Here is a 144,179-nt window from a genome sequence, read left to right as displayed (position 1 = left end):
CACTGCTCCCGTGCATTGACTTACAAGCATTCTTGTATTCATGTACTCCATTTCCACCTGCCGGATTGACAGGTTCTCTCTGTGTATTTCTCTGCTCTAGATGTTGATTGGGGTTCCCTTTCTGTAGTGGTGCCTCTCAACTTCCCCTTCACTTTAACTAATATTATTTCTTTTCTTTATTTTCTGAATGATTAGTCTACCAGTATGTCATCGTATTAAACCATTGCGAGAATGGCTAATGATGAAACCGTCAACAGGTGCCATGCCTCAGTTCATTGCTGAATAACTTAACTAGACACCTGCTTGGTGATGATGGCTCTGCTAGCCAGGTGTCTGATTCTGTGTATCTTCCATTTTCCTATTCCATTTTTCTGGTTTTTTTTGTTTTGGTTTTTTGTTTTGTTTTTGTTTTTTGTTCCCCCAAATCCAGTAGGTTTCTGTCAAGTAAAATTTTGGGGTTGAATGGATGGAATGTTTGGGTAACAGTACAACAAGCAAATAAGCAGTCTTTTGCCACTGAAATGAGTGTAGTGACTCATTTTGCTGAGCAGTTTATGGTAATTGTGGGTCAGAGGCTCAGTGGTAGCAGGCTTGTCCGATTAAGGCAGCTCTGGTTGGAAGTAAAGGATCTCTATGTGCACTTTCATCTTGACCCATGTGAGATCTGATCTTGGAGCTAGCTGGAGTAAAAATGATGCTAAGCAATTTAAAAGTCACCACCATTTTCTAAGGTTTGATGTCAGAAGCAACACTTGGTTATGTTACCAAGAATTGAATGGTGAGCTTTTCCTAACGCTGGTCCTCAATACTGGGGATCAGAGTAGCATTCAATTAATATCCTGGACTTCTAGGTCTCCCAGAGTTATGATATCGTTAATCTGTCAGACTTTGACAGATCCAGATATAAATGTTATTAGGAAAAAATATTAGGGTTATGTTTTTTCTGGTTTGTTTTAGGGCTTTTGCAGCTTTTTATTTCCTGTCTTGCATTTCTCCCTTTGTCCCACACTGGCCGTTTTAGCTGTTTCCTACTACTAGCTGCCAGCTGCTTTTGTTTTACTAACACTTCACTCTCTCACAGAGAAGTGGGAGGGATGCAATGCCCAGATTGCTGCATTTCTCCTCTTTCAGAATGGGTGCTGCCTGAAGTTGAACAGGTTAGCACAATAGCCAGATCTTGACATTTTATAAGCCTTCAGATGTTTTGTGCTTTTATTAAAGCAAAGTGACTAAATTTAAGACTTATGTTTGTATTTTCTTTATTTATTTACTGAAAGCTACCTTTCAAGCTTTTCTGGTTTTGCAGAGAAAAGCCAGAAAATACTACTTAAGTGTCAAAGACCAGAAGGCAAATAAGAGGATCCCTCAGATTGTTCTCTAAAGCTCAGGATATTGGACTGTGACTCATGATTCTAAGTACTTGAGATAGACAAACTCAATACTGTCAGTCTTGCTTCTCTCAGCTGTTAGCTGCTTTGCACTAGATAGGACAAACCAGAGAGCTCAATGGCATGAATCACTAAGCTTTTCCTCGTAGAGGAAGGTCTGCAGACAGTGAACAGCAAACCTGAAAAGACCAGTGGAACACTAGTTGGCACAGTCAGGTTTTGAAGGGGAATTCATGACATACTGATACTTTGACAAACTATATTGCCATGACCATAAATTGCAGTGACTTGTGGTAAATGCACTTCATTTTTGCTTCTGATTTCTGCCTTTCTGCTTTCAAATTCTACTCAGAAAGTACTTTGCTTTATCTTAGGACTCTTAGCAGTAGTAAACCCAGAGCATAATCAGTATTGCCCCTTTTGCTTAAATAAAGCTTTTACTTGGCATAGAAATGGCAAATAAATGAAAATAAAACTGTATCACAAAGCTTGTCATTGAATTTCATTCCAGAGGATAGTCTGCAAAGGCTTCTTTTTACACATAATATTCAAGGAGAAAACTATACTGATTTTGGCCATCTAGTTTTGTGGGTGCCATTTTTGTGGGTTCAGATCATGCTAGTAGAAAGGGTGGCATGTTATTCCAAGTCTGAGCTTATAAACCAAAGGAAAATAGTGGAATTTAGTGCAAAACTGGAAACACGGGCCTAAATATTCAAACCTGCCTGCTAAAAGTTAATGTATGAATTCTTAGTTAGGCATGTAAGTGAGAAGTCTGGTATTGTGCTGCACATAGCTGATTAATTTTAGCCAAGTTTGTCTAGAAGTTCTTGTTAGCAGTTCAAACTACTACCAAGGCAGGCACTTGACAAGGATACTTCAATTTAACTCAACCTTATTTTAGATATGTATAAAGGCAAAAACTTAAATTCAGGTGTGCTAATTCACTGCTAACAATTGCTCTGGAGAGCAATAATTGAGGTCGCTTGTGGCTGTAGGTTTTTATTAGCACTATAAGCAAACTATTTTGGAAGGGGAAGTGAAAAGAATTTTACTGAAAACTGGGAGTTTCGTTACTTTGCTGTTCCCTAACCTTGCCTTATTCATGCCAATTAATGCGTATCTCATGGACAAGATAGTTCAAGTTTCTTCATATCAAATAATTAAAAACACCTTTAAATTTGCTGCAGTTTGGTTTGTATCATTTTAGCTGAATGAGACAACACCCCATATTTTATCATATCCCTTCAATAATGCTGTTATTGTGGTGATAGGTGGCAACTTAGGAACCGTGCAAGGGCACAACTCAATTTCTGGGATGTAGCTCCTTCAAGATACAGTATATTTTGTCTTATGGAGAGGGATGCAACCTTCCGTAGTAACTTTTAATATGTGGTCTATACATGCCCTTCAGAGTAATTTTAAATTGGGACCATTATATTCTTTGGTATTTACTATTATTATGCATTACTACCATTTACCATGGATTACTCAGTATTTAGTACTTATGTATTTATTAATCTACATTTACCTAGACTTTCTGTTTCAATCTAACCCACATTGGTTCATATCAATGGCATATAGAGATGGGATTATTTCCATGGAACTAGTTAGAAGATAAAGAAGAAAAAAAAAAGGGGGGGGGAGAGAAAAAAGCTTGTGCACTTTTTTACTCTGGTGTATTTCATAAAAAGCACAGACTGTAAAAAAGGTCACCTATAATCTATCACAGGCATAAAACCAATGCCTTGGAGACTGTATAGAATCTGCTCACTGTTCATTTTTTGCCACAACCATTACCAGATATAACAATTAAAGACAAATTTAACAGCTATCACGTCCTGCTTCTCTTCCCCCCATTATCTCTTTGAGCAAGCTACAAAGAAGTTACTAAATACTGTTGTTCATGTCAGGCCTCTGAATAGGTTCCTGCCAAGATTATTTTATGAGAAAAATGTTTCTGTAAAATACTTTAAATTTGCCTTGGCTATATATCACTTCTTTTCATCAGGGAGTACCTCCTGTACAAGCTGACATCTACACACCTTTCTCATTGCAGAGGAAAAAGAAATTGTTGATCTCCTTTTGGTGACTTGTTGCTTCCCAGTGCTGTTACCAAGCATCCCTGTCATTCCATCTTGTGCATCCCCCTCTGCAGCAAGGAGCTGAATTAAAGCTAAATTACTCTATTTTTGCCTTAAAAACTACAAAACTGCCTGCCATATCTTATTGGTAGTAAACGCTTTGTGGACAGCTGAGTGCAGAACTGAATCTGGAAAGATGGAAAGAATGAAAAGCATTAGAGTACTGATAAGAAGGTTAGAGAAAAGATAGATTAGCCTCAGTCTTAAAAAAAAAAAAAAAAGCCCAAGACAGAGAGAATCAAGGAAGAGCCTGTGAAAACAGGGGAAGATGAGGAAATGTTTGGAGAATAACAAATATCAAGAACTTCTAAAAGCTGACTTTAGATATTAAAAGCAGTATTGACTTACAGGTATATATAAAAGGAATAAGAACTGAAGAGTCAAGAGCAAGGACAGGAGATATGTAAATCTGGATATCTGAAATAATTTCTCTGGTTAAATTATTTTTAAAATTTGGAAAATACGAAAATTTTATTCACACATTGAAAAGGCCCCTCACAGACTCCCCAGTTTGAACACTTTGGTTTACTGTGCCTCACAGATTAGTGGATGAATAACTAAAACACATGTGATAAAAGCTCTGATAGCCTAATCAAAACCTTCCAGGAAGACTCGATGAGATCAGTAATTCAGGAAAAAAATTACTTGGTCACTCTGTTCCACCAAGAGATTTGTTAAAAACCTTTCCAGTAGCCAGCTTATTCCATTCCCATGCCAGTAAAGCCTTAGTTTTCATGCTTCATTGTCCTAAAAATAGAATCCTCATTAGTTCTGTGAGATTTATTGAGCTAGAATGTAGCCTTGTGCCCACAGCTAGGAAGGCTCCCTCTAGCATCCTAAGAACCAAGAGAGAAATATTAACTTAGAGTGATACACTGGTAAGTTATTGAAATGTCTTTGTATTTTGTATTTGTCATTTATGTCTCTGTCCCTGTCATGGAAGCTGCTGTTGAAATCTTTCAACATCAACACTCTGCCATTTAAAACTTACCCTGCCAGCATGCCATCTGTTTTGATCAGGGAACCACTTTCTACGTGAGCTGACTCCTACACACATTGCACTTTGCGAGAGAAAAATGTATTTGCTGAAAAGTAAAAAATCTAAACCTCCCTTGAAAAGAAATGCTCCTTGACTCAGTTTAAAAAGAATAAATCTTAAAATTAGATAAGTACGCATTCTTCTCTGTCTCTCCCATTGTTTCAGATTTCTAGACAATGGAAAAAAATCATAGTAAAGTGAGTCAAGCCCTCTTTGTAATTGCATTCTGTACACCCAAAGCTGGTTGCACATGTTGATATATTTCCAGTCAGGGCAGAGATACTGGCCTTTGAGTTTATTTCTGTAAAAAATTAACTTTGAAAGTTTAAAAACAAACAAACAAGTGTGATTTTTATGCATGGCTTCTTCAAAGAGCAACGGAAATACATTTCTCAACATTTTTCTAGCTTTGTGAAAGTAATTGTAATCCATATAACTTACTAATGGTTATATATTATTTTTAATGACAGGTACCATTAGAGTTGGTACATCTGTATGAAATATACTGGTCTTGATATTTAACCCCAGATCCCTAAAGTGACTCAGATCCCTAAAGTGATGTGGTGGGTCATGTGGATTACTTGATGGTTTTTCTTTTGGGTCATTTTGTGGTGCTGAATGCAGATTCTTGGGAACAGTTCTGTAACGAGGTTCCTCACTATAAGTGTCTCTTGGCAACACAGGATCATGGGAAGACAGATAAACACAGCGTAAATGGTGGTGGCAGTGGTTGTTGTACTTTGTGTTGTGGAACGCCTTACTGCTACCCTCTGTGCATGTTTTAAACTGACTTACCAAAGACGAGAACAATCACCAGGGGATAAAATACTCAGATTAGTGAAGACAAAGGAGTCCTTATTTAACCCTAATAGGCTGTAAAGAGCATGCAAAGGAGCTGCATTATTCCCTTATCCCCTCTTTGAAGCTCACATTAGAAACGCGAAGACCTCCAGATTCAGTTTCTTGTCTCTTCTGGAACTGCATCATGTGATCCTTTCCACGAAGTTATCAAATTCCATCTTCTAACTGCTTAGGTTCGTTGTCAAGACCTACACTCTCCTATTTCAGTTTTAAGCCTGAATTTTTTTCATGGCCAGTTTATAACCAACTGTTTTTGCACTGACACCATCCTCTAGATTAAATAGTTCTTTTCCCTGTCTGTAATTCACCCTATAAAGTAATGAAAAAGGGCATATTCCATCATTTCACCAATCTAAAATAAAACAGATTCTTTTGTTCTCTCCTCATTGAAGTCACTGTTCTTCCAAGTTAGTCCCAGTAAGATTTACTAAGGGTCCAATACTGGCAAGGTGCTTCTTCCTTACCAGCTCAGGAGCAATCCCATTCATGAACTGATTTAGGGAGTAACAAATCAGTAAAGGAAATCCACCTTTGGTTGTTTTAGAGCCATGTGAAATGCTGTGAAGACTATCATATCAGTCTTTCAAAAGAAAAAGAAAAGAAGAACCAAATACAACAAAGCCCTCTAGTGTTCCTCTGACCCCTAGCCCGCATATTCCCCTGGGCAGTTTCATAGGCTATTATCCTGAAATGTATTATTTTCTATAATTTCTCTTAATACTGCACTAAAATCCCTAATAGAGTAGTGATGACACAGATGAAACTCTCCATCCACAGAAATATAAACACTTTTTAGATAGCCTGTGAAGAGTGGCTCAATGTTAGGAAAATTGTGAGGCAAGCTGTTAGTGAATTATTGTCAAGGTCAGAGAATGCACATTTATTTTTCTGGTAGTTGTATCATTATCAAGCTCTTATGATATATCCACTTGTACTGAAAATGTAGCTAACTTACCTTGGTGAATTTGATTTATTAGCATTGCAACTGACAAGGTTGCCCATTTGTTAGTGCTTATTTTATATTTGAATAGCTTTCAGCACATAAATTTGAGGAATTGCTTGAATACTTTAGCTGTTCCATATTTCATGGAGAAAGCTAGACCAGAAGAGTGCTGCTGTTGATATTTCTATTTTGATACTGTCCACTTTTTTATAAATTAAAATGATGCCTGCGTTTGTACTTAGGTGTGCCTCGTGAGCAGAATTTATCACAAACAGTAAAACTTATATGTGAAAACTCATTAGCTTTATCCCGAATAAACTGTGACATGGCCTTGCCATAAAGTTTATTTTAATTCAGAGCAGATCATAAATGTGTTTCAAAATAAAAATTAAAAAAAGACATGGAATTAAAAAGAAATTAACTAATTACATGAGTTCCTCAGATTAAGCTTAATTTAAAGAATGGGTGGAGAAGGAATATATGAGCAAGTATATGGTTCAGGATGGAAGAAGAAGCTCTCAAATGGGTCCAGAAATGAGGCCTTTAAGTTTCTTATTGACTTCAGTGGTGTTAGCATCAGGCAGAGGAGCACAGCATAATTACAACCAATCTTAGCTCATCCTTTTCCCAGAAGGATGCATTTAAGTAAACAAAATTGTATAGAGCCAAATAAAAAGCAAAACTAATTACTTGCCCCTAACATCTTCTAAAGTTTCTTCAACACGTCTGTATCCTTTCAGGTCTTCTTCATTGCTGTGAGGAAGAAATGCTTCATTTAACTCACTTTATTCCCCTGTAACACTATGGGCCATCACCTACATACTTCCAATTCTATAGGTCTCAGTTTGTCCTGATTTTCTAGGGATCAGGAGGGAAGGCAGCTGGAAGGACAACTTATATAAACTCACAGTGTGATGGGAAGAAGGGGTGGATTTCTTTAGGGCACCATGTCATCATGTTGACACTCAGGACTTCTTTACTTCAGACTGTCTTCTCAACCAGTTCTTCTCCCACAGTGACTGCATTCTTCATAATAGTGGAGAAGGAAGACAGGAAGACTCATCACATGTTCTCCACTTTAATGAATGCTTCTTTCCTCCACAGAAAGTGAAAATACTAGTTTAATGTCAACAGCAGCAGTGAGGCTGACAGTCGCAACTCTTAAGAATGATTGTCCAGCCGTGCAATGGCTTGGCTGTGATCAGGATGAGGAGCCTCTGGTTGAAGCTAATCATGGAAACTCTGAGTTGATGTTGTTTGGTTATTCCAAGAAATTGCCAGTTTATAACGTAATTTTCTGTTGAAGTAATTTTTATAATTTTAACACCACCATTGATATCTGGACTCCTCATTCCTTCCAGCCACTCAATATTAATAATTGGGATAACGCCTTTTTTGCGGGGGGGGAGGAACCAGAAGTCGTCTTCTGTTGGATTTTCATAGTATGATCCAAGCAGATGTAACCTGCAGGCTTTATTGTGAACATCCATGTATTTGCTTTAAAAATCAAATGATACACGTATACAATGCTTAAGTTTGTTGAGCATGAAAGCCCAGTGCTTTTTCTCAGCAATGAAGTCCACCAAGAATATTTCATCTCATTTCTCTTTTCTCTTAATCCACTGGGTCAAATTAAGGCACTGGGTTTTCATACTTCAGGCCTCTGCTATATTAATTTACATTAACCGAAAAGCTGCCTTTCTACATAGCTTTCACCTCCTGTAAGAGCTATATTCCCATGCGCAACACAATAGCCAACATCAGTAGAGAAGCTTGTGTGTATAGGGAGTAACCCCAAAAAGGTCAGAAAGCAAAGCAGAGATTCCCAAGTGAAATGTTGGGCATCACACACACGGGGTTGCCTCAATATTTCTTGCTGGGAAAAGAACATGAAAAAATGTTCTGTTCCTGAACCCATTAGTAGTGCTGTGATTGGTGGTTGTTGAATTGGTCTATGTACAGAACTTTATGAAAATTAGAACCAAGCTATTTTAATTACAAAATATCCACTGTATAATTAGCACCACTTAATACAAAATATGTTCAATATATTTTATGCGTAATTGAAATTCTGTAAAATTAAACTGTAATAATATAAATAATTTTTCAGGATGAAAAGTAGGTTAAGATAAGCAAATTTCATGCTTTAAACATTGAGATAAATATTCCCTAGTGTATTAAAATATTGTGGTTTAGACTGTGAATCTTTTCATTGAATAATAAATATGAGCTTCCCTTTTATGTAATTAATGCAACCCGTATTTTTCAGTAGAGAAATGAAATGTTGAATCATACATAAAAAGTAGCTATGAGTATTTCATTACCAAACTTAATTCAGTCATTTCCACAGACTTATGGAAAATGTTATTCACCTCTTGGGGAAAACTTTTGGCAGTGAAATGTAGTTTTGCTTGGCGTATATTTTGAATTGCTTGAATCTCTGGTTAGTTAGTCCCTTCTGGGGGGGCTATTATACACACATTGGTTCAGAACAATAGTTAGATCTTAGCAGTGTTTTATATCTCCAAAGTCTTATTACTAACATTAAGTAAGGCATCCTTAATCACAGTTTCTGAAAGAATATTGAGAGGTTAACCTGTATTTTCTAACATTTTAGTTTTCGCTTGGTTGTAAAACCTGTAGTCTAACATCGTTGTGTGAAATCTGTACGCAAGAATGAGAATTTCCAAAGCATTTCAGGGGACTATGAGTTTTATTTCTCAGGCTGTTACTACATTTTCATGCAGCCATTTCTGTGGTGTAAAATAAGGACATAATTTGAAGTATGATTATGCTCTGAATGCCCAGTGCAGCTTTTAAAATTACAAATGACATTCAGTTGCATAGCTATAGATAGACATTGATTTTTTTTTTATTCACTTTTTACAAAGAAAGTCTGTTAGCATCTGAGAGAAACAGGGGAAAACAAACATTACTACCCTGTTTTAGCATTCACTGTAGCTGAGAAAAACTGTTACCAGAGATAATTCAGTTATACTTCCCCAATTCTGATTTGGCTTTTGTAACTAAAGCCCTAAGGATTAGTTGGGCATAGATCTTTTTATTAAAATACTTTTGTTTATTAATACTATGGGAACTGATATCTGGCATCCTTAGGCAGTCTGGGAAACTAGAGGCTTAGAATTATTACTATAGCATATACTCATCAGAGTAATACAGAGCTACACTGCGGTTTTAAATGGTCTAGGCTGGCTTCTGCTAGCAGGGCAGTTACAGTGATAGAATGCAGCGTGGACCACAAAAATGTGCTTAAGGAGACCTGTAAATATTTAAGATGGGAGCCTTTTCTGAGCTTTGCTCAGTACTTAAGCTAGTTGGTGTAAAGCTAGTTCAGATACATCAATGCTAGCAGCGGCTGTGCCTAGTGTACAAGTATTCCAAGGGAATCTGATGTGTGCGTTCTCCAGACAGGAGATGTTACGAGATCAGGCCCTAATTATTTTATAATTGTGCAAGGCTTTAATTATAAGACCTTAATGACTGACTTAATTTCAAACACTGTAGGGATGTTGACTTAAATAAAATGCTGTTGTTGAATTATTTTCTTTCGGAGCACTCTGAGCACTTTCTATTTCTCTCTCTCTCTCAGGAATGTGCTGTGCCTAACAAAGAGAGGAATGATCCATGTAATTAAGAGATTTTGGGTGCAGGTTCCCTGATTATCCTTACAACAGCTCAACTAGCAGGCAGTGGGTACCCAATTTTCAAGGCATGCACAATATGTTCCTCTTTTCATCCTAACAGAGCTCAAGTATTCCATGTTCTTTGCTGTTACATGAATACAGCAGAAAGTGTTGAACTGGCCTTTGCAATCAGTTGCTTCCAAACCGGGAAGAGAGAGGGGAGGGAATACTAGTGAAATTTTGGTCAAGGTCACTAGTCAAGGATAATTCGTATCAGATCTCAATAAATCTGCATGCAAAGCACAGAGAATCTTCTTTTGTACAGATGGCATCAGAAATAAAAGATCTTGACGTTGCTTTTTTTTTTTTTTTTTGAAATGTGTCCTGTACTTGGATAAGTGTTGCCTCTTCATATCTGAAGTGTGCACTGAGAGTACTAGAGCTGAAATGAAAACAATGTAAATGAAATGTCATAAACTGTTGCAAAACATAAGCAATGTTGGGTAGGGATAGCTTATGAACCGCTGTAGATACTTTGCTTGGCCCTTACCGTTTTGAGGTTAAATTCCAACTTAAAATGCAAAACAGCTTGAAAAATCTGCTTTAAGGAAAATCTGATCTTGATAAACTGAGATCTTTGTTAGTAGGCATGCAAGTTGAGATGATGAAAAGTAAATTGGTATTAATACAGTTCCTAGTACTTCCATCCTGCAGTCTCTAAAGAGTTGTGATGGTAACATTTGACTATAGGAAACAGTATTTAGCTATTTTTAAGCTGGTCAAAAGTCAGAATTTCTGTCCATTCATCCTGAATCAAAAAAAAACCCAAACCTGAAAGGCTTAATAGATTTCTAAAATTTTCGTTCAGGCCATACTTAAAAGATTTTCTGGAAACGTTTATTTTGGTAAGACTGAAACATGTTGAAGCATATTTATGTACATTTTGATTAAATATTTTGAATTAATGTAGTAATCATGCTCCGTAGAGTAATCTGGGGGGAAAAAAACCCCAAACCTGAAAAAAAGAGAATAGTGTGGTTTTCAGTTGGGAGGTTGTAAAATACTATGCTTATAAAGCATATATTTCTTTTTCTCTGTGGGAAGAAGACAAATGGTAACTGCTTCCCCAGGTGGAAACCTTCCTTTGGGCACTTGGAGTCTTAATGCTTGTCAGGTCATGTACCTAAGCTGGCTGTATGTCCTCCTGTTTCTCTGCTGTCCGTGTAAGTAATACTTGAGATACAAGTGGCAAATAGAAGATTTAGGCAAAATTCTGCGTTGTCTAATAGAAAATCACATTTTTTAATGAAAAAAATAATAATTAGAATCCAGTATTGTAAATGTGCTTAAGCTCATTAAAATTATATGAATATAATTAAATTTTGGGATAGTGACTAGTGTTATTGCATAATATGAATACACTCAAGAAAATGCATTTCGAGACCTACTGTTCTTTATGTTATGGGAACATAAATAATAAAGCAAAGAAATTGTCAAATCGAAAAGCAAATTGGATTCAGTATCAAATAGAAATGGAACAATCAGTCATCACAATAATACCTAAAATTCCAACACCATATGGTTACGGATCCCAAACTTCTAGTCATTGGTGTGAATGTTCATATAGCTGGGTATAAAAACCCCCCACAAACTACATTTTTAATATGTATCTGAAATGCTGTCTTTCTGCTTAGTTCTTATTCCTGTTTCAAGTCCAACCCTTTACAAGCGAAAGTTTGTTAACTTTTGTGTATTAGGAGTTATCAAATGTAATAAAAGCAAGGAGACAAGTCTTTCATAACCCCAGAAACCAACTTAATCTCAGTCCTTAGGGCAGTCCAGCTGTTTTCAATCACTGAGAATCGCGCAGCTGCTGAATCCAACCTTGAAAATTATTGTTGTATATGTGATATATGAGTTTACCAGCTTGGATATCTTTGTATCTTTTCCATGAGAAAAGATAGAGTGCCCTGTGGATGCCTTTCAGCTATGTTTTCCTTACATATTCACTAAGCCGTCCCTGGAAATTACCAGCTTTGCAAATAAGATGGGAATGATTCACTTGAGTTGGTACAATGCTGAAAATGTTGCAGAACTTACTGAAATTAGTATAGATTGCAGGATCAGCTTTTCATCTGTGCTCCAGATAAAGAGAGATTAGTGGGACAAGATCATCTTTTGTTTCTGGAAACATAGGAAGGAAATCTTTCCTTTCTAGGAAGGAAATTACTTTCAATGCATTTCATTCTCCGGCTGTTAGAACACAACTTATTTCATACTGTTCTCTGTTACAAAAAGTGGTATAGAAGGGGTTTTTTAGATAGACTCCAGAACATCTTGTTTCTTGGAGATGGGGGTCTTCTGCCACAGGTAAGAAGAAAAATCTCTTGTGTGTACTTCTGGTGTAGTTGCAGTCAATGTGTGCTCAGTCAGACCTCTAGGCTGTGTAGGCTTAGTGTAGGCTTTCCTCTACAAGGAGCTCGTTGTGTTCCGTCGCTTTCTATCTCTTGGTGCTCCACATTCCTCTGTGTTATGGGTTGGCTGAAGTGGGCTCCTGATGGCCTTGGAGGTATATATCCTGGTTTTGTAATTTTTATAAAATTGCAAATTTTAAATGTGTAGGAAACCATTAGACCAACCTGTTACGGAACATCAAGGCATGGAACTTTCTCCGCTTATTTTTGTAAGTTGTTTAGTTGAAGCAGATCCTTCTATTCAGCTGTGAGCCTTTTAAATAATTATTTCTAATTTTACGGTTTGGGTGGTTTTTGCATGTTTTTCTCTTTCCAGTTATGGAGAGAACCCAGTGGTATTAAGCCATATTTCTTAGATGCCACTTTGCTTGTTTACTGAAGATATAAGAAACTGTTTCCTCAAGCGCAACAGGAATGAAAGAGATGGAAGTTTATTTTCTGTGTTTCATTCTGATTTCCAAATAACACAGACTATCTGATAGTCAGAGGGTGGGTATTTCTTTTGCTGTTCCCCTGGCTTTTCTGACTGTATGGCTGCCTCTGTTCACACACCTGTAGAACTTCATCAAATAATAATCGGGTCTCGATCTCTAGTCCACACTAAAAGCCTCCTCAAACATATAGACTTATTACTGGGCAGATTTGTGCTGGTGCTGTGTTTTAGAGGGAAAGTCTTACAGCTTCAGTTATTATTAAGCTTTTAAAAACAGCTTAACTGCATTTTAAATGTACTCCAGAAAAAAGATGTTATTGTGCTACACAGTTTCAATGAAGCTTCACCGTACCACCTTTTGAGCAATTGCTTCTAAACAGGCATCTTTTCTTTATTTGAGAGAGAAAATGAGGGAGGATCCTCATTTTCTTTATCAGGAAAATAATAATTAAGGATTAACTCAATAAGTGATTGAGTAATTAATGATTGGAGTAACCTATTTGTAAACATTTATCATAGTGTTATAAACTGTGCCTTATTTTTTCTTCTGTATCTCATGTAAAAAAGCCTATAAAGTGATCTGTGATGCAAAGTCTGTGCTTTTGTCAACATCAGTCTCTTGTCAGGAGACTCATCTCTTTAGAAGAGAAATTGATTCTTGTTGCTGGCATCAAAACATGACAAAACCCCTGTGTAAACTGGATTTTTGTTAGATCCAAACCATTTCTTTTTGGTGAGGTCAAAGCTTGGGGCATGAGAGTATGGAAGGAAGATTCCAGACAGAAATGCTCAGGCTTTCATAAATGTTTACTTTAGAGTAAGTGAACTTGGGATTTAAGGAGCTAATAAGATGAAGTGGTTACTGTATTTAAAAATCTCTGTTTTCAGTTTAATTCTGGTTTCTTAGCAAATTATCTTTTGAATTCTAGTTTCTCATGTTTTGGCTTAGTTTAGAGACAGATCTCTCTGTGTATGTGTCTCTGTGGGGGTGTATGTATATGTGTATGTACGTGTCTGTATGTGTATATTTAAGACTTGAAAAATGCTAAGCCTGAATCCAAAAACCATTCATGTTAATATCTTTTGGCTTTATATCCACCATTATTTGGAATGTGATTAAATCTCACTTACTTCACTGGGCCCAAAGCATGTGTTTAAAGTTAAGCGTGTGCTTAAGTGTTTTCCTGAATAAGGATGCTTTCCTGAATAAGAATTTAAAGTGAATGCACTCCGTGTGAACAGTAAACATCTTTTTCTATGTAATTGTTCAACGTCATACAGAAGTCTGGGCTTCTGTTAATATATTTTTCTTTCTAGTTTATGTAGAAAGAAATATTGGTTCACATGGATTGATTTTTGACTGCATATTTTTTCTATAGTTATAGCATATTATATTACTGTTAGAGCAAATCTCTAATTCAGGGCTGCAAACGAATAGAAATACTCTTTAAAATGGACTGGCATCTCATCATTGGTCTATAGATTCATTAACTTACATGAATATTAGAGATTTTGTTCAGAGGGCTTATGGTCTACCTTTGGTTACTTTCTGGAGAAGCCTCTTTCATTTGTCACCTGTGCAGTCATTTATAAAATGTTAAAACTAATATATAGCAAAGTCAGTGAAGGAGGGAGGAGTGTGGTGTGTTGGTTTGTTTTTGTTTGTGTTTTTTTTTTTTTTAAATGTGTTCTCTAAAGGTAGTATATTTGTACCTTATTACTACTCAGATAAATGGCTGTTTAGGATTAAAGAGTGGTTTGTCTGTGAAAACAATGGGTGTCTTTTTTAAAAATGAGGGCAGATATTTGTAGCATGAAAAATATTTTTGGCTGAAGCCAAGTTTTAATTTGCTAATATTGACTCACTGTTATGGTAATACAATTTGCAATGTTAAAAAAATTTAATATCAAAATTTAGAAGGTATTTAAGAATACACATTGTTTCTAGGAATCTCTCAAATGTATTTTTTTTAAATTGTATGTAATTTTTTATTGTGAACATTTATGTTCCAGAAAATGCATTTAAGACTGTCAATTACTTGCACCAATCGAATATTTCCCCTCATTTAAAAAAAAAAAAAAAAGTCTTTTAGTCTGTATCATATTTCTCTTCAAAAATCCTAGTGTATCCTTTACAAAATTCAGGTTTCTTAAAATCTACAATGAAATTCTAATGCTGTATTCTTGAAAACTGTTGAAAAGCACAGTGATTGGAACCAATCTCTGCAAAAATAGTTGTCCAGTTAATCTCAGTCTGTGTTTATGTAAGGAATTCTAGTTTGTACCTCATTTAGACAAGAAACAAACAATAACAATTGAGAAGTGGTTGTGTTTTAGATCTACATATTAGACTGAGGTTTAGGATTTCAAGATGTCTTGAATTTGTCTTATTTTTATTTCAAAATTTATCTTGTTAGTTTTCAGCATGATTACTTATGTAATCTAATCCATTCCCTACAGTCGTTTTCTGGAATGAAATTCCAGATATGTATTTCGTGGTACACAGCCATCTTAGTTACCTTGGAGGTACCAGTGCAGCACAATGGCAGGATATTTTGAAGAGTGCAAGTTGCCTTTCAGGAGTTAAAAAATGATGATGCTCCTTTTAAGAGCATCTGTATGTTTTCATATCCAGTTCAAAAGCTTATTCTAAATCTTAAGCACAATAAGAACTGCCTCGATGTTCATTTTTACCTTTTTCTTTTAGGTTTGGCGTTTCCCCAGCTTGCCTGATAGCTGGCATCCTGACATATATATGTGTTCAACTGCTTTCAAATCCAATTAATGCACAGAGTGCAAAATGTAACTCCTGTACCTTTCAGCGTTTGCTGGAGTTACTTACGGCATCAGATGAACAGAAAAAGAAGACAAGTTAAGGAGACACTGTGGGGTTTTTTGATGTCTTTATAGAGCATCCACCATAATTCTCTCTGAAACTTTTGGGAACTACTGTAACAGATGTAGGAAAAATAGATACAATGAAAAATAATGGTTTTGGTAATGTAAAAGGATTTAATTTAAATTCTAAGAACCGCAAAATAGACCACTCTACTGATTATGTTGTTTAGTGGCCCATCAAACTAGCTGAGTAACTCTCTCAGTTTCTTGACAAAAGTTAGTGGTTGTTACATAGTTGTAGATGTTAACTATTTACTCAGCTAGAAAAACTGAGATCTGAGGCTTTTACCCCATGGCAGGTATTCTTCTCGGGCTGTCTTTACAGTGGGTGGAGTAGATGGGCTCCTTGGGAAGGAAATTGGAAGAGTTTGCTCTTAATCTCCCTCTGGAGAAGCCTACATCTCTTTAGTAGAGAGGAAACCTAGGTGATTTGCCTCCTTAGCTGAAACTTAGCCCTTTGGAACCCTTGCAAGAATGACAACCAGCTGCATGATAGTTTGCATTTTTGCCGTGATGTGCAGGGCTTTGGCAGCCGTTAATTCCATTAATACTTCTGCTGATTATTTTCCACTGCAATTGCTTGTTGCTGTTTTCTATTTATATTCTGCTTCTTTTGCTTAAGTGCAAGGTTATGCCCAGAACATTCAGCATCTCTGCAAGTCTATTCTTTGTGGAGGTACTAAGGACAGCATTTGATGTTAATCAGAAATGTGCAGATAGGGCTTGTTCTGAAGTCTACTGAGTCAGGAGAAAGATTTCAGTGGAGTTCTATGTATTTTGGATCGGGCTGATGATTCTGAAATTTCACCCTGAAAAATACATATATTTCATTATCTGTGAACGTCAAAATTTAAGGTAATTGAGAGTTTTAAAAATAGGACATTGTGTTACAATATATATGAAATGTATTAACTCTGATTTTTTATAGTTGTTTGCTATTATATGAATGTAATTTATTGTGCCTGCAGCAACCCGAGGACATGCTGGAAAATTAGATGATTCATTTCAAGTGTTTTATCCTAGTGAGCAAAATTTTAATCAGTCAGTTTTCTAATCCCAGTTCTGTTATTGGCATACTCTGTAAACTTGGCAAGGTCACAGAAGGACTCCATTATAGACACAGTGTTGCATCTCAGCTAAATCATTACTGCATATGTTTTAATTTAGCTGCATTATAGAATTTTTTAAAGAAATAGAACTGTAGAAAGGTTCTCCTCTGATGAACTATACTAAAGGTAATCTAATAATATAAATTATAATGAATGTAAGATTTATCTTGAGCTATGGTTGCTATTTCATATGTGAATTTTTTACAACTTCACCTTAACCTCCCCCCCCCCCCCAACCTGGCATAAAAGCTAGTAAAAAAACCTCATAACATGCAAACTACTGTCTTGTCACTCTTACAAGTTTGTCACTACGTTGTTCATTGAGCATTGTGAATTGTACTGTGCAGTGAACAGGAACGGTGTTATCAGTTTCCTGTGCCTCAAAGCTTGCTGTTAGCTTTTATCAAGAAGATGATACTTTTGATGATGTGGATGTTAATTCAGAAATATAAAGTAGTCCAGTATCGAAAAATTAGTTGAGTATGTCAAATGCATGCTAATGATAGTGTAGAAGATATTCTAATCACCTTAATGATCAGGCAGTAAATATAATGAGAATGGTCACATTGGAGTAAAATTTTCAAAAGTATCCAATGTCCTAATTTTAAAGGGAATAAAGAAGCCCAATGTCCATTGAAAGCAACTACAATTAGGCTCCAAAATTCATAATTGGCTTCTGAAAATATGACATAGCCTCCTAAGGAATGTTAAAAAGTTCTACCCACAAATGACCATGAAAAACACAAGCTCTTCAGAGTGATAGACGGGACGCATCCCAACATTATTGTGAGAGTAGGATCATGTAACGTGTTATATGCTGCATGTAGGGGTTCAATTTCTTTACAAGGCAAATATGAATTTTTCCTCAGCTATCAGAAAGCAGAACATATTTCAGATTAACTGCCACATTAAAAAAAAACAAACACAACCAACCCAAACCAACCCAAACCAATGATATGATTAGCAAATTATAAAAGAAGAGAGTAGGAGCCATAAAACAAAAGAGGTATGAAAGGAATATAATTTTATGAAGACTCAGAAATGTTTAGCGGGGCATTAAATCAGATAAAGGTGTAAGCATGTTTTTACAGAATTTGAGGTAGAAAGGCACGAGTAAATTCATTCTCAGCAGGGAGGAAGATAAGGATTACATATATTGTAATACATATATGTAATATATATATTTATATATTACTGTATGGCTATATGTGTTATAACCACAATAATCAGACTAGAGTTAAAAAAAGTTAAGTAAGTCAAACGCCTTGCAGGTCTTCCCAAATAGCAGCTTGTATTAAAACAATTCAGTTGACTGGTAAGTTGAAACATCTTCAGCTTTGAATATTATCTCATGATATGTTGCTTTTCTATTCTCCAATTTTCAAAAATTTTAAACAATGCTGCTCTTAGGCCCCCCTTTTTCTTTTGTACTGCATCATATATACTACCATTGCAGTCTGTTGTGTTCACTTTATCAACCTCCACTTAAAACAAGGTGGCAAACTCTGATTGCTGACTGTCCCATGCTGGCAGTACCGCTTTACTGCTGTAGAAATGATGAAACCTGGCAAATAGGCAAGAGCCATTAAGAAAACTGTGGAATGTATTGCAATTAAGATGCCAGCAATACTGACCTCTTATCATGCAAGTATTTATTCAAGCAGTAATTTCTGAAGGACAGATACTGATGACTAATTTTATGCTGCCTAAATGTTCCCAGTTTCTCATTTTGCTGTTGCAGTACACACCCACGTAGAGATTATCATCTTGCTATTATTTTGTGGGATAGTTTGAACAATAAACTTGTGGGAAAAGGTATAAACTATAGTAAGAGTAATTTCAAAATATCTACCTTTTATGATACATAATAGCTTCTTAAATCCTCTGCTGGACTTCAAGAGCTGCAAAACAAAATAAAAATCTCTTAGGGATCTGAACCACAAAAAATACTCAGAGATGGGGAAAACTAATGAGAATCCAGCAGCATATGAGAATGAATGTGTTCTAATAGAAATGGCTTCATTCTAAGAGATAACACAGAAATTGTGAAAAATGAGGAAGATAAATTAAAAAACATATGGAAGCCAGAAATTCATACAGCATATCGACAGTTGAGTGGAATAACTGGCCCCATCTCCTATCTTTCAGTGTACTTTCACAGTATTCTTGGTGCTTTAGTTTAGAGAAAATTAATACCAGATTTTGGAGATGTTGAAACCATTGAGCTACTTCTTATTCTGCTTTATCACCTATTTGTAACGCTATAATCTGAAGGAGAGTCTGCTTACAAATTTTAGTAGCATAAATCCTTGTACAGACATGTATGAGAACACAGAATGGAAGATTAAATCAGTTTAGTGTAGCAAGGCTCTCTAGCACATCCCAGTAGGTAAGTGTATGAATATTCTGTTTGGCTTTCCATACAGACAATATGCAAAACTAATTAGCATAAACATAATAGCCATTTCTTTCAAATTTGGGTGCCTAAAGTACTCTGGCATGCCCTGATGGGTCAGTTGAGAGGCCAGCCATTGTGATTTTCTTGAGCATAAAATGACCTTGATGGAAATAAATACCCTTTTATACAACTGACCTTTTAGTTTTCCCCCTTCACTTACATCTGGCAGCATCGCAGTGATTAGGTTTTTATTGTCTTTGTTAGCAGCGCTGGAGTGAATACTCAGGTTCCCATCCTGGGCATGGGTAGGGTCTTGACGTTAGCTCTGGTGACCTATTTTGAGTGGTGGCATGCCAATATGCTTTCTTTATAGCAGCTCCGGAACTGTCTGACCTTACCTGCCTGGGCTTTCTGCAAAAAATTCATCCATCCACTGGAGCACCTTCACAGCTTGCACCTTTACCAAGCCTGCTGGGACTTTGCTGACCTTAGTCTCATGCTTGCCAAAGTTGTGTGGTGTACCAGGCCATGAATGTAACTTTGGGAGTCTATTTGCTTCTGTTCCCAAGTGGATTTTGTGGGTTTTTGTTTGTTTTTAAAAAAAACTATTTCTTCTTTCCTACTGGCATGAACATTCATCCCAGCAGCTTTGGAGGACAGTCATTCCTGGTTGTGGCTGTTGGTGGGCTGCCCTTGGCCATTGGACAGGGTTGGGCAGCTCCCAACTGTGCCGGTGCTCTTCCAGGGAGTCTAATTGCCTCAGGGAGTTATAACACTTCCTGCAGGCATGTGAAGTCTCACAAGACAACTTTGGAGGACTCTGAGGGGGTCAAGGGAGCCAGACCTGATGTGCTCTAATCCCTTTTGCAAGTAAGGATGAAATCATATGGGTATTGTACTTGGTTTCCTCTGACAAGTGAGGCTGGTTGCACCAATACATCAGCTGAGTGGAAGATGGGTAGACAAAGACGTGACTGCAAAGTTAGAAATATTCCAACGTGACTGTGCTATTTTGTGTAAGGGAATCTTTATGTAGAGAAAACCTGTATGAACTGAGTGATTCTTCCATTTTTAAATACTTCTTGTTAGGGCTGTGAAAACTCTCAGTAAAATTCATTATGCGTAATTATTTACAGGACACTGGAAACGTGGGAGGTTACATAAGAGAGGAAAAGAGGCAGACCTTTTTAGAGACCCCAGACTTCTGTTGTGGTTGGCTAAGATATGACTACCAGGTGGGATTACTCTGAAAAACTAAGGATCCCTTGTGCAGGACAGGAGGGCTAACTGTCCTCCTTCAATATATAGCTGCACACTTATACTATGTCCTTTTTTAATTCAGTAAGGGAGTTAGGTCTTTGGGCGAAAATACGTCCTATCCCTGATCATCAGTTAGACCAGGCAAGATTGTTTCTCCTTCTTGTACTTGCAGATTAAAGTTGGGAGACAGGTTATGTAGGCAAAAAGGACATCTTCAGATCTTCAGGAACTTATTTTCCACTGAAGGACAAGAGCAGAAAAGACTAACTGCCGGGTTTGTCTCTAATGCGCTTGATGCACGAGCCCCACCTCAGCCTGTATTTAGAGACACAATCTGGCCTCCAAATACACAGAAAATAGTGTTGGGGGTATTATCCATATAAATATTTTTGAATGCTTTCTTTTTAATGGCTAAGGTAAACCGTCAGAAATATAATGCCTGGCAATATTTTGCTGGGTTTTATCATGTTGCTGTCTTTCATTTCAACCATAAACATCTATTTGCCAGTCCTCTTAATTAAAGAGGTCAAAAAATATAGCAGGCATGTAAATTGGAATGAATTCATGGACCATTTTTTTTTCTAGTCTCTTCTTACCTGTGTCTTTTGCCTTTCTACAAAATCTCTGCAATTTAAAAGAATTCCTCAAAAGTTGATGTATTGAGTTCTGGGAACTGAAACGAATCACTGATCCGTTTTAATAAATACTATATTTTCACGCATTTGCTATCTAATTTATCCAGTGATTCATCAGTTTAGCTTTCAATATACATAATACTGATAAGATTTAGTAGACCATATATTTAATTCAAAAGATGTATTAGATTTGGTAGGTCCTGACTTCAATTCGACATAAGATGACTTTATCTGTCTTATGAGGATATATGTGATTTCCAAAAGCAATGTATCTGTTTTTGAAAAATCCTCCACTGAAAAGAGAAAAAAATAATTTATTGTAAGGAATGAAACATTCATTTTAGGAAAATGAATATAGAAATTACCCACATTCATATTAGAATTTCATAGCAAAGCAATATACTGTACATGTCTTCACATTTCATATACCAAAAGTAATATTTTGATCATGATAACTTCACTGCATGTATTGCTGAGTTCTGAACTGAAAAGCACTTCGCTCTGTAGAATAGAAAAATCAATTTAGCATAAGGTGAGCTCATTAAACTCTATTTATCCAAGATTACAACAATTTAGAATAAGATTGAGAGTGAAAGTAATTGTTCTTTTATTAATCCAAGTAGCTTTTAAAAAGAAATCTACTGATTAGGAAGCTCTGCTTGACTTCTAACTTGAATCTCCCAGGACTTATTCCAGCAGCTTCTGATTTCAGTGATGTGTTTCGGTGATATCTTAAGCAACTATGGCCATACCTTGTTGAAGTCACAGAAGCAAGATGGAGTAACAGGTTAACAAGATCTGTTAGTATATTTCAGTATTAATTTGCCACAGGAATGTTAATATTTTTAAATGTTCTGCATATATATGCTCTCTTGCCAACTGGTGATTTTAAAAGCTGAAGCTTTAGGCAACCCTTTCACTGTTTAGGGATGTAGGTTTCTGGTTTTAGTTTGAAAAATTAGTACAGTGCTTTGAAGGTACAGTGCAATCCCTGTGACGTTATAAAAGCTATTTTGGAAGCGAGCTCTGTTGCGCCAAGGTTCTGACGCGTTGCTGACCCTTATGGCTGCTAAGTCTCTACGTCCTATTCTTTTGCATGTAAGGGTGTAATATTTCTTGCCAAACACCTGAGGAAAAGAGAGAAAGGACACCTACTGCCAGGAGGTCCAGACTTTCACATTACACTTCCAGTATCAATGTCCCTGAAAATGTCTTTGGATTTGAATCAGAGTTTTATCCCTCTCCCCTCAGATTTCAAGTCCATGATTTCAGTTTGAATCTTTCTTTAGTTACTGTATTGATAAGAGTGACAGTTTACAATATAATGGACATTTAGCAATTAAAATGTTCATAAAATTCAGGTGAACAAGTAATGATTATGTTTTCAACTTGTAGCTACAAATGTTAGCTCACTGTGTCCATAAACGCTCAGTTGCATCTGAAAACTTTTGTCTCAACTCCCAAAATTGTGTCTCAACAAATCAAATAATACAGCTGCTGAAGCAGGGTCATGTATAGGCTTTTATTCACTGAACTTTTTGATCTGATAAAAACCCCTCAAACTTCCTTGTAGAGTCTCACGCAAAATTCAGCCATTTAAGTCAAGAATGTCAAAGAGGGAGAAGTCCTTATGCAGTAATGAAACTAAACATTTCCTTATATTGTGGGGAAGAATGGTGGACAGAGGGTCCAAGAATAACAGGAAGTTGCTGGTTTATGGGTGTAAGCCAAAAATATGCAAGGGTCTCTGTAACTGAGCAAGCCCATGGTTTGCATGTCCCTGATCCAGCTCCGCCTTGGATTGTGACCTGTCCCTGCACTCTGCCTCTTTGCACGCCCAGCTCTGTTCAGCTGTGCCCCAGTCTGGAGGTACACAACCTTTTAGGAAGCAGAACTTGCATATTTAGTCAAATCAGATGCTCTAGTTACCTTAATCGTTCTCGTGCATTTTGCTTTTGATATTGGCAGAGAAAATTTATGACAAGCTAAGTTCTTGTATTACACCACCTGAGTATCCCCCTAGTTGGTGGTTTAATAAGTGGGGTGTAGAATAAATGGAGAGAAGACTTAAAAGGACTGGTAAAATGGAGTATAAATTTAGTGGTATCTTTTTGTTTATTTGGAGATCTCAGACTGAAAAATGTGCTTCTGCCTTGTAAATAGATGTATAATTTTTTACATAAGATGTCAGCACTAGAAAAGTTCCGGTTTGGTACATAAGGCCATATCACTGTTTTATAAGGCTGTGCAGAAGATCAGTGACTATGAATAATATAGCTATTGTACTTTTTAATGTTTTTGCTGCCAAAATAGTACTTTAGTGATATTTTAGATGAAGGATGAAATTCCAGTGATGAGAATCAATTGGACAGTGGCTCTAGTCCTCGCTATAGCATAGAACCTGCAAAGAGGCTCTGAGAAAAGAAATCCGGTTATATTTTAATGAATTTTTAGTTTTTCAAATTTTAATGACATTTGGCTTTGAGAGGTTCAATGGAAAGATCTTCATAAGTAAAATTGTTTCTGTAATTCCAAATTAAAAGTTCTCAATGGTTAAAACTGGAACAGATGAACAGGAAAAATTGTATTTTTAAATCCTTTCTCTCTTTCCTTTCCAGAACTAGATGGAAGTCTTTGTGCTGCTTCAGTATTCCACTTTCACAGAAATGATTTGAAAAGAGGTAACCTTTCAGATGTCTTAATCATCTTTTGTTGCAGTTACTGTTTTTATTTTTTAAATTTTTTTTTATACAAGGTGTGGAGAAGAACAAAGAGGTTGAGCTAAATTTGCAGAAAAGAGAAGTTTATGGGCTTTACTTAATTTGGTGGTTGAGAGTACGCCTCAGAACAGCGATGTCTTTAAATAGTGTTGGGCTAGTGGAAGAGCTGAGCAAACAATGCAGGTTGCTTCAGAATGAGTCAATAGCTATTGTGACTTCATAGAGAGATTTTGATTTCCAGAGAATCAATGATAAAAGGGAATGCAGTATTCCATGCTGTGTGGTAGGACAGATTCTGCAGCATGTGGTAGAATGGTTACTAAAGCCACCTGGTTGACCAAAAAGAGCTAGACTGGTAGATTCTCCTTTACACGTTGTTTGACAATTAGATTTTAAGGTACCTACATGTCCCTGGCTGTGCTAAACAAGCCATTTAAGTTAGTGATTTCGATGTCCTTTAACAAAATGCTTAGTAAGTGTCCTGCTTGGAGATTTAAGGTAGCTAGATGATTGTCATTGTGGAGGATTTCTCTATTAATAAGATATGCTATTCTAACTTCTGATACGGAGTGGTGAAAGTACTATTACTTTAAATATTTAAATATTTGTGGAACTGATCTGTAAATCTCAAGTTCACACATCTTAAAACTTTAATTCAATGGAGTATTTAGATAAACAGAGGCATTGACTTAAAAAAATGGAGCAAAACTGCAGTATGTCAATATTGGGGTTCTAAAAGGAAGATTATTCTGCACCTCTGAATATTGCAAGTCCCAGTGTCATAAGGTTCTGAGTGTGCATGTTGTTTCTGAAAACGTTATATTTAGGTCTTTTATGTTACATCTTGAATGTGGTATTTCTTTATGAAGGACTACTCTGCATAACTTTATGGCATAGATATAAATGATTTATACACTGTCAAACAGAAACAACTGTACACATCTGCGAATAGTGATGAATTTCATCATCTCAAACCACCCTTAGGAAAGGTTCAGGAGTTCTGTTTTGAAATGTTAAACTACGGGTGCTCAGAGCTGCTACTAAAATCTCTCATGGCTTTATTTTTGCTTCAGAGTACCTTTGCTTTGCCTTTTCCTCCCTTTGTCAGCCGTATCTATTACATTTGATACTGTATTCCTCCCATGCTGGACTTTTCCTAGTTGGGTGTCTTGTCGCTAACACCATTCTATCTCAGAAGTATCTGTGGTGTGGTACCTATTCTGTTGTGATGTTTTCCTGCAGTACTGCTTGTTATCTTATATTTTATTTTCGATAGATACGTGTATCTTTAGACTGACAAAAACCCCCTCAAAATATGATGTTTGCAGCCTGGTACTTGTTTTGAAGAGTTGTTTATGCTAGGGAGAGTTGCGGACTGGTGACAGTAGATAACTGTGCCTCAGCATTTGGAAACTAAACAAAAAGTAAAGTAGATTCATTCCACTGTTGAGATAACAGGAGATACAGAGATTCCTAAATCCCCAGATATAAGCAAAGAAAAAGTGACATAGGATTTTGAAGACCTAGAAGTCCCCTAAATATAAATCATCAGAGAGCAGAAAAAGGATAGCATCCTACGGCACGTTCCTTAACTGACAATTCAGTGCTTGAATCTGCATTACTACCTGTTATCAATGCTATACAGAGAATGAGAGAGTTTCAGTTATTGCTTCAGAAGTTATAGCTCTTTCTAGATGTAAATGTATTTCTTCACTTATTGTTAGTCATATCCCATAAATGAGGAAAGGCAGACAGGTTTTTGGCAATGAAAGAGAAACTTCTCTTACTTGTTAATTTTTATTTTTGGAAAGGAGACACCTGATCTAGCTGACCTGCACAGTATTTAATATTCACCAGCAATTTTTTTTGACATGCAGTATTTTCATGCTGCTTTTCTCTCTCCAGCAGGGTTAGATATTTGCAGCTGACCCTATAGTTTCCTGTTTTGTTTTTTTTTTCTTAGCCTTTAACATTTGCAGTTATGAGTCAACCTGATACTTTTATTTCCCAAGTGACTGCTAGAGCTAAGACCATTTTGGGATTGATCTGCAACTTTGCAGGAGGTAGCATTACCGTGATGTCATTGTTGTATTTTTCTGCAATGGCCACAGAGTATTCTTGTCTCTGCTCCTCTGTTAAACGAAACAACCAAACCAAAAAAACGCAAACCCAAACTAACCAAAAAGCTGAGCACAGGTGTCTTGGAAGAACAAGTAAGACTTTATTAAAAATATTAGTTGTTTAAATATACCGGATTAGCAAAGTCTTTTGTAAATGGTAATAAAATGATTTTACATATATTAGGAAAAGCATGAAAAAGCCAGTGCAGACTGAAGAGAAGTCAAGGAGGGCTGTTGGTGTTGTTTAGGGCTATTGTTAACATTATAGAATGTTGCAAAGCTATAGAATGCTTTGCAACAGCTCCAGGGGTTGTGGTAGTGTCCATAGCACCATTTTATAGATGAAGAAAACAAGATAGAGTAGTTTAGTCATAAAGCTTAAGTATTGACTTTGTCCGCCCTATGAATAGTCAGGGACTCCCCTGCCTCGATCCTTTTCTCAGGGGATTTGCCAAATTCCAGGCACTTTGCCATTGAGCTCCACCTAAGCCAATCACCCAAGGAACTTCAAAGGAAGAAGGGTTCAATTTGCAAGATGCTCAGCCCACCTACTACTACGGACTCATGCTGGTCGTCTTACAGGAGCTCCTTTTGTCCTATTAGTGCCTTTCATCTTTGACTTGCGAGAGAAACACCTGTCCCATTTGGGTTGTATTTCTTTACACCTCTGACTGTTTCTGTACTACTAAACAAAATGAAGGCCAGGATGTGTTTTCTGATCCTTGAGGTCAAATGGAACAGACCGGCCACATCCACATTCCTGGGCACTTGGCTGTAGTCTCCCTTGAGCCCATGTTTATCCATACTGTCAAATAAAAAAACAACAGTCCAGTTCAAACACTGGACTCCTGCTGGCTGTGGTTTGTACTACTCCAAACAGCTTTCTCTAAGAGAAGTCGGCATCCCATGGCCTTAAAGCTGGGGCTTGGTCCTAGACCACTATTTATTTATTTGTATGTAGACACAGAGGCTTTTATAGACATTCTCCTGGCTTCAAAGTGAGTGTTGAGGACACACCTGAAAGAATTGCCAGAGCTGGGACAGGAACTCCAGAAAGGCTATGTAATAGTCTTGTGTTAAGACAGATCTTTCCAGTCTCATACCATCTATCTGTAACACAATCTTATCTTAACAAGAAATGGCATTAGCAAATGAGATTTTGCCTGCCAAGAATTTCAGGTCATATGGTTTCCAATCCATCTTTTAAAAAATTATTTTATTTAATTTTATTTTTAAATATAACCATAGAAAAATACAGATGAAAAGACCCTCAGGATGACTTTTGGTACAGTATTATTCAACCTCCAAGCGGCAGATCTGTGGTAGTTCATAAAGCTTCTTAAGGTCATCTACGAAATGACTCCCGAATCTGAAAACCCTGCACATCTGCTCATGAACTACTGAAATGCATGCTCAAGTATCATCATTAACAAAGATCTGAATGTTCCATTACACAACATTTTACAAAGGAGTTAGTTTATTTAAAGTTAAATACTTTATTTTTTAATAATTTTTCTGGATTGTGCCAGGTAAATCAGATACAAGATGACCCTCTTTTTCTCAAATCCATCATCCACTCATTGATTGCAAAGTTAGTTTTATATATATAACTGTCCACCCAAAAGCAGGATCAGCTGTAGCTATACCATCCTCTATATGCTTGCCAAACCTCTAACGATGGTGCTCATCAGATTCCCATGACAATCCATTAGTGTTTCCTGTCTGTTACGTTGGTTTTCCTCATAATTAACCGATATCTATCCTGCTGCAAATTTAGTGGTTTATTTCTTTTGTCAGTTGTGGATAGAGTATACCCTTTACAGATAGCTGTGTACAAAAGCTCTTTGTCCCATTCAATTGCTTTATTAATTGTCCTTGTGAAGTTAAGGCATCTTTGCATACGTGTATGAATAAAAGTGATTTTCTTTAAAGGGGAATGGAGGGAGAAAGGGAAATTAAATGTGAGTCTCCCCAAAAGTATGCTTTTGCTTTCATCCTGCATGTTGTATACCTTCCCACTACCTAACTTCATTATGAGAAGTGGTATCTTTAATGACAGCAGTCCAAGGCTATTCCTTGCTATTTAATAACTGGTAGGAATTGGAGTAGTGAGCACAGTTAGAGTGAGTCTAATCTGGGTTAAAAAAGTAATTTGGAGGTAAAAATAGTGTGGTTAATTTATAAAGAATTGCAGATTTGCTTCTCAGAGACATCCCAGAAAAATAAGGCCCTTGTTACTGCATTTGCTCGCAGTAAAATCCTCCTTTGACTAAACTGCTACTTCAACATTGCCATTTTCAAGAATCAGGAACTCCAGGGTCATTTTGATGAAGAAGTCGTCTTTTCAATGATTAGAATTAAGAGATTTCTCACAGAGTCTCCTGCTGCTCGACTAGTCATTGTTTCAATAACAAGAAGTTATCCTGCAGTGATGGTATCAAACTTTTCTGCTTCCTATGGTGCATTCAGAGGTCAGCTGCAATGAGAATACAGAAGTCTGTTTGACAGAATAAAAGGAAAACTGCAACCTTATAAATCATCACGAAAGAGGTAAAAATTGATGTCTTAAGAAAATAGGATTACTTTTTTTTGTTCAGAGAGGAGGATAAGGGAAAAGGTCATATTTCAGGACATCTTTAGGAAAAGAGAAAGGTAAAGTCTCTGCAGAATTTACAGTCATGTGAAGTAATGTTGGTTTTGGCTGGAATTGCCACAATGTGAAGGTTGAAGATGAACTTTTTTCTGCATTCCCCTTCACATATTGAAAAATTATTTTCACCTTTGCTGTAATTGTAAGATGATTTTTGACAAAAATAAGCCATGAAGCTTTAAATTCAGGGACAGGGATGTTGATCAAAGCCTTATTTTCAAATATGGTAGTCCATATTTGGGAAGAAAATGGTCGTGTCATACATCTAAATAACTTGATAATTTTTTCTCTCAGCTCTTTAGATTCCCTCCAATTGCCTCCTATTGGCTATTTATCATGGAACCTGCTGTGATGAAAAAATAAAACTTACATTTTATTTTTTACGTAATTATAGATTTGATTTTTTTCTCTGTATATTATTTCTTTCCCTGCAGAAATTATCTAATTGCTACTCTTATTTATTGCAATAAACAATAACATGTATTTGACAAAATAACATCAGCATAATCTCAAATACATCAGTTTAGTGTTTCATACTGTTCTCTATAAGAGGTAATCTTATAAAGATACAAAAAGGTTATTTGGAAACATCACACTGAATACTTCAGGCTTTTAATAAACATTATTTAAACCTCTAAAAATGAAGCTGCTGCTGAAAACCTAACAAATTAAAAATTTTTATAGGTGATTAGTCAATGTGTGTACAGTACTTTGAAAATGAAGTGCTATATGCTTGCTTAATTATGAGTGTCCTTGGAATTACTAGATGCAGTCTGAAGAAGTATGAAAACATATGGATGTTCATTTTAATTTCTGATGCCCCTGTTACCCTTCTGAGTCTTCTTTCCCCCCCATTCCTCTTAAAAATATATTTTCAAGAAAGCTAGAAAATGCTGGGTCACCTACCCCTCTCCAGCAGATGAGGATTCATTTAGTATACAGTCGGTCTGTATAGCTGCCATTTCTCTCTGGTGCAGTTTATTTTTTCTGTTGCAGTGGGATTTAGGAATCCTTCTATTCTTCATAGTTTCAATGAATTCAAAGCTGGAAAAATAATCTAGACTGGCTTCCTGCACAACATGACTGAGGAGTTCTTGCATGATGCCATAACTTTTGAAATATATCTTTTAAATTAACATCCAATCTTGACTTAAAGATTTCAGATTATGGAAAATCTAACACATCTCGGTGAGTTTTATCTTGCAACAGGTACCTACAGTGTAAACAAGTCCGCTTCATTTTAATTCTACATATTGGGTTTTGCTACACCTCTCTGTCTGATTAAAAAGGCAGCTTCTATTTGAAATCTTTCCATGTAGGCACATGTAGACCGTGATTTGTTGCACAAACCTTCTTCTGTTATTACAGAAGATTCTTTTTGCCCTCACTGTAAATAGGGAAATGAGAAGATGATAGTTGACACAAGGTTTACTCAACCTTTGTTTGTGGGAGTAACACCGTAAGTGTTCCTGGTTTGCTAGCAAGCAAGAAATTCGATTTTTATTGATTTCTTGAGAGATATTATCTGTATTTGGTGAGGTGGTTCTAAAGAGATCATCCTATCAGCTTTCTCAGGATTTTTCTTTATTTCCAATGCAATGGTTGTTTGAAAAACAAACAAAAACTCCGAACAGCCCCCCCAACATCTGAACCCCATTTAATGTCTCCATATACTGTTTCATCATCTTTTCAGGTCTGAATTTGGCTAATCCAGATTCCTTTGTCCCATCTTTTGGAAGAAATGGTGAAAGAAAATACGTTCCTCATAGTGTTTTCAGCTGGTGACCAAAATTGTTCCTTTTCTGCCTGGTCTGAACATGAATGGTGATAAGGCAACATCTCTTCCTTAACTCTGGTATTGTCTGTTTTCTTGATTTCCTGGAAATTAACACTTGCCAGTCTCTCATTTTAAGAGCAATGATACCCTTTATATTGAGCAGTATTAACAGAAAGCAAGGGAGAACACCTTCTGAAGGTACATAACTAAAAGCTGCTAAATAGTTTGTTTGCCATCTATCTGTATGAATTCTGTATACATAACATATACGTGTTCCTCTAAACAGATGAGAATTTAAGCTTATTGCCTTTCACACTTTCTGATGGTTTACTCTAGCTTTGCCCAACACGAGCAAATAATTTTCTAGTATTCTCTTAATTAAACTAAGTATATAGCCTATTGACCTTCTCTGGCCTTATGGCAGATTTTTCAGTTGTCAAAAAATGCTTTAATTGACTTTTGAATATTTTCCATTTTTTAATATATTTTTAAAAATGAAAATGCCAGATTGAGCATAGTGTTCCAGCATTGGTGACATCATGTTTTGAATTTGGAAATAATGAAAAGCATCCATGTCTTTTCAATATTCCTTTACTTTTCCAAGGATCAGATCAGTTCATTTAGCAACAGCTTTGCACTGGGAGTTCACATACAGTTTCTTCCCCACCTATAGTTTCAGAATCACTTTTTTCAGTGTCTCATCCTATAAATGTGACCTGCATTCCCTGTGCCTAGATTTATGACTTTGCATTTGTCCTTATTAAAATTTATCTTGTTCAAATGAAGCCACCTAACCAATCGAGACAGGTCATTCTATAGAACATTTGCCTTATTACTTGCCACTCCAACAATTTTTGCATGCTCTTCAAGTTTTACCAGTAATCGCTTTGTATTTTCTTCCAGATCATTGAAAACGATACTTAGGACTTAAGACTTAGATACTGGCTATCCGATATTAGAAATACTGTCATTACACAGTCCGTTCCTCCTTTGTAGCTGAAGAGGAATGTAGAATATATTTATAGCAGCTCTAGATAATAGCTAATTAATAATTTTAAAAATAAGCTTCAATCATTTAAATACCATTTAAGTTATTGTATTTAAAACTGTCTACCCCTCGCTCCAAGAAGTCTGCAAGAATGTGGAAGCTCAGAATGTGGAAATAAGCCAGGTGCTTTACAGTCATCTAAGTACAGTATATTAACCAATTTTCTTCTCTCAAGAAAAACTCTAAAGCTTGCAGCCAGAGCGCTCAAGGTACAATCCTCCATTTCCATAAAATCAATTAAACTTTTGGGGAAGATAAGATAGCCACATTTCACAATCCTTTTTTCTAATAGTAGGATATAGTCTCCAAAATGTTATTTAAATTTTAACACAGCAGTTCATTCTAAACTTGCAGAAGATTACTGCATTATGATGTCCCTGCTGGACCACGAAGAATGAAATCTGAAGCTAGCAAATGGTGTGAGGTGTTTTGGTTATGGGGATGGTGGCACCTCTGTCTTCTTGTTGGTCTGTTCCCATTGAAGGAGCTCCAAAACAGAGTAAGCTGATCTAAGTTGGAGCTGCTGTAGTCCTTTTTCCCTCCCACTGCACAGAGCTGCGTGTTTTGTATCAATATCAGCGTTCACCTGGATTTGTGGTCAGCAGGCTTGATTTGTGGTCAGCAGGTCATCTGATTAAGCAGTTTATAGATGCCGTGGGCCACATAATTATCTGTCTATACAGAATACCTCAAGCTGTAACAAGAAGGCAAGTCTCCCTTCAGTAATTTCCACTGCTCCCTCTCTTTAGAAATCTAAATTAACTGGCTCTGCAAACAGAAGTATTTACTTCATTTCTGTAACTACATCTCGAGCCACTTCTAGTCAGCTTTCTGTCTCAACACTTTCCTGAAAGTCCTCTCAGCGAGCCAAATCTTGGAACTGCTTGGAATGTCTTCCACTCTTTTCTCTCACTTATTTTGTTTATGGCACTGACATTTTCAGTTCAATCTTTCCTTTGAAAATAGTATCTTTTGCAGGGTTTGGTGAAACATTCCTCTAATTTTCTGCCCATCTTTCTGCTTAATTCTATACCATCTCTTTCAGTTTCTTGTTTTTCATACTGTGAGTGTACCAGGGGCTTTCTCTCTGTCCACCAGGGATTTCCCTCTGCACTGCGTCCACTACCGTTTTTATACTGGTGACTTATTTCTGACCCATCTCCTGCAACTACCAATCTTGGTTCTTAGCTGTTAGTCCTCCGGTCTCCAGCTTTGCTATCCCCAGACTGTGTAACTCTCCAGATCATCTATATTGCCCATCATACCCTTTCAATCCTTTTACTGTCTCCTTCCTTCTTGCTAAATTACATTGTTTCTATTCCTTGTGGCCAAGAAGGCCAATGGCATCCTGGGGTGCATCAAGAAGAGTGTGGCCAGCAGGTCGAGGGAGGTCATCCTCCCTCTCTACTCTGCCTTGGTGAGGCCGCACCTGGAGTACTGTGTCCAGTTCTGGGCTCCCCGTTCAAGAAGGACAGGGAACTGCTGGAGAGGGTGCAGCAAAGGGCTACCAAGATGATTGGGGGACTGGAACACCTTTCTTACGAAGAAAGGCTGAGGGATTTGGGTCTCTTCAGTCTGGAAAAAAGACGGCTGAGGGGGGACCTTATCAACACTTACAAATACTTAAAGGGTGGGTGTCAGGAGGATGGGGCCAGGCTCTTTTCAGTGGTGCCCAGTGACAGAACAAGAGGTTACGGTCACAAACTTGAGCATAGGAAGTTCCACCTAAACATGAGGAGGAACTTCTTTACCTTGAGGGTGGCAGAGCCCTGGCACAGGCTGCCCAGAGATGTGGTGGCGTCTCCATCTCTGGAGACATTCAAAACTTGCCTGGATGCGTTCCTGTGTAACCTGCTCTAAGGTGACCCTGCTCTGGCAGGGGGGTTGGACTAGGTGATCTCCAGAGGTCCCTTCCAACCCTATGATTCTATGATTATCTTTGAGTTTCTTCCACAGCTTTAGTTTTGTCCTATGTACCTTTACCTCTCCTACATCATCAGCACTCACTGAGCCTCTGTAATGAAAACAAATTTGATGAGTGCTATATTTGTGCCTTTCCTGTGCCTGAGAAGATCATATCCTTCTTGAGACAAGCTATATAGGAAACTGCTCCCTTTTGCGCATCCCTTCTAAAGCTGGTGTCAAATTAAATGTCTCATGAAAATAATTAATTCATAATGTTCAGGGAAAAGGCAGTTGAGGATAGCTGTATTTTCTTCCTTTTTCCTCTCATTTAATGTTGCTTGTCGTTGATTGTAAGTGCTTTGAATTTGTGATTGCATCTGTACGCAAGTTTGGAAAGTGACTAGCCCAGGATGCAGGTAATAGTTTTTTAAAAAGATTCTCTTGACTTGTGAAGAACAAACCCCATCATCATTGTAAAATATTTAAAATATTACTACTTGCTGTCTTTAGCACATACAGCCAAATAACTTTTGGCTGCCTTCTCCAAACAGTGCATTGTTATGGTGATTTTTATTAAAATACTTGAAAATCACATGATTCTCTTGATTTAGAATCCAAACAGGCATCATTAAGCCAACAAGCTCTTAAAGTGTAAATATTACCCAGCACCTCTAAATTACCAAGGTTGGTGTTACAGAGGGTTGGTGGGGGAGGAAGTGACAAACTTCAAGGAGCCTACAGCAAATTCAGATTAAGGATAAACCTCTTGAGTAAGGTCTCAGATGATACAACTTGTCATAGAACTGGTTAGAAGTTACCTCCCCTGCTTACGTTACCTTCTGTCACTCATGACTATTGAATAATTAACATACATTCAGATGGAGAGGGGCAGTCCAGGCATAGTTTGAGCACATTAGCCTACTGTATTTGTGCCATGGAAAAATGTGGTCAACTTGCTTGTAGCAGCTTGGAGAAGCGTGTGCCACCATACACAGAAGCACAAAAATGGCTTTTGTTGGGTTGCAGCACAGGCCAGCAGCTGCCAAAGGAAAGGAACCAGGAGCTCGCTGTGGGACCACCAGCAGGTCCCATCCTTCCACCCCAGTGAGAGGAGGGGACAGCCCAGGGCTGCCATCACCAGGCAGGGACACAGGGATGGGTTGCACCCAGGGCTTGGCCAGGAAGCCATGCTGTGAGGGTGTCCTTCCCCAGGATTGTGCTTGGGGTACTTGTTTGTGAGGTGGTGTGGCCATGGCAGGAGCATATATGTTATCTGCTGGATTGACAGGGGCCAAGGGAGTTGTTGCAGGGCTATCTCAGAAAGTACAGTGGGGAGAACTTAACATGGATGGATGGGATGTTGGGCCCGTTTTGTCAAGGACACTTTATTTTTAGGGGAGTGAGAGAAAAGGGACCATTTTGCTGTCATTTGATTGGAAAGCAGGAACTTGCGTGCGTAACCGAAGCTAGAAAATCAACACTGAATGCACTGATACACATTACCCATTTCTTTTTGATTCTGTTTTACAAAACCTCCCTCCCTTTGTTTTTTTTCTGCTCAGCTGCTACCCTTCTCAAGTCTGGTCTGCACTGTCTGTTCCAGCACATACTGGTTCTCTCTACAGCCCCTTCCTACTGTTCCAATAGGAACTGGCTTAGTTATAAAAGACCTCTTAGGATATTTTCACCTACTGATAAGAGTAGTTCAGGCCTTGTGAATCCTTGTGAATGCACCTCTCTTTTGTGGTGTCACAACCTATGGCAAAAACAGGCTCAGAATTTAGATGGAAGGACTCTCTAAAATACTGTGTAATTACTACAGTAATTCACCTCTGCTGAACTACCTATAGATATATGTGGAAAGAGATCGTCAACTAAAGTTTTCTTCATTACAGCTCTAGTAATTTTACCTACATGAGCATTATAAAATGCACCAATGTAGGGATCCTTGTTAGAACAGGGACCTACACTGTATGTTCTCTAGATAAAACAGGGATCTCTGTTCTTTGTATCTGTGAGCTACCAACCATGCTGTGGGTGTGATAGAATACTAAATTGCAGTAACATATTTAAAATATAATTACAAGTATTTGAATACATTTATCCATGGCATAATGGGGCAGCTGTATTATTAGGCTGTCCTTAGGAAATTGAATTACTCTAATAAATGGAAATGACTGTTATTTAAATGGAAGACTATTTGCATAAAATAGGCCAATGCTAAGTGACCAGCTGTTAAATAGGTGTAAAATCTGATCTCAGAGTTCTGGGTCAAGGATGGATGGGTTCTTGCCAAAGATTTTCATGTTTGGGCACTTAGCCTACATATAAAAGTTTTGCAGTCAGAAGAAACTTGTGGTGTTTCTGATCTAAAAGATCTGAAAAACACATCTCAATTTATTCATTTTCCTCTTTCGTACTTTTTTATTTAAGAAAAAGCTAATGATTGTCATTCAACAAAATCAACGATTTATCTTAAATGAAAATAAAGAATAAAAAGTCAGATAATGCAGCTTCATTTCATAAGGGAAATGAAGGGAAAAGCCACTGCTGGACTTGTGGCATTTCTGAGGTAACCAAATATTTATTTTACTGTTTTCTTATTTGAGGCCAGGGGCTTGGAGGTAATTCAATGCAAAATAAATAATTAAAAACTATCATCAGCTTAACATATATATTCACTATATCAACAGAAATGCAATGGGTCCGTATCTTCCCAGCAAGTTTCTGTACCTTATTGCAGTTGGGGCTCAACTCAGACTCCTGTGAGTGCTCCTTCTCTTTTGGAAAATAATGCCAACTCTTATGACACCAAAGCTTTTGGAAAGGTAAACTAGAAAGGAATTTTTCGCAAGATTTTTGGTTAGAAAAAAGGTTGTACAGGTTACCTGAAAGACCACTTTCTGTAATGTTCAGCCCTACATTCCCTGAGAAGGCTGTCCAAAGTTATAAGACTTACATCTACCTATTGCCATAGTACGCTCTGGAGCAAGAAGGTGAGTTTTCCTTTCATGTGTAGTTTTTTAAACAGGAGGAAATTCAGCACTTCACTGTCTGCCCACTGCTGCCTTTTTTGTCATGAGGCCACGTTTGGTACTTTGCCATGTCCATTAATAGATTTATGCAGCTGATGAGCTACATTATAATTTTCTTGGTCTGTAAGCATAATGTAGCTTGGTTTATGAATAACAAACACTAGCAAAACTGCACAGTGAAAAAAATCTTGAACAGAGCGCAATCTTGGAAAGGTTTATTTTGTTTGTTTGTTTCCTGTTTTTCACAAGTAACAACTTCTGCCGAGAGCAGGTAATTTGTATATAAAATATTAATTTGTTAAAAGTTCCGGTTTCTATCCAAACAGTATCTTTTCAGCCAACATTTTTTTGTATTGAATATGACCCTTTTTTTTTTTTTTCTCACAATGACTCTCTGAGTCACTCTGATGTGGAAGAAAACGAAGGAAGATGTTATGTGAATCATGTGACTGTTCTGTGGCATTCATGTGATGCCATGTGGTTGGTCCTGGTTTGGACTCAATTTATTTATTCCATGATGTGGAAGGGAACTTCACTTTTTGTGAAGTTAAAGAATTTTTTTCACTGAAGACCCTGAACTCTGTGTGTCAGAAGGCAACTTACTCTCTACACATCTCTGTGTTGATTTTGCTTTGAGGATTGGAATTTAATACTCTCTTAAACGTAAATGTCCTGGCTTTGTGTGTTCCCCTGCTATCTGCTACAAAAGAAAACTACTGTAATAATAGACATCACAGAAATACTTCCAGTGTTTTTAGACCTGGCCAGCTGATATTTTTAACAACTTTCGCTAGTTCTACCTGAGGTAAAAAAAAACTCATAAAGGGTTACATAGGGCTGCTGGATGCATACCTCTGAAAGGAAATATCTGTGACTCTGATTTTTCCTTTTCTGAAAAGCAAATTCTCCCAAGTAACAAGTGATGGGTCAAGAAGAAATGGCCTCAAATTGTGACAGGGTGTGGGGATGGGGTGCATTAGATCGGATATTAGGAAAATTTTTTTCACCCAAAGGGTTATCATGCATTGGAACAGGCTGCCCAGGGAAGCGGTTGAGTTGCCACCCCTGGAGGTATCTAAAAGATGTGTAGATGTGGTGCTTGGGGACATGGTTTAGTGGTGGAATTGGCAGTGCTAGGTAAACAGTTGGACTTTATGATCTCAGAGGTCCTTTCCAACCTAAACAAGTCTATGATTCTAAATGTTCAAGCCCTACAATATTGAGAAAACTGCATTTTCGGGGAAATGCCTTCAAGCTTTACTCCTCTGGCCTTGTTAAATATTTATTTAGAGATAAAGGAATGAAACCACTAAATATTGGAAGATACAAGCCAAATCCAGTTTCCTGTTGTCTTTAACCTGTAGACTTTTATTTGTATTCTGTACAGGTGGCCCAAGTCCCACAGCACTATGAAATTTGGCAAGTTCTGACAGGGGAAAAAAAAAGATCTTTGCAATTTAATAAGAATGTTGAGAAAGTCTATCTGGCAATTCTGAAACCCCAAAGATCCACTTTTACATTTAGATTTGTTACTTTTTTTTTTTTTTCCATCAAAAAAGAGCGTACCTATCTTTGGTGGATTGCACTTCATTTTGAATACTCTGAATCAAATCAGCTTCTCCACAAGTATCCATCCATATATTTAGATAGGTAACTAAAACTAACTGTATTTATCTAAATTTAGATATCTAAATATCTAGAGTCAAACCACAGCAAATGGGAATAAGTAGAGGAGACTGATGCTGTGATATGTAGGTGTAAGTGACTACACTGCAAAAGGTGACACGGAAGTTGCACTGGTTCATTTCATTAGCTAAGTTTGGGCCCAGCAAGGAGATGTTGACTGATACCTGCTATCTTATTGAAGTATGCGCAGTTAAGTAGTTCTCTTCGGGCACAAGAGAAAATGAGAGTGTTTCTGGAGAGAAAGTGTCTAGGGCAAAGTTGTTTCTACAAAGAGAATCCATAAACAACATAGAAAAGTGAAGAAAAGGCTCTCTGAACAACAACAAAAAAGGGGAAAAAAATTCTGAAATTTCTATTATGATAAACTCACACTTTTCTTCCAGTTTTGATACCTCATTCCTTGAGTTAATAATGCAGAGATAGCTTAAATTATCGCTTTTTCTGTGTGTCTTTATCCTTGTACTGGTAAAAGTGCAAAATTGACAATACTAGCTCTTCTCTGCCTCAGTTAAAATGCCAGTTCTCTAGGAGATAATGAGCCAAGATGGCTCTCAGAGATTTTACTTACTCCCCTAAAGAAAGCTTTCTGAAACCTTGAATTATACTTGCCAAAGTGAGCAGAGTTATTGGGTTGCATCTGTTTTAATATTTTCTTAATTTGGGAGCCCTTTCTTCTGGAACAGAAGGGTAAGATAGCTACAGAAAGGACAGCATACTAAAGTGAACTCTGAAAATGTTCAGGGACTTCTAAAAAAAATAAGACCTCCTGACTGTGTTCACTCACCTAGCTGAATATTTCAGTAGATTCAATGCAATTATTAATCAGAGCAGGACTGGCATAAAATGTGTGAGTAGTCCCACTCCTTTGCTATGTTTATAAAACTGCCCAAATTCCATTAAATAGGCATTTCTCTCAAACAATCAGTTTCATAACTTCCTGTAACCTTCAGCACTAACCTTTTTTAGATACTTGTGAAATTTGATCTCCTGAGCCTTCCATGATATCATCAAAAATGTGTAATGCATTAACATCGTATTTGTTTAATCACATAAATTGATTTATGCATTTTAGCCTTTGGTAACGACAGTCTTTCAGAGTACTTGCCTTCCCATTAAGTTTTTCTGAAGACACTGCTGTTTTTTTTTTCTAAATGTGAGTGGCAAAGAAAAGTGTCCCGGGCATGTAATTTTAGTAGTGTCTTCTTCCCTTATGACTCATTACTGCTGAAATCAACACAACTTGGGATGTGCTCAGGAACTTCAGTACCTCTTTAATGTTTTCAAATAGTAACATCTGTGCATGTTTATGACTTCATGCTCTGCCTTAGCGTTAGTCTTGGCCAATGTTTCGGGCTGTTAAATGGTTGTACTTTTAAAGAGTAAGGTCCCTGCACATTGCAAGAAGTAGGAGAATTACCATTATCGAATATTTCCTTGAGCAGAACAGCATCAATGCTGCAGAAACAGACCTACTTTTGTCAGAACCGCATAAGTTTGTTTAGAACTTGCCGTGTACATTCAAAGGTAACTGAGACACGTTCCCCCCCTGCCCCAAGTCATGACCAAACACGTCCTTTCTCTTTCGACCTTCATTTAGAGGCAATAATGCTTCTGGATTCGAACACCTCTGGATCTTCTTGCAGGCCCATTTATTTCAGCTTGCTATCTACCACGATGGATGGCTGAGGGGAGAAGAGGCACAGAGGGGGAGAGGAGACAGAGGAGAAGAAAAGGCTGGCTTAAAGATAGAGAGAGAGAAGATGAGAGAGCAGATCTCGGGGAACAGTTGTGACCTAAATCACCCCTCCTTTAGGAAATGCCTGAAAAGGAATCTAGCAGTGCAAGCCTGCAACCATTCTTGCTTGTACTTACGCAAATGTGTATTTGTATAGAGGTTATGTAAGAGAAAAATCTTAAAAGAACAATTACACAGACGCTTGATGGAACTTTTGTGACCACCTGACGATCTATCTTGTGTATTAATATCAGAATGGCTGATCTTTGAACAAATAATACAATGTGCAAATTGTCGAAAATGAACCTGCAGTCTGACAGGAGTCCTGGTTTTGCTACTCCGGACAAAGGGCAATTGTACTAGATCGATTTCTGGAATGCCTTCAGGATAATTATCTGTGTCTGACTGTACTCCATCACTATCTTGCCCTACATCCTTATATAATGTATTCAAAGTTTTGTGGCATCTAGATATAGCAAATAAATGAGCTATCTTTCAAAGCTCAAAGTGCTAATAAAACTGAGAAGTATGAAATGAAAGTGCCAAAATGTGAGAGATGTTGCAAATTTGCATGCAAAGAGGAAAGACAATATCAGATGGAAAAACCATGGGATTAATGCTAATATTAAGTCTTCTCATATAAGATGTGTACCTGGCATTCGGAACAGTAGCGTACGGCATGCTGGGGGAGTTACAGTTGTCCTGTAAAGCTTTTCCGTGCACTTGATGATACATAAAGAACTCTTGAAAGGTTTATGCCAAAGAGAGAATTTTTCTGCTTGGTTTCTACATTTGAAGTTCGTATTCTCCAAGGGAGATTCTCTCTGTTGATTGAGGAGCTAATGACAAGTTAATAATCATAAGAACAAAGGGACTGAAAGTTGTACAACTCAGAGGAGAATGGGTTTAGGGTCATTCTGTTTAAAACAGAGTTTGGAAAAACGCATAAATGTATTGAACATAAAACTGAGGAAATATCCAAAATAGAGAAGACCAAAAATAACGCAGCCTGCCTAGCTCCTTCTGTGGAGTATGTGAATTTATTTATGGCACTGAAACAAAAAACTTTTACCTGTGTTAAATCAACCTGTATGCATTTTAAATGCAAAAGAGGGATGATCTGTGATTTCAAAGCGATATAGTATAAAGTACAATATAAATCAGGGGGAACTTTATATTCCTAAGCAGGCACAAATCAAGACATCAGCACTGCTACTCTGGGTTTGACACTCTATCTACTAGAGATACATGCTTTTGTGGTATTTTTTTTCCTGTCTGATACTTGAGTGTGGTAAAACTATATGGGCATATTGCCAGGTTAATGGGAATGAGCTGTTTCTGGGTGAAAGTTGCATGTGCTACATTGCATCTGCTGCAGCGAGGTGAGAGAGTTCACAGGATGAGTTAGAATTGACAGATTTCTGAATCACCCTATATTCTTTACTTTCAAATGACAGTTCACACTTGTATTCTGCTTTGTTCTACTGAAATTAAGTGACTTCATTTGTTTTCTTCCCAGTGTTTTCTTTCTTTCTGAAAAGTATGAGCATTTGCAAGAGAGAGACTTAAATAATGAGTGTGTTGAACTGTGTTGAACTGGCCTGGTGGGGCCTGGGGGGATGAGCGTCTTCAGTTCTACCTTGCCCATAGTGTACCGTTGTATGATTACATGGGTACTAAAAGAAACATAAAGCTTCCAAATTCATCTTTGTGTGTGAACACAGTACAAAATGTAAAACATTTTAAAAAAATTAGAATATGTGAATTTAGGGAAGTAAATGTAAAATAAATACAGAGGGGATATTTTTATTGTTTAAGGAAAGCTTCTGTAGAAAGCACAGGGAAAGAAACAGTATTTATAATGTTTGAAGGCTATTGAATGCTTTTACTATCTTTGGTACTTTTGAAACAATTGCTGTGTGTGAACATTCCTCATAAGATCTTTTCTAAAGCAATTTTTAATGCTTAAAAGTGGTTTAGTTTTCTCCGTGCCTGTGAATATAAAACAGAGCTATGTGGAGTGTGTGGTCCACTTGCATAAGGGTTTGGAGTCCAAAATTAATTGCAGAGTGACATTGGAGAAGTTGTCTGTTTGCAGTATGTGCATATGTTTGTAGTTTTCCTGAGAAATTTCTCATACTCTTCTAGAAAAACATGATGACTTGGTGTCTCTCTTGAGCTGGCTGTGTGTATACGTGTAGAAATAAATATATTTTAAATCTTTGTTATATCACTTGTCTTTTTCATAGAGAGAATAAGTATGATTGGGTTGTTGTCCAGGATTGACACTGTGAGTAGAGCTTTGGAGGATGAGAAAAAGGAGAACTTCTCATCTCTCAGGTAAGACCTGTGATAATTGACTTGACTATTAATTGTTTTTCCTCTCAAAGCCAAGTAAGAAGTTGACTCAGCCTTTTTACTGGTTATATGTTATATTTACTGTTAATTGCTTACTGAAAATCCTTTGAGAAATTATGAAGTTCTACAAAATCTAGGAATAAAACGTTCTGTTTGATGGCTTGTTTACATTTATTTTTGTGGAGTTCAGCATTGCCTCTTCAATGTATAGAGTATTCCCAAGATCTCACTGAAAAATGCAGGATGAGCTATCTTTCCAATGACATACTTTTAAAGACTTTAGTTCTTATAGTAAGAAGAACTAAACCTTCCTCCCTATATGTGTAATCTCACTAGTCTAAACAACTTTTTAATTGATTTTAGTGGTCAAACTCATATTTACATCCTGTGATCCCTGGTCAGTCCCTATACCTAAACTAAAACAGTACTGAAATGTAAATTTTAAAAAAGAAACAAAACAAAACACAAAAACCTCAAAATGCACTTACATAATTTTTAGAGTACCTACTCTGACTTTTAAAATCATCAGTTATGCAATAACCTACCATATCTACAAAAAGAACAAGATCTTTGGTTGCCTTGACCTACACAAGGTAGTGATCATTTATAGCAGCTGAAGATCTGACCCAGTTCTGCTACCAAAAATCAGCTTTTACCTTTGTTCTGTTCCAATCAGTGAGGCATAAACATTCTGTGGCACATTTCTCCCTTGTAGTAGCACCATCTCTTGTACCTCTTGTAAATCTGCATAGACTTGGGCTGCACAGCTGTGAACTGTTTTGGTAAGTATTTACTCACGTCTGCAGCCCATGTGCTCTGATGAGACTATGTGTATGTATGGCCACCCACCAACATGAGTAATGGAGCACACTCTAACCCATTATGGATATTTATTTGCAATCTTGGCTGGTATTTTGTGAATTGAATCTTCCCAAAAGTTGCTTTATGCTTTCGATAATGTTAAAGATTTCTCAAACATCCTTATTATCATTTCAAACAGCTTTCTAATAATGCCTCAAAACTGTTGACAATAACTGCCCTTTGTAATCTGAGTTCTAGCACTTTACGGAACATTCTTAGTGGAACATTTTCAATTTCAATTTGAGATTAAAAAATTGGTAGGAGAATATGGAGATCTAAGTGTGTAGTTTTAGAGATTTACCATTTTATCTGTTTGGCAGGGTAATTATATTTCCTTTGCATGAGCACGATGATATAGCTGCTCACAGAAAATGATTTAGCTGCATGAGTGAACTTTGGCTGGTTCTTTCCATGTATCCTCCACATTTCTTTTGATAAAATTGGGAACCTTATGACCACTGTTGCACAGCAGGTGTGGAAAAAAGTGCTCATGTTTTAAAAGCACTTTGTGTTACTGTTGACTGTGGCAATTCTTGACAGCCTTATTTCCAAGCCAGAGCTGAAACTGGGCTGTGCGTATCCCATGGAGGCTCCTGTGGCTCTTAGTTATTTCACAAAAGTTCTAGAAATGGCCATGGGAGCAAACTTGTTCCCTGGGATGAGTGTGTTTTAAGCGTCCAGCATTATGCAAAATTAACCATAGTTAAGCAGCTAGGCTAAAACACATTAAACTTATTTATGTCTCATGAACAGTGAGTAGTTTTCAGTAATTGATTTTTCAAATAGATTATACTTTTTTATTTCTGAAAATCGTCCACCATGACAGCTACATCCCACATTGCTTTAATGGTAAATAAATGAAACAGCTGGAATTGACGGAATTACCCCACAGGGCAGCCCATGAACAGATGAGCATGACTATGAAGAAGCAAAAGCCAGACCAGCCTGCTCCCACCCATCCAAAAGAGAATGAAGCTTCTCAGAAGTCATTCTCCTTGTCTCACTGGCACCTATTAATCACATAGCAGCTACCACACATCTCTAGGGAATGCCACTTGCCCAGTCTTCTCTACCAGTATGGAAAAATTTGTGTTTTGCAGTGCTACCATAGAAAATATTTGTTAGCTTTCATTCTTTGACTTCCATACCCACAATACCAACATGAGTGGCAGCTAATTACAGTCACAATGATAGAAAGTCATTCTGTGAAGAACTAGAATGAAGCCATCAATTTATTTCCTATTATCACAAAGCAGTTTTTAGATTGTAATGACTTTAAGCACATCTAATAAGAGCAGCTAATTTAGAAAGTAAAGACTCTAGCATTAAAAAGTCCCCAACTCAAAAGCTAGTGTTTATTCAAATGGTTAATTTTGATTTTTAAGTGTTTAAAAACATATTTCGAAGTGATATTTTACACAGTATGAGACTCTAGCTTACAATGTAAGCTTGTAGAGATACAGAAAAGATAAAATTTCTGTTTGTTTTTATTTTTTTAATGCAGATCCTTGGATTTACCCTGTGCTTCTCCTGGCTTTCAGATCACACACAAAGGTAAAGAGGAGTAAATTCTGTTCTGATACAGAGAGTAGATATAATCTGATTAATATATACTGAGTATTAGAGAAGAAAAGTTACCTTGAGTTTTTGGAGGGGGACGTAGTTTTAAAATATTCCTCATATTGAGTGTATTCTTTCTAACGTTCTGCAAAACTTCAAAGGGTTTACAGTGTTGATGGTAGACAAATTCAGATTTTTGGTTTTAAACTTCCAGACTTTTTTGTAAATCCATGTATCTCAGGAAAAAGACTCCACATTTATCTCCTAATCCCCTCCTACTGAATAGGCTTTGCTAGCTTATTTGAAACCTTTATGCTCTGTCCTTCAAACCCAAAATGAAAGGTGTCTGTTTTCCTGTGAGCTATTATGCATATTTCTTTGCATACATGAGCACATACCAAGAACTTGGCTGACTGACAAACGGTACTGCTGTCAAGTCCTGTTGTGCCGCCTCCTGCCTTGAGCAGTTCTAGCATACACCAAACCCCTTCCGAACCTCACTTGGATACTTGGGCACCTAATCACTGTCAGTCCAAACAGCAATCAAGTGGCCTGGCCACAGTCTGTCCCCCAGGGATTTAGATACTGGTTTGAAAGCTTGGCTGATGATTTTCACATCAGCCAGGTTTCCCCATCAGGCACTTGGGCGTAGCTCTGGTCTGTGTTCTTGAGACCCAACACCTGTTTCTATCTGCTCCAGCTTTGCTTCTTGATCCTGACTCCTGGATATGTATCCCTCTGTCCTGCCTTCTGTCCCAGCTTGTTCCTGCTGCCAAACAGACACCCTGATTCTGCTTCAGCCTTCTTTGTTTGAAACCCCCATCATGCAGGATGGATCTTGTAACCCTCAGCTGAGTCTTCCCTTTGCCAGCATTGACTGACTTGAGCTTGTGTTAGCTTTTCACTGGCCTAAGCTGGTGTAGCGTAAGGGCCAGCTGAGAGCCTGAACTCCCATTCCTCCGTGGAAACTCGCTAAAAATAATGTGACTAAAAAGAGGTCTGCAGTAAAAGCTCCTGATGCAAAATTGGAGACTTAATGCTTTTGAGACCTAAGGAACTTACTTACTTCCATCTCTTTCAGTCAAAGGGCTCGGAGAAATAGATGAAAAGATCTGACTCTTGTGAAAACAAGAAACCTGACCTGAGTTTTCCTTGAGAAACAGAAACAATAACAATAACAAAAATGTGTTTGCCATAAATGCTTCTTAGGGCTTTTACAGACTTAACTGGGTTCTGAATCATGATAGTAACTAAGCATTTTCTTAATCCACTGCACTTAAAAGTCCCCAGGTAGGCTGTTGCTAGCAGCAAAATGATCTGTCTGCTCTGATCTTCCCTTTTTCTCTGCACTCTACAGTCTTGGTATAAGGAAATGTAAGACGATGAAAAGCCAATGGATTGTGAAACAATCAGGTATTCAAAATGAGTTAACATCCGTTCTGTCTTCCAATGCCTTCTGTTTAGCTCTTTTACACATTTCAAAATCTAAATTTTCATGCAGGCAGACAAAAAAGAACTGATTTAAGCTACTATCAATAGGATACTGCTGTCTCAATGGACGGGAATGTTTAGACTATATCCACAATATGGTTTTGCAAATATTGCTTAAAAAGGCAAAGAAAGGCTCTGAAAGCCTTTATTTGATTGTTCTTTAGGATTAAATTGGAGCATGACAACTTGCCTTAAACTGACTGAGTGGCAGCCTATAGTTGTCCACCCCCAGATCACATCAGGCAGGGAGCTAGCTCTCAATTACAGTTTGTGCTTTGGTCCTCCATTCATTACAAGGAGGAAGCAATCTGTTACAGTCTTACTTTTCCTTCCTAGTTGGTTCAGATCTGCTGGCCCACAAGGCTGGATATCTTGCTCTCACCACTCATGCTGTGCACATCGCTCCATGAACCCTCCGTGGAGTCACTGAGAGAGTTGTGATGCTATTCAATGGAACAGAAAAATGTGAGACAATCTTGCAAAAAATTGTAACTGTCATTTTAAAGGACCTGGTTGTTTTTACTTTGTGATTGTCTCCTATTTGGGACTATTAGTTGGAACCATGTACTTCTCTGAGCTGATACATGTGAGCAAGCCCTAGATGTGTGCAAATTTCCCTATGTGAATGCTGGCAAATTAGGTTGCAGTGCTGGGGTCATGAATGAAAAGAGGGAGGAACATAATTTGTCAGCATACTTTAAAACAAAATAATGGATTTTTTTATAGGTACTGCCTGTACATTTGTACTATAAGCAGAGAAAGTTGAAGCTGAGCATCAGCTCAGCTATGAGGTGATGTTTGTTACATATCTTGATAAAAAAGCCTCGTAAGTGTATCCTCGCAATATCTGCAAAAATGTTGATTCGAATTAAGTTTTTTAAAAATCTGCTATTTAATGCTTTTAAAGCTTTTAAGTCCCTGTGTTTGTAAAAATATGATTATTTTTAAAAATATACTAAAAGAACACAATCTGCAGTTTCTCCTTTTTGAGGTAAAAGTGATTTTTTCCTTGGGCTTACTGGTTTTTATCATTAGGAGCTAGGAACTGAGAAATAGTGGTGAAAATGGCTAGGATTATGCAAGAAAAATATGTTGCCTAATAATTTATTGAATTACTAGTGCCAATATTCCTTAAACTGTATTCAAGCAACTGTCAAAATAGCTGAATACCTAAATCTTCGGTAAAAACCAGTAAATTATTTGATTAAAAATGTCAGAATTAATTCTGAAATGTTTTTAGCAAATTACATTAGTCCAGCTGTCTTGTAAAGTAAGAGGACCGGAGCTTTTCCCATATCTCCTGGGAACAAAACATGACTAATTCTGTAAATGGTTGTACAGATTTAGTTGCATTCCTTTGAGTCTAAACAGCATATTAAATTATGAATAGTGTCATTGCTTTTGTAGGAGAGGCTTGATACACTGTTAAAAAAGTTCAATAATTCATTCACTTAAAAATATGAGGCAAGAGCTTTAAGGCTATAGGCAAACATCAATTCTTGTACGTTAACATCAGTGTTTGTGTGTATACCACTAGGCATACGCAAAAATACGTATGAACTCCTAAGATCTGCTAATCCACTTTGCTTACAGTTACAGCAAAGTGGATACAGCTACTTCATTGATAGTGCAGAATGGATATCATCTGCTTATTTGTTAATGAGAAACAATTAGCAACTTGTCTTTTTTAAAACATTAAGAATAATTATCACTAAGTTCTGTGAGCTTATTAACATAGCTCCTTACAGTATTTCCGTGACCTTCTTAAGGTTTGTACTACCATCTTGCATGATGGAGAGGCAACACATATTTTTGTCAGTGTGTCTTGCTGGCGGTCTTTGTCCAGGACCCTGCAGAGGCATTCCACAAGAGCAGAAGGGTTCAAGGGAGGAGACACTGAGGGAAGAGGAGTAGAAGTGCTTCTTTTGCTGTCTTCTACCCGCCTTTGTTGAATAAAGTTCATATGAGTAATAGGATGTGGAGGAACTAGATGATTTTAACTTAGTGTAAATGGTGGAGTAGCCCCGATTCTTTTCTTCTGGTAGTCCACTGTGACCTCCAAGAACCTAACGGGCTTTTCATTCTTCCTGTTCTCAGCAATTGTGAAATCTTTTGAACAGAACTTTGAGACAGTTTTTTTTTCTCTTTATTTGCTGCTGTAAGTTATGCCTCATATAAAAGCAATAGAATGCAGAATATTTCCTCTTTCAATGAGCTAGATAGCTAAAGATGTGAGTTAAATCAAGGGTCTAGCATATCTCTATCAGCCAAAATCAATCCAGCCAAAGGAGCTGATGACAAATATGTGAGAAATCAAACATATTTGATGATAAGGAAATAATGCCAGAAACCTTGCATTGACTTGGTTCATCCTTATTCATGAACAGAGATGAGTCACGATCAGGCACTGGCTTGAACTTAGTTCAGCTTTTTCATTCTGTTGCCCACCTCTATTTCTGTCCTATGGAATACTGATTTTCTAGCATAATACAAGGAGGCAAGTTGGAATTCAGTTTTTGTCTACTAGGCTGTTTTGGTGGTGGGTTGGGTTTTTTTTGTTTGTTTTGTTTAAAGCTGCATATGCTCAGCAAAGAAAACTTCAGCTTCAATAGCTGAAGTTCCTGTAAGTAGCTGAAAACAGCATCATAATGGAAAAGCATTGACCAATTTTGATGGGAAGGGCTTGTAAGAACACTCATGTTACCCATTCATGCAAAAGCGTGGTTGAAAAAAGGCTCACTGAACGTGTTAGCAGCACTCTCAATGTTGTATGAGGCGCTCCAAATAAGCCATCTGATTTATACTTCGAAAAAATAATGCTATGATTGAAACATTGCAAGACCACCCATCTTTTATCATTGTACTTACTCAATAAGGTAATACTGTTCTCTCCAGAATGGCTCATCCTGGCCAACAAAGCCTGATTCAGATTCTTCACCTTTCTTTTAATGTGCTGAAATAGTGTGCTTTTTCCATGTCACTCTTAGTGTATATATTTTCATATTTAGACTATGACAGATCTGGTCCTGGAAAGAAAAAAGAATCCCAGAAGCCCTATATCTATAAATATTTGCCAAATCTATGTTTTCTACAGATAGGTCCTATGTGAAAAAATATATTAATATTAGCACTTCTGAATGCCCTGATGAAAATTAACTGTTACAATGAAAGTCAGTTTTCCTTCCCTGACTTAAAAGATGATGGTAATAAGAAATCTGTTTTCTGAATGTTTTCAATAGAGGCCAGAAACCAAAAGGCCAAGTGTTGGATAGTACTGCTTTAACTATGATGCCTGAACAGTTTTGAAAAATGTGATCTTTCAGAGCTGAAGGACTGCCAAAACCTGGAGATCTTAGTACGTTGCTCGGGCTCACTACTAAATAGGGGTTGTAGAATCACACTCTCTCTTGAGTTCACTCAGCGTGCAAACATCTGCACCCCCTTTATACTCTATAAAGGGACATTGGCTAGTTGCTGAGTTTCAGCAGAAACATAAGGTTAGCTCTAATTCCCTTTTGTGTCACCACTTTAGGTGATCTGTAGTCAGTCACACCTGGGTAGAATGGAAAAAAATCAAGGCTGGGGTTCAATTTGAGTCCTCAATATAAATGGGTTTTTAAGAAACAATCAAATTACTCCTGTCTGCCTCAGGCACGTTTAACTAATTTTTTCATATTGTGTAAGAGAAATGGCCAATTTTTCTGTCAAAAATATAAAAATAGTGTCAGATGGAGAGATGTTGTCCTTTTTAGATTTCAGTGTTACTGGTTTTCAATTACGTGCTCCTAAAATGGTGGGGCTATTGGTAATTAACATTATACCAAGTATAATTCCAAACCATCTAGCACAATTTGTGGGGCTTATGTTTTATGATGGCTCACTTCCATCTTACAACAGGAAACTCTGGAACAGATTATTTTTCTTGCTTGATTCGTCACAGCTCGTGGTCATGCATCTATCAGAAGAAAACATACTTGTTTAATAACATGAAGATACACAACTTATGGGGCTTCTTCATGGTAAAGCATGTGAAATGTTTCATTTCATAAAGGACAGTGTTAGCTGGAAATAAGTTTTTCAGGAAAGAGAGAAGAAAGAGCTATAGCACTACAAATGAACGGTGCATTTTCAAATACAGCTTGAATCATAAAATAAAAAAGGTGAGGAGATTTCACCTTCTAAGACAGGAAAACAATTTGACCTTTATGAAAGATATTCACACGACGTATTGCTCAGCCCCTTTGATGCTTCACTGATAAAATCAAAAGCTGTTTAGTGCGAATTAGAGTTAGCTTGATTTTGAAGCAATTGAAAAAGCGAGAACAGTTTGCAGCAGTGATAAAACAGACTTTTGCTCTCCCAACCAAGGCCATAGTTGCTTGAACTAGTCTTTATTCTTTCCTCTGTTTCTTCTGACCCGGTATTATTTCTTCTTCGTCTTGTATTTTTGCATTACAGCGTACCAGAAAAGCCTCGCTGAATGGAACAGGGTTTGTTTGGGACTCCAGCTTTGTATGTACTTCTAAAGGGATTTGTAGGCAATCTTTATGAGTGCTGCTATATTTTTAGTAGTCCTCTCACTTGCCTATTAAATACAGGGCTGAACAATAGTAATTACTGCACAAATACCAAGGTCCCAAAGTAGTACCGTTCACTTAAATGAAGAGCTGCTGTGAAAGCACATTTGAAAAATAACCCATGGTGACGAGATGGGGAAGAAGGGAAAGAAACTGCAGTTCAAAGGGCTTTTTCTAAGGGAGCATAATTCATTCATGTGTATACAAGATTCTTTCCCCCGTTGTTTGCATTTTCACTACAATAAAATAGGCCCATGGAAGTGCCTTGTGGGCAGAAAGTGAGTTCTTTAATGGAAAGGTTTATATGACTGAAGTAAAGAAAGGCCGTGAAATAGGGTGTCACTGGGAGGCTGGAAATGAGCTGGATCAGCTAGGAAAGGATCAGCTATACAAGGGGTTGAAGGGAGAAGATTAACTGTGGGATCAGACTTAGAGAGTTGCAGGGGGCAACAAAAGACCTGCAAGGTGTAGCAGGAGAGATGTCAAGGAGTGTCAGTGAATTCTGAACTGGAAATTTTAGGGCCGTCTTTCATCAATGTCCCTGTGCCAGTGAGGGACCCCCAAGGTATTCATGTACATGCTGGTTTAACTTCTGTTTTGTTTGTAAATTCAATATTGCTTTGGTGATGGTACGTCGTTGTAGTGGCATAATATTTTCATTATTTGCAAGCACTAGTTGTACACTGCAGTGGAAAACTCCATATTAATTTGTTTTTTCAGGTTATGTTTCTGCTCTTTCAAGACTGCTGCAAACTAAAAACTGTTGATTTCATTAAGCTTTTCCCTTCTTAGAAATGAAAGTTTTCTTGAGAAAGTATCACTAGTTTAAGGATATCTGTTGTTTTGGCCAAAAATTATATTTTTCTTATTCCCTTAATTTTTTCCTATGCTTATGGAGCTTACAATCTTTTTCCTTTAGATTATAAAAGGAATTAGTGAAGAAAGTAAGAAAAGAGAAAAAGACATGTTTCCCTTCGTCCCAAAATTTTAAGAATATGGAAGACAGGACATTTGGCATCGTTTTCACTTATTCTGGCATTTCACATTTTGTCTTTCTTTCATACGTTATGTACTCCAGATCTCAAACAAACATTTGTGTACATGCTGATACATACCAGTACTGTCTTGAGGGAGGTCCACTGCTTGGTTCAGTAGACCATGTCATCATTGCATTCTGGCATTAAGGAAAAAAAAAAAAATTCAGTGGCTTTAGTGGCTTTGCTCACGTTTCCTTTTAAACAGGATAGCTTTCTACATCTGCCTCACCCCATCACCCCATGTTTAACCAGTGAAGGAAAAGTCATCATAAAAAAAACCCCAACCCAAACCCCGAAAAACCCAGGCTTGTCGAAAATGCTCTCTGCAAAAGCTATATAGGAACCCTATTTACAACCAGGTTTCTGCCATTCAGGTTGAAGATTCCATTCTCTTCCCTGGTGAGGTGTGGGTGTGCTAACCAAGCAGCTGAACTGGGTGAGTGATACTCTGATATTACAGGCATTTGGAAGAGATTTCAAGATTTCTAATGCACAAAAATAAAGCTGACGAGACCATCATGACATAAACACATAATGTTTTTCTTAACACAAGCAGGAAATGAGACCAAATTTCAGATGTATTCCTTGAATTACTGTGGTTTTCTAGGTGCCCTTGAAATGTGTTGCATGTAAACAAACCTACCCTCTGGGCTGGGTAACCGGACTAACACATGCATTCTTGATTCTTCAAAGTGATTGCTTTACTTGCCAATATAAAATTCAGTTCTAAAGCCTAGGAAAAGTTTAAGGACATACAATTTCAACATAACTTCTGCTTTTTTTTTTTCTGACTGAGATGTAAAACGCATTCTAAATTGTTTATGATTTGAAACGTGAAAAAACACACAACATTAATCGAGGATAACTTTATTATAAATCTAGTATGGCCTGCTCAGATTCAGTATATACCACAAGACATTTTATCAGAGTTTGTGCTAAGCAGCGAGCACCATAATAGAAAGTTCAGTTTACAGAAAGCATGTTTATTTCAAGTATTTAATGCATCTAGATGTTTTCAACATGAGCTGGCAAAAGCACTTTACATAAAATGTGCAACAATGCCACTACCTTTTCTAAACAAAACAAGGTTGTTCTGTTTGCTTGTTAAGTCAGCTTTAGCAGTTCTTAGAAATGTCATTTATTAAATGTCAAGCTAATTACTTGTAATACCAACCCTGAAAAGCAAACCTTTGTGGGTGCACTTTCAGAAGCCTTGTTCTTCTCTATTCACAGTCTGTCTGGTACATTTCTAGTAAACAAATGGATGTTTTTCCAAAGATACTAAACTATTTGCTAAATATGTATCTTTGTTTAGAATATAGAAGGATGTTTCATAATACTTTAATGAAAGAAAATGCAGAGTATATTTTAATTGTAAATAACCAGGTTTTTAAACATGGCTGTGATGCACAACAAATGAATTCTAGCAAATATCCCATGTCTGGCAGGGACCAGTTCCAATTCTGTGGGGTAGCGGGGACTGGTTTTGTTCTTGCTGCTGAACCTGACACCAAAATTACAATTAGTGCCAATTCAATAGCTGTTTCTATACCATGAATCGTTACATCTTACATTGGCTACTTGGCACTGGAAGTGTGCTACCAGCAGTAACTGCACTAATAGGAAGAGTAACAGACCTCCTTTTGTTGAGAAAAAGAGGTTAGTAGAAAGAAAACAAATTTCAGTGGTACAAGTGCTTTGTCTGCAATGACATGTACATCAGTAAAAATTAAATGAAAGTTGTGAATCAGTAGAAATAGAAGAAATGGACTGAGAATTTCTATACTGTTTAGAGTACAAAACCAGAATTCTTGCATTTAAAAACTCTTAACAAGCTCTGAAGTAGCCTAAGTATGTATCTGCAAGGGAAAATGAAGATAAGCGTTGTCATGGTGTGTTAGTTACATCTAGTTTACCTAGGTAACCATAAAGTAAAATTGCAGCAGTCCAAGGGAGCTAGCGTAGGGTGAAAGTTCAGAGTAGAAGTGACAAAGGTTGAAGCTTGGAGATGAAACAGTATTTTTTTGCATTGGTAGCTGCTGTACCTGCACGTGGGCACAGCTAGTTTCTGTTCTGGAAAGTTTGCATTCTGCATATCAAAAAAGGCAAGTAAAATTAATGCATTCACGAAACAGATGAAAGCTGAGGCTAACAAGTCAGACTTTGCATGTCAAAATGCAGTCTAAGCACTGGATATTTTAGGAAAACCCATCAGGTTTTAATTGTTTTATTGATCCATATGGGACTTAAGGTTTTAGATTGCTCAAAATTCCTTTAGGCAGAGAGCTAAGTTTTTGTATACTTTTAAAGCTTCCCCCCAAAACATCATGTGTCAAGGAAAAAAGTTAATCAAAGGTAATCAGCAAATATTTTCAGATGAAGTTTTGAAAACAAAAATAGTTTGTAACAAAGGAATTCATTAGCATGATATTATCTCTTTACATGTTATGAGTTTATAATGAGATCTTAAAGTACCTGAGAATTGCAAAGACATAACAACATTATGTTCATTCAGAAATATTTTAGTACTTTCTTGGTGCACTGAAGTTGTACTTTTAAGTCTTATATATTTACTATACACACGCATAAATATACATACAACACATAACTTTATATAATGTTGCATAGAAGTATCCTAATTCTATTACAGCCTCAGCCACTGGAGACATACAGAAAATACTTATTTCTTGTTATGCAACTTTATTTAAAATATATGTAATGGAAGTTGCAATGTAGACAGGGAGCACAATCTCCTGTTTTGGTGCTCTGATGAGCCACAATCTTGCTGAAGCTATGCTGGCAATGTAAAAGACGTCAAAGTGGATACAAACTTCAACCTCACGTGTTCTATGACTGCTTTATATTTCTAGATCCTGGCCACTATTTTTCCTGTTTGCTCTTTCAAAGCACTCATAGACTGACTTTATAGATAAAATGGAAATGCTTTGAATTAATTCTCTAACATGAAGTTATTAAACTAGCCCCCCCTCCCCCCTTAAATCATACATATAAACTATGAACTGCTAATTCTATATTCTAGCTAATAATTGCTTGTAAGTACTATAGATTAAAAATAAGTGTCCTATTTAAAAGGCATTAGCTAGCTGTGAATGTTCATCAACTTCCTCCTCTTCCCTCCACGCATTCATTTTTGGGGTGAAATGGTAACTGGGAAAAAGAGTGCTTTTGTGAGAAGCTTGTCTTAAACTCTGGCTTTTCTCAACTATTCATTGGATCACATAGATGTGTCTTTCACAGGATTCCTGCAACAACCTTTGATTTTAAAAAGAGTCCATGAAGGTTAAAAGCACTCCTGGCTGACCTTACAGAAATGTTCTTTATGGGAACGGGCTAGATGAAAATGCCTGACATCAAAGTGGAGCACAATGGGAGTTCAGAAGAGAAGTTAATTTGGGACTTGATAAAGTTCAATAAGTGTCAGAGAACTTGGGAACGTATAAAGAGTGTTAGTTTGTTTATTTCTTTTTTAAACTGAATTTTGACTCACTGGCCTTGGAATTGCAAAGGGATGTAAACTCATTGGTTTTTTCCTCACCAATCTTTTTTCACATTGCTAATATTTATTAAGTTCTCAGGCTCTAAGGTAAATGTGGTTGTGCATAGCAGAAAAGCATATTGCCAAGGTGTGGGAATAAACAATCAAAGCAGAGAGCCCCAATGTGTTGTGATCTCTGAATGTCTCTTCATCAAGATATTTGCCTGTGATCATTACGTGACTCCTTTATCTTTCATACCTAGGTGTCTCAGGCATTTTTCAAATTTGATTTCTCTTCATAGAGGAGGGATTAATGCAAATACAGACAATAGACAACATTCTGAAGTATTTCCTAAATGGTTGAGGTTTTCAGAAGTGACTCAAATAACTGAACCTTGCAGTAAATTCTGTTAGGCATTCACAGAGAGAGTTAGAAGTTGTAAAATCCATCCCACTAAACAGAAACGTGCTTAACCAAACAAATGAAAGCTGCAAAAGAAATTGATGTATCTTTAAATCCTGTACTGTCTTGCATATAGAGGCTTAATTCAACATCATTTATCTGCATGTTTCCTAATAATATGCTGTCCCTGCTCTATCAAATATAGAGCAGAATTTGCTGTGGGTTTTTTTAAATATAGATTAAGAGGTCATCCAGTCCTAAGTAACTTAGTAGTTAGGAAACTCATCTCTCCTGGTAGCATCCATGAGACTACCATCAGCTCCCTGCAGGAATTAAAATTATGTTATATTAGAGAGAATTCTGGATCTAGCTGGCAGCGATGGTAACTCCTAGGCTGGCAGAGGTTGCAGAAGGTACCTGACAGAATAGGAAAATAGATGAGCATGTCCTGAGTCTTAAGCACTGTATCAGAGCATTCTTTACATGGTCGTCTTTCCCTAGTGATTTTCATCTTTTATCATTGGTGAATCCCCGATAGAATTTTTGTTGGTTTTGGGTAGAAGGCTAAGCTCTTATGTGCTATTAAGTGTAAGTGTTGTGACCAGTAGAATAAAAGAAAGTGCATTATGTTGTTAAGGGTTAATATGGCAAATGCAGAAAGAATAATAAAGTTTCTTCAAAAATCACTGATGCAGCCTCATCTGAAATGCAGTGTGCAGTCCTGGTCACAGCGCTCCAAAAAGCATGTGGCAGAAGCAGGATGGCCCTTTTACAGTTCAAGGCCTTGACAAAATTTACCTGGAAAAACCTTCAGAAGAGAGGACTATACTACAAAAAAGGGACATTTAAATGGGTACATATGTCTCAGGCATGCTGAATAGTAAAGAAAAGATGGATCAGGATATTCCATCTTCATGTACTCCCTTGTTCCTAATGGAAAAACAAAAAGGATTTTTAAAAGAGAAAGTAAACCCCCATACTTTTCACAAAACTGCAGTTACTTTTTGAGGTTGTTTTTATATTAAATTATTGATACCAAAATGTGAAAGTATCAATAATAGCTAGAGACACTATTAATTATAACGTTAAATGTACTAGGGACATTAAACTTCATGACTGAAGACCAGCCAATCTAGAGAGGAGAAGGAGCTCGGTTCATTGTAGATTTCTCTACACGGTTTGCAATTAAAATTTTCTTCAAAGTGTTCAGTGTGTGCTATTTTTGAAGACTGAGTCCTGGCCAAGAAGGACTGTTGACCTCTTTCAGTAAGGCAGCTTCTATTGCTGTGTATGTCGTGGGCAAAACGGGCACGATTAGGATTTTCATTTCATTAGCCAGATTTGATTCTGTTTTCTGAAATGGTCACGTCTACTGCAAGAAGTATCAAGCTCCTTTGATCTCCCTGCTGTTGCAGTGCAGGCACTGAAGTCAAGGTTCTGTTTTCTTTTTAAAATCAGGAACAGAAAATTCTTTCTCTCATCAGTATCAAAACTATTGCAGTATGCGTTAAGCGTGTTACCATTTCAAATTTATGTTATTATATACAGCACATAACAATCACTACCATTTGATGGAATAACTGCATGCAGTCATTCATGTGTACAAAAACATTAGATGATCTAACTGGTTTGGAGAACTTTATTGTTAAGTACTTTGTCTTACAATGCAAGCTGGCAATTCATGATTTTAAGCAATGCATACCTTTTCATTCAATAAGGTTGTATAGGAACCAGGAATTCAGTGCAGTTGAAGCTGATAGGGAAAGTTTTTCTTAGAAAATAATGTAGTGTATGTGTATTTTACCATTCCGAATATTTTGAAGATAGAGTACATTATCACGTTAGAGCAAGAACTAAGTTGTGACTTGGCACAAGGCACTCAAACTGTACAGACTGTGGTGGAATTATAGTTTGATAAGAAATCAGACTGGCTCTTTAAAGTACCTTCAAAAGCAGCCCTGTTACTGGTTTCAGCCCTGATCTCAAAAAAGGTATATTAGTTAGGTAATTTTCAGGAGATGAAAGAACAGTGAGTCTTGCAGCCAACATGCTTGAAGAGAAGAACAGGAAACTATGCTAATTCTTTCCACGGTAACGTGGATGGAAGAATGCAGAGCTGCTTTTATGCCTTTCTGTGGAGGATATCTGGATAAAAAAATAGGGGTTTTATTTTTTCCTTTGAAAATACTTGTGGGACTCTATTAAAAGCTATGCAATGAGATGCAGACTTTGAGATTTTACTAGTTTTGTTGTCAATGATCTAGACAATGAGTTTGAGAATATTTGAAGTGATTTATGGAAACTGCTGACTGACCCAGTAGGAAGCAAATGTCAGCTCCACTTCTGGGAACTGAAGCTACTAATTCAATAGCTTGAGTACAAATAAGTAACGTGAAGTAATTTGGATAAATGACTTTTTTTTTTTCAAAAAAACACTGATCTTCCCAACAGGTGAAGCATACCAGGACTGGCATGATTGCACCAAATCCTGCAAAGGAGTACAGCCAAGCAAGGCAAAAAATCCTGAAGGGCCAGGAGGTATGTAAAATGACCAAGTATTGGTCAGGACGGATCAGCTCTGTGTACATTAGAAGTTCTTGCATTTTAGTAATGAACTTTGCTTTCTACATCAGTGGCGTATAATATAAACAATGTTGTTATCAAAACAGGGGAACAAAGTTTATAGTTGGACCAGTAGCCAAGATTTGGGGTCCACAAAATACCCTCACATTATTATGGGTACTGTGCTCCACCCATTACTATGGACAAAGCAGTGCTTCAGTATTGGTGCATTACCATGAATAGAACTTCCATGAATGTAAGTCTATTGCATTATGTACACACATATGACATATTACATACAGACCATCATATAATGGATAGATTCCTATTTTAAACTAAACTAAACAGTACGTCTAGATTTCTGGAGCACGCAGACTTTTAAATGCTGATAGTCACCACATGTTAGATAACACAAGCTATTGTCTAAATTGAAACAACTTTATCTAGATATACCCTTTCTTTAAGAAGAGGGACAGGAAGACTGATATTTGATTTCCAGTATTTGCATTTTTATGGCATGGCTATCTCATTGTTTCACCAACTTGATTTTTACAACACCCTATCCAGAAATGTAAGGTTTTTTTCCCAGTGGGCTAATAAAGCTGAAATTATTTGACTTAGCCTCATGTAATGTAAGGCAGAAACTGGACAATTTAAATTACCATATCTTCATAGCAATTTTAATAAGTATTTTATGAAAAATACCAAAAACTGCAAAGATTACAGATTCTAATATAGTTAAAATGAGGTAAAGCTCAGAAAGCAATAGAAACATTTAAAAAAACCTTTACACATTCTATACACAAGATTGAGAAACTATGTGGTTTTGAAGTACAAAGATTATATGTTAAAAGTAGTTTAAGGTAGCAAGCAGCTGTTGGAGGTGACTTCCCTACTTAAAGTTTTCTGTTTGACTTTAGAAGTGAGTAGATCCTACTATTTAATAAAATAATTTAAAACATATTTTAGCCTGTTGGAAAACACTTGTGAAGACCTAAAAGCTTGCAAGAAAGAAAAGTGGAATTTTTCTTTTTTCTTAAAATATTTATTTTGTTCTTAGAAAGGAGCCTCTATCTGTGAATAAAGCAGAATATAAAAGAAGAGAGAAGGTTTCATAGCTTAAATTGAGTTGGACAGGATTCTGGATAGTGGCAGCTGAAATTCTAGTACCTCTTCAATTGAGAGATGTTATCGCTAAAAGCATCTTATAGGGGTAGTTACTTTTAAATGAGTCATCCTCAGATAGATACAGTCAGATAATTGTTCTCTGTTTTCTTCGGAAAACACTGTGAACCTAGCCTTTGTATAAACAAGGCTGCTTCTTTTTGTACTGTAATTCAGTTCTCTTTGTGAATTGTCCTAACAGTCAGTTAATTCACAAAGAGAGTGACTTTAACTTAATGAATCCAGGACCTTACTGTAGGTGACTGTGCCATTTAGATCTTTATTAAGCACTAGTTTTCACCTAGTTTATTTATTTATTTATTTCTCCCACTACTTCCATGGAAAAACAGCTCTGTCTCCTTTGGTGGTCAGAAACTTTCTGTTCCTAAATTTAGACAAGGCTAGTTTGTACTTGCTCTTTATTTTGTCAACATTGCCGTTTGGTTTTACAGCTCTTCTCCCTCCTTGACTTTTTACACCTACTCCTGCCTGAATCAGTTGTGTCCACTGTCAGACTTTGCCTCTCTGGGCTGAAAACAGTGAAACTACTTTTTTCGTCTTGTATGAGACACTCTTCATTGTTCTGATGGTCCTAACAGCCATTTGTCTGCTCTTTAACCAGTGAGAATTCACCTTACTGGAATGCTGAGAGACCACAGTGATACAATTCATGAAGCAGCATTAAGCTTTTTCCTTGTCTGATATTTCTAATTTCTAGGATCTAGATTTACTTCTCAGCTATAGCTTATTGTCATGCTGGAAATTGCTGAGACATCCAGGTCTTCCTCTTCCACCATTATCTCTAAGTAAAAAACTTGTATAGAATTTCTTCTCATTAATCAATTTATAAACTTGCACTTTTACTGTCCCTCTGTTTCTATAACTCCAGTCTACAGTACAATCCAGGTCTTCTTTTCCTATATCATGCTTTGATTTTACAGGATTATTGGTGCTGTACTTGAAGCATGTGTCACTTCAGTGGTACACTCTTGTTCTATGCTGAATGCTAATAGAAGTATTATTGTGTTCACTAGTGACACAGATTTTGGAGGAAGTCCTGCTAGCCCATAATTGCTTGTTCAGATCCATGCACCACTTTCTCTCCTTTACTCAGCTCCTTATTCACCTTACAAACAATGAGAAACCACAGCTAGGAACTAAATCAGAGATAGAATTGGTTTAATGTAAAAAATTCCATAGCTAAGAAATTAATTTTTATTGTATTTGAAAAAAATAGGTTTGAAAGGGTAAATAACTGTGTGGCTATGCATACTAAGCTACTTGTTCTCCATCTTAAAATTTGTATTTTACAAGTGGCCTCTCGGAAATTATCTGCAAATTGGTGACTTGTATTGTTGTTTCTGATTTGAAAACTACTAGAAAGTGTGAAAGTCTAAAGATCTCTTGGATAACATTCATCAGTTAAGACACTGAGTCTAAACTTAAGTTTACAGTATGGAATAGGCTTATTGAAGATAAGATTGTTTTGGTAATATTTCATTAAATGTTTTGTTAAATAGCACTGATCAGTCAAAATGATTCAAGATGACAGGGCCAGTGGCAGCATGTCTCTAGAGATAGTTCAATGACACTGTTCCTAAGTGTCTTGTCAATATTAATGGCATGCCCAAAGATGTCATATTTAGTCTCTGCCACAAGCTTAGACTGATGGTGACTAAAGGCAAAATTTAACATTCAGCCTTAAGAGTATTCTAACTATTGCAATATTTTAGGAATTTATGTTAAGATCATTTAAGCTGCAATAAAGGTGTTAACTGAAGAATCCTGTAGATGTATGAAATGGCAGAGTGAATTAACCCTTGCTAGCTGATGATGTGCAAACCTTTCTTAGGAAGCCTTCCTGAGGAAGAGTGAAAAGTCCACAAACTATACCTTTAAAAAATAACATGGAAAAAAATAGAAAAAAGAGAAGTGGGATGGGGTGGAATGAATGTCCTTGTCCAGCTTCAGATCAAGTATAATGTTCAGAAGAAGAAGTATTGCTGAATGCAGTGAATTTTCAGCTTAGATAGTATGGAAGAGTCTTGGGGAGTCGAGATAAAACAGGTTGCCTCTTGCCTGGAGAGGCACCTGATCAGTAAGTCTAAATTAAAGTTGCATTTTATATTTATTTGTAGTGTGTTGTTTCTAATCTCGCATCAAAATATCTGACCTTATCTTTCATTAAATAAAGAGTTTATTATTAGGTTTGCTTGGTGTTAAGGATGAAAGAAGCATGGAACGCTACTTCAATGGAAGGAGTGAAAAGAAGGACTAAGTGTCATGAGCTGACATTGCTGAGAAACTATGTCCCAGGATGAGTTTATGGAATTTGGGGAGTCAGAGTGTCTCCTGCTACACTGCAAACACTCGTGTTAGGAGCAGGGGCTGACTTTAGTGTGTAGCATTTGTTGAAAAGTGCTTTTTTTCAGCAAGGATAAGTCAGCATTTCCTCTACAAGGAACAAATGACTGAGAAATACACCCTGAGTTTAGGCAAATCCTGAAGCTCTACCACTCAAATGTTTTCTCCCCAGAAATGAGTTTCAGTGACATTTTTGTCAGGAAGAATTTCTCAGGCCTAGAATATCTGCCATGGGGAGGGAAAGAGGAAAGCAGAAATTCTAACCCTCTCATGAAATCAAGCGTGCAGAGGGGGTTTTGGGTAGGCCGTGAAAATGTGAAGTTGAAATAACTTTGCTCATTCATTCAGGGCATTTCGTTCAATATGAGTTTCCAGCATCACAAGAGAATGCCTTAGCCACCGTGTAGAATCTCTTGATTTTGGTCAGCACCAAAACAAAACTGAACTTAAAAAATCTTGATGTGTCATGTGAAGTTATGAGTGAGCCTGTAGTGAACAAATTCTCCAAAGACAGGACAGTACTCTTTATTTGTATAGATGAATATAGCTAAACTACCTTCTCGAAAGAGGCTGGGGTGATAGGCCTGTATTGCCAATGCAGTTATGTTGTTTTCACACCTGAATCCAGGGTGCATCTTTTCAATTGTTTGCAACATCGACTCAGCTTTCTATGTGCAATACCCATGTTCTTGGTAAATTAGTTACCATGTAAAAGTACGCGCTTGCTTCATGGCATTTTTATTTGATTAAAGCCAGCTACGATGTCTAATCTACCAAGCAGAAAAGCTGACTTGGATTAAAAAGTAGCAAGCATGTCATGCACAAACACAACTTTGTTACTGAACATTTCGTGTCAAACAAAATCACCTTGCAGAGTATTTCCATGTTGGATTGTGTTTTCTTTAATGAGAAAAGGCAAAAGAGATCACTGTAGCTTATGAATCTGGATAAAACAGAGGGTGTGCTCAGAAAGTGCCAAAGTGCCTGTAGCTTTGCTTGCATCTACACACAAGGGGTATTTTTATTTCAGAATGTCTTTTATGTGTTCTCTGAAAAATTAACAGAAGCAAAATAGTGAGAGTGGTTCATTAAACTTTAAAATATGCTTAATAAAATCTTTCTTCAAAAGACACATGAAGAAGAATGGGTTATAGGCAAGGTGTTACGTTACCAGAATGCCATTATTTTGAATTATTGATTTATTTTCTTTGAGAGGAGATAGAATATAGCTGTGGTGTTTTAAGAGCTGAGATAGTTTGGTTTGCTTGTAATTTGCACTTTAGTGGGGTTTTGCACTTGACCTAAAATAGGAGACAGTTATTTAAATCGAAAGCTCTTTCAAAGCTGGCTGTGAATTACCCATTTCTGCATTATGATTCAAGGCTGATAGAGGGTTCTACTGTTTATCATGCAAAGTGTTTCCATGGTTCAAATTCACCAGTTTAGACAGAATACCATAATAATCTGAATTGAACAAAATATGAAACATCCTTTTCCACTCTATCATCTCTGATTCACAATAGAATGATCCGCTTCTATTCTTCCCATTGGTGAATGATGCCAGTTTCAATGTTCCAGCATGCAACTATAGGTGTTTTTCCTGTGCTACCTTGTAGGCTTGTAGGCCCAAAAAAACCTCTTTAGTGCACTTTACGTTCATTCTTAAGATTAACCTTTACTGCACTGTTTGTTCTAAAGTAACAACCATTAAGCTCCTGATGTGTTGTGACAGCTCTCTGACATGCCAATCAAAATCACTTCATTGTTTCCTTGTGTTACTTCATCTATCCGTATTCCTCTGTTGCCTCTTGATTTTTACTGCAATTGTCAATTATCTGAGATAGTAATTGTTCTATACTTACTGTATTTAAGCAGTGTCCAGCATTATGGGGCACTGGGGCCAAGACTACAGTTTTAAGTTTCTGTGGTGTGGTACCACTAACTATAATAGATGAGCTGAATTTTTTCTCTGGTTGCAACCTCGTCGCTTCTTCCGTTCTTTCATATGACACTCTTAGTCCTATTTCTTCTGGGCTGCAGTCATCTGTGGTCTTATCGCAAAAGAATTTTTTTTGTTGTTTTTTAGCTTTGTGACAGAAGTGTTTTGAGTCATCAGAGTCCTGCATTACAGCTTTACCCCCGTTTCAGAAATGCTGGAATGTTACTTTCAGAAATTTCTGGAAGTTTTAAAATTATATTTTGAATAATTTTTCGTTCTTTTTGTAGATTAATGTAATTATTATATCCATATATATCCTGTCCTAGTAAGAAAATTTTAGTTATTCACAAATAGATCTTGGGCCCTGTACAAAAGAGGAGGCAGACTAGCAGAGCTAGGATGGAATAAATTAGTTTGCTACCCCTGATTCTGGAGTAGCTTTCCATGCAGACATTATTCTTAAATAAAACTTACTCTTATTCCAGAATAATTATTCTGCTCACAAAGCAGCACCGGCTCTGAGACAAAGCTGAGACTTCTAACACTTTGTAAGTTTATTTCTGAATTCCTGCTGTGCAGATGGCACAGTGGGCTGGGGAGCAGCAGGACTGGGAAGCAATAGAGGAGTTGGCAGGTTGGTGAAGAAGATAACAGGTGGCTTGTGAAGTGGAAGCAAGGTCTTTATTGCAGGCCACCCTTGTCTCAGGCAGAATAAAACTTTGAATTCAAAGCGGGGAGGTAGCTTCACATGAAAGCATATGCAACCTACTGGACCACATACTGGAGACTTGAAAGGTAGTTTGGGAAGTAAAGGAAAAGAATTATGAGCTTTTGGATGGCCCTAGGTAAAAATTGGAAATCTAGAGGGAGGAATGGCTGTTCGAAGGGTAGCTACACACTGAGATGGTGGACCAGCACAAATAGAGGGCTGTGGAAGAAAAATACTGTATGAGGTCTTCAGATTAGATAGTCTGGGTTTTTTTGCAGGTTGTGTTTTTTTTTTTCTCCCACCAACCTTATCAGAGTACAGATTGCTGTAACAGCCAATTAAATTCCTTTTGCAAGTGGGAGGCAGGAGACTGAACTCAATTGGCAAGTGGTTTATCATTGTGTGAAGTGGGAACAGCTCATTCCGAGTCAAACACATGCTTCACTGCACTTTTTTATATGGAAGATTTTAAGAAGATAAAGCCATTTGACTCCTTTGTTATAGCAGTGTATCAAATAGCCTGGTGAGTGCAAATTTTAAAGAACCTTTGCGTGTATTTCTCACCTCCCACTTTTCAGGGGTTGATGATATGATTTTCCTTATTGTTAAAAAGGAATATTCTTCAAGTTATGTTGTCAACTTTCTTTAAGAAAGTAAGATAAAATATACCTTGGTTAAGAAAGAATACTTAATGTTTTAGAAAGCAAGGTGAAAAATAGTTTTCACTCGGCTGTACTAAGCCTTATGGGTAGCAGCCTGCTGATCAAAAGTTTATCTTCTCAAAATGTTCATTTTTGGAATGAACAATACTTGTAGGTGTTTGAAACTTGATTCATGAATATCAGAGATATTCAGAGATCTGGTTCTGGCACATACTGATCACATGCATAGTTTCTATTATCAACTCATAATCGGAATCACATACTGATAAGCACAGCTGGAGGACATAAGAGTCCCTGGAACGATGTTTTAGTAGCATTTGGGAAATCTCATGTGAATTACTAAGATACATTTGAAGTAATTTAGAAAGTTATCAAGTGTTATCTTGCTCTGAATTCATACATTTATACCCAGACATGTGCAAAGTCACTTACTGTAGTGTTGGATGTTTGCCCAGAAATTCATTTTTGGAGAATGACTCTTGAGGTCCTATGCAGATAGTATGCTTATTGCACCTTTATGTCCACTCTTTTCTCATGTTTTCTCTCAGACAGCTGGTGTTAACATCCAGGCTGCATTAAAATAACTAGTCACATCTCAATTGCACAAGTGTAATTTCGTCTTCATATTAAATCGTGGATGGTGACTTTATTAGGCATTGGCTTAGCTTTAGACCACATGAACTAAAATGTAGATTGCCTTTCAGCATATGTGTTACATGCCTGACAGGGTTTCCAAACGGATGAATGTGGTTGATAAAATAATGGCTTTAGCCACTCTAGTTCTAGGAGGAGCAACTTCAGGACTCAAATCCCTAGATCAAAACCAGAAGCTGAGACCAAAATATAGCAAAATAGTATAAAAACCAACCAAACTGGACAAGGCCACTCTGTGGTGACATAGAAATTAATAAATAAATGACCAAAGAATTATACATCTATAAAATGAGGTACTAAATAAGACTATTCCTGAGCATGTGCATGCATTTTATCTCTCCCACCATGATAACACTGTTAAGTACACTGGTGGCTGATGATCCTAAATATACAAGGGTGTGCAGAGCCACGTCTTCTATTTGCAAGAGTAATTGCTTGAAGAGCAGCCTCCTAAGAATTTTTTCCCTAACAGTTGTCTAACTCACCTCACTGCTTGAAATCTGCAATACAAGTCAGTGCACTGACTTGCAGCTTTTAAAACCTGCATTCTTTGGTTTAAAAATTATAATCAGTGTCTAGCGCTCAGACTCTATGGGTAGACTTGCTAAATATAATGCTTGAAAGAGTGGATTAGTTGTACTTAATGCATTGCTGACATTAATGTAGCATGTACCACAACTGATTTTTCAAACAAACTCATGTTTTGTTATTTGTTCATCAGAACATTCTAGTAATTGGAAAAGTAATGAAAAAGTTTGGAGGGAATCACTCTGTACATGTACACCTGAACGAGCTCCGAATTTGGCATTTTCACACAGGCAGGAACCTAGAATCATCGTGGTTAGTTGTCTGAAATTGCTAACCAAAGGGAGTACAAAACACAGTAGGAGGTTTTGTATGGAAAGGGAAAGAACTTAGGGCTGAACAGAAAACATCACCGTGTCTATGTACCTTGAGGCAGATAGCAGTGTGGAGAGAAGTTACAGTTAGGAGTTATCAACAGAAGATAAGCACATCAGGTCAGAAGAAGAATCAGTGGAAGTGCTGGGAGAACGGCGTAGCTGGGAACTGGGCTGAAGAATCAGGAAGTCCATAGAGCATGGTAGGGTCTAAGGTAGTAGATAATAGGCAAGGCTAGTGTACAGTTAAATATGAGGCTCTGGCTTGAGTAAATGAGACTAGGGAGCAGGATCTGAAGCATGAGGTAGCCAAAAATGTGTGGAAACATGCAACCAATAGGACTCAGTTTTTCATGAGGTGGATAGGAACAAATCACCTGTCAGGCATGCAGTCTTTCCTTCAGCTGATTGGATGTGTCAGGTCCTTTCTGACAGGAAGACTCCCAAGACAAGCTGTAGCACTTAAAAGCTAATTAGAATTTATGAAGAATATCAAAGTACCTGTGTAGCTGCCTGCTCATCGGGCTAGAGCTCTTACTACATCCATAGTACACCCATATTTAAATACCAGGTGTCAGTCATACTGTCCTAAAAAGAAAAGGAATTTAGAAGGTAGTGTATGGGATTGCCAGAGGTGAGGAAGAGTATCTGTCATAAAACAGACTAAATAAGCTGGGAATCATCAGGTGGGAAAATATTTCATGCTGTATTTACCGATAATATACCATTTTACCATCCGTTGATTCAATATCATAAAATCTAGGTAATATATCAGGAATAAAAATCTTGAAAGTAGGGGAAATACTAATAAAGAATAATGTAGTTTAGCTCAAGAACTACAGGGGCCTGATGAAATCATCGAGTAGCAAATTTAGAAGAAAAATACAGTTTTTTTTCCATATAATGCATAATTCAATTGTGGATCTGGCAGCCACAGGTGTAGCAAAGTCTGAAAATAGAAAAGGGATCAGAAAGGGATTAGACGATTTGATATCTGAATGGTTATTCAGTGGCTATTAAGGGTATAGATGCTGCCTCTACCTCAGTCACTAAACTGCTGATAATCTGAAGTCTATAACGGAGGCAAATCACCCTTGAAAGTGCCATGTTTCTTATGCCTGCCTATACTCCTTTGTTAGGAAGAGCATATTCAGATGGGTGGTATTTTGGTGTGATGTCAGATGTGTGTTCTTTAACATGCTTTTGTCTATCACTGTTTTTCAGGAACACAAGAATTAAAATGGCAAGGACGTCTGAGGGGGTTATAGTTACATGCTTCAGTTATACACTGGCTTGTTTTTTTTTCTTTTTTCTTTTTTTTCTTTTCTCTGAGTCTTTTACAGATCATGGTATCCTTTCTAAGAGGTAGCCAGATCAGAAATGCATCACAACAAAAGCCAAAGAACCTGATTTGTTCAAGTGATAGCAAATGTTTGTTGGCTTTATGTTTTCATAATTCATTAAATGAAAACACTGTTGGAATTCTAAGGTAGAAGGGCAGGGAGTATTCATTGAGGGGATGGAAAGCAGAAAGCAATATTTACCTATTTTGAACCCGTACATGTGAATTTAAAGCAAAGTATTGCTAGATTAACCCCTGACATTTGCTGTTACTTAGTAGGTTAGGTTTATTTCTTTGAACTTTTTAGTTTTGGTCAATAAAGTAGTAAGCCATATCTAAATTTCATAGAATCATAGAATGGTTTGGGTTGGAAGGGACCTTCAAGATCATCTAGTTCCAGCCCTCCTGCCATGGTCAGGGACACTCTCCATTAGACCAGGTTGCTCAAAGCCCCATCCAGCCTGGCCTTGACCACTTCCAGGGATGGGGCATCCACAGCATCTCTGGGCAACCTGTTCCAGTGTCTCACCACCCTCACAGTAAAGAATTCCTTCCTAATATCTAATCTAAATCCACTCTCTTACAATTTAAATCGGTTACCCCTCGTCCTACTACTGCGCTCCCTCCCCATCTCTCCTGTAGGCCCCCTTTAGGTACTGGAAGGCTGCTATAATGTCTCCCCGGAGCCTTCTCTTCTCCAGGCTAAACAACCCCAGCCTGTCCTCTCTCAGCCTGTCCTCATAGGAGAGGTGCTCCAGCCCTCTGATCATCTTTGTGCCCCTCCTCTGGACTCACTTTTACGTTGGGGGCCCCAGAGCTGGACACAGTACTCCAGGTGGGTCTAGGTAGATGATGTCAGTTGCTCTTCCCTTACCCACCAATGCCGTAACGCTGTCATAGAAGGCCACCAAATTTGTCAGACACAATTTGCTTTTAGTGAAGTCATGTTGGCTGTCACTGATCACCTCCTTGTTTTCCATGTGCCTTAGCAGAGTTTCCAGGAGGATCTGCTCCATGATCTTGCCAGGCACAGAGGTGAGACTGACGGGTCCGTAGTTCCCTCTGTCTTCCTTTTTTCCCTTTTTAAAAATGGGGGTGTTGTTTCCCCTTTTCCACTCAGTGGGAACTTCAGCAGACTGCCATGACTTTTCAAATGTGACGGATAGTGGCTTAGCAACTTCGTCCACCACTTCCCTCGGGACCTGCGGATGTATCTCATCAGGTCCCATGAATACATCTTCAGGTTCCTTAGATGGTCTTGAACCTGATCTTCTCCTACAGTGGACAGCTGTTCGTTCTCCCAGTCCCTGCCTTTACCTTCTGTGGCTTGGGTGGTGTGGCTAGAGCACTTGCTGGTGAAGACTGAGGCAAAAAAGTCATTGAGTTCCTCAGCCTTGCCCATATCCCAGGTAACCAAGTCTCCCATTTCCTTCTGGAGAGGGTCTACATTTCCCCTTTTATCACTGACATACCTGTAGAAGCTTTTCTTGTTGCCATTGGCATCCCTGGCCAGATTTAACTCTAGGCTTTAACTTTTCCTAACCTGATCCCTGGCTACTCAGACAATTTCTCTGTATTTCTCCCAGGCTACCTGTCCTTGCTTCCACTCTTTGTGCGCTTGCTTTTTCTGTTTGAGTTTGTCAGGAGCACCTTGTTTGTCCATGCAGGCCTCCTGGCATTTTTGCCTGGCTTGCTCTTTGTTGCAATGCATTGCTCCTGAGCTTGGAGGAGGTGGTCCTTGAATATTGACCAGCTTTCTTGTCCCCTCTTCCTTCCAGGGCTTTATCTCACGGTACTCTGCCAAGCAGATCCCTGAAGAGGCCAAAGTCTGCTCTCTTGAAGTCCAGATAGGGAGCTTGCTCTGTACTCTCCTTGCTGCCCTAAGGATCTTGAACTCCACCGTTTCATGGTCACTGCAGCCAAGGCTGCCCTTGAGCTTCACATTCCCCACCAGCCCCTCCTTGTTGGTGAGAACAAGGTCCAGCATAGCACCTCTCCTCATTGGCTTTTCTATCACTTGGAGAAGAAAGTTATCATCAACGTATTCCAGGACCCTCCTGGATTGCTTATGCCCTGCTGTGTTGTCCCTCCAACAGATATTGGGGTGGTTGAAGTCCCCCACGAGGACCAAGGCTTGCGAACATGAGGCTGCTCCTATTTGTCTATAAAGGGCCTCATCCACTTGATCTTCCCAGTCAGGTGGCCTGTAGCATACCCCCACTGTAATGTCACCTGTCCATGCCCTCCCTTTAATCCTGCCCCATAAGCTCTCAGTGAGCTCCTCATCCATCCGCAGGTGGTGCTCTGCACACTCCAGCTGGTCATTGACATAGAGGGCGATACCCCTTCCTCGTCTCCCCTGCCTGTCCTTCCTAAAGTGCTTGTATCCTTCCATTCCAACACTCCAGTCATAGGAGCCATCCCATCATGTCTCTGTGATGCTATTAAAATCAGCCCTGCAGGCGTGTGCACGTCTCTAACTTCTTTTGTTTATTCACCATGCTGTGTGTGTTTGCATAGAGACATTTCAATTGGGTCCCCGATGAAGCTGATTTACTGGCTGAAGTGGCTGGAATTTAAAATCTTTTAAAATGAAAACCCTTTTAAATTTAAAACCTTTTAAAGTATATGTCCAGTTCTTGAAATATATGACAGTTATAAACTATCTTAGATTTTACCTAATTGACTAGGTCTTCTGTCTTTCCAGATTATGGTAGACTTCCAAGCCAACAAAAAGAAGAGCGTTGCATCAGGCGCTAAGTCAGAAAAGAGGTACTTTTTTCCTATTCATCTTTTGTAAAAATGACAGCAGATGAAACCGTTTTACTTTTTTCCAAACTTATTTTTCAGCGTTTTTCTTTTTGAAATTAATACTGAAAACTGGGAAAGACATTAGAAAGCATGAATGAGTCTTAGTCATACATTTACACTATTTCTAAGTAATCGATAGATTCTCAATCTCGTTATGTTGCAAAACCTCAGGATGGTGATTCTGGGTTCTTCTGTGTGGTGAGGGAGATCTGTGTATCTGATCTGCCATTAACATAATTGCAGCCTCAGGAAATTAGGCAAATTTTACTGTCAGGCCCTGAGACCAACTAAACTGGGCCCACTAAAATTGAAAACTGTGTCTTCACTGGAAGTGGAAGCTGTTGTTGTGCCTGTCCTTATGGCTTGCCTTTATTCCTCCGGGTTGTTTGACTGTCATATTTTGTTTTCTGTGTACATCCTGAGTGAATATTTTGGGATGTAACTTTGAGTTTAAGCAGTGTTTCATCATCTTCTTAATTCATGTCTGCATGAATTGTAATTAGATGGTCATCAAAATTCTACTCAGCCATACATTGATTATGTATATGCATATCTTCAGATTTTATTTGTAAAGTGATAATTTCTGGATTGAGAACATACTGACACTCATGAGTAATCACTGGGCTCCAGTTCAGCACTCCATCTGTATTCAGCAAAACACTTAAGCATATGCTTAATTTTAACTTTAGCTCAGGTAAGCATGCAGTTGCCTCCATCCGAATTCAGCACAGCATTTTAAGTATATGCCTAAGTTTAAGCATATCCTTAAATCCTACTAAAGCTAAAATCAAACACATCCTTAAGTGTCTTCATGAATATGGATAACTACTGAATGTAGTTTGATGAAATGAACTCTGTTGGCCATTAAATAGTAAGAAATGCCTGGTCATGATTTCATTAATGTCCTACAGGCAGGGAAAATATAACAGAGAAATAAAGCAATCTGTTTCTTGAAATTCTAAAAGCTAAACTGTGTGCTGTTGAAGAACCGGGGGGGTGTCTTTCTACCCCTTAAAGAAAACTGTATCAGTAGGAAATCAAGACTTCATTCTCGGTGTTCCATTAACTTCAGAACGTTCAATAAAATTGTTTCATTCTCTAAAAAAGACATTTCAGATAATGTATCTAAATCTGTTTAAAATTACAATTGATAACGAGAGCACAACTGGTCACAGAAACTTACAAAGAAAATGAGTATACTGCATGCAGGTGGTAAGGATGTTACAGCTTATAGCACGTTCTCTATGATTTTATTTTATTTTCAATGCTGAAGTGTTTGATTCACATCACCGTTCTTAGTTTCAGTCCATTTTCACTTTTGCTGCTTCAACCTCTACAATCTTTCTGCACTATTTATGTGAAAAGCGCTCTGCATTTTTTATTTCAGATCCTCTCCTATTGCAGTTCATGAAGTCTTTCAACAGTAGGCTGTTAATCCTTTGCAGATTAATATGATTTCAGTGATAATCCTTTCATTTGTTGAATTTTTAAGACATATAATCATTAAAGAAAGTACTTGACAGATTTTCCATTAAAGTAGTACAAAGCAGGTGGCATGTCTTTAATGTATGTCGGTAGCACTTTATGGTGCTCATTTATAAAATTAAATGTGTAGATGAAGCAAATAAGTCTAGGGTTAGTTATTGGTCTTTTCCCTTTGGTATTACAGTTCAAATCCAGTCAAGGAAAAAAAAAATTATTCAGGGGTTTGCAGACAAACCAGGGTTAGAATATCTGTTGGAATACTCTTTTCACAATTCCATTGCTACTTTTTACCTAGAGTAAGGGTGAGCCTGGGTTCTGTCCTGATACTGTAAAGCACCAAGTTAAGTATATGGAGAAACAGCAAGGTATAATTTAATACGTGAGATTTGCCTTCAGGTAGGCCATAGGATGTACATGGTATACAGGAGTTATTAAATCCCTCTGTACGAGGCTAATTCTTGTCGTCTTATTTAAGTTAAACATATGACTGAAATACTCTTCCCCAGATGGAACTGAAGTCTGTAATTATCTCGCAATAATGGCACACATAAATCTCTTGCCGTTAGGGTTTTTGGTTTGCTGTTGATTCCCAGCTCACTCTCCATGACTGTCCTTTTCATTCAAATCCTTTACCCTCTTTTTTGTCTTCTTTTTCCTCTGGTATTTCCCATATTGACTTCTTTTCCCATTTTCCTGTTCTTTAATGCACAGTGATGAAAGAATAGACAGAAAGAGAAGGCACAGGTGTTAAAATGCAGCGATACTGGGTACTTTTGTAAGCCACATTTTAGCTAAGATCTCAGAAGCAATGCTTCAGAGTTAATATACAAAGAGCAGAAATGCTTTTTCGCTGGAGATCTGAAAAACATTCTGAATTTATTAAAACCTCTGTTTAAACAAATAGATAGTAAGTGTGGCCTGTCATAGTATGCTGATTTTTTTTTGCTTTTATATACTGAAAACTCATAGATACTTTAGGCAGGAGGGAAAGGAAGCAGACACCACAACTCTTTAGGAAAATCAGGTCCTGAACTTGGCAAACCTTTAGCTGATTTTGTCACATATTTGCAGCTTTAAAATGATTTGGCCTTTGCAACAGCCAAAATAAGTGTCCTTTAATCACTTCCAACCTATTAACAGATGGGCAAACAGCTTTTATAAATGGGGCATACAAAATACTCCAATATCAGCCAAAACTAATTAGTAGCATTATCTGAACTGAGTTTTTTAAGTGACGGAATATATATTAATGCAGATAAACTGTTGGTTTGATAGAAATTCCTTTTCAAACTACATGCTTGGTATTTGTTCTGTTCCAGTATGTTCTAAACGCTTATTAAATAAACTCTACTTTTTTCTGGTTAACTATTTTCTTCTATTAAAACAATGAAATTTCCTGTAAAAGTTATAATTAGACATAGTGTAACTGAGAGAAATCACATTAAGCAAGAGGTAGTTTAGTATGCATTTTTTTGTGAAATATAAGAGAAAGAACAGTGTAACCCAAACACAACCTTAAAATAAATGAATCTTTAAGAACAGCACAAAATACTGATATAAGACATTATTTATACAGCAGTGCCAGAGCATATTAAATATATCTTTACACAGCACTATTAATCAGAATATGTAAATTGCATGAAATTAAATTGTGAGATTATAAAAAAATTGCCACATGTATAATTCAGTAGGAAGAGCCATTTAATGCATTGCCATCAGAACTGCAGCATGAATTTGATTTTACAGAGACATCTGTAGTGCAGACAGCTGCTGTACCTAAGTGAGGATTTGATTGTACACTCAATCTTTCAAACAGCCACTTGTCCAGATCTTTCATATATTTTTTATAATCATGGATCTAGAAAAGAATGTAATGGTTACAAAATCAGAATTTTTCTGAAATAAAATTTTCACTAAAGAATATTAAAATTTGTTGATTTTAGGAAGACTTTGTCTCTTTCTGTCCAAGTGCCCTGCCTTCCCCCAATAACCTACCTCTACCTCAACTTACATAGTGATTTGAGGGTCTTGCTTGAAAAGTCAACCTATATCTAGAAACTGAAATAAATCTCAAGACAACGTTAAGAAAATATTTCAAACTTTTTTTTCCTGTAAGATAGTACGATGGGACCTGCCCTCCCAACAGAGATAATTGCCTCTGATAAACCTTTTCACAAAATTTGGAAAAAAATAATCTATAGAAATACTGTGTATATTCTATATAGCCATGTATCTGAAAAGTTAGGTAGTTCCTTTCCTGGCCGTCTGGCATAATGTTGTTCCTTTGTCTTCAAAGACAGTGGATTTGAGCAGCGCAATGATGTAGTCTTTTGCATGTTCTCATGTCTCAGAGTAGATAGGCATCACCTGCAAACTGGCTAGACCTGTCTAGAAACTTTTGTGGTGATGAGTCCACTCATTCCCTGCGTAACCTCTGAAACTGCAATTTCTTTGAAACTCTACAAGCAAATTAAAATGCTGCTGTTCTTGGATAGAATCACTGGGGAAAATAATACACAGCCCTTGCTGGTAGAGGGTTCAATTCTTGGTTTAGTGGAAAAGGTTAGAGTGTGTACCAGAATACAGGTGAAACTGTGGTCCTGTAGTGTGAGGTTGTATGAAATACCTGGATGATTTTTTAGCCAGTAGAGAGATCAAGATTGATGGAACAGATTTGTCTTTGTGGCATAGAGTGGCATGATGAATAAGTGTAAATTATATTTTTTTAATTATAAGAAGATGGTTCGATGAGAAGTCCTGCAGGCTCTTGGCTAGAGGGAGAAAGTGCTACAGAATACCAGAAAATAACCAGTTTGAAATTCATCATCTAAGTTATTTTGTTTAAAAAAAATAAAATATATTATAACCTCATAAACAAAAACAAAGAAAAAAACCCAGCAAAAGACAAGATTTTGAGAAATACTCAGATCTCAGTTTCTCAAGCATCTTATCTGACCAGCACCTTACTTAATTAAGACCAGACATTGAAAAATATTTTCCTCTCAATTCGATGATATTTCAAGCAGATTGGTTTAGTCTTCGCACAATCTGGATGTAGTAAGTAAAATTACAACTGACTTTACAGCACACAGCTACTTATGACCTTAACTATAAAATGACTATTTCTATTCACAATTTTTCCATCAGGAAAAAAGAAAGCTCTAAATGTGGTCAATGCAAAAACCTCATCTACGTTTTGGTTTACACTTCTGCCAGTTACACTGCTTGAAATGCAAAATCTAGCGTTTTGATTATTCATCATATATATTTGGATCGTTTCCTCAGTTGGGACATAGTCAAATAATCACACAGGAGGACTGTAGTGATGAAACTTTGGAGAGTTCCTTTCAAGACAAAGTTGAGAGCTTTCAGCAAAGTTTTAAAATTACTTTTTAGTAATTTTACTGTAGCAAATACATGTACAATTGAGGTTGTTGAATATCTTGGGGTTTCTGGTGTTTCTGCTATCTTGTTTTGACAGGAAAATCTCCAATACAGCCTTTCCTGGTGTGTTCTTATGAAAAGGATTGGTTTTGTTACTTTTCTATGTTCTTCTAAAATCTTTCTTTGTGGGGAAAATTTCCTGGCAACTTAGACGCTTAAAGGCTTCAATGTGTCTATCTGTTATAGTTCATATAGCAGTTAAATCCTAAGAGCTGGTAGGTAAGTTATTTTTGTAGTCTTACTCAAATTTATTTTTTTGAAATAGTGTATTTTCACACAAAATAAGACTTTTTGTGGTCTCCACTTTGTAAAAAAATGTACATCTCGATAGGAATTTAAAATGTTAACAAAGTTTAAAATAATAACTTAATCCTTATAGTTTACAAAGCCATTGGCATTGTGCAGATCTACGCAGCTGCAGCAGAACAGTTGGCAAGCAGATTTGGATGCTAATTCTGTGATTGTAGATGGTAAGTGACCAACAGTTCCTTTTAAATCTTTTCAAGCTATTCATGTAAATAAAAGGATTGTATGTGATTCTGTAATTATTTTAGGTGCACATTACAATTTGTCTTCTAGAATTTTAATTCATAGTTCAAGCATTTGTCCACTAAACTGAACAAATCTTCTGTGCTTTAATTGCTAGTGGCAAATGCTTTGACCTTCAAACTCAGAAGAAGGTGAAGAAAAATGTGACTCATCTGGAAGTCTTTGAAGCTCCTCGTAATATTAGAAAGTATTGTAGCAGTAGAGAAGTACTTAAAACAGTCATTTGCATTCAATGATATGTGAGAGGGTGGCTTGAACACAGGGCATTCAAGAGAGTAAAGATTAAGGTAATGTCTTGATTCTTTAATCCACGTGCCACTTACATTCCAGTAATGTAAGAATTCTTGATTATTACTATTTTGCTATGAAAAAACCCCTGTGCTCAGCTAGTCTGTCTGTCGTGGCTGTTTCGTGATAGGGGGTGCTCTGCTGGGACCCATTTTCCATCACTTGATCTCAAGAAGGCTCTCTGTTAGCTTTTTTACTAAAATAACCTGTGTGACATTTGATCCCTCTGCCTTCAGAGAGTCTTGGTGTACACGCATATTGTACTGTTAATTCTGGGGCTTGCAGTTTTTCAGGTAGAGAAACAGGCCGTAACTAACAGGTTGTTTATTTCACTCTTCTTCTCCCACTCTGTTTTAAGTTTCAATTACTTAAAAAAAATTCTATAGCATAATTACTGTTTTTCATGTTTGTCATCTAATATTGCTAATGAAATGCCAGTTCCTGAGAAATGACATACTAGAATGCCGCAATATGCACTTTTGCCTTCCATCTCAGAGTTTATTTTCAAGTTGAAAGGGCTCATGTACATTGCGTGCTGAGTGCTGGTGGAGGCTGCATAACTTCAGTTAAGATACCATTTTTCTGGTGATGTCTAAGCCTCTTATCTAAGAAGTATATCATAAGAAAACTTGTACCTAATTCAAATAAGTGGGTTAAGGAGGAACTAAGTAATCCATTAAACAATCTATTTTATTAGTCTTCCAGAATCCTAAAATAGGGTAATATAAATCAGGTCATATTATTTGGTAATCATCAACCTTTAAACATATTCCTTCACTTTATATACTCGAGGAGAGGGAGTTTTTTTACCGTTGATATAATTAGTAAGGAGGTGAGACAGCATTTCTAGACATCTACTCCTGTGCTGTAGAAAACAAATATGTATTTTTCCTCCCACGATATACTTTTAATCAAAAAACTGAACGTTGAACACAGTTTCTCACCTTGCCAAGCTTCACTCTTCCACTTTTCCTCTGCTGAGATAGAGAAACTTCTATTTTCCCCAAGACTCTGATTATGTGCAGATAGTATTTCACGTAATTCCTGATCTACTTATGTAATTTGGGCTAAAACGTGTTTATCCCAAAATAGTTTTATCCAATCACCTTTGGAAAGGATCATCCCTTATCAGCACTATGGAGTTATTGCTTTTACGTATCTGTCCATATGAGTTTACAGAAATGGAATTTGTTCTTGCTTTCTTTTGAGATTTTCTTATACACTGCACACAGTTCCACATCCTCATATGTTTCTTTAGTCACCCTTCACTTATTTCTTAGAGTAGTAAAAGTGAAACATATATGTAATTAAATTCTACAAGTCCTGGTCCATCCCTACCAGCAGTTGTATGGTAGCCCTCATTAAATGTTGACCTGGTGTTTTGGATCTTTGTACACCACTTCGGTATTTTGAATTAGAGGAGTGCATAGATAAGAGAAAATGTAAGTCATCCCATTTTTAATAGAGTTATTTTTTATTTTAATTTCAATGGTTTGTCCATTGTTAAGGAGTATTCTATGTCTGCAACACAATTATTTTAAAGTGATTTTTGGTGCAAGGAAGATTTCAGTTCATATGCACAGCTGCATTTCTAAAATGTCATTCTGGCACTGCAGAACTGCAGGGTTTAGCTTGAATGAAGAGATTCTCCTGGTCACTTGATGAAGAGATTAATTATTAACTCATAATTAATTATCATTAAATATTTTAATCTCTTGCATGCTGCACTTGCAATGACAATGTAATTACATTTGTAATAACACAATGACACTGTAAGTGTGTCATTGTGTTGTGGTTCTTAGGCTGTAACTATGTTAACTGTTAAATGATGGGCAGTGTCACAAACTGTCAGGAAGGATGGTTTGTAATAAGTTAGTAGGTGAAAAAGTGCAAAACTGAGTATCACGGAATCACGGAATCTTCAGAGTTGGAAGGGACCTCTAGAGATCATCTGTATCATCACAATTTTCTTAACACTTTATCCTTTTTATCCATTCTTGCCAAGATTTTTTTCCCCTAGTATTATTGCCTATTCTATTTTTAAGGGATTGTGTGGCAACTGAATAGCACTTAAACATCTCCCATAAGGAAATAACTTGTACGATTAGAGAGCCTGTTTAAAGAAGATCCCTTTGCAGATTTTTTTGAGCAATCCATGTATTATATATTTTATTCATGGAACTAGTTTTTATACCTGCTTTTGTTTCCCCTGTTTCTTCATTAGTTTGATGGCTCACTCACTGTACAGTCAAGAAAGTGTGGTAGAGAAGACAGATGTTGTTCTTCTGTATGGTAGAACATTCATGGGCAAACACAATAGAATAAACAGCAATGGTCAGGAGAAGCATAAATGACAATAGCTTGAAGGTGTAATCAAGAAGGCACAGACACAAGGGCTGCTTCTCCTGATACATAAGCAGAGAAGTGTTGAAAAGGAGGAAATAGTTGACTAATACCAAAACTGCATGTTCTTAGCTCCACATGCTCTGTTGACTGCCTTCTGCATTCTTCTGAATGTTTCTATTTGTGTAGTCCTTATCACCCCAAGGGTTATAGGAAGATATTAAGGAATATAAAAAGCAGTTTAGACTGCAAAATTTAATCTAAACTTCCTTTTTGTCTGATCCATTGCCCTTCAAATTCCTCTTCCAGAGTAAGAGGAGGCTGCCCCATCACAGAGAATATTTAAGATTAGATGAGTATGTACACTAGAAAATAGCTTTCCTGATGGGAAAAAGCTGAGAAAAAGAGAAATAGTATGCAATACTGCAAGTTGGACTTAGGTGACCATTTTCATACCTAAGGGTTAGAAATGTACTGCTTTTTGCTTTTTCTTTTTCCCCTTCTCTCCTTTAAATAGGCATTAGCATTCCAGAGAAATAAAAATATTCCGCCCATTAAATACTGGAATTAGGTTCTAATTGATTCTTACCCCTTGATATATATTAATTGTTTATATCTCTATTCATTTCCATTCAGTCCTTTAATTCTGCATTCATAAAGCTTTATATTTCAGTATAAAGTAGGAGGATTGTAATACTTAATTTGAACATATTCAGTGGGTATACTTTGAGTTCTCTCCAAATGCCTTATTGATGCAAATCATGTAATCTGCAGATTCATGGCATAGTCTCAATTTTGATTTCTAAATTCCATATTCAGGTTTTATATTCCTAATATCACATAGGAAAAACATATAAAAATGAAATGCGTTTGTATATATATATAAAAATTTGATTTTCCCTATATGTTAGAAAAAATATCAATAAAACTGATTAATTCCTAAAACATAACCCATATCCTCCTAAAAATTTATATTCTTATCAGAGGCTGCATAACTCATAACATACTGTCTAACGCTGGCTGACTAAAAAGTTTGTACTACTCTTCGTGTTGTAATGAAATGCTGGTTGATAGTTGAGTCACTGATGCTTTAATAGGAATTCTTAAATTTATACCTTCAAAGCTTCTTTGTTTGTAGGTGTGATAAGATGTTGCAGCCCAATGTATTGTCTTTTTGGGGTTTTTTGTCTTTATGATCTTCAAAGATTAGAGTGCAAGCTCTGCCTAAAAAGGCAGACGCTCTTTTTCTGAATGTTAAATTGGCATTAATTTGCTCTGCTTTGATGAAGACAGAAAGAGACGTGTTATAGATGCTCATGCATAACATAGAGTGTTATATGATCTATTGCTGTTAACCCTTACAGGAAAACCAGTGGTTTGTTAATTAGTAGTAAATCAGCTAGACTGGTATCCTCTGTCTCTCAGGGAAGAAGATTTGCAGAATTGCACCAATTCTGCAAAAATATGTGAGCTAGGTAGATCAACTGTAATGTTCTGTGGACATGAAAATATAGGAGACTGAAGTTTTTTATTTTTAATTTGTACCTTTTCTTTCCTGAGCAGTTCAAAATAAGTCAGACAACACCTATCTCTGAATTAGTCTCTCTGACTGAAGCTATATTATTTAATATATTAAATTTATCAAGGAAATAATTGACTGTTAGCCTGCAGATATAAGTCCTCCTTGTTCTTTTTTTAAATACCTGCAACAAGGTATCTACGGGCATTTCCAGTATGATAACACTGGGGACACTCTGAGTTTTCCCGTTGCCTTTTACTCTTGGGGGAGCAGTTTAATATACTGCTGTTGGTAGGACTGAGCTTATCTGCTAAGTAAAAAAGAGTATTAACCACTATAATTATCTACTTACTTCGACCTCTTTCTACCAGCCTAGTTCTGCAGAGTCCGTCACTTTTCCATATTAAGAAATTGAAAAGATGTTTTTCAGCCTAACTGTTCCCCTTTGCATTCGATAAGGACTCACTTCAGTGCAAAGAGTAACTCAGCAGCAAACTACCCCATCATATGACCTCTGCATAGGCCTAAGTTTTCGTACAGAGTTTATCAAGCATATTAACTTCATAGTATCACAGAATCATAGAATACCAGGTTGGAAGGGACATCAGGGATCATCTGATACAACCTTTCTTGGCAAAAGCATGGTCTAGACAGGATGGTCCAGCACCCTGTCCACTGAATCTTAGAAGTGTCCAGTGTTGGGGAATCCACCACTTCCCTGGGGAGATTGTTCCAATGGCTGATTGTTCTCATTGTGCAAAATTTTCCTCTTGTGTCCAATCGGAGTCTCCCCAGGAGTAACTTGTACCCATTACCCCTCATCTTTTCCGTGTGACTCCTTGTAAAATGGGAGTCTCCATCTTCTTTGTAGCCACCCTTTAAATACTGGAACTTGATTCTGAAGAAAATATTTCTAAAAGAGATGAGAAAATTCTGAAGAAAATACTTCTAATAAGAAGTGGTGGCTAATAACTTATTGTAAATATATATCTGACAAAAGCCTCTGTTCTTCAGTTTATGAAAGAATGTTTTCCAAGAGAGAGTTTGACAAAAAGATGGACAGAAATGATCTGCCTGAATTTTTGAGAAACTGGATATTCCATACCTGCTAATGGCATGCAGCATGTCTTCCAGGTGGTTTGTCCAGGTAAGTGGTTTCTTATAAATGCTCTGCAATGGTACAAAATTCCAATTGCAGATGCTGCAGGCTTTGAGGTTTTTGTTTGGTTGTTTTTTGACTTGCATGGGTAAAGAAGCTACTGTTAAAAGCATAGTCAGCACAAACCCTTCCTGATCTTGATGATCTTTTTCAAAATGGAGCATTTTATCATTATACTTGAAATAAAGTACATTTTCTAGAATTCCACTGTGTCTAGAAATGCTGGAATGTAATCCCATACTATGTTGGAATATACTTAAGAGGGCGTAGAGCAATTTTGTGGCAGGTCTGCACTTGCAGATGCCTCGAGGCAAAACATTTGCCCCCTTTGAAAAGTCAGTGGTGGTTGCCTTCCAACATCCTTGAACAACTCAGCCCAACAAATTTTTTATAAACATTCATCTGTGAACGTTTGTAAATAAAATAGGATGTCGCAAGGCAAGAATCAAGATATCCTCTACTGTAAATAGGAGGGAGATCATTACCATTTAAAAAGAGAAAAAAACCTGCAACCGATTAAGCCCCTCGAGTAAATCTAAAGTCTAATCTTCCTTCTGGCTTTTCTTTTTCCCAGGGCCATCAGTGGAGGAGCCTGCAATTCTCTGCTCTTAGTGTAGAGCAGCAGCAGCGGCTCCTGGGTGAGACTTAGCGAGGCAGCCTCTTTGGGCACCTCACAGGTTGAGGTGGGAAATGCCACTTCTAATTTCTCCTCTCACACACTTTTGTAGCACACTTTTGATTTGTACTGACATATGTAGGTGCTGTGAACCAAAGCTGGTCTAAACATGAATTTATATTACCTTTGTGTCTTCCTAAGTTTGACGGTCATCACAACTGGGAGATTCTTGTGGACAGTCATCTTCTTTGGAGGTTATGGTTGGTTTTAAGTATCAGGAATTCCAAAGAATGCTTTTAAAGTAAAACTTTATTTAGTGAGAGAAACCGATGTTTAATTGATGCTTTTGATTTGTTAATGACCTACATCTTTTCATCCTAATTTTTTGTATGCTTTCTTTCAGCCAGCTGAACGTTCAAGCTGATGCAGTTCAAGCTGCATCTTTGAGAACGTGGTATCTTTGAGTGTCTGACCACACGACATACTTGCACATTATCTGCTTCTCAGTGTTGGCTCCTAGTAAATGCAATTAATTTCTCATGGAAAATCATGTATTACATGTCATTTAGGTCGCATTCCTAAGACAGTGTGAATAAGACCAGGTATTTTTAGTTGTTTGCTCAGTCTCCATCACTATGGTAACAGGAGATTTTGTGACTGTGAGACAGATTTCTGTCTTATATCCTAGATTTGGGAGACTGTTGCTACTTTTCACTGTGTTCACAGACAGACTAGGAGAGGTTCATGCTTCCCTACCCATTATTTAATTTATTTGGAGTCTCTTAGCTATGAAATGTTATCAAGGCTCATTCAGCCATTTGACGCTGTGTCTAGGTTTCTTACTCATTCGGAGTTCAAAACTCTCCCAAATTATGAATGCGTAAATGAGGAATAATTGCTGAAACATGGAGATGTGCCTGTGTCTAAAGGGCACCCATAAAATGATTGCTAACATGCAAGCATTATGAATAAATGGCACTTATCTGTAAAGTGCTCTCTCTTGTTCAATTTTGTAATACAAATGTCATTATTTCTGAAGATAAGTTATTAACAGAGTATAACCTTGCTAAATTGCCTGGGAAAGACACTGCAAGTGGTTGAATGTTTTGAATTGCTGAATACTGATTTGATGCAACCGTCTTCTGTGCAGAGCATCTCATACTATCAGACTGCCTATTCAGGGATAGAAAGATAAAGGGGAGGGGGTGGTGCGTGTGTCTGGGCAGAATGGTGGAGGGATCTACTGATAATTACTATACTAGCTTTTTTGGGTGAACATTGCATCCTGTACGGCCACGTGACCAATCCATGGAAGGCTAAAACAAGAAAAGGGACCTTGTCCTTATGGCTATTTAGTGTGAGCACAGAGGAAAGAAAAAAAAAAGATTCACATTTTCTCGTGAAAACTTTTCCATCTCATTTTACTCTTAGTGTTGTTTTTTTTTTTTTCTTTCTTAACCAATCTAAACATTGCTGAAAAAACAGGGTGTGTGAAAATAAGTGCCCGGATGTTAAATGTCCTGTCACTTTTCCATCTCCTGTAATGAAAGGATGAGTACTGTCTTTGGCTAACAATAATTTAGGCAGGAAAAGCTTGAAGACTTTTTATTTTACAGGTTGAGAGTTTTAATTAAATCAGTCATACATAACTACAAATCTGATTTGTATGGGATCTGCTTATTTGGTGTAAATGTTAGACAATGAAGATAAAATAGTAAAATTATCAGAATAAAACAAGAATATTTGTAGCAAAATAGCTAATATTCATCATTATATAACAAAGAGCTTGCTATCAAAATAGGAAAGAAGACCATTTGTTATACCTGCAAAATGTGAATTAGAAATAATAGGTGGAATAGAAAAAACATGGAATATATGGAAGGCTATTAGACATACTGTTTTGAGTCTCTGAGTTTATACAAGCAAAGCTAATACAATAATTCGGCCAAACAATACTATAGTAATGACATTGTTGGGTACCTGGAGTGGATTTATGGGTTCTGAATGGAGGCTTGTACAAAAAGAACTGTTTGTGATTTCCTCTTGAAATCTGCTTTTTAACTTCTAGTGAGCAAAGTGAGCTTCCTTTAGGTCAGCGGAATTTAACCGCAGGTGATTCTCGTAGGTACATATCTTGTTCCTCACAGTGTGAGGAAAAATAAGTGAGTGCGTTACTAGCTAATGGATTGCTCACTGAGGGGTTAGGAACTGACTAGAAATAATTGAATGGTTTTCTATCAGTGGTGAGGTTTAGCTGCTGGTTTCAAGAGAAAGCCAATTAAAATTAAGGTCATAGTGCAGTGATTTTTAGATTTCATAAACAAGTAATGATGCTATTTCATCATATTTCAAACCAATTTGTGTTGCTACTTCATTCTGCTATTGAAAAGCAGAATGCCACGCGCTATGCAGTGGGGAGAAAACCTCAGTGCAATGCTGCTGGTACTTTGTTTGAATAGAATAGGAAAAATAGAGGTAATGAACCGATTAATTTTGGCCATGTGCTTCGAAGTATCCTCTGAAATTATACCTAACTGTTATGAAAAATATGCCTTTAAATATTTTTCAGAAAGCAGTATTGTAGCCAATGTTTAAATATACTTTTTTTTTTCTCTGATCGATTCAAAGTGCTACATGTTCTATTCAGGTAAATATTTACATTGAGTTCAGAGGCTCTATGAGTGCATGTAGGTTAGTTACTGGGACTGCTAGTTATTTTGTTTCTAGATTTGCTGAAGAATCCAACAGTAATATCTTGTTATTTAATGTATTCTGCAGTCAGTGGACTTACTACTATTAAGTTGAGATGGGGTTAGGTAAACAGTTGTGAGCTGCTCCTGGTATCTGTTGTTAAGGCAAACTGTTCACAGTTGCAGCATCCTGATATTTGGAGTATTTTCAAATAAAATGTAAACACAGTAAGGATTTTCTCTGCAACTGGGCCTTCTGAAATGCCCCTACTGAAAACCAGATTTTTCCACCTTCCTATTTGCAATCTTGATAACTAGTCCTGTATTTATACAAAATATCCAGCATTTAGGCTAAGGATACAAAGTATCACCTATTCTACTTGAATTTGAATCATTGCCTAGAAGCCATCTCAATTTATATCACCCTTGCCTCATTACTGATTGTTCTACATTTGCAGGGAGGTAGTAAATCATCTCTTAATTTAAGTACAGAAGTGTCCAGAATTTTCATATATTTAAATTTTCACATATTAGTGGAAGGTAAGGTTTTTTACAGGAGCTCTTAGGTTGCAGACTGTTCTGGCCTGATTCGAAACAACAAATGGTAGCGCAAACCAATGAACTCTAACAGACAAGTCAAAGGGATGTGTCTTCATTAAAGTCAATGCCAATTCCCTTTCAAGCTGCAGACAGGGAGGGGAGGTGCAGGAGGTCCCCAGGGAATGCTTCCTTGCATGAAGCTAATAGAGGGTAGTAGAGCAGTCCCACAGTGCCCTTGTCACGATCGGTGATTCAGAGCTTGACTCGTGCTGAGCCTTCATCATTTTTCAGTCCCACTGGGCTGTTCCATGATAAGTGGTGCCTGTTACTGGGGCTTTTGGAAAGCTCTCATGTTTTTGGAGGTTCAGCTCAGAAACGGCACTGACTGAAGCTTTCCCCCATGCACCCTGCAGTTATTTTCTCTCTCAATTCTTCCTTACTGTGGTTCATATTTTTAACATCTTATGTGTAATTTGTTAAATATAAACAACACCTAATAGCAATTTCTGTTGCAATCATGCCAGAAAAGCCTTATTTATAGAGCAGGACCCTTCTGTGTTGAGTACCGTGCACATTCTGAAGAAAAATATGCTTCCTTTATCACTGATGGGAAATTGCCTCCTAAAACTGTTTATTTTTCATTAAACAAAATCTTACAGGACAAGCAACAGGAAGCTGTGAATACTGTAATAGGAACAAAGGTGTAATAGCTCTCATGCATCTGGCAGAACACAATACTCGGGAGTTTCTTTCATTGTACTGTTGTTTAATAATGTTCTCCACACCTATGTGCTAATGAGCTCTGAGGCAGGTGTAGGCTATCATTATGACCATTGAAGCCAAATATAACATCAAGAAATTTAAATTCCACCGTGGAGGAACTCTACAAGTGAGTTAGTGATAATGAATAGATGCACTAATAAAATGTCTTAATAGAGCTATTGCAAAGCTTTGCATTTCCTACATTGTTGTTGCTAGATTGAGGTTAAATACAAATCTGATCTAATGATCCCTTCAGATCTTAAAGAGGGTAGGTCATTCACTATTCACTATCAACTGCAGCAAAAGGAAATAAAATATGTGTAGTATACCCTTCTCCTTGTCTGCTGATTCTTTCCCAAAGGAATTACAGATTAATATGAGTTTAAAAGGTTAAAGAATTCCCACAACATCTGGAGTGTTTATCAACAAGCATGCAAGGAACCCTGATGGATCCAAATGCTATCTAGTCAATGTTTGTCCACAATCATCCTTTCTAAACTACCACATATATACAAACATAAGCCTCTGTTACTCTTTTTGGTTTTTTCCTTTTAAAGGAAGGTAAATTTCATGCTTAAGAACTTAACTTGCTTGAGTGCTTTTCTGTTAGCATATCATCAGTGTGCTCCTCCTGGGGTTGGCAAATCAGCACAGGAAATTCAATTTGGATTACCCACACATCCTAGGGTACCCTAGGCCAGCCACCAACCTTGTTTTAACATGATTAAAATGTTATTTCTTTTTGACAATGATAATAGTCCAAAACATCATTATGGATTTATTAAGATGTTTTATGATAAAGTTGAGACCGAAACAAAACTAATGACCTACTTAGATGATGAAGAGATTTTTTACAAGTCTGTTCACGTTTTGCATCATATTTAGAATTACTCTAAAGACCTACTTTCGAACAACAATGCAACTATCTGAGAAGTAAATTTTCTCCTTAAAATTCTCTTTTGCTACAATGTCTACAGAATAGTTGACAACAGTTGAACAAGTAGTATGCTGACACTGCTGCCTGTCATCCAGACTGATGCGGTCTTATTTATATTCTTCTGTCTTGTCTCTTCCTCTTATACCTAAACTGTAAAATCTTGGACTGGCTTTTTGTTCCATATATGTTAGAATCTGGCACTGAGGGTCTTGTTCTGTGCCTAGGGCTCTTGAGAACTATCCTAATGCTAATAGATTGTACAAATAATGATGCATTGTCAAATCTGCTTTAAAGAAAGTTGGGGAATTTTTAAATTTAAATGATGGAACTTCTCTACACCCATATAAGCAGAGTAAAAGTCCTTATATTTGACTTATTTTCTATGCCAGCTGTGTCTCTCTACCCCCCAATATAGGAAAGATGATACCTATCACAGTGGATCTGGTGGCAGGTGATGAGTGGGAAGCATGACAGGATTGCAGTACTTATTCATCCATGTATGGCCAGTGGTGGAACACTGAGTAGTGTCTTTGCTGGTTTCACCATCTGGCTGAAGATTCGGGAGAAAGGACCTTCCTTGGGCCGGCATTTTTCATTGCAAGTGCTCATCACAAATAACCTCTTGACTGAAGGGTCAAGTTAGGTATAACCTCTTAATCTTAGGATGTTTTTTCCCTGCTCCCGCTAATGGCACCATTTACTGTCACTGCAATAGAGTGGCTTGATCAAATTGCTTGTCTTCTCTCTCAAGTGCTTTGGCCTGTCTTGGCCCAGAAGGACGATTTCATCAGATCACATCCCTTTTCACCCGGGAGTCTGTGTTTTCATTAGTGTCACTACAGGGAATTTATATTTTTATATAAATATCAGTGGCTCAGTTTGTTAATAAATTTCATGCAATAATATCAAGTGCAATTCCCTTGATAAAATGGCAAACACGTTTTAAAACTGTTTTAAAGGTGTAAATAAATTAGCATGTGTGCCACACTGAAATGGTTAATAAATAACCATAATGCTGCTTTGTCTATTTTGCATTTGTGGACTCTTATCTAGGAGACTTTCCAAATCACCAACTGGTACGTATAGGCAGTCCTCGTTTCATTATTGTGGACAAACATGGAAGTATTGCAGCAGCGTGCATCCACTGACTTGTTTCCAGCTCACCCTCATCTGTCTCTGGCCTCACATTTTCCCTTTGCTCTGGCTAGATCCTGTCCACCTGTTGAAATCTCTGACCGTTGGTGTGTTAGTATCCACATGAAGTAAAAAATGAAGTGCCTTCCATTAAGAGAACTCATCAAGTTCACTAATGTCTTAATTAGCTTTCAAAACTTTTGTTTCATGTAGAATTTGACTTTAGTTCGTTAATTGGATGAACTGCTCTTGCAGGCCTGCCAATGCTGATGGAGCAGGTTCATTGCCTCTTATGCCTGAATGGCAGCGTATTTGTTAAAACATCTCAGGATGACATTCGCGCTTTTTGCAATTGTGTTGTTAACTGCCATTCTGTTTGGTGTCCGCTATAGCACAAGTCTTTGCTGCTGCCTAGACAGTTTCCCCCATTTTTGAGCATTTGATTATTACTTTCCGAGTTTACTACTTTGCATTTGTCTTTATTGAATTTTATCTTATTGACTTTGAGCCATTTCTTCAATTTATCAAGATAATTTTGAGTTTGATTGCTCTCCTGTGAGCATGGTGTCACCTACAAATTTTATAAGTGTCTTCTCTATTCCATTATCTTAGTAGTCATTAATGGAAATATTGAATAGAACCGGACTCAGGACAGACCTCTCTGAGACCTCACTTTATACTTCATCTCAGATTTGACAGGAAAGTATTTATCTACCCTTTGAGTGGGGTATTTTGATCCCTAACAAGAAAAAAATGAGTCAGCGGAAAATATTAGCTTAAAGATTAGGTAGCTATTAAGAGATTCACAAATTCTAGCATAGAATAGCAGTATGTGGGAGAGAAATTAAATGTTCACCATTTATTGCTACAGATATGTCTTTTACATGATTTAATAAGGTTTATTCTCCAATAATACATGAAAAGATTTATCATTACAGTATTCTTTGTCAGAAAGGTGTATATTAGGTTTTAAAAGTTCGAAGAACTTGCTGTCTGTGGGGAGATGGACAATATAAATTGACTTAACTATCACCCCTATTAAAATATATATTATAATATTTATAATATATTTTTAGTATATGCATAGCACAATGCACCTATACAGATATATGGATATGTATGTATAGTGCATATAGAATATATAAAAATAAAGTTGAAGACTTGCATAAAATATCTTGAAATAAAAACTATCTATATCCAGTGAACAGAAATCACTTGTTAAACAGGAGGAAATGTGAATAATTGCTGCGCCCATACTCCAAGATAGCTTGGCAGGGCAATGAAGGTAGAGTTTAAACATCTTATTTGATAACTATGCAAGCAGAATCGTTCTAATATCTAGTTTATGCATTAGTTGACTAATTATGTTAGAGTTTCATCTTTTTTTGCCATTTTTATCATACTGCTCTGCTGTAGATAAGTATATATTATTCACATTTCTTGGAGAAATAAAGAAAAGAGTTTAAATTACTTGTCTCTGATCATATACCGAATTGGTGTTAGAAATTTGGCCTGAATTGTTTAAAATTGGCTTAGAACTGGTTCTTATGCCCGTGGTCATCAAGCAGGTGATTTCTAAGCAGCAGCTTATTTTTTCGTCTGTCTTTCATGTGTGCGTGCACATACACACTCATACTTTGTCCTCTCCCCCAGGCACATACTTGACACTCAGATTCAGCTAGTTCTTGTTGCTTGTTGAGACAGGTACTACCATGAAAAAAATGATTCTTGAATTCTTTCTGTCAGCAGTGAATGTGTGCAGGAGACTGAGTAGGATGCAAGGTTTTTAAATAAAAATAAAACTTGCTTTTCTGATGAAAAATTGTTGTCAAAGTAGACAAACTGCTCAATTTGTTTAATAGAACCCTAAAATCTTAAATTTTCTTTCTCTTTTTTTTTTACCTGTTAGGTTTTGACAACTTGGTGCTTTTTAGGCAAATTCCAATCTATCAGTAAAAACAATATTCAGCTTTTACAAAAGTAGGAGCATAGGGGCTTTGCCCCGTTAAAATTATTTTGCTGGTTAATTTTACGTTATTATACAGGATCCTTTTCCAGTTGAAAGTGGTGACAAAAAAACCTTGTAAATGGAACAAATAAGATCTACAGCAGAATGGTTTTAAGCATAACATTGGTCTATACAACTTTATATTAAAAATAACAGAATTGTTCTATGCGGTTATCTGCTTGACGCTTTATTTACAGTATTTTCTTAAATTTTTCCTTACTTCAGCAAAGCTAATCTTTGCTTTCTACTGCTAAGTAAATTACTTGAGTAACAATGTTTTGTTATTTAAAATGTCCGGTCACATGTACCTGTAATCCATTGTTGCATTTAAAGCTCTCTCAGGTTAGATGGCATAAACTTAATTATTTGATTGACATACACATGCTTCCTATTTTGAAGAACAGCCCTCTATAAAACAACTTCAAATGTAAAGCAAAAAAAGAATTCTATAGCAAATTATATTGTGCAGTATGATCACATCAACCATTTGTGGTATCAACAATTGACGTTGATATAAACCGTTTCTGTTAAGTTCATATCCAGACAAGTATCTTGAGTTTATACGTTAAGATTCTGCCCCTTTCACACCTGCTTTAAAAATGACACAGCTACAAGAAGTGTAATTAAAGAACTTTAGTTAGATGAATTCTATCATTTAGGCATTCTGTGTATCAAGACTTATCAAGACCTTTGTTTCATTTCGGATTATGATCTTTTTGCACTGTTTTTGTAGTAACTCTATATGAAGTAGTATTTCTCTATCTAGTTAGTAATTATTTTTTTCCCCCTCTAATTTATCCTTTGCATTTGGTTCAGTAGAAGGATTAAATACTTGTCTGGTTATCAGCTGTTATATCTGCTCGATCGAAACCAACAGAAAACATCCTCTTTAACTATGTAACTCTCCTAGAGAGTCCTTCTACCAGCATGTGATTTGGCTGTCAATGTTTGTGTTTCTCCTAAAGAAAACAGACTTGGTTGTCGGTTTTGATGATGAGAAGCTTCTTGGTTTTCTGTTATGTGGCTTCCTGGATTACGTTGGTCTCAGTTCTGCTACTCTATCTAAAATGGAATTTTAGTGTAGTGTTGTAATATTGTCTGTCACCCAGCAAGAAGCTGTTTCTGAACTGGGGACATCTATCGTCGTGACCATCATTGTTGGAGTTTTCCCCTCTTGTTCATGAATTATTATTTTAATTTCTTTAAGTTGTGCTGAAAGCTGCACGCTTGTGGTAATTTCTTTTTAATCCATTGTTTGAAGCTGCACCCCTTGTGTTGGATGCCTTTTATATAATGCAATAACCATCCAACTTCCTGAAAGGAAGTCTCTAGAACATATGTGGAAGGTAAGGTCCAAGATGTCTCTCTGTTGTAGTTCAAGACAGCATCTAATAAATCTTTGTGTGGTAGATGACTGAATACTTTAGGATACCCATCAAAAGACTACATTTTCTTAAAGAAAGTCATCAACACTGTCAGCTAAAAACTGCACTTAGTATACTTTTGCCACTTTGAAAATTATAAAAAATGTTATTCTGCATTACTATATTAATAATTTTTTTCTTTAAATGGAACATTTAAAAAAATTAATAAAATAATACTTATATCTAGATTTCCTAGTTTCTTATCCAAGAACATGCAATCATGGTATATGTAGTTTAATACAATGATAGATAAAATATCTGTAACTGTTTTTTTAGAAAGCATTCCGGACTAAATGATTCAGTCTCAAGTAGCTCTTTCAAAGTGTATTGTCTTCTAAATATGAAGACAGGCTCTCACTTTTAGCATTTAGTAGCATTTAGTAGCATTTAATCTAGAGGCCAGTTACATCAATAGAAAAACTGACTCAAATTAAGTTTGTCACTCCAAATAATTGCTCTTGACCGTACATTCAAAGACATATGGGCAACTCTCATTTAAGTATTGGCATAATACTGTCACACTGAGTTAAATAGTTGAGAAAAAGTAATTAAATAATGACTTAAGTCACTTATATCCCTTTTAAAAACAATTTGTGATATCAGATTAAATCTCTGTAAAACATAAGTTGAAAGTTTATGCTAGTATAATGAATGCAGGTAATAAATCTGCTTTTGCTATTTTGTTTTTCCATTTCTGAAAGGCTATTTGAATGTAACAGAAAAGGTCTTGGTAAAACCCTAAGAATTAAAAATTAAGATTTTTATTAATGTCTTTATCCTGGGAATAAAAAAAGAGCATGTGTGTTACCCAGCTTTACTTATGGTCCATTCCATTAGATTCTGTAGAAACAATTGCAGCAAAATCCCTAGAAAATGCTGATATTTTATGAAGATTTAACAATTTCATCAATATTTCTAGGTCAAGGAGAAAATTGGCAATCTATTCTGAGAAAGTACTTTGACAATATTCTATTTTATTGATGGTTTCAGGACTGCTTTTTACCAGAACTTTCTTCCAATAAGGAGTCAGAAAAGAATCTCACTGTAGAGGAATTAGTGGGAACCACCCTGTTGGATGGATTTAACAGGGTTAATGGCATGTTTTGTGCTAAAGACATGTAAACATTTGAGATTGCTTTTTTATTAATTTTGCTGTCTGTTACAGCATAAAGTCTTTGCCATTTTAAAATACAGTTGCACCTGGGGAATAATTAAAAGTAATTTAGACTTTCACAGCTTGATCCTATGCTTTCTGCAGTTGAAAACAAGTCGTCTGCTGTCAGTAATGATACAGGAAAAGAAATTTTTTACTTTCAGAAATGACCAGGAAGCCATTGCTATGTGTAACCTTGTATTTCTTAATACAATCCACTGCTTTTATATTGCCAAGTTCATATGGAACATCAGTACATGGAAGAAGTGGGATTTTCAAAAGCTCGTAGAGCTATGTTTAGACTGTGTGACAGATTGTGGTTTGGTACCCTTCAAAACTGTGGACCCTTGATCAACCAGGGCAGAATAGTCCACTAGGAAAAAAAGTGCTTATTACACTGTTTTTTCCTTTCCCTAGCATACGGAGTAGTTCAAGCAATATCTCATGCAGAGGAGATCTACATGTGCATTTTCTGTTATTAAAGACATTGTCAGTGATACCTTAACATAATAGCTCATGAAATGTACTGGCCACAGATATAATTATAGAAATGACAGGGAGAGGGAAGAATGTAGAAAATAGAGATAACTACCCAAATTTTTCTGAATATGAATCCTAATGGGTAAATCGACTTTTTGCTACAAAAAGAACAAAAGTTCAATTTGGAACAATACGAAATTCTTTTATTCTTCTGAATTCTGCCAATACATAATTAAAATTTCACAAGAACTATCACCTGCGTGAAATTTCAGCTGAATAGTGAAAAATTTGGCATAGTATCTTATATTCTGCCACTTTTAAAGGTAGACATTTCATTAACTTTTAGAGGATCACTGTTTATAACCTTGGCGCTGTCAAATGCAAACATGTTCCTAAGTCATCTTCAGACTTCATCCATGGCCTAAACAAATTTGAAGTCATATAATTATCTGTTCACCCCAAGACTACCTACCGATAGCGTTTGTTTGTATACCCCAATTAGGAGGTAGTAAAGCACACGGAATTTTCATACTTTTTTTTCTAGCTGGTGTAACTCCTCCATCCCTTTAAATTAACATAAAATTGAGGTAGATCTTTTCTCAAATGTTGACAAGAAGTAATGGGCCATGATACTTTGTGGAAAACCTTAGATGGAATAATGTGTAATAACCGTTTCCCTGACACAGCCTTTGTCTGTTGCCTTAGGAGATGTGGCTCATCTAGGTTTTCTATATACCCCTTTTCCAAAGCAAGATATCTCCTATAAAGAATAAATTTCAGCTTGCACAGCTTTCATAATAGTGTATACTGCATGAAATATAAATATGTTGGGCTGGCTTAATTACTGAAAGCTGTTAAACCTTTCAGGCTATCAAAATGCCCTTTATAGAATATGAAGAGCTTTGGATGCTTTTACAGAACATTAAATACAAAATCATATTTTAATATATAAGCCAGGGCTAGCATTAGGGCTTGCTCTCTTCAAAAGCAGTGGCAAAGTTCTCATTAATTGTCATGGTGAATGATTGGGGGATAAGATAGGAGACTCAGAGTTAACTCCCATATGCTTTCTACATGTTCCCCACCCCCTTGCTGTCCTCAGTTAATTTTCATCAAGATGGGAGATGAGGTTAATTTATATGAAGAAACAGGTGAAACTTTGAAATTCTAGTGCCTTTTTTTTGGTTCGTGTCACAACCTGAGTGTTATTTAAACATCATTTTTTTTGATATTTAATACTGGATAATACTCTAGAGGCCTCTTTGAAACAGCTAATGTTCCCTTTGGCACTGAAATCCACTTACCTTAACTGACTTCTGTTATACTTCAACCTGATTCTCAGAGTCACAATGGTAATATTCATTTTAATGTCCCAATAGGCTCTTAGTATTCATCAAATATTTGATTTACATTTCTAATAAGGCTTATGGAATGCAGAAACATGAAGCCCATACTCTGCCATGATTCTAACTACTGTCTCTTTCATTAACTCTGTGAATTATTTCTCCAAAATAATTAAAAACTGTAATTGAATATACTAGAATAATTTTGGAAAATTAGTTTAATTATTCCAGTGCTTCTATTTGGAAAGATCACATAATTTGTAATAACAAAATAGGCAAATATGGATTTACTCTCCCAGAGTCCTTTTGTTTATAGTGACCTTTTAAGAACACATATATACTTGAAATGCATATGCTTGTTAAGCAACACAATTACAATGTAGACTCCATTTGTACTCCAGAATTCTACCAGAAAAAAAAACAACTCAGAATTATTTCAACAATTTATAGGTGTGTTCTGCCCTTTAGGAATTTTTTTTGTGTGTGTATGTAGTAAATGTAGCATATAGTGCAGTTCTACTGTAATGTAGAAAGTATTCTTTACCTGAGCTAACTGTTGTATATTTAGCCACAGTAAAACTGAATACGTAAATGAAGCATGTACACTAGATGAAGAATTACTTATACAGAAGAAATCACTACGCCGTGTGTACAAAAACAAAAGTGCAACTGAAATAACTAGGAGATTAATTGAAAGGGTTAAAAATTCCTGGCATATCCACAGTTTTGGAAGTATACTGCTGCTGTATAGGCAACTGCAAAGTCTTGCTAGGATTCATCAGTGGCTTCCTGTGCAAGGAACTAAAGAGGTTCGTGATTCATGAGAGGCATGACCAGAAGGTCTGAAAACTGGCCATAAACCTCTGAACAGCATTTTGCAGCTGTTACTGCAACATATTGAGTTGTGGGACTGAATGGCATTTTGACCATTATAAAAGGAAGTGGGAAGTGTATTGAAGAGCACAGAAAAACTAAGCTAAGAGAAAATCTGGACTGGAAAATTTGTAGGAAAGAGAACTGGAGTAAAGGAACAGGATGGGAGATCAGCACAATAATAAAAAGACGGATATCTTAGGAACTTGAAATTTAAAAAACAATAAATCTTCAAATTGTGGGGCTTCAACTGCCCCAGGGATTCCAGTCAGTTCTTCAGCGTGATGCCAAATGGTACCAGCTAGGGACCTGCCCCCAGCAGTGGTTATATCTAAATTCTCTGAGTTATTGGACTGATGTGGCATGGGTGAGCGTAGGGCACACACAGCTATACCAGTGCCTTGCTCACATGTCTAATTCTAGTTATACAGGGGGCTCGCAGGTGAATGGCTTCCAGGCTGGCAATACTGCTGTGCCTAGAGACAAATGCCTCATAAGTTCCTGGTTCCTGTTGTGGTAATCCTTGTACGGCCCATTTCTCTTGTGACACACCCAGCACCTCTCATGCACAACCTGCACTGATTCCTGTATTATTTTTTTTTCATATGGTTTGTAGTCTTAGTTTGAACTTGTAAAATTTTAAATGTCTTATGTGTGTTTTACTTCAGGGTTTGCTTTTGCTGCATGATGGAGTATAGTTTATAGCACTGTAGGGCTAGCTCTTGAACAAGGACAATACCACCGTGCCAGCACACGTGTGGCACCTGGACTAATTAGCCTGGCTGAGAGGCATGGCTCATTAGTCCAGGCTTAAAACAAATCTCAACATGCTTCTGGGAGCTGAGCTGGTGTTGCTGCGTGGTATCTCAGCCTGCTAATTCATTCAGGGCCCACTGCAGGATCTCTGAGTGGACTGGGTCATCAGCTTCTCCCTCAGGTGGCTCTTTTTTTGGGAGACCATATGGCACAGAAGCTTTTAGGCTCTCACCACGTTTAACCTCGAGGAACTGACAAAGGCATCCAAGATGTCTTCCTTACTCTAAATTTTGTTTCCATACTCAGTCTGCCAACATTTTCTGTTCTTCGGTTCATGTCAGAGGCTTCTTTACTCATCCAGGCTCCTGAGCTTTCCATTCCTCTCTGTCTCACTGGCTCCAGCAGGTGGATATTCAGTGGCAGAGTCCCCTTTCCAGCCCTGACAGGGCCACAGGCTCTGTGCAGGGTGCAGGGGATACTATTCATTAGTGCTCCCCGCTTTCGTGTTTTGGCTTGGTCATTGTGAAACAGCTGAGTGATGAGAGGCTGAGCAATGCAGAGGGTCAACTGCTGGATCAGGCACCCGCCATGGATGTTCTTTACAATATCCTTCCCAAACCCAGTATCAGGAAAAGTGGGATCAGATTTTTTTGTCTGAAGACAGCTATCTTCTGTAGTACTGATATGAGAGGAAAGGGACAGAATCTTTTATTCTACCTCATTTCGGTCTGTTTCAAATCACTAGCTGGTATTTTGTCACCTAACCTTGCTCAGTTTTGTATTTGGCTCCTGCAGACTGTATGAAAATGTTGCAGACTGCAGCATAGGAAGGACAAATAAAAGCCACGTGAGGGGAAGATGTGCGTAGTAGGAAAGGAATATTAGGCTACTTACCTGTGTTCTTCCCTCCAGGCAAACAATGTTAAGTGGTTGAATTGCTTAGAGAATATTACTCTTTACATCTGCTCTTATTCGATACATTTTACCGAACTGAATAGTAATTATTAATAACAAGTGAGATTTTAATAGGTCTTGTAAAAATACTGTTCCATGTAAAGATTGCTGATTTAGCCCCAAAAGAGCTATTACAACAGCTGCATATAATCGTTTTTTTTCTGAAAGAAATACTAGAGTTCGGACAGCTGGGGCTGTGTGTGTGCACTGGGGGCAGAAAATAGCTTTTATTGTTGTCCTATTATTTCAAGAAAGGATATTATTGAGTAACCTAAGAATTCTTGGAGCTGTTTAGCACTTTCCCCATTCGTGCCAGAGAGAATCACACATTTACTGCTAATGAGCAGAATGCAGCTTTATGACTTTGTCTGAATATTTTGCCTGAGATGACTTCCTTTGCTACTAAAATCATTGGCAGAACCCCTCCTGTTGGTTTTAATGAGGAAGGATTGGACCTTTAATAAGCATCACAGTCACGTAAGCTTGGGGTTTGTTTTTTTAGCATCGTGCTTTTTAAGTGTTTTTAGTTACTGCCTGCAGTGTATACAGCTGTGAACTTGGATAATAAATAAGGATTATTTCTATGAAGAAACCTTTGGCAGCAATTTTTGCTTTGCTGAGGTAAGCTGTTAGTCATCTGCCACCAAAGGGTAATCAGCTAGATTTTAAATATTGCTGTGTCTTTCTACTTTTACTGTATTTTTGATTAGTCAATAAATACATGTTCAGTCTATTTCCAAAGCCCAGCAATCAGTATAGAGGCAAGATACATTGCTGCAAAGAAACAAACCAACAACAGCTAGTTGAGAAGCTTTTGCTTGTTCTAAGAAAAGGTTGGGCTCCCTTGGAAATTAGTGGAAGGTGGTAAAGCTTCATTATAAAAACATCACAACCAAAAAATTGTGTTGACAGGTGGTAAAGTACATTCTCAAGACTGAATATTCACTGATAGTAAAAGTGAAGCCAGAGAAACTGCACTCCCTGATACTCAGGGTGAATTTGAGCTTGGGTACCCTGCAGGCGAACACAATTCAAATTCGAAAGCCTAAATTTAGACTTCTAAATCCGTATTTAGGAACCTGCCTGATTTTCAGAAGTGCTTAGTACCAAGTCAAGAAGAGCGTCTTGTGTAATAAATATAGAGATAAGAGAGGAATCATAATTTTCTGTTCTTGCTTGTTACGAAATAATTGGGAGCCAAAAATCCTTACCATCCTAACTCTTCCTCCTCTATCCCCAAACAAAAAGTGCTGGAAAAGTCTAAGAAAAAGTCGTAACAAAATGTACTGTGTAAATGGAATTTTTTGGCATATTGAGTATATAAAAATGGCAATGACCTGACATGGTTAAAACCCAATAGATATATCCTGGCTTACAACTAGAGAGTTAGGAAGTTAGCTGTTTGGCTTCTTACTTACCCAGCCAAAAAGAGACAGAGTTACTATTTGCATTACAGGAAAACTGGGCATGTGTTATATTAAGTCATTGGATATCCTGCAACAATACACCAAATAAAAAGTAATGGTTTAGCCATATCTAAAGACACTCTTCTGGTAAATAAGGAACATGGTGTATGATCAGGTATTTTTCTGTACCTCTGCTATTTTTTGTCCATGGTATGGATGCAGAGAAGGACATGCGCACAAGATGACTTTTGTTTCAAATCTGGTTTGAATAAAACTCTACTTGGTATTTTAACTTGTAAAGCCTTCAGCTGATAGCAAAAGATTGAGATGCATAATATCGCTTCACCTCAATAAAGCAGTCCTTGCTTAAAAAGACTTCATTCCTTGGAATCATCAAGATCATATCTGTTATCTGTAGCAAAATCTTTCTCTTTTCCACCCAGGTCAGTAAGAGGATTTTTCATTTAGAAAAAAAAAGTAAATAGATAAAATAAAAATTGCCATTGCACAAAATAGTCAGATTTGATTATACAGTTATAACCGATATGAAACTGGGAGCACTTTAAGGCCCATGGATAAAACCTTCAAGAGAGACTGCTTAAATGTTCCACTTCCAGGATGTCCGTCAAGTTTGGAATGTAAGTGTGGATGCTTGCAGATGTTCGGCTTTTGATTTTCCACCTCTGTATCTTCAACAGTGCATCAACATGTACGTCATATGAATAGACATACAGGATAGAATTTAAGGTTTCCATTAGATGACAACTTTTACTTTATGCCACTTATTTCAGACTACGCCAGTTTTTAGGAGAAAGCTGTCCTTCAGCTCTTTGGGCTCTATTCAGTCATTGTCTATATTTCAACAATACATCAAACGAATTGGGCAATCTGAGCATAGAAGATGAATTTATTAAAAGAGTATGCACCACATTTTTCATTTTGCATATCACCACTTGTTCTCAGTCTTTGGAATGTAGTAGTGCCTTAGAGGACATCATCAGATAATGGTAGGCCAACCTGTGAATTTGAAAACTTACAGTATTGCAAAAAAAGAACAGTCCTAAAATTAAGAAGCACTGTAGAGAATCTAGTAACATAAGTTAATTCTGACACACAGCGATAGTCTGAGGAAAATTGAAGTACCTACAAAGCTGGAAAATGTATTGCAGTCAGCCAATGCTTAGCTGCCATGGATGGCAAAAGAACATACAAAAGGATTAGTTTACTGTCAGGTCTGGGAAGCAGGGCACAAAAACAGAACTGCAGAAGCTTGGGAATTGTGCCCAGTTCTGCTACAGTCTTACTGGGCAACCTGAATAGTTGTTTCATCTTTTTGTTTCTTCCCAACACTGAGAGTTTTGACTATTCCTGGCCTGGTGTTAGAACATGGCTGTTGATGGGAAATCAGGGTTCAGACTGTAAATTCCCCTGGGCAGAGCACCATCCTGTGTGCTTGTACAGTGCCTGGCACAATGGGGCTGGTATCTCTGTGGGGGACTGACGGCATTACTGTAATAGAAGTATCAATATTTTAATCATCTGCCTTATTTTATCTGTTATCTCACAATTGTTTAGAGTAATTTGGACATTTGTTTCCTTTGCACATTTAAAATGGTCCCAGGGAGACTTCAGTGGATTGAGGTTCATGGATTGTGTGGACCTGATTATTCAAATTCCCTGCACCTGCGGGGGTTTCTTTTGATATCGCATGTTTCAAACTGAATGTTCACTAAATACAATGAATTTAAAATATGGAAAAAATGAATTAAATGAAAACATTAGAACTGCATCTAAGTTTATAATCAGCATGATGTGGGGGATGGAAATGAATGTGGAACCCAGCTGAACAGTGTGTTGGCATAAGAACTCTTGACTTACAGCTGTTCCTTTGTTCTTTTTTGTTAGTTTTACAGCATTTTTTTTCTAGAAAACCTTACTTTGCATGAAAGACAAATTTATACTAGAAGATTGTTTAGCTTTGTGCATCATAATTTAAACAGACTGAATTGAAATCTGTTAAAGTTGCACAGCATTCTGATGGAGTGGGCAGTTTAGCCCAATAGGTCACTTCTGTCCAAAATTAAAAATTAATCTTTTCTGAAATGTAAAAATCAGCTTAGATAGAAATAGTCTTACTGTCTAGTAAGGCAAACATGCCTTTAATGCTGGAATTACTGAGATAAAAGAAGAAAATAAAAATCCATTACAAGAACTATATGTGCAAATTGCCTGTAAATGGCTTCTCTAGACATTATGAAAGAATGAGATAGATGAGTAAGAGTGGAGGACTCTGTCTGGTAGGCATTCCTGGTCTACTGCAGGTAGTTGTGAGGTCCCCCTAAGACATGGTTTCAACTGTTGCTTTTTCCACAGAGTAACTGGTGAGGAATACCACCACCCAGTTTTCCTGTGAAAGCATAGATTAGTTCAGGTTGGAACCTCAGGAAGTCTCTGGTTCCACCTTCTGCTGAAAGAACGCTTAACTATGAGGTCGCACCAGGTTGCTCAGCATTTAATCCAGTATGATCTTGAAAACCTGCAGGAATGGAAACTGCACGACCTTCCTGGTCAGGCTGTTTCCCTCCTTGACTGCCCTTGTGGTCAATAAGTGTTTCTTTTATATTGAGTCAATATACTTTGGGGTTTTTGACTGGGACATAGTATTTCAAGTTCCAGTGCTTTACCTAACCTGAAAAGATTCAAATCTGTATTTCCAGCCTCTTGGGTTAATCTCATAATTGTTGTGATATAGGCTGATTGGGTGCGTTGGACTGTATTATCTGTTGAAATTGTTCTGCTGGGCAGAATGAACGGCTAGACTAGAGAAACAGATCTAGGGGCAGCAGGAGTCAGGTCTCGCGGCTAGGGGAGAAGGGGACTAGGAAGAAGAGGCATTTGGTTTCTGGTCCATTCTGTAATAATTGTTATCATGCATTTCATGTTAAATGGTCACCGGATAAAGTACATAAACAGAAACATAACGCAGGTTTCTTTCCACCCCACAGGAGCATCCTGTTTACTGCATTAAAAAGCTATGCCATGGTTCTGGGATTTGGTCTCTTCCAGTTTCATCTAATGAAGCTTGAATATGTTTTGCTGAGATTGTCCAGCTTAAACAGGAAAGGTATCATATCCTGAATAGCCAGGCAATTCAGGTGAGAGATCTATTCAAACAGATGGACTTTGAGCCTCCTTCCCCAAAGGTGGTTTAGCCAATCAATGCTTTAGCATCAGTGCTTTGATCGTTTGCCTGTTACAGAACAGACAGCACTTTCACTAACCCCGCTCCTGAACATGTTAGTGAAAGTGCCATGTTCACCACTCAGTGCTTAGCTCCTTTCTGTAGCTATGTGTCAGCCCGTGCTCACAGAAAAGCCACTGGCTGGCCCCATCATGAGGCAGGTTTATTGCCTGCCAGGTTTGTGAATTAGGTTCAGGTTTAGGTATTTAAATGAGCCTTTATTAGCTTTAATGGCAACGGTATTAGATGAACAGTAGAAGTGTCTTTCCCACCAACATCTACCACCAGGTTCTCCAATTTGCAAGGAAATTAGAAAACACAATGACAAAAATATCTCTAATTTCTTGGGTTGTTATTATTTTTCTTTCTTCCTTCCCACCCTTTTTTGATTGCCTGTTCATTTGTTGCAGAAATTGTAGTGTGCAAGGTGTAGAACTGTTATAGGGAAGGGTTAGTCTCACAGTTCAGGTGACCGAGTGCCACCGTGGGGCACTCCTACTTTCACCACCATGTTCTAATGGGATCTTCAGCAGATTTCTTCAGTCAGAGTTTTTGCAGATTTTCTACAGATATTTTCTGTTTCTGCACATGCTAAAAGCTCATGTGTAAAGTACAAGTTAATAGGGGCTGTATTTTAAATGCCTGCACTGCTACCTAAATTACAACTTCCCCCCTCCCAAGAACACTTAATTGTATCAAAGCAGGCACCCAAATTGGTGAATAGTTAGCAAAGTGGCCTTCATCTCTCTGTGCTTCAATTATATGATTTCTTAGAGGTGTTGGGAGGATACATTAATTATAGTGAGAGCTGAGAGCACCACAAAAAAGCTGAGAAAATCACAAAAAAGCCTATGAAGAAATTGGTAATTTTGTATTCAGTGCAGGGTTTTGATGATGTGTACTAAATAAGGTCTGGAACCAAACACAGAAGGATGAAGATAAAAAGAAAAACTGAATAGCTCCCCATTCACTTAGTGTCCGTCTTATACACTGAATAAGTCCTGTAAGGGGGAAAAAAAGCAACATTAGTTCTCATATTTTATAACTTTTGAGTTCTTGAATCTGTAAATTTAATATTTGTGTAGCATAAGATTAGAGAAAATAGCAGAAATAGCACAAAAGAGTGTTCCTCCATGAGGACATCTCACAGTTTTCATTCAAGCAAGATATAAGAGCTTGTGCAAATTTTTATGCACAAAGAGCTTTTGTTACTGTTGTTGTTAGTGCCGGAAATGAAGCTGTTTGTTATCAGTAAACTTCTCAGCAGCTGCCTGGCCAACAGGCTGCCAGGTTTCCTTGTCCAGCTACACAGTGCTGTGTACAGCAAGTACGTCTGGGGGTAGTAAATAAAGTCAGAAGAGATCTAATATTCCTGAGCTGACATCCCGGGCCTGCCTTTTTGTGAAAAGGAATTGAAGTGTGGGATTCAGATACATGGGAGCTTAATTTTTAAGCTTTATGATTAGAGGTACAGTCTTTACTGCCCTCACCTGTACTCTAACTACTTAAGTCTCCTGTGTGAATCGCAGTCCTCTCTGGAATCAAAAGACAAAGGAAGCCTCGGTTTTTAATTTTTGCCTGTCAGTCACTCGAGCAGTATTGATGACCCGTTCACAGGGATTACGAAAGCTACACAGGCAGGAACACATTTGACAGGTAAAGGAAAACTCCCTTTTTGTTTGGTACCTTCATGGCTGTAATTAACATTTCTGTTTTGTTCTAATTATAGTTTTTGTATCTTAGCCATTATGCTAATGGTGTTGTTCAGTAGTATGTGAGATTGCATTCATTATCACTGGTGAATTAAACCTTTATTAAAGAAAAATTCCCCCAGGCCTCATTCTGAAGTTAAGTAATTATTCATTTGGTTTTATCCTGGCAATTAGCTTATATACTGTAGCACTCATGATTGAGTTTCTATACCTCCCCAGATGAGATTAACCCACCATGGTAAATAAATGCCTAACAGCTCCCAACGTGTTGTTTTAAGCGCATTAATATATAGCAAAAAAAAAAAAAGACTCATCATTTAGTAAAACAGCTTTCGAGTTCCTAGCAGACAGTACAGCAGAAGGAGATTGTGCTGGACATTTGGGGCTCAGTGGAGCAACAGTAATAACAAACGAGTTTATGAAGCCCTCCAACAGAGCAGTTAATTCTTTCTTCAACTGCAACGACTTCCTTGGTCAATATGCTTCATAACTGAGGTATGCACTATACTCAGCCGCACTTACGTTGTAAATCAAGCCTTCTGAGAGCTTCCAGACATAAAGAAATTTCCTGGATGATGTAGCCTAGCTCTCAGTCATCAGAGGGGAAAAAAATATCGAGGAAAATCTTATCCAGCCCCCTCTACGTATTAATAGTTTGTGAATGCCTCACAACCACTATTGAATTCAACAATACTTCCCTGAAGAGAGATGAATTTTTATGCCGATTTTACCACCAGAACATGGAGGCATGGAGAAATTAGGGATTTACCAACAGTCACACAAGAAATCATCAATAGAAACAGATGCTGACCGTGGTCCCTCTGTGGCCTAATCAGATGTTTTACTTGTGTTAACAGTTTTCTCTCTCATATATCTTTCAAGCACACATTCAGTTTAGAAACCTCTTACAAAACTGTGAGTCAAATAAGTCTCTTTTTACTGATCCAGTTCATCTTATGTTGCTCTATGGGGAGAGGCAGCCATTGTCCCCCCTTTAATTACAGCTACAGTTTTTAAAAGTATTTTTAAATGGAAGCACCTTAATGGCATTAAAATGAATCCATCAAGCATCTTTGATTCCATACAAGATTTCAGTGATGGCTCATATAAAATCATTGCATGAAGTGAAACCTAACGTGGTACCACAGCCAAAACATTAACCTGAGAGCTCTGCCCCAAGAGGTAACTTAGGATTTGACCTTGAATTCGGGTAGCCAGTAGAGGCATTACCTCTACTGTGTTGTGAACCCAGCAAATTTACACAGATAGGAAAAAATAGTATACATTGATTTTTGATAAGCATCATTTAATCTCTTGTATATTCCGATCGTATCTACCATATACCCACAGGATCTAGGATCCACCTTAAACATCTCCACTTTCAATTCCAAATGCGAGCTGCATGTCATTAACCTTGCCTCAATATCAAACATGTGAAGCACAGCAGACATAAAATAAATAAATGAAAAATGATTTTGGAAACTGCCACATAATTTTCCCATTGGGAAAAAAACAGAGAAAAAGCAAGAGGGAAGCACAATGCTGTTTCTGTCCTTTAATGCATGTCATGAAAGTATTTCACTTCACATTCGCAGAGGTTGTCAGTGGAAGTTGCATGCCTAAATACATTTGAGTTGCGGGCTTCAGCTCCATGCAGATGAAGGTAGGATGAAAATCTGAATAGAATTCAAGGTCATTAGCAAATCTTATTAAATTATGTATTATGCGTGGAGTTATAGATCATATAACACAATATTGCTTACCGTAGGTATTATTGCACCTCTTGGGTTACTAAAGAGGTTGCTTGATTAATATGCATAAGGTGTTTTAAAATAATAAAGTGATATATGTGACAAATATTATTGTACTGTACTATATCTATTACTCTAGTAGGTTTGAATTGTGTACTGTAAGACTTCCACACAGAAGCCATTCTCCTCCAAATGTGCTTTACAGACCACTGCATCCATTGAGGGCTCAGTGGCAGTATGGTACAATGATCCAGGAGGTTCAACTTCCAGGCTTCGCTCTTAACCACTTTGTGGCGTAGCAATTACATCACTATGGAAAGAAAGATCTCATCAATAAAAAAGGAATTGCAGATAGGACCACCTGATCAGTCCAAAAGGAGTGCTAACTGCTATTCAGGAGGAAAGGGAGGAGTAAACTTGTATGTCAGCTGAAAAATCATCTTGTCAGATTGCATTAAGAAGGCTTCTGTGTTTAACCATGTTAGTTATTTTGCAGAAAACCTTTACTTCTTATCAGTAAATCTGTTTTTGATTTCCTCAACAGCAAAGGAAATCAGGCTTGGTTTTTATCCCTCCTGCATTATTAGAAATCATGCTGTCATGGTAATGAAAATCCTGAAGACGAAGTTCTTTTTTCACTGGTATCTATTCAAGTGAAATGCTGCCTGTGCCCTTACCAACCAGTGTTGGGATGCCAGTAGATAATGCCACACCTCAGGACATCCATTGCAGTTGTGCAAAAAGGAAGTAGGTTTCATCCATATATAAGTTATCCACATTATGATAGTCCTTTCGATCGTCATCCCTCAAAGTTCTGCAAACAATAAAGTAGAAAAGAAAAGACAGGGGAAAACTAAAACTCCAGAAATTTCCACTGTCAAAGTTGTCTTCTGTTGATCTTACCGTGAATTTTTGTACATGCAAGAATGGGAAACCAAAATGTGCATTCTTAATTGAAGAGAGACATTTTTTAAAACAATTGTTAAGGACACAAGTGATATTCCGCTATCCTTTGATGATGGGACATCAGACCAGCTGAGGTAGGCAGTGAGCTGTTAGGTAGAGCCTGCCAACACGTTGATTCTCCTTCCAGAGACTTTTGCCTCTACCAAGAAATCTGTTAGCTGCTGTGCGTGCTTCTACTATAGCAGATTAAGTTTTACAAGTGTATTTATTTAGCAAGACTGATTATTTTTCTCTTTTGTGTAGGGAAAAAAGCACTCCTGTTTATTCTTTCAACAGTTGCTTTCTTATTGAAATGCTGAATTGCCATTAATTTTGTCCTAACTGTACTCAGTGTAAACAGGAAACATTTGCACTTTGAATCAGGCTATCATATAAAAGTAGAATTGGAGATGTGTGTTTGAATGCCCTGCTGGTTTACGATGGTAGCATGGAGAAGACACTAGGAGGTTGTGACAGGGGTGAAGGGGGTTTGCTTTGAGCAGTTTATTGCCTCTGGTAGACACTCCAACAGTGAAACCCGTACAAAGTATTTGAAATTGTTGTTATAATTGAAGAACTGTAAAAATGATATCCAATTGGAGACAAAAGGACATTAAAGACATTCAAAGCTAGCTGATTTAATTAGTTGGTGAGCAGCATATTTCTCTCAGAGGGCCTTGAATATTAAAGTATTCAAATATATCAACTTTACATTAGAGCAATATCTAATGAAGTTGGAAAACAGTGGAACTCTAGCTTGTTTGTTGCTTTACATCACTGTCTTCAGTGGCGATCATAACAATGTATACAATCATAGCAACTGTCTTTAATTTTAAATTAGTAGAAAAAAAATCTTGCTAGAAGGAGATATTGTTGATTTTCTGTTAGGCTCCATGTCCTTAAAGTAGCAAACTGTGAAATGCTGACCATAGAGGTTGATTAGGAAAACAGGTCTTTGTAGGCACAGGTCGCCAGTGCTGTTGCCTTAATTAAATCTGATGATCTTGAGGAAAGCTTCCAGATATTCCAGTAAAAAAGTGATAAAAAAATGTTATTTATTAACAGCCCTTAGAAAAATGTTAGCTTCACATTTTATGTGCTGTTGCTTCATTCGCATCTGAGTCACACCGATTCTCTGAAATGTTCAGAAAATAAATGTTAGTCCATTAGTTATTTTCATAATTCCTTATATTTACTAGATATGAAATTCCTAAAATTTTAAATTCTTGATTCAGACTGCTCTTCAGCTGTAATATACAGCAGTTTTAAAAGGAAAAAATAGAAAAACTATCCATTTCAAAAGAGTATTCCAGAATTTACCTACAACAGGGAAGTCCAGGACTCCAGTTTCTTTTTGGTTTTAGAATCCTTTTAGGAAGATGGTCCTTAACCATGGTAATCTTGAAAATATTGGTGGCCACTTGAAGTCAGGGATCTTAATTCTGCAGGATACCTAACTTGCTATCTACAGTTAGGGTATCGGTAATATTAGTCAAGTTTTCCCCTGGAATTTCATTTGTGAATAGAGTGAAAGTCAAGATATACATAGATTCTGCTGTCATACTCTTGACAGATGTTGGCTTTATTAGTCACCATTATAATACGCTTTTGAAAACCTGCAAATTTGTTTCACCTACATTTGGCTCTGTCTCTTAAGGTTCTAGGTGTACATCCATGCATTTACTCCCACTGCAAATGTGAAGAGAGTATTAGGAAAGTTTTAGTAAATTATCAACACTACTTTTTATAAAATTTGACGGGTGCTTCAGATTTCTGCTGACACATGATGAGAGCTAATCTGCAAGTAAAGAGATCACAGCATGCTGTGCATATGAGCAGAAGGACCTGTTTTTATTCCTGGCTGATACCTGTTCTTTTTTGGATTCCCTTAAAAGGAACTGGGCAGAAATGATACCATTCTTGAGTCTTACTGAAGCACGTTTGGGTTCCATTGTAATAACGACCAAATTAAGCTTCTATTTATTAAGGCCGGGAATGGATTTCCTGAAGAAACAGAGATAAAAATAGTTTCAAATCAGAACAAGCTTTTGCTTACTCTTTCCACGGTCAGGTGAAAAAAGACCTTAGAAGGTTCAGAACCAGGAATGGAAAATCTGCAAATGACTTTGACACAGACAAATGTTTAGTAATGTTAAAATATTTTTAAAAACTATTTTGTTACATTATTTTAGGAGGTTGCAGGGTCAAAAATAGAATTTTCAGCAGGTCGAAATATCAAAGGCATATTTTTTAAATCACTTTGACATATCGTTGTTTTTATTGCACATAGCACGGTAATGGCTTGCTGCCAGTCAGACACATTCTGCTTGCTTTTTTTACACATTGAGGTCAATGAGATTCCAAAGCAGGATTACTCATTTGTCCCTAACAAATTTAGATTTGCCAGCAAAATGACCTATGTTGTCAGCAGGATTGTCTTAAACCAAAGATCCTCGGTCCCTGCTACATGAGTTGAAGGGGTTACTAGTATAGTGGTGGTAATAACATCTTTGGTAGACCTACACTCTTCAGTTTGTTTAAAAAGTACCGGTTATTACAACAATATGATATTATAACAGTGATATTGCTAACAGCATGTAATGTTGTTATTGGCATTTTAATGACCTCCTTTCCATTTCTGGAGCCCTGACTCATGGTTATGAATGGTCAAGCATCTTGCATTGCCTGACTCTGGTGCCAAGCCGAAAGCTCGGAGTGACTTTGAATCCTTTGGTGATTCTTGTTTGTTTGTCTTTTCTACATTGGGTAACCTTTGTTCCAAGATTAGTCAACACACAGTAGGAAATACAAATTTTAGATCACTTTTATAATTCTCAAGCTGGGGTTTTGTACTTCCTTAACACCTGGGTTAGGTGTGCATTAGAACGTGCATTTATGCAGTTTCCGTCTGCTTACCATAAATGTTAAGTTTTTAAATGTTTTCTGTTTACTTATGGAAGGTATATTGCTTCCCTTTCAGTGCTGGGTTAACATAAAATGTATATTAGCCTGAAAGACATAAATTACTTAATGTAATTTCATAGCTACAGTCTTTGTCATACTCAGAGGCTTGTTATTTACCCATCCAATTGTATAACCAATTGTTCCCATAATCCTCAGCGTTTAAGAATAAGGTTTCCATGGTAATCTTAGATTTTGTAAATGCTTATCGTTTCTCTAAATGGATAGCTTAAATAAATAAGCGATCAGCTATCTTGTAACTAGAATATACTTTATGGGTATAAAAAGCAGAAATATACTTCTGTTATAAAAATAGACTAGTTTCTTCAGCCATAATAAGTTCACAATCTGCAGAATCATGACCCTACTGATAGTGTTAACAAAAGCTTGCTCCTTAATTATCTGCATTGCATTCAGCTGCTGTTTCTCTCCTAAACTCAATTATAATTCTAATAGCAGCTGTGCTGCCATTGTTTGTTGCAATTCATTTTAAAGAAGTTTGATTGGATGTCATTGGTCTTTTTGACTAAATGTGCAAGGTTCAAAGTATCCACTGCCACTAATAGCCCTCATCTCAACTCAAGATTATACTAATTATTTACATAATTATATATTATACATTATAGAGCTATCATGTATTATTTCTAAATGATAGTTCTCCATCAAAGATGTTGAACAAAAGAATATATATAGTTTTATTGTCCTTACACATATTTCAGTGTTGGTGAAGATATGCTTATGATTACTCTCTGTTTCTGTGTTAGCCAACAATTGAAGTATCCTTCCAGTACACTGGAAATTTATTAGAGCATCAGGAGTCTCTATTACTTTCAATTATGACCCTTCATTTATTATTTCTTCTCTACATCTATGTCTGCAATGGATGTGATAAGCAAACACTTTGAGAGGAACAAAAATGTCCTCCGATGTCCTTCAAGTTTTGTTACCCTATTATATGACAGATCTTAGTTTGATGATTTAATGTAATAATTAAAACAGCTAGCAAAAATACACTTCATAATTACCACTTATATAGTTGTAAAAAGCCAGCTCATCTCTAGTGTAATATAAGAGTTTATATGATGGAACATTTCAGGTAATTTATGCAAGAGTAGCCAAAAATAAATGAAGAAATTGCTCCGGGTCTTGGATTTTGGATTGGATTCCATGTGTGGAGCTAGATCTATTGACTTTATATCACTAATACTAATATAACTTTATTTCAGGATAACTCGTATATGTCAAAGAAAGTAAAACAGTAAAAAAAAATAATCTTTGATTATCTTAAGAAAAGTCTATCTGTTTAGATACAGAACTGCATTTCTTTGATGTTTATAGGTGAAATGAAGTGACTTGAAGTGCAGTTTTATTCTGAGGACTGTGGAAGCCTGGAGTTTGATTTGGGCACATTTAACACAAAGGCAAGGCCGTGAATTCTGCCTTCATATTATGGAAATTATGATAGTGGTCGCTGCCTGAATGTGGGGCATCAAAAGGCTTGGTGGCTGTTGAAAACTTTGGAGTGTCAGTGCATTAAATCATGAGGACAGTCTTGCACATTTTTTCTGTTTGTTCTTTCTAATATCTTAAATGTTACCAAAAAAAACAACCCCAAGAACTCTACAAAGCATTAAAAGAACCCTGTTGGAGTTTCAAAGGCAAGTGATTTATACTTTGCACATCAGCTGCACTGCATATGCAAATTGGCCTCTACGTATATACATAGCGTAATGGTCTTCAGTTGCACAATCATGTACATATTTGTGAGAAATTGCTGTCCCATTCAGTACAAGAGATTCAGAGTTTCTGGGGAAAGAGATTGCAGCCAAGACTCCTCCATTTTTTACAGAAGTTAGAAGCTATGTAAGAAATGATGATGAGAATTGCAGGGAGAGAATGGTTACATAGTTAGACTGTTTAAAAATTGCCCACAGCAGTTCCACAGTTTCTTTTTGCTGATAGTTCATTTATGTAAAAGTGTTTGCAGAGGTGTTCAGTATTTTTGGATGCCTGACTTGGGATCTTGATGACTGATATGCAGAAATGCTGAGGATTCAGAGCTACAACTGATGTTTAGATTTGTGCCGCAGCTTGAAGCTTGTGTTTAAAGCATATAAAATGTTAGTAGAACGCCAAATACTCTGAAGATGAGATCCAAGATGACTGAGAGTGGGAACCCACAATTCATGCATACCTTCATCCTTAATCTGTTTTGGTCAGATTTAAAAAATGTATTTGCATGGCTAGTGATGGGCATAGTCTCATAGAAGAAATTTCAAAAGCACCCGTGTACTGGAAATTAACTGTTTTAGCACTTTGGGGAAAACTATTAGGCTCCTTCATGCGTTTTTGGGTACCTATTTAACTGTGAAAAATCTGATCCTATGTGCCTTAGTTCCTAAGCAGTAAAATGGCCATAATAAAACCCATCCTTCCCTTAGGTTGTTCCAAAGGTAAATTTGTTAATGTCTCCGAACATCTGATACTCCCGTGATGAGTCCCATGAAGAAGCTCATGAGGAAATTACTAATTCCATCTTCAGCTCAGAGCATGAGTACTCTATGGTAATTGAGTCCTGGGATAACAAACTGAAAAAGGAGAAAACAAAATACCAAGTAGCTGCTAATAAGGTGAACGCCGTCAGCTTGGTGCAGTGAAAGAGACAAGGCTCATGTGGATGGTGAAATTAAGGACCTTATCATGATGCACATGCAAAAAGGATTCCTAATGCTTGAGTAGTACTTGACTTTGCAACCTTAGTAATTACATCAGAACACAGTTCTTTTATATGTAATATTCTATAAAGCTTTTTGTTGGCAGTCGTTTGGGAAAATACATATATCTAACTTATAGCTCTGCCACCTGTTATTAATACAGTCTTCCTAAACCGGAGGCAATATAAGCTTTATTGCACCTCAGGCTGTCATATATCTATATTAGGGGAGTGAGGAATGCACTTTTTCTTTTTTCAGAGTTGGCTACCAAATAGTTACAATTGAAATCCTCTGGAAAACAAATATGAATCTGGGTAATGAGACAAGTCTGCCATGTTGATGAAAATAAATGTAAAGTTTATTCTGACAGAGCTTCGGAAGCATAATCCATTAAGAGTATTGTATATCTGTTCCAGCGATCTCATTGTATGGGATATGAAAATGTATTTTAGAGTTATGCATGGAATTTCACACTGAATCCAAACTTTAATCATGGTTTAAGATTTAAAGGGTAATTTCATAAAAAAAAAAGAAATCCACATTTTTATTGCGAAATCTAGACTGCTCCCCTACCCCCCCTTTATTTTTTTATTGTGTTCTTGGTATCTCTGCATATATGGAGCTCTGGTCTGGACTTGGCAAATTCTGTGGATTTCCTTAGGTGTATGTTCCAATACTATCAGGTAACTATTTTTTGGGGTCCTTCATCCTGTAAATGTATTTCTAAATACTTACAGAAGGCAAGCAATATGTGGGATTCATGGTAACTTTAGTGTTATTTCTGATGCTGCTTTTTTGCCCAGTGAACAAGGAAGAGGTAGCAGTTGTGCCATGCTACTCCACTTTGAAGCAAAAGCTTTTAAAGGTCTTATTTTTGTCCCATACATGAACATTTTAAAATAATTTAAAATTAACTAAGGACTCTGTCTGATTCCACAGGTTGTTTACATTTTGACTTGAAAAACTGAAGGAAAAAAAATAAAATCCCAGGGTACAGCATGATAGGATGAGAATAACTATAAAAGTAAAAAAAACCCAAGGAACAATTGATACATTTTTACAAATATGTCACTGTATAGTTTTCGAAAGAGATGCAGCACTAACGGTAAGAAAACCAAACATGCGTTCTTATGTTTATTGTATTATTGGTCATTCTAATCAGCTCTAAACATTCTAGCCTATTATTTTCTCTTACATTAAAAAGGATTATTATTATTATTTTGTATTAAAATAAGTGATAAGCATAAATATCTCTGCACTTTTTAGATATTCGCAGTGAATAAGGATAGCTAACAGAAGTGAAGTCTTCAAAATGATTATAACAACCAGAAGATTTCTGAATAGCACTAAGAAATAATGTAAGTAAAACATGATTCTGTGACTGTTGTTGTCAGGTGATACAGACCCAATTCCAGCAGTAGAAAGCATTTCTAGTTGATGGAATTACAGAGCAAAGGATCTAGCCCTTGCAAGGAGAACACTGGCTCGCTGCTTGCGAAATGGGGTAAAAGACGTTAACAGCAGCATAAGTCTGCCTAGTTGTATTAGCACTTCTTAATAGTTTAGTAAGGTGTCTGTTCCTTTGGGTTTGTGGCCTTGCTTATGCCTGAGATTATCTGCCTCGCTTTTAAGAAGTACAAGATTTTTGCTCTGACACTTAGCAAAAGGTGCTCCCTATATGCTTCATTCCACCGTATATGTCAGCACAGCAAGAGTTAGGATCTGAGTCCCTAGTCCAGATTGAGTGCCTTCATATAGAATTTACTTGTGGCATACACAGAAAGCTATGACGTGCCAGAAAATAGGCTGTTGGTAATGAAGAAGTGAAAGTCAAATGCTTTGTCCTGTTGTTCATAAAATGGCATGTATGTTCATGTAAAGAAGGAGCTTTAAAAATGAAGACAGTTCAACTGTTGAATTTTTTTGAAAGAGGTATGTGTGTGTATATATATATATATGTTTGTTAAAATGGAAAAAAATATTTATTTTCTGGAACTTTGTGATGTATTCTGGAAAAGATGCACTCATTATTTATCCAAGTACTTTAGGGCTAAATTAAACAGGGAGTCAGGTTTTTTTTGGTGTGTTTCCTGATGAACCTGGCTGTTCTAAGTGTTTTCGTGTTTGCTGGTTTCTAGTTCCCGTGTCCTGTGGGAACAAAGAGGAATCTATTTTTATTGTTTGGTCTTCAACATGAGAAGCTTCTTGTAACTGGCAGGGAAATGACCTTCCTAAAATGCTGCAAATCAAAACCTGGCGATTGGTCCTTAAACTGTTTTTGTGACTAATGAGGTTGTAGACCTAATCCATATATAGGAATATTCCAATAGGAGTGTACTAGATCTGTGTTCTGTCTTGTGTTACATGTTGCAAGTCTTTTTAGTGTATTCAGCATGCAATTTAAAGCCTACTATTTGACAAATGCAAGGTGGTCTAATGTCGTGAAATCTTTGACTGGTATAAAGGGATATTACCAAAATAAAGTTTTTCTGCTCAAGTACTGGGAAACGATGAGGAAATAGCCCAGTAGATTGTTCCTCCTGAAGTCGGATAAAAGGTGGCTATTGTACTTGCTGGCACATGTGAAAGTGTCTTAAGGCAGCCTGACTGTACTAAGGGGCTGAGTGACAGCAATAGCACCGAGCAGGAGGCCCTTATTCAATAATATTTATATCATAGACATGTTTTGTCTTTGCCAATTCCTGTTTCTATTTATCACCCACCTTTCAGCATGCTTTTGTAGCAGGTTGCAGACTGACTGCCTTGCTAGGTAATTCGGCAATTCAAATTTTAATTCTCTGTTCTGTAAATCCTTCAGTAGGTTGTCTGTTTTTTATTTTTTTCTATTCAAAATAGGTAGTATGGTTTGTCATTTCCCAGCTCTGGGACCTTGGCTCTTCTCCATTAGTTCTGAAGAATAATAGCCAGTGGCTCCAACACTATTTCTGCAAGTTCCATTAGCTTGCTGGGATGAATTCCATGTGATTTCTGTGAATTTTCTTTTGTTGCAATAAACATATTGTATATTAAAAGATCAGTTATTGCATTACTTAAGAAAGCCTGAACAAATCTGTTCCACCAGATTTTTTAGAAAGAAGGCTAGGAATGTGTGTATTAGTTTCTGGATGGCAAGTGAGAGCTGGATTTGCAAAGGATGACTGAACTGCTGCAGTGATTCTGGGGGACAGAAGTGTAGCATATCGCAATGCCAGTGGTGCATTTGAGGATGTTGCACACAAATGAATTGTCTTTATAAATAATCACTATTAACCATTACTCTTATTTAAAATTGGAATAGTGGCAAACCCCCCCCACTTTAAATTTTTTTTATTAAAATGAAAGTGCTTCTTGTTTATAAACCTGGCCCTTCCCTACTACATCTGCTTGATTAGTCCTGCATCTTAGGTTCCAAGTCAAGTTTTAATGAACTTTGTTGTCCTTTCTCCTTGTCATGTATTGTGTACATTAATTATGATATCGGAGATCAATGATTTTTACATTTATTTTCCTAGACTGTATCACTTGATGACATGATTCTGAAATGCATTTTTAGCAGTTTTGCCCTTCAGCTGTAAATTGTGATTCTGTACTTCTTCATTAATTATCTTGGAGTGCTTACCTAACTACTTAAGAGAAAATATTAAATGTAAGATGGTTCCATTAATTTAAGAGCAGGGACATTCTATTTAGACTCCCCTTTCCTTGCTCAAGGAGTACACCATTTTTCATTTTGATAAATGATTTGCCTTGTTATAACTTTTTTAACTAATGGGTATAGAAAAAAACCTGTTAAATAAAAATGGTATGACAAAAAAGTGTGACATTCACTTTATTTTATACAGAAACAAATGAATGTAACACAATGTGATTTTATTGAACTGTAACAACAAAATGTTGGAAGCTGAGCGCTGAATTGGCCTTGAAATTTATTCCTTGTGTAATAAAGATCCCTTCGCCTCTAGATGTAGGTTCAGGTATAACCCAAATGGTTAAAGACCAAGACTGTTAGCAATGCAGTGATAAAAGGCATTTGGCTCATTTCCCTTTCCTACAGGATGCAACAGGTGTTCTTACCCTCAGCGTCAGTATCAGCATCCTGGACGTGGGTTGCATTTGGAAGTTAATCAGAAGGGAAAACTGTGCCCCCCTACCCTCACCCCCGACATGCTTCTAGAGAGGTTATTCTAATTGTTGCTACAAGAAGGTCATATCCAGAAATCTGCATTGCTTTAACTCTTCCTGCAGTCAGGAACAAGCCTGTAGTCTCCAAGTAAGTGAGCCCTCCATAGCTGAGTGCCAAAGCTCCTCGGTCTACTGCACTCATGCTTCCTGAGTGCAGTAGAAGTACATGCATGAGGTACACTTTTAGGATCAGGCTCCTTTATGGACTCCTTTTTCATGTTGGAGTTGGTCCATTTTTAAAAATAAGTTATAATCAGCTGCTGTTGAAGATCAGCGTATAAAGTGTGGTGAGAGTAGCTCCTTAAAATTTTAACTCTTTCTTTTTTTAATAGGGTACTATTAACAAATATTTTGTTTAACCTCGTAATTTCATGGTCTAACTTCAGGTGTGCTACAGTTTGTGACTGATAAACAGTAAGTATCTCGCTTGGTATTTTCAAAGGGGCTGAGGAATAATTACACATTCATCTCCCATTAAGTTTTGAGTGCCTTTGAAAATTTTAGTCATGCCTATCACTGGACTCTACTCAGAAAAGATTGAACAGTGTTATTTTGTGAGTGTCATCATAGAACATATCTGCATATTGAACTAGCTGAAGTATTACAACAGTAATCAATTAAATCTTTCCAAACTGGACGCCTTTGTCCAGTTTTTTAATCACATCCAGCAGCTCTACATCTTATAAGCCTGCATATGTCTCAACCTTTTAACTTGCAGAAGTTCCAAGTTTGATCCTAATGCGTTTCATTTCAGTAATAAAAGGAAATCTATCTGTACAGGTTATTACTGTGAATGTCAATTGCATTTATATATGTATAACTCAGAGGAAGGATGTTGGTCATTATACTTTTTTTTTCTTTTCTTTAGCTTCCACTGCCGCTGTAAGAAGCATTAAAAAGCGTCAAGCAGTTGAAATGGCTTTCACATTATTTCCTCCTCTTGGTGCATAAGTGAGGAACCTAATTACAGTGCTGCTACCCTGGGTGCACCCTCTCATGGATGGAAAATATGGATCCAAGAAATCAGGTAAAAATTTCAATCCCTAAGAAGGATATGAATGCAATGAGTGGCATGAAGGTGTTGCACCTTCCACATTGTCTATTAGAACCTGTATATGTGGTATATACATCTCCACAAACAAATTTGCGACCACCTTCCCCCCTTGCTGCTGAAGAACAGATGTGTACTTTCCAAAAAATGAGTTAGTGTACCTATTGGCTTTCTGTAGGATGAGATAAAATCCTTAGTTTTCAGGAGTTTCCAACACAAAACCTACTAACTCAGCAGCTGACCCTCATACTTAACCTGTAATGGTTTTTCTGTATGTGTTAATATTAAGAAGGGCATGTTCAGTTGTCATCTCTTTGAAGGTTCAAATTCAGGGACAGAGCTGTTTTTCTGCCGCTTTTGCCTCAGAATCATTCGGCAGAGGAACTCCACATTTACATGCAAATGAACCTGGATGTGCAGAAAGAATCCGCAGTGTGTGTGCTGAAGAGAAGAGGTGAAAAGGACAGAGGAGAGAAGGATGCCTCTCTGGGTTGTGCTAGCACTGAGGGTACAGCGCTACTGCAAAGCCTAAGCTGATACACTTAGCGTGTCTCAGGGCATGATTCCACTGAGAAAGGGAAAATGACTAAAGTCAGGGATTGTGTGAGCAGGAGATAGGTTAAAATAGAAGGACAAAAAATCAATTACAAACCTCCACAAAACTACGAAGCGTGTAGCAGGCTGGGGTTTTGGCTCCTCAATGTCAGAATAAAAACAGTTTTCCTTGTAATGATCTTGGAGTCAGAGAAAACATCAGACTAAAGCCTGTATGGGATGTGGTCCATGATGTGCACTTCTTACACCCTTTCCCCTTACTTTGCCAGGTAATAGCAGCCAAGCTGAGTGTTAGAAACTCAAGGCCAAAATCTTGTTAGTTACTCCAACACCTTCATGGGAATTTTTTGCAGTTCATTTAGGCTCTAAACCTATTTCTAGGATGTTGGCCCAAAGACAAACTCTGTAGGTTGCACAAAAATGTGGAATTTAAGGACACAAAGGCAAACATCCATTTCCGCAAGCATAAATTATTTTCAACTGTGTATGTAAATCAGAAGATAGGTGGAAAGAAGGAATAAGTGGCAGAGGAGAGTGGGAGCCACCCCTTGTCCAGACAGCATTCAGTGTTCTTGTGTTGCATTCAGATGAAAAGAGCAGTGGATTAAAATTAAGACAGTTGTGCTAATCCTTGATGGGTTAACAAGACAGTCTCCTTCTCATGTCACTTTTCACTAGTGTCTTTGCGACAGCTGCTGTGCTGAAGAAATTATTATTCAAAAAATAACTCTCTAGCTCACTCAAACTTTAAGTTGCAGGATCCGTTTTTTTACTATTTTTTCATTACTATATTTTCGTAAGTAATAATTCATGACTGACTGAAAATGAAATGTAGAACAATTTTTTTTTTTAACCTGCAGACTTTTAAGGCAAACATACAAAAACTTTTCCCTCTTTTTGATGTACCATTTGCACTATCTGTAACTGTGCTTGAAATGGTACTATGATATACTGAATTATACTCTGATCCTTGTCTGCTGGAAATAGTCATAAATTCATTATTTTAATGCATCAAGGCTCATATACAACACTTGTAAACAGGTGCCAGTTTTGTGAGATTATTGAAGTCTGCCAAAACCTGAACTATTTAAACGCTCTCCTCATGCTAGTCAATATTCTAGGTAATGACTTTTCATTTAAAATGCTTATTCAGATCTTTGATAGCATATTGGTCTGTCAAATTTTGATTATAATGTAGACAAGAATAGTGGAGGAGACAAAAATAGATCTTCAAATGAGATTATGATGTATATGGTAAGATCTGCCTCTGGAGGGCTTTCAGGCTTTTTGCTCAGTGACCAGAGTATTGCATCTTCTTGAGTTACAGCAGTTATTAAACTGGTTGACAAGAGAGATGCAGTAGTTGCCTTGAAAAGAGATTAGGCTATTGAAGTAGGACTTTCTGTAGCTCAGAGACTCCTCTTCCATTAAGCTTTTTAGCTCTGGGTAGCCCTGAAAATTTATTGTGTGTTCCACCATTAATACTCATAAACACTACAAGATTCATACAGCCCTTTTTTTGCTTACTGTGTCTGTTTCTGTGGCTTCTGAGATACATTGAGCTTTCAATGGATAACTGTGAAGCAGTGAACACCCACTTACCAACTCATCGTAGGCAGGACTTTTTCTATTTGGTAAAGATATAAGCGAAGATAAATAATCCTTCAACTGTGATTGCATTCAATTCAAAAGTGGAAGTTCCCATAAGCATATATTTACATCATATATGTGAATTATGGATTCTGGTGCAGTGTACTGTTAATTTCTAATATAAGTATAAAAATTCTACGTGTGTCTAAATAAGTAGAAATTAAGCTTTTAAACTTTTTGAAATACAATAGTGTTTTTTCATGTCATTGATATACAAAGCATTTTTTCATAACACTTCTGCACTTACGTCAACTCCTACATTATCAGTAAGTAGCGTGCTATCATCTCTTTTAAGGATGAGTAATCCTCATTGTATTTTTTTTAACTGGAAAATAGAAGAGAATATTAATTTCCCCTTGGAAAAATTACTATATGAAAATGCATCTTCCTACTCAATTTATTTGCCAGCTCTTGTATTCAGATTGCTTTACCAATTAAAGAATCAGGACGTCAAGGTTTAATTCACATTGAATTTTGTCACTGTGGTAAGTTTTGCAAACATTTCAACTTTCCGTATAGCCTAGTTTTGATATTTGAAAATAAGAAAGTATTTAAAATTTACTTTTAGGAAGTGCTTTTCGGTGAAAGAAGGCATGGTTTCCTTATTTAAATAATGGCATCGCTGATTGATCAATACTTTTATTGTGCTGTGTGAGCAATTTAAAATAAATACTAAGCTGTGTAACACTATCAATAATGACACAGAGTCAGCTTTTCTCTATTAAGCTTGTGGTACAATATTTCCTTTAATAGTTAAAGGAAGGACATGATTTTTTACTTTATCTGTTACGAAAGTCTGGTTCCTGTATGGAACCAGGACATGGGTTCTTTTTTTGCAGTAAAATAAGACTTTTTTTCAATGTTTTACTGCAACGAAGAAGCAATACCACAAAAATTTAATGTTATTGTGCTTTCTGGAAATATATATATACCTTGAAATCATCAGTCTTGATAGTAGAGCAATGGGCTTAGTGTGGTTAATTCAAATGGAGATAAGGTTGCAACAGGTTTTTGAAGAGAAGCCTTTCCTTGAGAAACTAATTTAGAGACCCACTGTTTACTACCAGAGCCTCTAGAAGTCAATGGAAACGTTTGGTGGTGATTTAGACCAGTCCCTTATGACATGCTGGTGTGTGCCCACAGCAGTCTGTTTACTCATTGCTAGCTATCTCACAGGCATAAAGAATCTCTGCCGGGGATGGTTTCCTGGCAATATTCAGAACAGATAGAATTCCATCAACCTTTCCTTTCATTGCTAGACTAAACTATGATAAGAAGGCACTGAAAGTACCGTGTCCTACCAATTAGGAGAACTGCAATATTGTTCGGTCTTATCGTGTATGTGAGAAGAAGCTTTGTAAACATGGACTCAGCAATTCCGTGGGGAAAGAAAGAAGCAGAGAAGGAGCAATGCAAAATGGAAGGCTGAAGCACTCGTACTTCAAGGGGTAGAGTGATTATTCTACTACCTGAGCAAGAAAGGGTATGGCAGGTGTTTAAATGTCTGTATGTAGTGCATATTAGTTCTTTCTTTTAGCTTTGATGTGATTTTCCCAGTTTAATTTACATGGTATAGCTGCAAAAATAAAAAGAGAAGATATTGAAGAGCTATCATGGCAAGCTTTTCATATGGTGTCAGTTTGGGATAAAGGAATAAAAAGTTCTAATAATATCTTTCAAGCATTAATCTCTGCAAGATGTCACGAAGACCAGAATTAGAGCAATATGTGGTCTTTGCCATCTTTGACTGTTGTGACTCAAAGACACTTTTGATCACTTAAAAAGAAAATTCAACACTTAAAAAGCACACAAACCAGCAGAATTTCCACAACAATCCAATTCCCCATTTACATCCCAACAGGGTCAATTTTCAATGCATTTCACATAAGAAAAAATATACTGTTCTCACGATTGTTTGTATGTGTAGCTCTCCATACCCCATGCTGTAAATATACCCCACAGTGTCAGATCCATGCTGTGACCAACAATATATGCCCAGTGGGCTAGGCTAGCAATGTCTACTGTATGTTTATATTTTTTCTTTTACATTTTTGCAAAGCTGCTTCTTCCTCTGTCTTAGTCTGTCAATATGGGTTGCTATAGTTTGGGGGATTGTAAAGCTGTCTCTAAAAAGTGTATTGGAGTGCAGCATTTGGACTTACAAATGAAAGCTCAAGCTCTCTACTGCAAGGCCTTTATTTTCTAAATGTTTGCAGGGTATGCAGTGGGACAGAAAAGCTGCACATCAACACGAGTGTTTACAGAAGTTCCATATAATGCAGTGTCATCTTAAGGTGAGAACTGTGGCTCTTTTACTATGTGACATTTCACATTAGAGCACACCTTGGCTTCCTGAGCTGTGTTGGATATCAAAGGAATCCGAAGGAAAATTCAGCTTAAAAGTCCTTTTAAAATATTGGAAATGACAGCTTGACTGCTCAGAAAGGAAGAATTTTATTTCACGAAAAGTGATAAATAGTGTTTGAAATTTCTTTAGAAGTCACATGCCTTCTAGTCCTGTTTTCATGTGATTCTGTGAATGTGGCACTTGGGTTGGTAATGATTTAGCAATGAAATATATCCAATAATTTGAGAAAAGTCAACACTTGTCTAATTTTGTGTTTAAGAGATTCTTGGAGTGGCTGCAGTTTTCTAAAATTTCATCCATCACATTGCAAAGTTGGAGTTTGAAATCTGACCTGTATGCATGTTTGTGACTAGTCAATTAAATCTCACAGATCTATTTCTGTTTCCTGATTTGATTAACTGAGCCCACTGAAACACAAGTAATGGAGCGTGAAGACTTTATATTGACTTTCAAATTGGCTTTGCATTACTCAAGCCTGTTCATCTGAAAGTTTGCTCAAAAGATGCAGAGACACGCCCAAGGTAGAATTATGGAAAAATGCCGCTAAGAGCTCAAATTATTCTGGGTGTGTATTCACCGTGCCAAACCTGAACCATTTTGAAGTGTTCTCAGATACCTAGAATCCTAGAAATGCAGATTTAAGATCATTTCTAAACCGTTCTACATCAGATTAAATTACAGATTGTTCTACAGATTAAACTGATATTTCTTAAATTTAAATCATAATTAATTGCAACTTATGGGGACTGGTATTAGTGTAGCATTTCTTTTTCAGTTTTTGAAAACAAACACAACATAATGCATCTGCTAAGAACAACCTTAAAGACTTTAATAATGATAAATAATGAATTGTATATATATATGCACATACATAGATGCATTTATGTATATATATACAATATATACGCATTATACATATATAATTATTATTTATTTTATCACATCAAGTTGTTTAAGGAAAGTGCAGGTACTGAGTTTTAAAATATTTTATTTTTTGACTGAAGTAATTGGCATCCTTTTTTCTTGTATCCTCTGAGTGAAAGATGTCAGTATTCTTCAGTGATACTTTTTTGTTTAAAAATCTCCTTCAACGTATTTGCAATACAATTTTCAAACCCTTCAAAATAAAAGAGAAAAATTTTAATCAAGCTGTCACTTTTTTAAAGTTCTACTTACCTGAAGTATCATTATTTCATTGTGAACAAAGACAAATTTTAAAAATACCAAAGATACCATCCAAAAATATTTGTAGGTTCTTTTCTTAACTGCTGTTTATTACCGAATTGTCTTTTGCTGCTTATCATGAAGCAAGATATAATCCTTTCTAAGGAACGATAATCAAATAGTATCATAAGGAGATTTTTTTTTTATTTGCAATTACATGTCTAAATGGAGTTACTTATCAAACTAGTGGGGCAACAACATGAATCCTAATTGAAATCCAGAGTCAAGTTAGCCTTTGTTAGAGATTTTATAAAATCAAGATATCTTATAGGTCTGCAAGGAACTTACAAAGAGATCATAAGGGATTCCAGCATGAATCTTGGTGGAATTCTGCCCTTGAATTAGGGATTTAAAGTTCTGAGAAACATTGTGGATGAATTCATGTCAGAACAAGAAATCTTTGGCTTACTCTGCAAATACTCTGGAGGTAGTTTGTGTCCCAACAGCCACATGCAGAAACCTGTGCTATAAAAAAAATAATGAGTATGAGTGAAAATCATTTTTGCTTGCAAATTAACCAGAATGATGGAAAGTTAGTTTAATCTAAAAAATTCTGCTTTTAGTTACAAGAATATAGAATTAAATTAATCTCCTGAACAGGAAAGATCATGACATTTTCCCATTTATTAACTATATTACTAGTCCATTCATTAGAAATACTAGCAAAATATGTGGGTGTTCTTATAGTTCTTGCCTACCGTTTGAGAGCTCCCTTGAATAAGGATTTCATCATTCATATGAAATAGTAAAATGCATGCAGTTCTTTATGAAGAACTGGTAGAGTAGGAAAACCATGTTATCTTTTAGTCCCTATATTAAAACATTACATACAAAAGGAAAATTTACGTTTCATCTTTTGTGGTTTCTGGCATAGGTATGCAATCAGTAAATCAAATGATTTGCTAACATTTTTCTCAGTTCAGGGTAGATAGCAGAAGAAAATTCTAAAAGACGTTCAGGTTTTACTCTGGTGGTTGCAACAAAGCCTTGACTTCAGAGGACCATAACTGCCTCAAAGAAATCACTGCACTGTATTATATCTGTAGCAAATATAAAAAGACATACAATTTTAATAACTTAAAAGCTTTGGAATTACACAGCAAGAAGAGCTGTATTTCAAAATTCTGTTGAAAATGATACATGTGTAACCCTGAAATCAGATTCATTAAAAACCAAATTTGCAATATTACAATTAAAGAACATGATACTCAGAAGGATGAAGCTGTAAGCAAGATAGGGTTTCAAAATAACAATTGGTTTTTTTAACATCACAATTACCACCTACCCTTCCCAGATAGTTATCTGGAGATAGCTTCGTATGTTCCTGATAATTTTAAGAAAAGCAAGGCTAGTGTGCAGCGGGGTTTGGGGAGAAAGGTAATTGTATTAGAGAGGTGCGCTTTTTTGTTTTGTTTTGTTTTTTTAAACTTATTCAATTAACCAAACACAAATACAGCTTCATGTGTACATTCGAGAAATTTGGTATTTTCAAATCCGTGATTCATGCATGCAGTCCTTGAGAATGTGAAATCCATTGGCAAGAGTGATTTCTAAAACCCTGAGTGAGTTATATTTTATGAAACTAGAAATTCTTTAAATTCTCCTTTCCTAGCTCTTGAAACATATTTACTGTTTATTATCATACATCTGTTTACATTCTTTTTGCCTGATCTAACCAGTTAGTGTGCTGGTTTTCACAAATATGTTTATGTTGTTTTTCTAGAATATTTAAAAATTAAATTGTTTTAAAATATGCAAAATATTTAGTGAATGAATTGTCTGTCTTTGAAATCAATGTAAACTACATGCTTTGTAACCCTGTGCAAATGCCTGCTTGCATTTGCTTCGGGTACTATAGGCAAAACATTGCTTTCATCTATTTCAATTGATGCCAATGGAAATTTTTAATGTAACAGGAATCAGATTGCTGAATATCTTCTAGGGCCCAGGCATTCCACTTTCTAGTATTTATAACTGCTCTCAGGGTTTAAATCACAAGGAGAAATGCTGAAGCTGTTGCTTAGCAAACTCCTTCCTTTAACAGCAGGAAAGACTTTTCAGAAGATAAAATTCAAATTAAGAAATTCGAACTAATGATTTTAGTGATCTGATTGTTTGAGTTCCTGATGACATCTTAATACTGGCTGGTGAGCTTGATAAATTATCCACAGAGACAGAAGAAGCTGCATACCTCCAGTTATTTTCATTGCTCCATCACATAAAACCAGGCTCTGGGATTAATAGACTCATAAATCAATAAAACATTGGCCACGTTATAAGGAAGTGCTAAGCATCAATGAGAAGACAGTTTCTAGTCAAAGTACTAGGCAAATAGGAATCCCTTTCTTTCAGGGCATTTTTTTTGTCCCCCCCAGAGTCATTGTTACTGGCCTTATTCCTGTATCTGATTTTTTCTCTTGAATAGTCTCCAGCAGGTGCCATATTTAATAAAAATGCTTCCAGTCCTGAGTAACGTACTGGAGTTAATAATGTAGTGGCAAAGTTTTAATATTCGCTAATCTGTTTTCAGTTGGTTATCCTGAAAATAATGTCTGCTTGCCCTATTGGCAACTCCAAAGACTATAGTGAACAGGTGGGGCGTTTTCTTTCCAGGAAATGTCAGTTTGATGTCTGGAAGCAGATGTAGTTTTCCCCGACTCAGTGCGGGTCTATCTTCTAACTTAATAGGAGCTCTAAATAGCTGACAGGTGATAATACATCTAGTCAGCTCAAAGCATGTTCTGACTATACCGCCAGCTAGGAAATGGGAAACTTTCACTTCTGCAATAGTGATCTTAAAGTGATCACCTTTTAGAGCGAGAAATAATGTTTAAAACACTTACTGATCAGAAAATCAAGTCATTCACCTTTGTAGATCTACGCAATTAATATGGGTATGTGTATAGAAACAGTATTTTGTAAAACAGCTGATGTTTTACTTATCTGATATTAACAATAATTTTCAGGGAAGAAGACATTATTTAAATTTCCATTGTGAGCACCCCTTAAATGAAGGAGGATACAGAAGTCTATATCTAATCTGACCTCTGATGTCAGCTCCAGAGCAAGGATCTAAGCCTAAACCAGTAAGTAATTATTTTCTTCCAGAAACCCATTTTGAGTTACTGAGCATTTTGAGTAGATCAAGTGTGGCTCTGTGAGTGCAGTTCTCATGGGCTCTGGTACTCTTTTGGTGACTTCTGTAGTCATACTAGTTATTCCAAACTTGCAGTATATAGTTCTTCTGAGAAGAGGGGGAGGAGAGGAAGATGGGGGAAAGTGAGTTCAAATATTAGGTTTTTTCACTTGCACTCGATCCTACTGTCCCCCTTCAGTCTTCCCTGAGAAGATTTCTCTTCTCAGAGAATTCTGAGAGAAAACAATCTCTCACCGTCCAATTTTTCCCAGCAGTTGGTCCAGCATTTAGAAAGCAATGTTTTCTTCTAGATATAATAATTTGTTCTCTGAGAGCTGCACTGATGAGGATGCTCAGCTAATACTCAACTTTCATTCCTGCTCTGGCTAGTTCTTGATGTATATTATTGCAAACTGTGTATCCTGAAGTGAATATTTGATATCACACTGAGATGGCATCTAACTCCAGGTTACGGTCAATTCCTGGTTTGGATCACATCCCGCTTAGAATGTGAAAAAGCCATTTTAGGGTTACCAATGCAGCACATGGAAGCAAAGAAGATTTAAATCTGAGGCAGCTGTTCTAGCACCATTAATATGTAAAAGCAACAGTGTAGTGATCAGATTTATGAAACAGAAAAGTTCTTCACATTCCAACTGCATGCAAGGCAGATGGGCTGTTTGGGTTAGCTAAAGAAAATCCTGTGGGAACATAGGGTGTAGAAGGTGTGAGAGCTGAGCTGTATTGTAGATGTTCTGACATTCTTCAAAGATGGTAATCAGGCAGCCACAATCACAGATGATCCCCTGTCTCTGAGGCCAAAGCAGTTCTAATATGAAAAGAGGAAGATGGAATATTTATGTCTATAGAGATGGTGCCCAGGCATGGTGCACACGGTGCACCAAAGCCTCAGTCTCCTGGGGGCTGCCCGCAAGACCATTCTCAAAAGGAACTGAGTAGTGGCCAAGATGATCTATGAGAAATGATACTTGCAGAGTTTAGGGATCCACAGATCCTACATTTCCTCCTGAAAAGCTTTCACTCTTTTTTTCACTTAGCAAAAAAGATGGGACCTGTATTCCTTTTTCCTTCCTTGATGTAACCTGACAATCTGAATTATGAGGATTTGGTCCTTCATACATTGGCAGTTGTACAAAATGTAAACTTGGTTTTCATGAACTTCCACTGGTATGTTATCATCTCCAATGATGATGTTATCATTCCAATGAATGTGGTAAAATTGCTTAATATGTAATAAGATACTAAATCAAAAGAAAAAGGGTACACTCAGTTTGTGTTACCTTGTTATACATCCATTCTGGGTGAGAAGGATCTTGGAGATTTAGTACATGCAAAGAACCACAAGCCATAAGAAGCAAATATTTAAACCTCAGTCCTGCAAATATTCAATTAGATTCTTTTTGTCCTCAGGAAATCCAAATTAATTTGACTGTATGGTGGGTAAGTAATTTGCCAAACCCTACGTTTTAGAACAACAGTAATTTTGAGCTGTATAAAGTGATATTCTGAATAAGTCACCATACGGACAACTCTGTCAGCCGACATTGTGTACTGCAGGAAGGTAGATTATGTGTGTAGATAATAAACAGACAGACAGACTGACTGACCAACCAACTGACCAAATTTATTTGCTAAGCCTGAGATTCAAGGAAGAAAAATTACTGGCAAGTTAAAAACTCCTGAAAAACAAGATTTAAAATAGAAAGGATGACACAACTCTAACAATAGCATTGTGAATGGCGACGTTGTCATTCTGAATGGAGATGTGCTTGAATCAAATTCAATAACAATGCTCTTTTTCTTCATTAAGGCCATTAAAATCTGTAAGGCTATGGGACCTGGATAGACATAAAGGTTTTAAAAAGCAATGAGGAGAGACTACTGCTCATTGTTGTGTACTTACTTGAAGAGCCCAATTAAGTAAAAGTTTGTGCTAATTTGTGCTCTCTGAAAAATCTAAGCAGAAAAGCCTCTATTTTGCTATTGCATTGGTTCAGGAAAAAACCCTACAATTTTTTCTCAGTATCACCATATAAATACTACGAATTCTTTTTGGAGCACAAAATTATTTTTACTATTGTAACTGGAGATAAACGTTATTTGTGCATAACATCAAAATATAAGAATTCACCAAGATTCTTTTTGTGCCTTGCTATGCTGTTTCAATGGAGTGTCTCTGTTTCTGTTGTTTTTTGGAAGTGCTAATATTAGCATGAAATGTGATAAGAATTATTTAAGAACCTAATTGCATGCTCTCTATTTGGCATTTGAATTTTGGATCTTTGGAATTCGTCTCTTCAGAATGCTTTATTTAGTTTCTATTAATACCCTGTAATTTAATAATTGTAGTGGGAGGCTAAGGAGTATATGGAACAAGGAAAGATTTACATATTTCTTTGAAACAGTAGTTTGTGATAGGCTCTGACCTGTTTTTTTAGACTGATCTTAAAAAGCAGTTTTACTAAGGCTGGCGTGAATACCACAGAGCATGGAGACCAGATAGGGAGACTCTTCATCCCTTATTCCATTAATTTGTCATATGACTAAGGGAAGGCTGAATCAATCAATCAAAGCTCTGCAAAACAGTATTAAGCAATGTAATTCTTGATTAAATCTTGCTTTCAATGTAGAGATCAGCCTGAAGAAAAGATCTTTTAAACTAAATCTTACCATGGAAGCAAAAAAAAAAATAATTGCTTTTTCTGTTGCCCTAAGACTATGCTGAAAAGCACATCTGAAAAAAATTGTGGCTGTGACTTCATGTTTGAGTTTTTGCCTGTTAAAACATATTACTACAGGCCTCTGTTTTTTGCACTTGTAACCCGAGTAAGAAAATGGCACGCAAGAAAGAAATCTTCTGGAAAGATTGGCTAATGGCTGTGTAAACAGCAAATGCTTGCCACATATGGGCATTAGGCGTTTTTATTGCAAAGGCTCAGTGACTACTGTGAACGGGGTAGAGCTCTGAAATGTGGTAGCAAGGCAGATCTTTCAGGCGAGGCTTGGAAGTAGTTTGGCAGTGTCCTTACCAAAGGCTTTGGGACTTTTTACTCAGGGCCTATGTAAAAAAAGTACTTCAGCAGTAAGAGACAAGATTGTACTGTGCTGCTTGGGTCTTCTGCAAGGGCCTGGGGTGACGCGAATGAAGGGAACACGTAATCAAGAAAACAGGGCTTGCTTAAGCAGAGTCACCTTGAGCATTTGCATGTAAGCAAGGAAGTGCCAGCGAGGCACCAATATGGGGAACCCCCTCCCTGCCCTCCCCAGGAGGCCTGCATGGATGAGCAAGGAGCCAAACTCAAACACAAAAAGGAAGTAAAGAGAAGGTGGAAGCAGGGATGGGTAACAAGGGAGGAATACAGAGACACTGTCCGAGTATGCAGGGGCACAGTGAGGAAAGTCAAAGGCCACCTGGAGCTCGATCTGGTGAGGGATGTCAAAGGCAACATGAAGGGGTTCTACAAGTACATAAATAGGAAAAGGATGAGGGAAAACATGGGCCCACTGCTAAATGAGGTAGACCAGATAACATAGGACATGGAAAAGGCTGTGTGTTCTTTGCCTCAGTCTTTACTAGCAAGAATGGCCTTCAGACATGCAAGGCCCTGTTGATCAGGGGGAAAGTCTGGAGCAAGGAAGACATACTTTTGGTAGAAGAGAATCAGGTATGTGAACACTTAAGCAAACTGGGCATATGCCAGTCTATGGCCCCTGATAGGGTGCACCCATAAGTGCTGAGGGAGTGTCTGATGTCATTGCAAGACCACTCTCAATTATCTTCAAATGATCATGGCAATTGGAAGAGGTTCCTGGGGGCTGGAGGGCTTGCCCTGTTGTCAAAAAGGGCAAGAAGGAGAACCCAGGGAACTACAGGCTGGCAAGCCTTACCTTGGTTCCTGGGAAGGTGATAGAATAAGAGGCAATGGGCCTAAACAGAAACACAGCAGGTTCTATCTGAACATCCAGAAACACTTCCTTGCTGTGAGGGTGACTGAGCACTGGCACAGGCTTCCCCGAGAGGTTGTGGAGTCTGCATCCTTGGAGATATTCAGAAGTCATCTGGACAGGGTCCTGGGCAACCTGCTGTAGGTGGCCCTGCTTGAGCAGGGGGGCTGGACAAGATGACCTGCAAAGGTCCTTTCCAACCTCAACCATTCTGTGATTTTGTGAGGTGACAAGAAAATAAAAAAAGAAAGGCTTCAAAATATTGTGATGTTCCTGAAAGAAGCGGGCTCCCTGCTGCGCCTTTGGCAAGGATGAAGTAAAGGTTTCAGGAGGCTTCCTCAATAATGATGAGTGGAAAAACTCCATTTCTACTCTCTCTACTTTTTGAGGGTTGGAGAATGTGCCCAGGATACTGCAAACAATTGGGGCATGACAGTGGGAAAAAATACACTCGCTCATGAAAGTGGGCATCTGAGTAACTGTCCAATTCGCATGTCCAGTGACTGTCCCCTTTCCTCAAATACCATTGCCTTCTGTTTTTCCTGTTAATAGGAAGGATCCTAAATTTCTCTACAGATTTTGTATAGAAATTATTTTAACTACCTTGTTTACAGGGCTAAATACAGACCATAAATGGAACGGTATTTGAGGTCATCTCAAACAAAGAGAGTGCATCAAGAGGAGAGAGTTACTGTGATTTAACAAGGAAACCCAGTCTAATATATTTTTAGTTGTTTGCATTACATCCGTGCATGGCTTATAATGTAATTCTGAAGGCAGCTTTCCATCAACTAGTAATAACAGCACAGAAAAAAAAGGAGGCTTTGTACCGTGCTGCCATTTTTTTACTTGCTCTGGAAAGATCAGGAAAGGTAGAGGTAATTGCCACAAGTCTCTGCAGTTTGCACAGGAGTTTCCCATTTTCTGACAGTGGATGTCTGATGTCTGTCTGAAAATACAGAGAATAATGAAATTTAGAAGCCCACAAAATGTAAAATATTTTTATTTATAGGTCAGTAAATTATGACAGAAGACTTAGTGTTGTTTTCCCAAGATTCACCCATTGATAAAATACTAAAACCTTATAGGACAGAAGATGTGTTCGTTGCTAATTATGTAATAGCTTTCAGTGGATGAGGAGTTTTTTGCTCCCAGAGATAAACATTATTGAAAAATACGTCTTGGCGAAATGGAAAAAAATGCAAAGGGATTTAATTGAGTAGTACGCATTATCTCTTAAACTCTTGATTTGGCATTTTTATTTCAGCATTTCTATTTCGTCACCTGACTCCCCAGCCACTTTCTCTGAGAGAAAATGTTGACTTTTCAGGAAATTATGAGCTTTGTTGAACGGTTGGAATTTGACTAAAAGCTGAGTAAGGCTTACTTGCATGAGAGAGATTTTATAGCAACAGCTTCCCAGATGTGTGGGTATGTTTGCATGTTTCAGGAGTGTTGTATGAGGACATGATCTAGTATTCTGTTGCGAAATCCTAATTTTCTCACTTTCTCAGAGTTCAAAGAATTCTTACTTCAAATGCAGCAGTAGAAATATTGTTCTTTAGCAAACAGTCTTGGACAGATTGCAGAAATCTGTTAAATATTAATTCCATTAAGGCTAAATATTCAACTAAAATCAATTCCAATGCTGTGTAAAAATAATTTCATGCATTTATTTTAAAAGGGATGCAAAGAAATGTATGGAAACTTTTAAGTAGTATTTTAAATAATACAGTGAAGCTTATAATAATGTAATTGTATATTTGAGGGTAGTATAGGTGTAAACTTGAGAAGAAAAGATCGTGTGTATATATATATACTTATGTATATGCATATATGTGTGTGTATGTGTGTATGTTACACACACACACACACATATGTAAACATGACTGGTGAACCAGGAAATAAAGCAGAAAATAAACAGGTCTTGGACAGCCAGCCTACAGATATCCTATCCGTGCTTGTCCAGATTACTGGTCTTCTGAATTCCTGCATCCATGTGCATGACCCTGGTCGCACCTCCATTTCCTGGTATGTGGGTTTTAGCAGCACGGATTATGACTGGGAATGTGCTGATCCAGACTGATGCCTGATCTGGACATTTGGGGAAGCTGGTTACTGGAGCATGGTGTAGCATCGTAAATTAGCAAGGGATGCAGTGGCTGTGCCCTCACTGAGTATGATTGGAGACAGCAAAGAATTTATAATATTAGGAAAGAATTATGATACCTGTTCTCCATTTTCTGCACAGTTTTCTAAGGGAAATAAACCTTTTCAATTTTTTTTCTTGCTCAATATTTCTCTCTGTCCTTTCTCATGTGGCCCATCAGCCATGTGGATATTTTGCGGAAAGAATAAAGACAGATATATGAGTAGGAAGGGAGAGAGAATTCAGTATAACTACTTTTTCCTTTCATATATGTCTTTTTGTGTGGTATATTTCCCCTCAAGAACATTCACAGGGTGAAAACAACATAAGGGCTACTGAAAATATGTAGCAATGTACTGCATGCTTCTTACCCTCATTAATTCAAGACAGATAGCATTTGAATGTAGATTATCCCTCAATATCATTACAACATAATGCTATTATCGCCTTTAGTGATGCTAAAAGGCTCCAAGCCCCACTGGTCCGACAGGCTGCTGCTTACAGATACGAGCCTTGATCCTATGGTTTCGGATGTCAGGGACAGGTTCCATTAAGTTTGGTGGGTTTATGAAAAAAATTTCTTCTATTCCATGCTGTATCGAGTGTTTTTTCAAATGAAGATTTGGGTACCTGACTGTCCAGTCTCAGACATTTTATTTAAAGATTGGCTCAGAACTTTCTTCCCATGCTTCCTGTTCTTTTTTCTAGGAAGAGCAGTTGCTATGATCAAAATCAATCACCATTTCAAGATTCCTGGCACACACATGTAAAGACAAATCCCTTTCTGTCATGCTTTTATTATTGCAATTATGTGATGAAAAGGACGATACAATCCAAAATACAGAATCCCCAAATCTTCAACTGCAAATGCCCTTGCAAATGAACCCTCTACCCACATGGAGAGAAAAGATCCAGGCTTAGATTCACTGTATGTAGCCTAGCTCTGATACTATGTATGAGAAGGCTTATTGTAAAACTAAAATCAAATTATCTCTGTGTTCAGAAGATAGTTACCATTAAATTCATCTCTGCATTGTCTAAGTTAATTTTCAGATTTTTGCATAGCTTATCTTAGCTAATGAAGAATGTTGACATAGCTGATCCTGTTGCACGGAGAGGAATTCAACTTTAGTAGCTTTAAAATGTCTGTATTCAAAACAGTTCTGGGCAGAATGACACGAATGGAATCATAAACCAGATTTCTAGCTGCAAATCCATATTAGAAAGCTTTATGTTAGTGTTAGGGTATCAGGGTTGCATTGTCAAAGAAGGGCAAAGATGCTAAAAGCAAGAGAAAGGCTTTATTTTGTGAATATTTAATTCCTAATGAAAGAAAAGTAGCATAAAAAAGGAAGTGATTCTTTTTCATCGTTTCAGACTGCATGTTAATGTCAGTATATCCAAGTGCATTTACAATGTGGTTTATTCTAAAAGTACCAATTTATTTGTACTACAGCATTATTTCAGTAGTTCTTTTTCAGGCTGCTGTTTTTACGTCAGGGAATCCTGGCAAATTAGGAACCTTGTGAAGTCCGAGACGTTTCTAGTACTTTACACAAGATTTTCTTTTTCTAATGTTTTTCTGTGCAACCTTCACTCTGATGTACCCGCCATTAAGTGGTCACCTTTGCACAAAACTCAGGACCTTCTATTCTCTCCCACTGAAATCTCAGCTCTCCAGCAATCTGACATTTTGGTACTTTGCATCTGATAAATTTCTTCTTGGAAAACTAAATTCAGGGTCACATACTTGGAGATTATTCAGCCTTTCCAAATGAAGTCAATCATCTCCCACGTGTTAACTAGATGATCTAGAGGCTAGTCCACAATTAATTTTACCCTGGAAACAATAGAGATGAATATTCTCTTCAGAAAAATCCGAGGAGTTTGACTTTAGTGTGGTTGTGAGGAATGGCTGGTACAGGGAGAATGTGAATTTGTATTCATTATATTACATGTATATTATATTACAGGGAATGTATTCCAACAGCAGTGTTATTGTACAGCATTATACAGTAGAAAATGTGAGCAATAGCACTTTCAGGACCTATAAGAAAACTGAAGATAATGCCTTCCCATGCTTCTACCAATGTTTATTAGTCCCACACCGACAAGACCACCCTTTATTGGCAAATGTAGTTGTCTCACTTGGCATCTGAGAAGCTTAAATACTAACCAGTCTGTGGCTTTTTCTTCTCTCCTTAATACACAGAGGATTACCCTTGTAAAGGACTACATAAATAGAAAATGTGATGGCTTTGCTTTAACTACACTAAGTCTGTCTTTTTTTTCCTGGCAACAGTTTTAAGCACCAGTGTTGCATCCATATTAAGTGTGAATTCCCTTGTGTAAATCCCATTAAGGTTAATAGAATTTTAGTTTTAATGCTTAATAAATTTCAAAGTGGATTAACTTTTCAGAAATACATAACCAGTCATAATGCACAGAACACAATCCTGTATCAGCAGACATATAGTTAAGATATGGGAAGTGCTAATGGAGACATGATGAAGCAGCTTTGTATTATATGTAAGGAACAGAGAATAGAATATTTTCAAGTTTGTAGTAGCTGATATTTCAGTATTGTTTGTCTTTTATTGTTTGTTGCTTTCTTTTGCCGCTTCTACTCATTTTGAAATTACATTCTTCCAGCTTTTGTGCTTCTGGATTTAAAATAATAATGAATGATTTTCCAAGATATTAGATCAAAATACATAGTAATCACTGGACCCAGTGGGGGAGCTGGACTGTGAGAGAGCTTGTACTCAACTGCATGTGTTTTAAGATAATCATAGAATCATATTTTAAGAGGATCCCGTGACTTTACATCACGTACATAACACTGTACGTATTCAAACTTTGTGAATTTGAAATTGGTTTATAGTATTAAGTATAGGCTTCCTCTAAAATTACCATATTTGTCTCTCAGAAGCTTTCAGAGACTCAGGTCACTCCAGTTGCCTTTCTCCAGGTGCTTTTACATTGGATTTGCCAACTTTAAAAGACATGCTTAAGGTAGAGGAACCTTTTTTCTCTGGAGGCAGGTAACACTCCTGAACTTTTGCTCGTTGGTGCTGCTCTGAAGTCAAGGTGAAGCTGTGTCTCCATGGGCTGGCAACCTTTCCCCTGACACACTGTGGGACACTGCCATTCCTCATGGGTGAGGGCTAGCCCTCTCTTCTCAACCCCAAATTTAGCTAACAAAAGTAGACAAAAACGTCTAAGCTTTCTAATGCTCACCCATCTCTGCATTTTTGCTAGAATTCTTTGCTTTTTTCCCATTGTTCACATCCCTCTGTACATCTCACTTTTTATTTGTGTTGCTGGTGCGGTGAGTTGGGAAATCTGCCCATGTGTAACTGTAAATTGTAGCCAAGGTTGTGAAACAGCAGACTATCTGATTATTAGTTATATTCAGGAGACCGACCGAAAATGTCATTATAGGTTTATATATTTATTATCTCAGAGAATTCCATATCCAATAAGAATGTGATTTTTTTTCTTTACATGCCTGCCCTGTAACTCTGCCTGTGATCTGAAAGTCAAGCTGTCATCTTTGCTTTTACTGAATTTTTTGCAACAGAAACGTAACGTTACAATATTGCTGCTAAGTTGAGGCAGCATAGGGCTGAGGCTGTTTTTGTAGCTCCATTGCTTCTGCAAAGAGCTGAAGTGAAAAACGAAAGATGTAAAAACCGACCAACCAACCAAAAACCAAAAAAACCCCAAAAAATCAAACCAAAATATTCTTTTTGTTATGAAAATAACTAGTTTTTATTCTAAGTAGTTACAGGAACATCAGTGGTTCAAAAATGAAATGGCATGTCTTCATGTCTTCATAGTCCTTTTTAATGACTATAATTGTACTTTGAATGTCTAATGGCAGTAAACAGATGCAATAGTGTCCATCAAAACAGGGAAGGTGACTTACACTTCTCTAATGCACATAGTACCTTAAAATTGACAGGCAACTTAAATATCATTCATTCATGCTATCAAGAATTAGGTAGGAAGCTCAAGAGAGGTATCACTCAGGATTTCAGCCTTTAACTTCCTTCTCATGGAAGAATCAAAATGGACCCTGTTTGCTTTACCTTCCAGTGTCCAGGTCATGCTTGATTTCATCTTCAATTTCAGCAGTTTTCAGTGGCCAGCTAGGGAAAATCTGAATACTTGTATTTGTGATAGTACCTAAAAATGCTTTCCCTTAAGAATCATTTATAGTTCTTCATCTTTCCTCTGTGACTAGAACTTGAAGTTAGATTTGCAGCCAACCGTGTGACAAAGTCATACAATTCTGCCTTTATTCAGTTCAGGGTAACTTTGTCCAGGATGAGTTAGGCTGCTGTACCTCTGATGCTGACCAACGTAACATGTATATTCGCCACTGCACTTTTAATGCCAAGTGGTACATAATTTTTCTATAGCTTTTTCAAAAATAGTAAATAATGGTTGCAAAAGAGTTCAGTATTATCCTAACTTTCAAGATGGGGAAACTGAGGCAATCTGTTACAGTGCACTACCACAGCCACAAACTGTGTTAGAGGCATTGGTCGAAAGCAACGAACAGTTGCAGCAGTGGACATGTCAAAACCAATTCACTTAAATGATCTGGTTTAGACTTTCCTAATTTTTTTGCCCACAGGAAAAATACTCAGTATCAGTATCTTATTGCAATGTCATTAAGAAGTTGTAAAGTGTTCACCTCTGCTATGCAGTGTTCCTGTGTGAACACTACAAGTTAATTTTTAGGTAGCATGGATGTATCTTGGAGAGCTTGCTTATGGCAGCCTTTTGTTTATCTGCTCTGTAAGTATCTTGAGGAGTAATTGTGAAGGATACTTTGCATGGTCAGTTTTTTGTTGGTTTAACAGCATGCTGGTTCTTGGTTTGTTTTTTTTTTTTTTTTTTTTTTATTTAACGAAGTACTTCTGGCATTGTTTCCTGTACTTCCCACTACCCACTTCTGGCACATCTCAGTGCTGATGAGACTTTGAGAAGCCACAAGTACTCTATCCAACAAGGAGAGTGTGGTGAGACAGTCTCCATGTGCAAAACCTGAAGAGACCAAATGCGCTATGCAGAGGAAGAAATTAATTTCCCTTGACCCTTATTTGGACTGTTGTCTAAAGTATTAAAGGTCCGTTTGTTTTCTTTATTTGAGCAGAATAGGTAATAGCAAAGGTTAAATATGTGTATTATTTAAATCTTTATTTGGTAATGGATTATTTTGTACAGTTCAGCTTTATGGATATGGGTCTATTTTCCACAGATCCTGCCAAGAGAGTTTCCATTCTGGGGCTTCCTGCTTATTTCTTCCAGCTGCTTCTCTTTCTTATCCCTTCTGTTGTTATTCTCCTCCTGTCTCCTTGTTTTCACTGCTGATGGAGGAGAGGCTTCATTAGACTTTGAAATCATAATATAAATGTTCTTGGCAATTGTTTCTTTCTATACTCTTTATAATTATTCTCCAACGATTCCAATTGTATTTTCCAGTTGGAGACCATCACTGAGGACTGCATTGCTCAGTCAGAATGCTAAAGGTGCAAATAATCTTTTGAGAGGATTCATAAGGAATATGTTCGACATCAAGACACAGCAGGAGTAACACAGTGGCCAAAATGGTGTTGGCTGTGTTGACCAGATTGATGCAGGAAGGAAAAAAATAGGTCTTCATTTCCTGCCTAGTCCCTAACCTACCCCACAAAGTCTGTCTGCAACACAAAGCCTCCTGCCAATCTCACCCTGTAAATTCACCAGCAGCAATAATGGGATCTGTGGGACCTGTTGACCCAACCATCTTCAATGGTGTGGTTCTGGTTAAATGCATGAAATGGGGGTCTGCGTGCATGTGTCGATGTGCATCACTTGAATCCTCTAATGTATTAATGACAGATAGATAGTTTTAAAAGAAAAAATAGCAAGTTAGTTTATGCCTTTGGAAGTTATTTGACTACCTGTTACTTTGATGGCATTGTTCCTAGTCTTGTCAGAAGTGCATCAGTCGCCCTTCCTGCAAAAATAACAACTGGCGTGGAGGCAGCAAAGTGCTGTTTTCTCACATGTGCAAGTATTTGCGGAACGAAGTCCTTTGTTTGTTTGTTTGTTTGTCTCTGTGTGTGTGTGTTTGTTTTCTCTCCTTTTGGAACATATTAGAAAGCATCCTGCTCTTGTTATTTCTTTTGAATAGTCTATTTTCTGTAGAAAGTAATATCCACATGGTAAACTCCTATTCATCAAAACTGTGCCAAATATGTGCCACTTTAAAGCTAAATATATGTTATTTTATTTTACTTTAAAGCAAGCCAAAATACATACCAAGAACATAGCTCTGGATGGTGTTGGTCCTATTTTCAAATGAGTATTTACTGTGTGAGGCACTTCTGTGCAACAAGCTGAGTTGGTAAGGGGCTGCGTTATGAATGCAGCACAGCAAGCAGTATTTCTTCCTCTTCTTACTGCAAACATACCTTTTAATTGTAAAAATATGTGGTTTTCTATTCTTAGCGAAGCATGTGAACCATGACCTTGTGTGCCTCATGCAATCACACCTGGCGGCCTAGCACTCCCCTTTCACTTGCATTTTAGGAGAGTTTCTCCAGGGGCATACAGATTACGAGAAGGTGTTCCATTTGGGTGAAGCGTCAGTACTTAGGAGCTTCTGTGGCAACTTTTATATCCTTCTGTAGGTATGACTAGCTGATGTACAGGAGTCTGGGTTTGGTCCTATTTTTCTCCCCTCTGGACGGGTGCTAATAAGTCTTTCCTCTTGTCATGTGCTGGTGATATTTTTCTTCCTTGCCTTGGTCAGGATGAGAAAAATTTCTTAAACAAGCTCTCCCATTCCTCTACTATGCACCAAAACAGGGCCCTGGTTCAGGCCAGAATAAATAAAAGAGGGAGATTTCTGGAGTTACAGGACCACATGGTAAATATCCTCCTTTTCCATTATTTTGCTTTATTAAATGTTAAAAATTGCTCTTTCTCTTTTTGTAAGGATTGCATTTTACATGTCTGCCTCAGCTTTTCCTTTTCTTAAAAAAAAAAAAATGTTACTGAGCAACTGTGTTAGCAAATGCAGAAACTAAAAAACTATATGTTATAGCATGGCCAAATTAAGGATGTGTTATGAGATTTATAAGTTAAAAAAGTTTTATAAAGAATTGAGAGTAATGCAAAACAGTGGTAATTTCTCTTTGATCACATGGAGAACAGTTCTACATGGCCTGCAAACGTACTGACTTAGGGGAATCCAGTAACTGATTCTAGGAATGAAACTAGGAATAATTTAGTGATTTCACATCTTACTTGGACATATGAACTGAGCTTTCCTTGCAAACACAACATGGTTTTGTAAACAGAGTCAGGTCAAGTCACTCTGGCTAATAATTTGTTTATTTAGAATATGAGCTTGGTCCCGCTGAAGCAGTCTGAAAATTCATCCTAGGTTTTCTGAATAATCTCATCTGGGAAAAGGCATTTACCAGTCTTCTCCTAAGAATGTAGAATATGTGGCGTTTAGTGTTGAAATGCTATTGACCTCTGCTGTCAAACTTCTAATTATTAAACATTTATTAATTACAAGTATATCAACTTGTAATTAATAAATGTTTACTTTTTACTGCAGCATCTTCCCTTCGAAAGTCAAAGAAAGATGATTTTCAAGTGTCAGCTGCATTAGCAACTTCTTCAATGAGAGAATGGAAAAGCATATCACCTCTCTGGTCAGGATTTCTGGTGCCCCTTCGCCCCTAGCTGGTGAAGTCTTTAGAAATCAAGTTCCAGTGCAGAGACATTGTTTTGTAAGGAAACAATATTACATCTGAGAGTAAGCAGGACACAGGACTCCTTCATGTTGAAGACCTCCTTAATGAGGACATAAAAAGAAGTGTAAAAATCCAGCAGGTTACATAATTTTAGACCATTTTTTAAAACGTATGTATCAATTTGCATACGATAGGGTGAATCAGTGTGCAATGTGAATAATGGATTCAAAGTTCAAAACACTATGACACAGTCAATTGATAGGAAAAATGTAAAATTGTACCAACCAGTAGCCTTCCTCGGCCAACACATAAGCAGCGGGTTTCTTTTTTTTAGGTCTTTTTTCTTTAACCTGCATAAGGGACAAATATTTATTCTGACAGTCTTCCTGTAAATGGAGAGGCAACATTCTTCAGTAAATCTTCAGCAAATATTTCAGAAGTTGGGGTCAGAAAGGGTAAATGGCACCTCTAATTTTTCTCAATGGGTGCAGTGGTACCTCTGTCCCTGAAACTAGTATAAATTAGTTGTGCAACATGGAGGCAGGTATTGATGACTGCAGGCAGGGCTTGTTTCTTTCGTGCTGTAAGCACAGCTGTCAACTGATGGAGGAAAACGGCTAAGGGATATTATTTTCACAGAGTCTTCTTCCCCATTGCTGCACAGGCACACCAGCAGCTGGTTCAGCATCCAGCCCACCTGGAGGTGAGAGGCAATGGGGACTCTCTAAAATAGATGTGCTGCTTAGGGAGAAGTGTCTATCCACTGCCAGCTGATGCCCTTTAGGAGTTTCCAACTGTCCGTCCCCAGCTGTTCATGCCCCTTCTGCCAAAAAAAAAGGTGCTTAAGCATCTGGCAGAAGGAAGATGATCGATTATCATTTCTGAGATTAAAAATGACCAACCAGTTTACCGGTCGGCCACCCTCCTGCTGATTAGTTTGAAGGCATAAGCATGTTACATACAAACAACTGATGCTGCAACTTTGAGGGTAACCCCCTCAAAGTTCGTCTGAGGGTGCAGATGAAAATTTGGAGAAGAGTTGAAGAGTTTGCTCCTGCTGCTGCATGGAGTCTGGCTGCTTTCTCTCAGTGAAAATAGTAGGGTAATTGGAAGGCTACTTCTCTCCTTTCCTTCATCCTTTTTAATATAAACGTAAACAATAATCTTCTGAATAGATGCTATGTGGGACATATACTCTGGCTCCATCCAGCTACTAGAAGGAGGGTACATGTGTTCCCATTTCCCTGTTTCAGTCTTTTCCAGTATTTTAATTATTGTTATTTTCTGTTATTTCTTTTTTTTCCCTATTATTTTTATTATGAACTGAAATTTTCTATTTTTATATTTCTGTAATTTTCTAAAAATTCTTCTGCCATGCTCTTGACCTTGTAAACGATGCTTTCCAATAACAAACCCCCTAAGTAAAGTAACTGACATTAACCTGAGTGGTTTACTTTCCCTCATCCTCTCCAAGACAGCGGGTGCGTGTCTATCATCTCTTACCACTGCCAGACCTTTGGGCAGGGTTCACCACTGGTTCCTCCACTCCTCCATTCGCCATAGCACCTAAGTCCAAAACTGTATCAAGGACTGAACCCTGTGTTGCACTTGCCCGAGCCAGCTGCAGCCCACGGCAGGCTGGTCACCTCCCTCTGCCTTGTCAAGCTGTATTTGTTCCAGCTGTCAATGCATTAGCATCCCCTGGTAGGAGTGGCATCCAGGGTACCCTCGGCAGGCGGGTACCCTCTCTCCCTTATCCTTCCAGTCCCAGAGGAGAGTGTGGCTGTTCGTCCAGCTGTGCTCAAGGGAGCAGCAGCCCCCACACCTCTGTGTTGCCTGGCCCGGGTCCTGGGGGTCAGCCTCCTCCTCCTCCCCAAATCCAAACCTCGCTGCTGCTTTAGAGTAGATGCGGTGACTTGTACTACCAACGAATGCGGCCAGGGTGTTTTTCTATGAAACTCAGGGTTGTTTAGGTGTTTCTCCATACCAGCTTGCTCTACATGCCTCTTTGGAGGAATGAACTTGCGTTTGGTAGAATGGCAGTGCGTCACTCCAGATCTGCAAAAGACAGTGTAAGGTCAGTGAAGAGAAGCCTTCACTTTCCAATAGTCGGTTTCTATGTATAAACTGGCACTTGATGCTCATCAAAGAACAAGAAATATTGGATATGCTTTAAACGTCCATTGTATTTTTCAGCCAACTACCTGATGGAAGTCATCACTTATATGTAAATGAACTGTCAATGGCTTGCCTCTGTTGGCAGTCGCTGGACTGTGAAGGGTATGTCTTAATAAGAACCAAAGCTCTTCACAGACTTTGATTTACTGGAAATAAAATAGAAAAGTCCTCTGAGACTACAAAGGACACTTGTTTCAGATAAAATGTCTAGACAGTAGCAATATATTTGGGGCTTTATTATAGCAAAACTGCAAATTAGAATAGAGTGCTGAGAAAGTTCCTATGACCCAGCTGAGTTCAAAAACACTGTTTCAGACTGATCCTTGAAACACTTATGCTCAAATTAAGTTCATGAGCATTCAAAAAGTGAAAGAAAAGATGTGCAAGGTCAACGTTCAGGTTTGCTAGAACTCTAGAGCTGCCCAGACTTTGCATTCTCTCTGACAAGGAGGGATTTGCAATTCAGCTGTGATTTAAATTAGTTACAGAAAACACAAATCACGCATTGTGTTTCACTGCATTAGATAACAGTCTGCTTTACAGTCCATTCCTGTATGATGACTTTTTTCTTTGATTATTGAAAATAAAACACAAAAGAGAGATTAATTCTGTGAAATGTTACATTGTGGGGAAGAAACAATCAAAATGAAACTGAAGCATGCTTTGGCTAAAACATGTCTATCTCTTGTTTTAAGGAAGGTAAATCATACAGCATTTCTGATAAAGAAATTTCAGAACATCCAGTTTACTGGATGTTACTAAAACTATTATTGTTACTAAAATTGTTATTTTATTATTATCATCATTGGCAGTTTTTTACCGTGCAGAATTTTGGGAAGCTTTACTGAACCTAAGAAAATTTATTAGGGTGAACCCATGCCTTTTATCACAGTCCGTTTAACCAGGGCTCTGTATTTTTGCCCAAGAGAACTTACACGCCAAATATAAATACCGTATGTGAGAGCTTGGGTACTTAAATTAGAACCTTGCTTGCCTGTATGGCTAATGGAGAATCCAGAAGGCAATGATGTGAAACATCAATTTCCTGCACCAGAGTGCTCTGAATCATCTTCCGTGTGATTTATCCCAGCTTTTCAGGAATCATCCTGCATTCCTTGTGATCACCTCCTTTCCATCTGTACAGAGATCAAGTGGAGACACATGGTGGTGCACCCTACCAGCATTTCTTCCCAGTTGCCATCTTTGGTATCGGAAACTCTGGCTTTGGAAGAAACACATTGGTCACTAATTTTCAGAGAATTAATGCATTCATAGTCACATTTCCACATACATAGAATCACAGAATGTGTTGGGTTGGAAGGGACCTTTAAAGGTCATCTAGTCCAACGCCCCTACAGTAAGCAGGGACATCTTCAACTAGATCAGGTTCCTCAGAGCCTCATCAAGCCTGGCCTGGAATGTCTCCAGGGATGGGGCCTCCACCACCTCTCTGGGCAACCTGTTCCAGTGTCTCACCACCCTCATTGTAAAGAACTTCTTCCTAATGTCTGATCTAAACCTACCCTGCTCTAGTTTAAAACCATTGCCCCTCGTCCTGTCGCTACATGCCCTTGCAAACAGCCCCTCCCCAGCTTTTGTATAGGCCCCTTTCAGGTACTGGAAGGCCACTATAAGGTCTCCCTGGAGCCTTCTCTTCTCCAGCCCCACCCCCCCCCGCCGAACAACCCCAACTCTCTCAGCCTGTCTTCACAGGAGAGGTGCTCCAGCCCTCTGATCATCTTCGTGGCCCTCCTCTGGACCAGCTCCAACAGGTCCATGTCCTTCTTGTGCTGAAACAACAGCTCTAGGAGGTGTGAACTTTCTGGGAATCTATGTCACACATTGCATCAGATAATTAAAAAAAAAAATCAAATTTTGTTAGCTGTCATTTTTTTCACAACGCAGGTTTATGATGCTTGGTTGAGTGTAACTCGTCTGTGATGTGTGTCTCAAAGCAGAGATTTGTATGGAGCTCT

General features: G+C 37.3%; 1 protein-coding gene across 1 annotated transcript; it reads left to right on the top strand.

The window, feature by feature from the left end:
- The first annotated feature begins 34,451 nt into the window (after positions 1-34,451).
- Positions 34,452-118,287, top strand: IQCM (IQ motif containing M). Its single transcript, XM_054204311.1, is given in 10 exon segments — positions 34,452-34,550; positions 36,140-36,280; positions 36,283-36,442; positions 42,152-42,242; positions 76,367-76,556; positions 77,879-77,999; positions 81,434-81,509; positions 81,511-81,566; positions 117,029-117,187; positions 118,148-118,287. Coding segments are annotated over 10 exon segments (1,233 nt in total).
- The last annotated feature ends 25,892 nt before the right edge of the window (positions 118,288-144,179 follow it).

This window comes from Rissa tridactyla, chromosome 5, assembly GCF_028500815.1.
Source record: "Rissa tridactyla isolate bRisTri1 chromosome 5, bRisTri1.patW.cur.20221130, whole genome shotgun sequence".
Taxonomy (NCBI): domain Eukaryota; kingdom Metazoa; phylum Chordata; class Aves; order Charadriiformes; family Laridae; genus Rissa; species Rissa tridactyla.
This window is presented reverse-complemented; position numbering and strand designations above follow the sequence as displayed.